Source organism: Globicephala melas, chromosome 17 (genome assembly GCF_963455315.2).
Source record: "Globicephala melas chromosome 17, mGloMel1.2, whole genome shotgun sequence".
NCBI lineage: Eukaryota > Metazoa > Chordata > Mammalia > Artiodactyla > Delphinidae > Globicephala > Globicephala melas.
The window spans coordinates 38,769,034-38,913,212 of record NC_083330.1 but is presented as its reverse complement, the minus strand read 5'-3'; the positions used below and the strand labels follow the sequence as shown (position 1 = coordinate 38,913,212).

The following is a 144,179-nucleotide window of genomic DNA, read 5'->3' as shown; positions in this document are numbered from 1 at the left end:
TATCCAGCTTTGTTTTTCTTCACGGCACTCATTACATTCCATACTTATCAGCTGATTGTATCTCCTCCATTAGAGGGAAGCTTCCTGAGGGCTGAGACTGTTCACTGCAGTATCTCCAGTGCTTGGCATAGAGTAGGTGCTCATTAAATAATTACTGAATGGGGGCTTCCCTGGTGCCGCAGTGGTTGAGAATCTTCCTGCCAATGCAGGGGACACGGGTTCGAGCCCTGGTCTGGGAAGATCCCACACGCCGCGGAGCAACTGGGCCCGTTAGCCACAGCCGCTGAGCCTGCGTGTCTGGAGCCTGTGCTCCCCAACAAGAGAGGCCGCGACAGTGAAAGGCCCGCGCACCGCAATGAAGAGTGGCCCCCGCTCGCCGCAACTAGAGAAAGCCCTCGCACAGAAACGAAGACCCAACGCAGCCAAAAATAAATAAATAAACTAATTAAATTAAATTAAATTTTAAAAATTTTAAAAATAAGGTGATTAAGAATGTAGGTTCTGGAGTCAGTTACTGAGATCGTTAGCTGTGAGTTCTGGGGAAATTTATTTCATTAAAAAATAATTATTATTATTACTGAATGAATGAATGGATGTTGTAAACACAGCAGGCCTGAATGAATGGGTGGGTGATGTTCAGTCTTTATGGGGCTATACTATTCACATCTCCCTTCTGTCTGAGCTACAAAGGGAGAGATATGACTACTCCTTCCAGAGGAGTAAACAGGAAAAGAGACCCCAAAAGAACAGAAATCAAAAACCCTCCTGCCTCTGATGAGCAAGGTTTTCATGGCCAAAACCATAAAAAACGTGGACATTTAAGAACACGAATTAATCTTGCAAAATGTAATGGATCTTTAAGGTAGTTAATTCCAGCAAAAAGAATAACCCAATAAACAAGTTTTCCTTAAATAGGCAGACTATGCAGGCAGTGTGCGGCTTACATAAGTAGCAATCTCATCGTCTGCATCACCCTTTTGAGAAAGGCAGCAAGACACGTTCTGCTCAAGCTGTCCCCAAAACAGAGTGATTCATGCTTACAGACCCCACCTGGGGCTGCCTCTGGCACATGCAGGCTGTTGGGCAATGACCCAGAAGTAGCCGTGTGAGTGAAGAGGTAGCTTTAGCAGCAGAAGCTACAAAAGACCTCTGCTCACACACTTCAGATAACGGCTGCCACTGCCCTGGGACTGGTCGTGACTGCCCCACCCAGAGGGTCTCTTCAGCTTCATGGCTCCCTGGGGTGTGTGCTGGCGTACGGAGGGCCATTCTAGATCATAGATCTAGGCCACATCCATGAAGGGATGACTCACCTTCTGCTCTGCTGTAAGGATGAGTTTTAATATAATTTTAAATAACTGGACACTTTTCTGTGCATTCACCTAGAAAATAAAAAGCCTTTAAAGTCAGGACTTTACAGAAACTGGAGAAAGCACACTAGGTCTGGGGAACTGTTGTCAATCACTCACAATCCAGCACATACCACCACAGCTCTTGGGAGCTCTTCTCCCCAAACACTGGCTGCTGAGTGAGGTGGTCCGGCCTCCCTTCTCCTTTCTGGAGCCTCAGCCAGAACACAGACCCTTTTCATTTTAAGGATTTTATTTCTAATCATCATGTGGATACAGGGTTTAAAAAACCGAATCTGCCAGAGTTACAAAGGTTCCAAAGTCTTGAAAAGCTAGGACACAATGGCCCTAGTATCATTTCTGACTTCTTCCTGAGATGGCAACTGGCAGCCCAGTTAGATTTCTGTTGCCTGTTTTTATTTCAGAAAGTGGAGTTCACCAAACGTCTCGCTTTCTTCTGTTCCAGGCTTTCTGGAGACCAAGACAGACCCTTTTTTTCTTTCTCTTATGACAATAGATTTCACTGGAATTCCAAATGATTGTTTTCTCAAAATTCACCAAAAAAAAAAAAAACCCCCCAAAAAACTTCTGTCTTTCCCAGATACTTGACAACATGCTGGACGGATGGTAGAAGCCCAGCAGACCATATGTGTTGATGGACGGACTGAAAATTACCTGGGCACACTTCATTTTTGGAGTCTTCTCAGTACAGACTGAACGACTTGTTGCTTTGTTGCTCCAAGGTTGCCCTGAGCAGCCAGCCTATGGGGTTCTCCACGTGCAGCTTGGTAGGAAACAACGTTCTTCAGCAGCCTTGATGCAACTGGCAGGGTAATGGCCATAGACTCCCTTTGTTAACAGGAGGCAGAGGTATTAGCTGTACTGTTTCTGGATGTTGGCAGAAATGTGGTCCTGCCCTGTGGTCCTTCAGAGCAAAACTTGAGGTTGAATCTCTTTTGTTGGGGTAGATAAGGCAGTGTATTGAGCTCCACGGAAAACAGACAGGAGGACTCTGACAGATGGGGAAAGGGTCACGCCCACAGCAGGGGGTCAGCCTAGAAGTGGGTACTATAGCAACCCACTGAGAATTACCCTGTGGATTAAAGGATGGTTGGATTCACTGGGTCTTCCCCCGCTGAGTCTTTGTCAGCCAACAGATAAGAGGCTGGTTTGCAGCTGTGTGATTTGACAGTTTGGTTGGGTTCAGACAGCTCTGTGCTGTGGAGGTGACATTACCCCTGAGTCTCACTGCATGTATGTATGTAAACCAGGGGCACACCAAGGAGAAACGCAATGGGAGCCGCCCACTCTACATGCAGTCAACAAGCAGTGAATTTCTGTGTGTGTGCGTGTGTGCCTGTGTGTGTGTATAGAATTTAAAAACAATAAAAAAACTGACTAAAATTCAGTTTGCTTTTTATTATTTTCATGCTCCAACAGTTCCAAACAATGTACAGTGATAAAATACTCCTCCCTCATAGAAGCAGACTTCTCCCACGCCCCCTCCTCCCACCCTTGGTATAGCACTGGGATAAACAAGCACCAGGTGGGACGATTATAAATCAGCAAGAGAGTAAAAAGAAAGCAAATGACTCCTGAGATAAGATAACAAAATTATCCCCAAAACTCTGCTTTGTGAAGTTTACAGAAGGTTGATATGTATGCTATGGGCCTTTCTCTTGTTTTGCTTTGTGTTTTGGTGTCCTATTGCTGCTTTTAAACCACCCCACCCCCAACATTTAGTGCCTTAAAACAACAATCATTTATCTGCTCACAATTCTGCAGTTTTGGCGGGGCTCAGTGAGGATGGCTCATCTCTGTTCCATGTGGTGTCTGCTGGGCTTGAACCTTCCTGGAGGGCTTTTTCACTCACAAGTCTGGTACCTCAGCTGAGACAGGCTGAACATCTAGGGGCTAGTCGGGGATCTCTCTCTTTCCATGTGGTCCCTCCACATAGCTTGGACTTCCTCACAACATGGTGGGCTCTTCTTATGTGGTGGCTGGCTTTCCCCAGACTGCAAAGCGAAGCTTTCAGGCTTGCTTAATGTCTGGTCTTGGGAGACCTCAAACATTATTTCTGCCACATTCTATAGGTCAAAGCAGTTACAGGGCCAGCCCAGCTTCAACGGGAAGAAAAGATAGACTTCACTTCATGATGGTGATATTGTTGTGACCATCTTTGGAATCATCTACCTCACATTGTTTTCTCTGTCATAACAAGGCATTGTATGCTTTCACATTGTCTTTAATGGTGATAAATTTTATCAAGTTGGAAAAAGGTAGGTCTCAATGTGACCTCTTAAAAATTAGATCCTTAAAATTATCATCATGCCTGGGTTCTGAATGGGAAGATGGTCTCTTCACGAATTGCTAAGAAGAAACAAGAGACTATGGGGCTCCTAATGTAGCAGTGACATTTGAGAGAAAATACTAGGATTAGCCAAAACCTAAAATCCAAGTTAAACGTTTGGTCTACTTTCTGAGAAAAAGTCAAATGGCCCCCGAATTTTGGTTATTACTTCTGGGTATCAGACAATCCCCCGCACTTTGATTTACACCCTTTAAAACCAGTATTGTTGGAAGCAGACTGACCACAGAATACTTGTGAGGGCCAGAATGTAGAGTCAGATACTTTCAGATACTTAATGTATGATAAACCTGTTGAGGGTCGCTATAAATTTCACCCTAGGTTAGAGAACCGCATCTCAGTCCAAACAAGATCAATCTAAGAGTGGAGACACATCAAAATGACTCCCTTGCCTTTGCCAGACAGTGAATCCATCTATACGGGTACAGAGCTTTGGTTTGGAAAGTATTTTCAAGCCCACTGTCTTACTTTCCTCTCACTATAAATAACCCGGTGAGCAGGTAGGCAGTCGTGTGAATGCCCACAGTTTGTACTGCGTAAACAGCAGAATAGAGGTCATGGGCTCCCTAGGTCACAGGAGAGCCTGGATGCAGCCACGCTCCTAACTCTTCTTCCTCCAGGATGCTCCTCGTCTTCCATAGCAAAGGGCCTCCAAGCTCCTGACGTCTCTGCCTTCAGGTCTGGTCTGATGGCCTCTTCTGCCTCGCCGGCCTCTGGGTTGAATCCTGAGCTTGCAGGCGAGTTCAGTCAGCTCCCAGTGTCAGTTACCACAGCGAGGTGGGGCCTGGCTCCTGGTCTTAAAAAGGAGGTTGGGTGGGCGGCATCCCTGTATCTGGAGCCCAGACTTTCTCTCCTAAGAAGACCAAGAAGTTAAGTGGGCCTGCGTCACAGTCTTTGGCCTCCATCACCCTCCTCAATGCCCTTAATTTTCCTCTCAGAGCAGAAAACACTTTGTGTCCCTTTACGCCCCAAACGCTCGGACCCTCACTTGGCCAAAGGGACAGCTGGGGCCGGGGCTCTTCCTCTCCCCTTCCAGTCCCAGTTCGTCCTCACACTCCAGTGGGTTCCCATTTTTGTTCGCCCCCAGCCCCTCCTCTCCTCTCTCCCAGGCGCCCCAGTACCAGCTCCCACCCCCACCCCCTCTACCCCCGCTTCCGCTCGCCCCTCTTCTATCCCCTCGGCGCCCGGGCTTTGTTGCCCGGGCTTGTTTCTAACTCGAGAGCGTCGCCCGGCTCGGCGCCAGGTCACGTGCGTTAGTGACAACCTCTAGCAGGGCGGCCCCGGGGCCCTCGCGCCGCCGATTGGTGGGCCGGGCCTGGCGCGGCCCCGGGGCGGGGCGGGGCGGGGCGGGGCGGGGCTGCCCAGCGGGCGGGCCCGACGGGCGGGCGCAGCGGCCGATCAGCTGTTCCGAAGCTGCACAACAACAAAAGGAACGAGACGGGCCGGCGGCGGCCAGTGGCGCGGCCACAGGAGGGCTGGACCGGCCCCGCGCCCCGAGCCCCGCGCCCGCCGTCCGGGAGCCGCAGCTACCTCAGCCGACCCGCGCCGCCAGCGCACCGGTTCCCGCCGGTCCCCGCCAAGCCGGGCACCCGCTGCCTTCGCCGCCCGTCCGGCTGCTGGTCGGGCCCACGTAAGTGCGGGCGGGGCCGGCGTCCAGGGCCGCTCGCGCCCGGCCGCCCCGCGGCGTTGCCCGACCCGCGCGCCCTGCCCTCGGGTCGGCCCGCGAGCCGCGGTCAGTGCGCTCCCTGCCTCCGCTGCCTCCGCTCCCTCCGCTCGCCACTGCGGGCCGGCCGTCCACCCGCTCGGCAGACCCTCGTTGGTCCCGGGGTGAGGGCGGAGGCGGCGCCCGGACACGGGCCGGCCAAGCCCCGGCGAGGGGCGGCGGTTGGGTGTTCGGTTTCTGCCTCCTCCCCAGAGTGTGGCCTGTTTTCTTGGCCGCGGCGGGACCTCCTCCTCTCTCTCCTCCTCCTCACTCCCCTCCACTCCTCCTCCTGCCCTCCGCCGTTGGACTGCAGCTGCCCGCTGAGGACTCGGCGTCGGAGCCCCCGGCTCCGGAGGAGCGAGCGCGGCCGCCGCCCCGGGACGCATCCCCCCCAGGCCCGCGGCGCCGCCGCTGCTCCTCCCGCAGCCCTCCCAGCGCAGGGTCGCGCTCGGCAGCGCAGCGGCTCAGTTACCCGGCGCCCGCCGAGTGTCCGCCTGTCCCTTGCATGTTCCTTGACCCTGCTCGATCTTCCACATCACTGTTTGAGGTTGCACGTGTGGAAAGAGCAGTTTCCCTGCCCATCAGAATTAAAACCCTCATCGTTTTGATCACTCGCGCTGATTGGGTGCTTCTCATGTGCCATATACTATGTGAGGACTTTACATGCGTTATCTCAAATTGATTCCCACAGTAACCCTCTGAAGTAGGCTGTATTACGCATAGGAAACCTGAGGGCCCAGAGAGATTGAGTAACTTACTCAAGACTACACGGACAGTTAAAGGGAATTGGTTTTTCTCTTTAAAAAGTTGCAGATGAATTTTACTTAGGGATTCCTTGTTTTTATTGTATTTCCTAATTACACCTGCTCATTATCTTCTATGTTAATTCCAGTTAGAGTAGATTTAGGAAGAGCTCCCCTCCCCCCTTCCATCATTCGGAAAAGAACCTTTTCTGAATACAAAGTAGTTTTGGGAAAGGGGAGTGGAAAGCGACCCATGGGATCATTGAACAGAGGTAATAATGAGGTGCCCCAAGATCTTGAAATCACTTGCTTGGTAATTGAAATATATATTTCATTGCAGATGTGAAAAGCATTAGGAAGCTTTTGCTTTTAAGTCACAGCCACTGTAATCCTGAATTGGCAGCATAATTTTCAAAGGCTCCTGCCTGGAACCAGGACCTTACTAATTTCTATGACTAAGGTCTCGTTTGTTTTTCCATCCTGTCTTTTGTTCTTTTTTGTGAATGCTCCATCGCTTGCTCATAGCTCTCTTGGGAATGGTCCCACTTTCAAAATTTAAGGTTAACAGGCTGTGAATTACCACTTACTGCTGTCTTTGTCCGCTGTCATTCAGCCTTCAGAGCCAACCTGGTGGATCCTGGGGAGAATAACCCCCTTGTAGCCAGTTGAATAGGCTAGGTAGAGTGGAACAAGCAAAGACAACTTTCTTCGCTTGGTTTTAATGCAGTTTAAAATTTATTTAGAATCACTCGAATCAGAATGTTTATTTTTCTAAACTAGTGAGAGAATGATCATTTTGAGGCTGCTTTTTGATGACGATGTGTTAATTTAGCCATTTGATATTTCAAAACTGTCAAGAAGCCACAAGTGTACACATAGTTAGAAGTTAAATCATCAGAGTATTTTTTGTTGTTTTTTTTTAATTTAAAATGTTTTGGAGCCGCCTACTGGCAGCCAAAAGCAACGGAAAAGTGCTGTTCTCTGAAGTTCGTAGAGCCAGAGTTGAGGCTGGAAGGAGCCTGAGAGATCCTGTGCTGGGGTGGGGTGGGGGTGGGGGGGCAGGGGGGAGCAAGGCCCTTGGGACCAGACACACACGCTAACGCTGGCCCTAGCGCTGACCAGCTCTGTCGCTTTTGAGCAAGTTACTTAATTTCTGAGCCTCAGTTTCCTTATTAGTCAAATGGGACAAATAAGTATCTCAAGTCTGTCACATATAAGCATTCAGTAAATTGTAGCTCTAATTTTTTTCTTTTTTTTTTTTTTTTTCCGTATGCGGACCTCTCACTGCTGTGGCCGCTCCCGTTGCGGAGCACAGGCTCCGGACGCACAGGCCCAGTGGCCATGGCCCACGGGCCCAGCTGCTCCGCGGCACGCGGGACCCTCCCGGACCGGGGCACGAACCCCCGTCCCCCGCATCGGCAGGCGGACTCCCAACCACTGCGCCACCAGGGAAGCCCTCTAATTATTATATAAACATTTTGTCGATAAAGACACTCAGACCCAAGGATGCTAAGTGACTTGCTCACAGTCATACAACTGGTTTGAAGTGAACTTGTGGTTAATACTTACTAGGTGCCTGCTGTATGCCTGCTTTTAAGTGATACATACTTAATCCTCACAATGGCACTACCCTGAGAAAACTGAGGCACCGAGAAGTTACTATATATCCTGAGTACACACAGGTTCCGGGGAGCTGAGTCAAGATTCCAAACAAAGCAGGCCAGCTCCAGAGCCATGCGGCCCCTAGGTTGGTTGCTTGTCTCAAAAATGAGAAAATAAATCGCACGAACAAGCTCTTCCAGACTAGTAACTCCTTTTCTGAGTTCTCAAACTAGAATCCTGTACCCCATAAGTATTAAACTCAGCCATCTTTCTCTGCCCACAGAACATTTCTACTCATGAAATATGAAAACATTGATGATAAAAAAAAACATTGATGATAAAATGTTAGGTAATAAAGCGGGATACAAAATTGTGCGTGCATTAGCCTACAATTGTGATAAAAAGAAACTGTGTAGAAGAAAATGTACAATATGTTAACAATGATTGCAACAAAGCATGGAATAATAACTAGTTTCCTTATTTACTTTCCAAACTTTCTAAATGTGGTTTGGTTCATTTTATAATGAAAAAGACATTTTTTAAAAGGGAGGGAATGGAGGTATTTTGAGCCAAGCAGAAGAGGGACAAAGCTGCCTTCTTGAAATGCTGGGGACCAGACACTGTCTCTTTTCTCCACTGGGGTGAGACTGCCAGGCTTGCAGGTGCCCCAGAGAACAGCAGCGCCACCTAACCTAGCCTTCATTCCTCTACCTGTTTCCTAAATTGCAGAGCTGTATTTGTAAATTTGTCCTCTTAGGACACTTGCTTTCTCTGGAATTTTTCACTTTAGTTTTATCATTGTCCTAGAGTTGTGAATACGAAAAAGTCAGTGGTATGTGGTGAGGAGTGAAGTCTGAAGTTCTGCTGTGCCTTTCAGCTCCACATAGAACCAGCCCCATGGAGAGCCTCCATTCCTGGGTGGGAGCCAAGGTCAAGAGTAGCAGTGCCTCGGTAGGGACAGTCTCTGGGTCATTGAGAGGATAGGCCATCAAGACATTAGAAAGATTTTTCTAAAACAGTATTGTCCAATAAAAATATATATGCATGTTTAAATTTTTAAGTAGCCACATTAAAAAGGGGCAAAGAAATAGGTGAAATTAATTTAATTTATATATTTTATTTAACCTAATATATCCCAAATTAAATAAGATTAAAAATTTAGTTTCTCGGTCACACTAGTCACATTTTAAATGTTCATTCACCTAATATCCCTGGCAGCCACCTCACTGAACAATTTTAGTGTATTGGGGTCTCTCCAACAGCTCCTGGTGCTTTGTGACAGCTATAGAAAGCAGGGCCAAAGGAACTTTGCAAAGTTAGACCAACCTCACTTCAGGAAACCGAAAGAAGATTGACTTGTGCCGTCCCATGGAAAGCTCCTCCAGAGACCCCTTTCCTGTGGCAGAGCTGCATGTGTTCCAGGCAAAACCTGGCTTCCATGTTATGGTTTTGAAGCTGCAGCCAGAGGGTGCAGTTTGCAGTTGGGAACTTGCAGCTGCCCAACCATAGTGGCCCCAGCATGTTTTCTGCCTTGTAGTTGCCACTTAAGTGGCCTGGGCCCCAATGACTTACCTCATGTGGCATCACATTTGGGGGAGAAGGGCTCACTCAAGACGAGCAAGGTTTTCCTGTGGGGTGCTCCCTCCCCACCCAGCAGCTCTCACTGGGGCAGGGGCTGAGTCCAGCCCTGTACTCTGGAGAATTGGCATTATTCTCCCAACCGGGTCAGCAGACACAGAATTGTAGTTGGGGCCGATACATGCCTCCATAATTTAAGAGAAATGGGGAAAAGATTTTGAAAATATCTTTTTTCCCTCCTAGCATATATGCTCAAAACCTTCATTTACATATCAGCTCATCGGCTGTTTACTCATGGGATAGATCATCTTTTGGGATATGTCAGGCCAATTACACAGCCCGCTTTTCTTCTAAATTCTCTTACATGGAACAGAAATCTGACTTTGTGTTCTCGTACTAGAGCTCCAGACTCCTGGCCATGTTGCTTCCCAGAAGGGTTTCAGGAAGACTGGTTATGCAAGTGATACTTCCTGTTTACCCGCTTTTCATAATGGATGGCTGAGGATGACAGATTGTGGCCACAGAAGTATTCCAGTGCCGTCTGTGCACACATCTGTAGTACTGCACATGGGCAGTAGCCTGCAGTGTGCACATAAAGAACTGAACCAGGAGCCTCATCAGCTGCAGAGCCGAACTACATTTACAGCTAAAGATGACTGTCTTGAAAGTGAAATGTCAAGAGTCTGAAGTTAGGGATTCAAGACTGACACTCCCTGGATGTGCTCACCCACTCTTATGGTTCCTGTCATCCCCTCTGTGTTGATAACTCTCAAATCTGTGCCCCCAGCAGACACCACGCTCTTGGACTGCAGAGTCCTGTACTCAGCTGCCTTCCAGACATCCCCGGTGTGGGATTTGCAGATTTCCACAATTCCATGTGTCCAGAGTGCACAGCCTGTACCTCTGCAGTGTTCCTCTTCCACTGAACTATCCCACCATCCCCCCAGTTGGTCAGGCCAAAAACCTGGGGCATCCTTGACCTTTCCCTCCCCTTCACTTCTGGCTTACAAGGTCCTGCAGGATCTGGTCCCCGCTTAGCCCCCGAGCCTGCTCTCAGGACCGTCCACCTGGATCTTGAGCCACACCGAAGGCGCCACATTCTCACTTATCTGCACATTTTCACAGTGTTCTTTCTCCTCCTTCCTCCGTTCTTGAGCTTCTCAGCCATTCACGATTGAAGTCATTGATTTCAGGTGTCCTTGCCTGACCTCTGCCTGTGTGGATTTGAGGAGCACTGGTACTTCTCCTCAAGTGGCACTCATCACGCTGGGTTGTTGCACTTGCCGTGGGAGGGCCTTGTCTACTGCTGCCTCCGCTGCACTGAGCGCTCGGCCTGACCCGTAATAGGTGCTCAGCAAATATTTGTGACTAATAGTTGACATTGACTGAGAATCTTGTACCAAGTGCCTTGCTAAGTAGGTTGCCTGCACTATCTCATTTGACAAGAGTAGGATCTGGGAGACTGTGTAGGAGTGGTGATTGGCAAAGTCTGGAGAGACACCAGTTGGCTTCAACCAGGGTGAGAGTGGTGGAGAGAAGTAGGTGGATTCGAGCCAAGTGTGCAGCTAGAGGCAACAGGACTTGCTGGGAGTTTGGATGAGGGGTAGAGCGCGGGGGTAAGGATCAAAGGGAGTCGAGGGTAAGGGCTAGGCTTTTGGCCTGAATAACTGCTGGATGCTGCTGCCTCTCCTTCCTGAGTAGGGGGTGAAGGGCAAGTGTGCCTGAGTATGTTTGTAGGGGAAAATTAAAAGATCTCTTTGCTATTTTGGGGGTTTGATACACCCATCGGGTAGGCAGGCAGAAATGGATATATAAATCTGGAACTCTGGAAGAAGATCAGATGAGGCTGGAGTTCCTCATTTAGAACTCACGGGAACTCCATGAGGTAGAACCACTGCCTCCTGAAATATTGACTTCCTTACTCTTAGGGCATAAACCACAGAGCCAGCATTTGAACCCAGGCACAGTGGTCGTTTCCGGTTCTAGTTGCTGTTCACCTGAGTTTTCTACAGTTTGACTTTCTCCATGCCAGCTGCAGGAATTGTTTTGAAGGTCAAAGTACTTACAGATTTTAAATGTAATTAGGTGTGTTTAACGATCATATGCAAAAACAGAGCGAGAAAGGGTGCCAGGGAAAGGTGAGGGCCTGGCGTGATAGTGGTCACTCACTGGTCTCTACTGCGGGCTTCATTTGGCAGCTTCTGGCCAGTTGACCATGAACACCCAGTCTTTGCTCTACTTACAGAAAAGTAGTATTTCAGTTGACACACGTTGTTCAAATTTATCCCTTATTATGAAAGCACAGGTGTGAAAAAGAACCAACCCCTTCTTTTGCACATTTTGAGATATTTACAGGTTGTGTTTGAGTACTCGATTCATAATGTTTGTAAAAAAGAGATATTGCACATCTTGTGTTTGAAAGAAGGGAAGAGCCATAGCTGTAGGCTAAGGCATGTGCTTTTTTCTAAGGGTGGGGATATGTGTGTGTATTTTAAAACCACATACACGTATTACATAAACGTGCTGATTTGAAATAACCTTCTTTTTCTCTTTTATTTTAGGGATAATGACTCTTCTTGCTTCTCGCCTAAGTTGAATAAGCAACTTGTGCACTTTAATCCCCTGTCAGTGCCATCAGGCTGACAGAAGACAGGTTTTTGAAATCTCAGCTATAAAGACATCCAGCCAAAGTCTCAGTCTTGCCTTAACAATGTTTCAGAGACTGAATAAAATGTTTGTGGGTGAAGTCAATACTTCTTCCAACCAAGAACCAGAATTTAGTGAGAAAGAAGATGATGAATGGATTCTTGTTGACTTCATAGGTAAGGGTGTTCTTAGCCGTTAATCATCACAGCAAAAGTGGAAACTCTTGCATCTAGTTTTTGCATAAGTAAACCAGTAACTCTGAAGGTTTTTAAGCCTTAAAAGTAAATAAACAAGAATTTGTCTGAAAAATTTGCAGGAAGCATTCTGTGCCGGATGATCAGTCAGGGAAATTGTTTGATGTCAGACTTTGCAGTTTTGCAGCTCTTACACCCCGATCAAATCAGAGGCACTTTAATAGAAAATCCTCATACTAGACAAGCAGTAACCCATTTGGCGCATTATGTGTTTCCTCAGCAGAAGAGAAACAGCCTTAAAAACTGTTCCTGCAAAACCAACATAATCCATCCCTACAGTGATACACACCCCCCAACACACACACACACACACGCACACACATACTAGGTGCTGAGAAATTATAATCATTGTGAGTGAATATGAATGGTTTTGTTTCTGACCTAAGTAAAGGGAGGAATGTGAGCATCAGCTAACAGCATCATCTCTTCTTTTTCTGTGCTCTGATGTGATATCAATGTGATACTCCTATCCCGTGGGACTTCAACGACGTGTGTGGACTACGATCTAGACACTTGCACTGGTTTCTCAGCAGCAGAAGACGAGGAAGAAGAAGACATCAGTGAAGAGTCACCTACCGAGCACCCTTCAGTCTTTTCCTGTTTACCCGCGTCTCTCGAGTGCTTAACTGATACAAGTGATTCCTGCTTCCTCCAGTTTGAGTCCTGTCCGATGGAGGAGAGCTGGTTTATCACCCCTCCCCCGTGTTTTACTGCAGGTGGATTAACCACTATCAAGGTGGAAACCAGTCCTATGGAAAACCTTCTCATCGAACACCCCAGCATGTCTGTCTATGCTGTGCATAACCCCTGCCCCAGCCTCAGTGAGGCCCACTGTGGGACTGAGGAATTTCATAACCCAAGCAGTCCCAGGTACGTTGCTCTCTCCACAGACAGTCTGTTTAGTATGCATTTTATTTATTTCTACTACAGTTCAAAGCTGAGTTTTTAGAAGATGCAAAGCAATCTTATAGAGATTCATGAAAGTCTATGCCTAGTGCACAAGGCAGTTGATGGTATGAAAAAACTTATTCCTTTTAGATTTTCAAAAAAGTGAGTTATAGCATGGCCCCAGTCACGTAATGGAGAGCTGTGTCATTTATAAAATCATGCTACTGAATGGGAGGAAAAGACTGGCCTTTCTGCTCAGTATCTTAGAATATAACTCTGGCACTTTATAGACTGGATTATTTGGGGCATCAAATCCGACAAGAATAGTATATCTTAAAATAAATCTCTTATGATCTTCCAAGTAGTCCTAACTAGGTCACGTCAAATGGCGCTGAACCTTAAAACCTGAGGAATCTCAAGCATGAAGTAAAACGGCAGATTTACCAGAACATTTTGCTCGGAGGGTTGTTATCTGCCTTATGGAGGAAAGATTTCATACCCAAACCATGTTTTGCTGTTACACGGGTGTCCCAAGTGCTCTGAAAGGCTCTGTTCGAATGGCAGATAGGTTGAGGGCCTGGAAAGGTTCAGGGAGGGTGCCTGGTCAGTGATGTATTCCAAAACAAACTCACAGTCTGTGGCCTTCATTCAGAGACTATACTCAAGATCGCTCCCACCCACTAAAATAAAACCCATGGCCACGTTAATTAGCTCAAAGTCCAGCTAGTCCGTGATGCATGTTAGTGGAAGGTTTCCTATGGTAATAAAGTATTTGCAGGATGCTGGTACTGACTTAGTTCCCTTAGTACCTGTCAAGGGAACAGGTGAATTGTGGTTCGTGCTGTCATCCAAAAGGCCTCTTTTGGGATTGTCCAGCCTCCAACTCTACTAACTAGACCACTGTATATATCTTCTATTTCCTGTTTGCCAAATATAAACAAAAGCCCAGGCAGCTCCTTAATTTGTTAACTTTACCAGAGTTTGCTGCACTCTCAAGTCTCAATATTGTAGATGATCTTGAATGAGGATAAACATACACTTGTACCAAATTGAAAAACAATTTGCTTATATAGTTAACCCAGGCTTTATACTGGGTAAGATCTTTGATGGGAAATGTTACTTTAACTGGCACTGTATTCCACACTATAAATTTATCAAGAGGTTAATGTTTCAGGCATTCCAACAAAAGTTTAAAATATAATTTTTTGGAAGTGGTATTGATTTAATTGCTTTACAGTTGATGCAAATTAATTTCTTCAGTTCTTAGAAATTTTTTCCACCCTGATTTTGATCTCATCTTTGAGGAATTCCACTTGAGAATTTACCGTGATTAATAGCCCCTTTAAATTAGTAACATTTGTATATTTACGTTTCAGTATTTTGTTTTAATTGTGTGTGTATACATATATGTATTCAGCAGCTTTGTGGACAACTTATTATAGAAGCAGTACATAGGCACTACAGAAAATTAGAAAATGCAAAAAAATTTTAAATGACGTTCTCACTACCAAGAGATGAATACTGTTAAGACTCTAGGTCATATCCTTCCAGATTGTTTTTTCTGAATGTGCCCATGCACAGGTACATACACCATTTTAACCTAAGTGGCATCAAGCTGTATGTACTATTTTATAATCTGCTTCCTTAGGCAATGATCTCTACCTTTTTTTCCAGTAAAATTTTACTTCGTCAACTACACAGACCATTCTCAGATTTGCCCGCTAGAGTCCAGAATATTTCATCTGGTTTGTCCAAACCAGCATCCAGTTCAGGACCTTGCACTGCATCTGGTTATGTGTTTGCAGTTTTGATGCAGTGAGAATGTTCATTTTTTTATATCTTGTTTGTTACTGTATCTCGTTATATGTTTTGATATAATGTTGATATAACACATAGGGTAGTTAAACATAAAGGATCAAATGAACACAATTTTATATGAATTCTTTTTGAACATAAGAAAGTACTGCAAATTATTATAGTTTTATAATAATTAAAATTTTTTTAACATCTTTATATTTGGATTTGAAATTCTTATAAGAAAGGCCCACTAAATCAAGATAGAGATAAGATGTCACCAAAATTAGGAGGATGGCTCTGTAGTAAATATTTGTATTTTCTGAGCAAGAAATAAATCATATATCTTTCAAAAGTTAGATTGTTTCCATCCTGTCTGTCCTTGAAGAGATTACCATAAAGCACATAAAAGTAAGGTGCTTCATAATTAAAGATGGGCTTCAGAGTATGTACTTTATTGCATTTTAGCCTTTATAAATATTGTTTGTGAAGGTTTATGTGCTATCATAATCTTGAATTAAGTAATACATGTGCCTTTAATGACCCATAGTAAACCAGTTATAATAAAGAAAAGTTGACCACATACTAATAGTAAAATTAAATAGCATTTTAAACCTTACTAGTGATTTAATAGTTCACCATTTAACATTTGTAGGGCCAGGAAAAGCTGCTTATAAGACTCACTGGCACAGAGTAAGTATATTCCCTTTGAGACTGTGTGATATGTGTATCAGTCTGAGCAGGGAGGCGAAGGACTCGAGGCACCCACCTTTTAGAAACCACTGTCTTTATTTTCACTGCTCTCTATTAGTTTCTTAATGTGACCTGCTTTAATTCTACCATTTAATAAAAACAATATATTAAAAGATCATTGTGTTTTCCTCTAGTGGTTATAGGCAGAATATATAACTGCCTTTCCTGTGTAAAATAACCCTTAAAAATCTTGAAGTTCTTCATTATGTGTAAATATAGTTTAGATCTATTGATTAGCTTTTAATATAGAAAACATATAATAATTATGTGGTTTGTAGCCATATTTTAAGATTGTGTTCTCCCTAAGGGTTTTTATAACATTGCTATGCAAATGCCATTACAAAATGTGCCCAGTTGTGATATAAATTTAAAACTTAGAATTGTTTTCTGTAATAAGCAGGTAGCTTCTTACTGAGAATTTTAAATGAGTAGAATTTCCTTATGCATGTTTCTAGTAAATACAGATTTAAAGCCTGTTACCTAGAACATTTTACTTATAGACAGAAAACATCTGTGAAGGTGCTGTTGGCGCAGTGCATCAGTATCAACCCTGCCTCATAACCATGGTCTTTGGAATGTGACCTATGTTGGAATATTGGTTGAGTCAGTTAGTAATTGTGACCTTAACGTCTCTGAGCCTGAGTTTTTTGATCAGTAAAATCTGGGAGTTAATACAGTTTCCTTTTAAGGTTGTAGTGAGAATTAAAACACATGTTAGTTCCCCTCCTAGGAAGCTTATATAAATGTGTTTGTGTATAACTGAAATTCACTCAAAGCGTAAAGCATTTTTTAAAAAATACAGCCCACTTAATTAACCACCTGTGGGTTCTATGGCGTATTTCGATTGAAAGTTGGCTTCTCCTTTCTACCATTATCAGTCAGTGTGGTCACTGACTGATATAAGCTTGTCTGTCAGCCATGAGACACTAAGCTCTCATTCAACCATAAACAAATTAGTGTCGCAAATTGAGTTGCCAGGTAGCTTTTGCAGTCTCATTAATAACATACTCTGTTGCTTAATACATCCCCATTTTTTTCTGTTTCAGAGTGGAAGCTCAGAGTGAAATGGGGCAGCACATTCATTGCTATGTTGCAGCTCTCGCTGCTCATACAGCTTTTCTGGAGCAACCCAAGAGCTTTCGCCCTTCCCAGTGGATAAAAGAACACAGTGAAAGACAGTCTCTGAACAGAAATAGCCTTCGTCGCCAAAATCTTACCAGGGATTGCCACTCTCGGCAAATCAAGCACAATGGCTGGGCTGTCCATCAGCCCTGCCCACGTCAGTACAATTACTAAGAATTTCAAGTGTGTTTGGTTGGTTTCTCTTGGCTTGTGCATATGTGTGTGCATGTGTGTGTATGGACGATGAATGTGCTGTCTCTTTACAGACAACTGATGACCAATCACACAGTTTTATCGGTATGTTTAGACACTATCTTGAAGACCAGATTTACATGCTGTGTATCACGTAATGCCTTGCTCTTAACATTTACTTTTTTGTAAATCTTTTCAGAATATTTTTGGAAACATATCAATACAGTTACAGTGTTTAGTGTTTGGGAATGTCTTTAAATCTATTACGGTGTACACAAGTTAGCAATTTAAAGAGATTTCTTCCCAAGTACGAGAATAGGCACCTTTCAATTTCATTTTATTTGGTATTAATCAATCTTTTGAGTAAGCAGAAATTTATTCTCAGGGTCAGCCGTACACTTTATTGACCAGTACTTGATAATCTTTTCTGTATATAGCGAATACATTTTTACACACTAACACGAGCATTAACAAGTGATGTGGTTGCCGCAGATATAATGGAATTATGGCTGAACTTTCTTTTGGAAGAAAACTTGATATATTTCTGTGTGTATGGGTTTTTTATTTCCCAGATTAGCCATACAGTTCATTTTGGAATTCAGGTACATTAAGTGTTAGCGAACAGTACATTCAGTGATTCCGATGTGACTGTGTGACATGGTACAGACATTACAGGCATCGTGGGACAACAGCACTCGTCTCACATGCAGAGGGATTAAATTAGACCTGTGAAATTATATTTGAAAAAATGTGTGTCCATAACTAACCCATTGGTCTACTGTTTAAGTTGTTTGGATTCTTTCCTGCCAGCTCTGGCTACTCGCCACCTCACATCAGCTGTAAATTCAGAAGTACTTGTCCTAGCACTTGAGTGACTTCCTATTTATATGTGCCCAAGGGAAGAGAGAGGCTTTATATTTCTGATGCAGTGATAGATCCTCTGCCACGGAGACTATCCTGCCGAGTGGCAAGCAAGGGTGAAGGGGATCCCTGGTGACATCTCTTCATAGCATCTAAATGAAGGGTGACAGGTTGGCTTCCTTGAGTTTTCATATTTTTGTTTTAACTCGGGCTTCGGGCAAAATCTTTAACCACTTTGGCCTCTGTTTCCTCCACCAGTGGGGGAGCAGTGGTACGTTCCGCCCTCACAGTTGTTGGGAGGACTGTATACTGACTTGAAGTGGGACTGCCGAGAACTGATCCTTGCGTGAAATTCCAGGGGCCTCTCTGCCGAGACTGGTGATGGGGGTGGGGCTGCGGCAACTCCTCTGCCACAGCTGCTCCTCAGAGGCCATGCTAATAAAGCCGGGGCGGGGCTTCTTTCACACAGAGGCCAGTTCACTCAGCGCAGAGGAAATCGATTTCCTTACCTCTAGCCACTCACTTTTATTTTTTAGCAGCTGTAATGGGTTTCGCTGAGCCATCTGCACTCTTCACCAGCTCCCTCTGAAATTAAGTTCAACGTATTTACAATCCAAAGCACATTCTACATAGACAGAGCAGTACAATCACCTTCATAATCAAATAGCTTATTTTTCCATCTCCTCTGCAACCCTAATTAAATAAGTACACCGCTATACAGTGTTGTCAAGGGCAAAAGCAGCATATAGTTATATGAAGTATTAGTATATTCTTCAGTAACCCTGTAGCAGTTGGATGCAGGGAACCATGGGAGATTTTTTTTGAGCGAAGAGCTGTGCTCTTTTCTGACTAGACTGCGGTATGTGGAGTCGGGAGAGGTTCAAATAGCTTAGTTAGGTGGTGGTGGTAGGTTGTTCGTCCACTGGCTGTGCTGAAGGGCCAGGAATGTCTCTTTAGAACAAGAGTCTAGATCCCCCTTCCCTCCTTAGTCCCCTTCCATTTCAGCTACCCCTTTATTTATTTGTTTTCTAATAAGAGGCCAAGTCTGTAAACTTTTGTCAAACTGAGCTAGAAGTTATTTTGTTACTACTTGTGTTTACCAGAGTTGGGAGATAAGGTAGAGTTTTCATGGAGGTGTGTATGGTTTCTACCGTGACTGTTAAAGGGCCGTATGTTGCTAACTTGAGCATAGATGTAAGCCTCTGAATACATGGGGGTCTCTTTTTTCATATATTAAATGCAAGTTGTTAGTACCTCACGAGTTAAAGAAGTTCAGCCATGAGAATTTGTTTGGCAGCATGAACAGATCTGTATATAAAACTGCAATGGTCTTTTTTTTACTATTATTTTTTCAGATTTCCTAATACCTTAAATACATTTACATCTCTATCAGTTACTGACTTTTTGTTTGCCTTATTTGGGCCAAGTTTTTTTATGCTTTGTACCTGGAAAACAAATGATTTCAGTCTTTGCGATGTTTTTTCAGTGTAAGGGTTACCACACACCATCCGTGATATCATACTGTCGTTTCTGTATCAGTATCTAAGGTTTCTGTCTAAAATTGGCACATGTAAGCATTAAAGAAAGTGGTTATATAATGCAGTTGAAGTTCTTGGTCATTAGATGTTTGTTAGGGATCTACTGTGTGCGAGACATTAAGACCAATAATAACAGAGAGTGATGTTGACTGTTTTCTTTGAAACATGGCTGAAATGCAGCTTATTATAAGAAGTTTATTATTTTTGCTATTGTAAATATTAGTGGTTTACAATGTGCTTTAGTGCATATTCCTTAAACATTTAAGCAGTGAGAAATAAGACCCCTTTGAATTTAGTGCTCTGTTTCTAAACTGATAATATAGAATGTTACTTGGAAAAAGTCTGGAATATGTGGTGCACACAGCAGTGTTTCATGAACGAGTTTCTTAGTTTTTATAATGCACCATGTTTCTCAAAGTTTGTGTTTTTTGTTAATAAAACATTTTATAATGTATATCCTATGCTTATTACTTTTCCTTCTTCACTTAGTTTGATTACGTACTGCACCGTAAGTTGAAGATTAACCACCCGTTATTTATCTTCTGTGGCAATTTATAATATATGTTTGGGTGGGTGGGGAATTTTTGGCAGAAGGTGCAAAGTGATTGGATTTTTTACTTACTGTTCCAGGGAGCTTTTTTAACATTCATTTCCTGTGCATGTTTTCAGTTCCCATGCAAACTGTTCCTGTTTACGTACCTTCCATGTTGTATCAGTACTTTGATTCTAGTGAGATGACAGTTTACTTAAAACTTGAGAGGGCCATTCAGCATTGCCTAATGTTTTTACTTCTCAAATCTGTGTAGTACACTGGTTTGTAATCTCTATGTCTTCCTTGAATCTGGGTGTCTTTGCTATTTCTCTTCCTCCTCAAGGAAATATATTGTCTTCTATACTCTTTAAGAAAAGAGAGCAAAGAAGGGTATCTTTCTTATTCTCATTTTCTTTGAGTTGGAAACAAACAAACAAAAAAATTGAAGGACTCCAACTAGAAGATAGACATTTAAATTTAAATAGCTTAGTGGAGAAAGTTTAAGAGTTTCCAAGTATTAGTTTTTGTTTTTAGAATCAGTTAAGAGACTGCTCCTTGTACTGGAGATACTAGCATATGTTTGTAATGTTACCTTAAAATTATCTTTTTATTTTATAAGTCCCATACATACTGGTTAAATTCTTTAAAAAGTTGGGCTACTATCATGGACACGTTCACTGCCATGGGCCCTGTTGATTATTATAAATGGCGTCCTTATCTACTTAATGCTTAAAGTTTTATATAAAATGCTTTATTTAGAAAACATATAGTGGTGTCAGCCTTGCCATGTACCAATTTCACTTGAAATGTGACACCAATTAGTGGTTTGGGGTGGAGAAAGAGGTCCTGGAAAGCATACAGATATCTTTTCCTATTTGCAACAGTATCCTTTATGTGGGAGGAGAAGTTACTATTCCAAGGAAGGCAGCTTAAGGGGATATTCTTTTGTGTGTCACTGAGAATTTTCCTTAAAACATTTTTTTAAATTGTATCATTGTTAAATGCCCAATTTTGCTCAGTATTTGCCTGAACTTTTAGTATTTGTTTTCTAGGAGGACTTCTAAAAACCAAACCAGTACTTGGGGAGGTTGGATGTGTGTGTTTCCAGGCTTGCTGTGTATGAGTGGTTTTGCTTGCTTTTTGGTTGTGTTTTCCTCCAGAGGTGTGGAACCTTAATCAGTAATTGTGTGTGTGTGTTTTAAGTGGCTTTGGTTTTTTGTTTTTGTTTTTTTCTCAAGTAAAATTGTGAACACATTTGCTTTTCAAGGGCAGGGCATCAGTTCTAGAGACTGAAGAGTATTTGTAGGTTGTACTATGTGCCTTCTTGATGTGTTTCTGGACACAATTTTTTTTCGACAACTTGAAAACTCAAAAGGGACATTTGATTAGGTTATATACTGTACATCAATCTATGCACAAATGGCAGCTTGTTTTCTTGAGCCACTGTCTAAATATTTTTTTTCTGTTTTTATAGAAGGTTTTTATACTGATTAGTTCATAGGTTGTCAGTTTTCTACACAGACTAAACAATACAGCACTTTGCCAAAAATAAGTGTAGCATTGCTTAAACATTGTGTATTAACACCAGTTCTTTGTAATTGGGTTCAGTGGTGTATTTTGCACTACCTGGAGTTATGGATTTTAATCTGTCAGTAAATAAAATGTGCTTTAACTTCACATTTGTCAGATTCTCTTATTTTTGTCTTTATGGTCATTAGTCTTAAAACTACATACAGCTTAGTTAAAATACTTGCTTTTTAGTTTTACTTGTCCAAAAGATTTATTTAATATGCACTTTAAATACTTTTTTTAAACTAATTTTTATTGGAGTATATTTGATTTACAGTGTTGTGTTAGTTCCTGCTGTACAGCACTTAAAATATTTTTTTAAACTTGCATAAATTAGCATATTAACATTTTTCATCTAAAATGAATAATCATTTACGTGAACATGAATTTGAGGATGACCCGCAGCCAGAACCTTTTCCCTCCAGCCAATCTGTATTAAAAAACAAATATAGAGGGGCTTCCCTGGTGGCGCAGTGGTTGAGAGTCCGCCTGCCGATGCAGGGGACACGGGTTCGTGCCCCGGTCCGGGAAGATCCCACATGCCGCGGAGCGGCTGGGCCCGTGAGCCATGGCCGCTGAGCCTGCGTGTCCGGAGCCTGTGCTCCGCAACAGGAGAGGCCACAGCAGTGAGAGGCCCGCGTACCGCAAAAAACAACAACAACAAAAAAAACAAATATAGAATTTAATACACTGGTTCTTAGCCTTTTTAAAGCAAGCTTGGTGAATTCTTAATAGTTCCTCTCTCCTCTTCCAGATAAACGCAGACACAATCTTACATAAACATTTCAGGACAATATGGACATCCCTGAGGTCCACTTATACCCCCTATTGTGGCACTGTAGTGTTTTTTGGTTTTTTTGTTTGTTTGATAGTTTTTGCCACACCACTCGGCTTGTGGGATCTTAGTTCCTCGACTAGGGATTGAGCCTGGGCCGGGACAGTGAAAGCGCCGAGTCCTAACCACTGGACAGCCAGGGAATTCCTGTGGCACTGTAGTTTAAATAGGCCAGTAAACATTCAGAATACTTGAATAGGAAGCACAAAGAATAACTCCTATATTAATGGATCCTTGGGGAAGAGAAGCATTCTAGAACTATAGCTTATGATTTCAAGACATTTTTATCATCTCTTGAGACTCTCAGCTGAGAAGAAAAGATTGGGGGCAGGGGTGAAGAAGAGGGGTCACTCCAAAGATGAAAAATAAGGTCATGAAAGTTGTCTTGGGAAGGAGCAGCTTGAAATGAAAGAGCCTAACCTGGAGTGGCAGGTGAATGGTTGTTGCTGAGAAGAGTGTTTTAAAAGGTCCACTTACAAGGTGGCTGGAATGTCAAAGGAATCTATTAGCAGCTCCATCACATCTCAAGGGCAGTGACTGCGAGGAATCTAACGTAGATGAGTCAGAAGCAACGGTGGCTTGTGGGGGATGGGTATGTTGGGGTTTCACAGCTTGACCTATGGCCTAAGATTATCTGCTCCTTTGTTTGAATCTGTACTGACCAGAAGAATATTCACTGTCTGTAAAATATTAGGAACCACCAGATGTTTACACACAGGAGAATAGTTGAAAATACTGTGGTTCATTGCACAATGGAGGTCAATGCACATCAATAAAAAAAAAAAAAGAACAAGATCTGTGAACTGATTTGGAGTGATTTCTGAGGCTCTGAAGTGTAAAAAAGCAAAGTGCAAATGAGTATCTAGAGTAAGATACCCTCCATGCAAGAAAGAAGAGGTAAGAAAACACGCATGTATCTGCTCATTTGTACAAAACGTAGGAAGAATAAACCAGAAATGAAATCTTCAGAGGGCAGGTAAAACAGGTTCATGGGGGTGAGGAAGGAGGAATACTTCTGAGTATCACTTTTGTATAGCTTTGGCTTTTAGAACCATAGTAATGCTTCCAACACCTCCCAAAATAAAAAATGAAAATCAACCAGGGTGTGTGTGGGTGAAGGAGGAACCCCAAATAGGAACCAATTACAACTGGACCTATTACAAATGATAACATAACCACACTAAAGGGAACTGGGACGAAAAGAATTAAGTAACTGGAAATTAGTATTTTGACTGGGTACCATAAGGCTAAGATGAACTGTGCACAAATAATCTAGTAGTAATCTGTTGCTCACAGAGGTATGAGTTAATAATTCTGTCATTTTGTATAATGTCATTGTGTATATTAGGACTGAACACACCCCATGAGGCAGACACACCCTAAAGTGACCCCTAGTGAGTCACAGCTTCTGTAATGCCTTTTCCTTCAGTGAAGGCTGAACCAGTGCAGTGGTTGCTTCTAACCAGTAGAATATGGCAAAGGTGAAGGGACTTTGCAGATGTAATTACAGTCCCTAATCAGCTGATTTGAAGATGAAAATAGTCTCCTGGATGGGACTGACCAATCAGGCAAGCCCTTTGAAAGAGAGTCTAGAGGTCATGGACTTGAAGCTCTCTTTCCATTGCTGGGCTTGAAAAAGCAAGCTGCTAGGAATTCTATAGCCACAAAGAAATGAATCTGCCAGCAACCCAAGGGAGCATGGAGACAGATCCCTCCTCAGTCAAGCCTCCAGATGAGAAGGCAGCACAGAACCTAGTACGCTGTGCCAGACTTCTGACCTACAGAAACTGAAATAATAAGCGGATGTTGTTCTTAGCCACTGACTTTGTGGTAACTTATTATGAAGCACAGAAAATGCATGAAACTGTTGGAGAAAGAAGTTACAACTAAGGAAATGGGGACGACTAGAATGAGCTTTAATGGTGTTAAAATGGAATGGAAGGTGTCAGGGTGAACTCATTTTTCATAGATGTACAGATAAATATAGAAATAAACACAGATGTGTATGTGTGCTAATGTACACACACACACACACACACACACACACAAACACTTCCTTGAGAGGGCCCCTGAGAGTAGCTATGATAACACCTAGCACCCAGAACTTGGTTCCTATACTCTTTCTCCAATAAGAGAAATCAGAGCTCCTTGAAGAAGTGATTCATTCCAGGGCTGCACAAGGAATATTAAAGATGATCTTGGGGAGCCAGAAAATAAATCCTTGTAAAAGGATGAGGGTATGTAAAAAAGAATGGAGGAGCCAACTGAGGCAGCTCCTAATGGTGAAAAGCTGGAACAATTTGAACAAAAATTTTTTAATATTTAATTATTACTCATAGAATGAAATAAGTATCCATGACTCTATATTGATAAAAATAAATGGGGGAGGAGCGTGAGCTCTTCTATATGGAAGAATTCCAGTTCACAAACAGAGTAAGCAAAATACAAAATCATCTTTAGGCAAACACCGCAGTAATAACTGTCACAGGCAAATTATTGTGGGCAGAGATTTGAAGATTTGAAATGTGGCATCATAGTCTCAAAGTCTCTCCCCCATTATATTTATCAATCATTGTACAAAGGTAAAAATAGTAACTCAATAGTGGAGATACCCAGTAGACAACACTTAGCCAAGTGATCAAGGTTAACATCACCAGTAATAGGACATATTAACATCAGGTACCCCCTTAATGTGATACACTGAGAAGGACACATCACTTCCGTGGCAGTCTTGTCAAAAAGACCTAATCCTGATCCATGAGAAAACATCAGACAAACCCAAACTGAGAGACATTCTACAAAACACCTGACCAGTACTCATCTCAAGTGTCAAGGACATGAAAAATAAGGAAAGAATGAGGAACTGTCACAGATTGTCAGAGGATTAAGTAGACCCAACAACTAAATGCAATGTGGGGTCCTGGAATAGAAAAAGGACATTAAGTGAAATTCAAATAAAGTTGTAATCTTATTTAATACGATATTAGCATTTATGTCCTGATCATGATCATTGTACTGTGATCATATGTTTTTAACATTAGGGGAAGCTAGATGAAGCGTATTATTTTTGCAGCTTTTCTGTAAGTCTGAAATTACTTCAAAATAAGAAATGCTCCAATGAGTGAAGAGAAAAGCCACAAAGTGGGAGAAGATTTTCAGAACACATAATCAACAAAGAAATACATAAAGAAATCTGACAAAACAGTAAAAAACAAAAAAGTTCAAAAATGTAATAGAAGACTTCCCTGGTGGTCCAGTGGGTAAGGCTCCACGCTCCCAATGCAGGGGGCCCGTGTTCGATCCCTGGTGGGGGAACTAGATCCTGTATGCCGCAACTAAGAGCCCGCATGCCGCAGCAAAGATCCCACGTGCTGCAACTAAGACCCGGAGCAGCCTAAATAAATAAAAGTAATTTCTTCTCGGAGTGTACTAGGTATAAAACTTAGTTTAAAACAATGTAATAGAAAAATGGTTAAAAGCCTTGAACAGGCACTTCAAAACAGAGGAAACTCAAATGGCCAACTAATATTTGAAAAGATGCTAATTAATTATGATGGGAATGCAAACTAAAAGCATAATGAAATACCATTATATATTCATTTGATTGGCAAAAATTCAACACTGACAATACCAAGTGTAGATGGTCTACTGTTGATATGCATACCCTGTGTCCTGGCAATTCCATTCCAGGTGTAGACCATACAGCAATGTGTGCTTCTGTGCATCAGGACTCATGTACCAGAACTTTCATTTCGGCATTTTTTTTTCCAACAGCCAGAAGCTTGAAACAACCCAAATGTCCACCAGTGGTGGACTGGATAAACTGTGGTGCACTCGTGCAATAGACTACTATATACTATATATATATAACAGTGAAAGCAAACAACCTGTAGCCGTACACATCAGTATGGATGATTCTTAAAATGTGTGAAGAAGAAAATCACAGAAGAATGTCTGCAGTATGATTTCAACAATATAAAATACAAGAGTTAGGCTGAGCTAACAACACATCATTTGGGAGAGCATTCACAGCTGCACAGATATGAAGAGCAAGTGAATGATTACTACCCAGATTAGGATGGTGGGAGTCACTTGGGAGGTGTGTGTCACTTGGGAGACCTTATTAAGAATGCAGATTCTGATCCAGTAGGTCTAGGGTGAGGCCAGACATTCTGCATTTCTAACAAGCTCACCTTAGAGAAGTTTGTAAAGCTGAAAAATGGATTAGTAGTTAAAGAGCTGACCAGGCTTTGTCTATGATAAACGAAGCCTCTAAAGTAACAGCGACAGAGTCTCAAGTGGTGGCTTCCCTGGACAGCTTTTTTCTCAACCAGCCTCCCAGGACCCACCCTGTCACTATTACCTCTGAAACCCTGGGAGGCCCCGGCCAAGGTTCCCTGCTTCAAACCAAGCCTGGGCCGCAGGAGAGAGGAAGAGCACCCGGCTTTGTCTCCCTGATGAGCCCAGACTGTGTCAGTGGCACTGCCCAGGAAGGGAGTCAAACTGGTTAGTACATTGCACTTAGAAGTTCCTGAGTTTTACAAGTAGGCAGTAGTTTTTCTGGGGAAAAAAAAAATTACAAATATCTATCCAGAAATCCAGAGCAAGTTAGAAAGTCTTGGAACTAAGGAACAGCTTACAGTTGTTCCTTAGTTGATCAGCAAAAACAGTTTTGCTGATCCAAAAATATGTTGCATTTGGCAACACGGGCTGGAGGATGAATTTGCAGCCCCAGAGTTCTGCAGAAGTACCTGAGGGACTATTAGCATAACAAAACTTCCGTTAATACTCTTGCTCTTAAAAAGCAAACCTGACGAGACTTCCCTGGTGGCGCAGTGGTTAAGAATCCGCCTGCCAGTGCAGGGGACACAGGTTCGAGCCCTGGTCCGGGAAGATCCCACATGCCGCGGAGCAACTAAGTCTGTGCACCACAACTACTGAGCCTGCGCTCTAGAGCCCGTAAGCCACAACTACTGAGCCTGCGCCTAGAGCCCCTGCTCCACAACAAAGAGAAGCTTCAGCAAGGAGAAGCCACCGCAATGAGGAGCCCGCACACTGCAACGAAGAGTAGACCCCGCTCTCTGCAACTAGAGAAAGCCTGAGCACAGCAACAAAGACCCAACACAGCCCCCAAAAATAAAATAAACAAATAAAATAAAATAAAATAAAAAGCAAACATGGAGAAGTTGCCATATTTTATATTCTTAAAGCAATGTGAATAAACTTAAGAATCCTTCCTTGTATACCCTGTCATAAAATTGGATTGGTAAAACATTAATGCATGAGGCCATAACATTTAGGGGAGGACTTGACAAAGTGAGATGACATTAGTTTTAGGTTCCAACTAAAATTTTTGCCGCCCCCCCTTTTTTTTAATAGACTCTGTACACTTATTGACATCTTCTAAAATCTCTGCAGTGTTGTAGTTTTACAACCAGTTTTGGGGGGTGTCATTGCCATACACTTACTGGTAATTCAAATACCTGGTTATTACATAAAAATAACCCATTTCAGACCCAAAGTTTTACTGTCAATTTTGGCAGAACTTACTTTCACTTCTATTTTCCAATTGTTATATTGGGAGGAAATATCCTAGTCATACACTGGGAAACGTGGGTTCTGGTTGTATCGCACAGCAACACCTGTGTTGTAGCTGAAATTCCAGTAAGTATGTGAAACTACCACAAGGATGTAAGGCTAATTTGAAGATGTTAGTAAGTGCCTCCATAGCTGTCACATGAGGATCCTTGGGAACAGGTAGAAACCAGAGGACTGCAATCCTTAGGTTATTGTAGTTTTTTGTTTGTTTTTAAAAAAATTTTTTTTTGTCTGCGCTTCACATCTCATAGGATCTTAGTTCCCCAACCAGGGATGAACCCATGCCCCCCTGCAGTGGAAGCACAGAGTCCTAACGACTGGACCACCAGGGAAGTCCTGATTGTAGTATTTTTATTATAAGAAGTTGTACACTGATACCACCCTTTTCAGGGGGTTGTCTTCTATCTTTTGTGGCTGTTTGTTTTGTTTTGTTTTGAATAAGTAAAGTAAGCTAAAATTGGGCCTACTCTGTAGTAATCCCTTTACATGTAAATACTAATACACTTAAGTGGCTGATAGGATGACAGTGACGGCTGGGATGTAAAAGGAACCGGGCCATTGATGAGGTGCTAAAGGCAAAGCACTGGCCTTTCCCCCTCAGATGGATGGACCAGTGGACAGTGGCTCTATTAAGGAAGTTTCTTGCTGTTGCGTGGTACTGAACCCACAGGACAAGGATCTGGCTGGTCTCTGCGTTACTTGCTGTGTTGATTCAGTGTTGAACCGCTATTGAGAAACAACAGAGGGAAGAGTATTGCATCAGGCTCTAAGAACTTGCACAAGGCTTTATTTCTTCTCTTTTCTACGCCATCTTGCTACTTCCCCAGCTACTCAATGACCTTCAAACTCACCACACGTTCGTGTCTCACTCCCTAAGTTGTATACACCATTTCTGCTTAGGTGCCACTGGCTAAAATTCAGTCAGTGGCCTCTCCTAGCTGCAAGGGAGAATAGGAAGTTTAGCCTTTCCTTCAGCCAAATAAGATCTACTACTGATGAAGAGGGAGGGCACAGATATCAGGGTGGGGGATGGCTAGAAATCTCTCCCACTCATCCACTAAAATCCACTCATTCTACAAAGTCGAGGATAGGCAACACTTAGCTCTGTTAGGTCTTCCTATTTCTTCCCTAACCTCCCGAGGCAGACTCCTAGTCACTCATTCCTCTGAAGTCCCACTTCTACTTGTGCTTGCTTTTTCGCCTTGAGTACAAGATCTATGAAACTTCCCAGCGCTCATTCTAAATTGTAAGTCCTGAGCCATGGACACCTACGGCTCAGCTTCACATGGGGGGCTCCATGTTACTCGCTTTGTACTTCTAAGAACTGTACGTTTACTTTTGTGTGCAGAACCTGGGACATATGTGGCAGTTAGCAGCCTGAGACCCTTGGACTTCGAAACTATGCTGTTTTCAACATATATTTAAACTACAATATATATTAAGCTAATAAATTTTATGCATAGCCTGAATTATTATACAAGTCAAAATATTTGTTGTTTCTATAAATGACATTTCAGTTTGGTTAAGCTGGTTATCCATACTGATCAGAACCTGTGTTTGGCAGTTGTATATATACAGCTCCAAGGCTAACGGGGTCTCTGGTTAAAAACAAAAAAACTGGGAGTCAGGGCTTCCTGGTGGCGCAGTGGTTGGGAGTCCGCCTGCCGATGCAGGGGACATGGGTTCGTGCCCCGGTCCGGGAAGATCCCACATGCTGCGGAGCGGCTGGGCCCGTGAGCCATGGCCGCTGAGCCTGCACGTCCGGAGCCTGTGCTCCGCAACGGGAGAGGCCACAACAGTGAGAGGCCCGCGTACCGCAAAAAAAAAAAAAAAAACAAAAACAAAAACTGGGAGTCACTGTCCTAGGTGCTCAGGAAACATTTTTTAATGAATGTATGAGGAAACTGTTATTTCTTTCACTACATAAAAAAATTTCTTCCAAAAAATTAGGCCCGTATTCCTTATTGGCAATTCTGAAAGCTCTTAAAACCAAAAGTTGTTCCATAAGTTTGGCACAAAACTTATTTTGCAGCAAAACCTGGCTTGAACTGACCTAAGACTCAGTTGTGTCATAACATTCCTCCCAAAATACCTGCTGAGTGCTGGTGTTTTGTTGCTTTTTTTTTGTTCTTTGTAACCATGAAAACGTCAAACAGTCAAAGATACCCCTGTTGTAACAGTGAGAAGATAAACAGAAGAAAAGAAGCGTCTCTCATTAACAACAGCACAGACAGTGAAGTTATTACAGAAGCTTGATCCTGGTGTCTGTGAGGCATTTTACTGAAGATTATGGAGTAGAATAATTGTTAAATATGACTTAAAGAAACAGAAGTTGTTTAAGGTATAGAGTGCTAATTAACAAAAATTAATAAAAACAAGAAAATGCTGCATAGGACAAAAATGTAAGATCTTGACCATGTTTTGGTTGAGTGGATTCCACAGAAGGGAACATATATCTAGAATATAGCTAGACTGTGCCATGAAGAACAGAACCTGAAGGTATGTGTGAACATTTATTAGAATTGGCTACAGATATTAAAGAAGCATCATTGTGTAAAATAATCTGAAAATCAAGTGGAAAAAGCTTCTAATGATCAGAAAACATCAGAAAACTCTGTGGGTAAATTTGATAAAATCATATCTGGTAAAAACCTTATTCTTGAGCAAACTGACACTGCTGATGAAACAGCTCTTTCCTGGAGATACATTCCTGGAAAGACATCAACAACTCTGAAGAGTGAGAACCACAGGTCTTGGGTGTGCCACAGCTGCTACCCACGCTAGACAAAACTGGCAGTGACTGGAAAGAGCAGCCTCCAAGATGTCCAAAAGGTGTACATGCCTTACCTGGGCTGCACTATGCAACCAAAACATAGGTAACCAGAGAAATACAGTAAGTACCCTACATGTGAACCTTCAAGTTTCGAACTTTCAAACCACGTTGTTAGTTCATGTGTCTGGCGTACATTGTCACGTGTGTGCATCCTCTACCTGTGGCTGTGCTTTTGTGTACTTTACTGTACAGTACTGTATAGAATACAGTAGTACAGTATCTATATTTCAAGCCCCGGATGTCCGGAAGCAAGTGTAAAAGCAGTGGTGATGTAGCTGGTACTGCTAAGAAGCGCCAAGTGATAACAATGGAAGCAAGAGTGAAAATAACTGAGAGAGTGGAGCGAGGCGAAAAGATGGTAGACATCGCTTGTTCTTATAATGTGAATGGTTCAACCATCGGCACGACTCTAAAGAACACGGACAAGATCATGGAACATGTGAAGTCTGCTGTGCCGATGACGTCAACAATAATATCGAAGCATGGAAAAGTGATGGAGGAGATGGAGAAACTTCTCGGTGTGGATACAGGATCAGCATCCGTGGTCGAGTCCTGCTTACCTTAATGCTGATTCAAGAGAAAGCTAAAAGCCTTTATGAAGACTTGAAGAAGAAACACAGTGAAGAATCAAAGGGCGCATCTTTTAATGCCAACCATGGCTAGTTTCATCTGTTCAAGGCTACAGCCAACCTTCACAATGTAAAAGTAAGTGGTGAGGCAGTAAATGCAGATACGGTAGCTGCCCAGGAGTCTCCTGCAACACTTCTAGAAATTCTTGATGAAGGCATGTATTTACCCAAGCAGGTTTTTAATGTGGATGAGACAGGACTGTACTGGAAGAGGATGCCAGACCGAAGTTACATCAGGAAGGAGAAAATGTTGATGTCAGGGTATAACTCAGCAAAGGATAGGCTAACTCTGTTGTCTGGTGGCAATGCTTCCGGCGATATGAAGCTGAAGCCTCTTTTAGTTTATCATTCAGAGAACCCAAGAGCCCTTAAAGACATAGCCAAGGGCTCGCTTCCTGTTGTGTGGAAGAGTAACCCCAAAGCCTGGGTTACACAGGCCATTTTCCAGGACTGGTTTTTCCACCACTTTATCCCGGAGGTAGAGGAATATTGCTTGAAGAAGGACATCCTATTCAAATTCTTTTGCTGCTCGACAATGCTCTGGGCCACCCCCCATTCATGGATGACTTTCATCCCAATGTCAAAGTACTGCATCTACCACCGAATACTACGTCGCTCATCCAACCTATGGACCAAGGAGTTATAGAGACTTTCAAGAAATATTATTCACATCACACTTTTCATCAGGCAGTAAAGGCAAGTGATGAATCAGGAACAACCTTGTGACAATTTTGGAAGGACTATAACATCTACAAGGCCATAAAAAACATTGACTTTGCTTGGCGTGAGTTTACAGCAGTCACCATGAATGAGGTTTGGAAGAAACTTTGCCTGCAGTTTGTTCACGATTTTTGTAGATTTGAGAAGGTGGATGAGGAGTCCAAAGAGGTCTTCAGCAACTGAGTGACCCTCAGCGAGAAGCTGGAACTAGATCAGCAAGAGGACAACTTCACTGAACGCCCTGCTGTGCAAGACGAGGAGCTTACTAATGAAGACCTGATGCAATTGGAGGCCCAGAGAAAGGATGAAGAGACAAGAGGAAGAAGTAACTAAAGAACCGAAGAGATTCACAGCACAGGAAATGGCAAGGGGATTTTCCTTGAGGAGGTACTGTTAGTTTCTGAGGCACAGGACCCAAACGTAGAATGGTACACAAAGGTTACAGCAGCCGTTCAGTATGCAATCTAGTGCTACTGGGTCATTTGTGACGAGAAAAAAAGAGCTACCACCCAGACATCACTGTATCATTTTTTGAAGAGGGTAGGTAGAATTGAATCCAGCAAGGAACCAGAACCTGTGCCATAATGTCAGGTGTGAGTGACACTGCAGCTCGCCCTCCGTCTCCTATTGCTGAGGAGCTCTACCATCTCCCACCTCCTCTCCCTCCTCCAGTCAGTAACTCTTCTTGCCTGTTCATTTGATGCCAGCCCCTATATACCAGCTGTTGTACTGTACTACTGTACTTTTCAAGGTACCATACTGTAAGATTAAAAATGTTTTATTTTTTGTTTTTTACGTATTATTTGTGTGAAAAATATTATAAAACTATTACAGTACAGTACTATATAGCCAACTGTGTTAGTTGGGTACATAGGCTAACTTTGCTGGACTTACAAATTGGACTGACGAATGGTGCTCTCTGAACGGAGACTTCGTAAGTAGGGGACTTACTGTACTGTGACGGGTCAAGAAGGATTTTACCATGGCAGTGGGCGTTCACTGCAGGCAGCCTGCTCAGGAAGGACTGTGAGGTTTTACTCTTCCTAAAGAAGTGCTCCACATGCCTATCCTGAACTTCTTGTGATGCTGATGTGAAATTTTACCCTCCGGGAAGAACAAGTAAAATCACTTAAGAAATAAGACAAAAATTGCCCTAGGTGCTTGCCTGCAGCAGTTAACAAGGGCCTCAGAATCAAAGACTTCCTGGAAAAGTTCAGTCTTCAGGATGCCATTAATACAGGTGCTAAGGCTTGGAATTACGGTGATAAATCAATATTAAAAGTGCTTGTCATTGATATGATGCATAACCACACACTAATCATGAGAAAAATCAGACAAACTCAAATCGAGTGACATTTTACAAAATACCTGACCAGCACACCACAACAGTTCCAAGGTTATAAAAAGGAGTGACTGAGAAACTGCCACAGACTCAAGGAGACCAAGGAGACATGATGATTAAATGCAACGGGGTAACCTGGATTGGATCCTAGAACAGAAAAAAGGTCATTAATGGGAAAACTGGTGAAATCTGATAAAGTGTGGGCATTAAGGAATAGTATGATACCATTGTTAATTTCTTAGTTTTGGCAAATGTGCCATGGTTACTTAACATTAGTGGACGATGGGCGCAGAGTATATGGGAACTCTGTAGTATCTTTGCAACTTTTCTGAAAATCTAAGATTATTTCAAAATTAAAAGTCTGTGCTTGGACTTTGGTTTACAGTAGTGTTTGAAGCTAAATCCACAGATGAATACTTTGAAGGATTTCCTATCACTAAGGAGAAGACCACCTTTTGCTAAAAGTTTATCAGCTAAAAGTATAAATTAAGTTGACATCAATGAAACATTCCACATTGACAATGATGCTTCCATTATACATGTCTTGAGTGGGGAAATTGCTGAAGTGTTTTTTTTTTTTTAAGATTTTGTGTGGATGTATTTTTTTTTCTTGTGGTAAAATACACATCATAAAATTTCCCATCTTAACCATTTTTAAGTGTACAGTTCAGTGGTATTAAAATACAGTCACATTGTTGTACAACCATTGCCATCATCCATCCCCAAAACTCTTTTCATCCTGTGAAACTTAAACTCTTTTCCTTATATAAACAACTCCCCAGCCCGCCCCCCGCCTCAGCCCCTGGCAACCACGATTGCAATTTCTGTCTTTATGATTTGGGCTATTCTAAGTACCTCAAGTAAGTGGAATCATATAGTATTTGTCTTTTTTGTGACTGGCTTATTTCACTTAGCATAGTGTCCTCAAGGTTCACCCATCCTGTAGCATATTGAAGAATTTCCTTTTTTTTAAGGCTGTATATACTACATTTTGCTTATCCATTCATCAGTGACGGACACTTGAGTTGCTTCCATGTTTTAGCTAATGTGAATAGTGCTGCCATGAAAATGGATGTATAAATTTCCCTTCGAGACCCAGTTTTAAATTCTTTTGAGTACTTAGCCAGTAGTGGAATTACTGAATTATCTAGTAATTCTATTTTTAACTTTTTGAGGAACTGCCACGTTCTTTTCCACAATGACTGTATCATTTTACATTCCCACCAACAGTGCACAAGTCTTCCAGTTTCTCTACATCCTTTCCAACACTTGATGTTTGGGCTTTTTTTTTTTTTAATCAATTTTATACACATCAGTGTATACATGTCAATCCCCATCGCCCAATTCATCAACACCACCACCACCACCACCGCCGCTTTCCCCCGTTGGTGTCCATACGTTTGTTCTCTACATCTGTGTCTCAATTTCTGCCCTGCAAACCGGTTCATCTGTACCATTTTTCTAGGTTCCACATATATGCGTTAATATTCAATAGTTGGTTTTCTCTTTCTGACTTACTTCACTCTGTACGACAGTCTCTAGATCCATCCACATCTCAACAAATGACCCAATTTCGTTCCTTTTTATGGCTGAGTAATATTGCATTGTATATATGTACCACATCTTCTTTGTCCATTCGTCTGACGATGGGCATTTAGGTTGCTTCCATGACCTGGCTATTATAAACAGTGCTGCAATGAACATTGGGGTGCATGTGTCTTTTTGAATTATGGTTTTCTCTGGGTATATGCCCAGTAGTGGGATTGCTGGACCATATGGTAATTCTATTTTTAGTTCTCTAAGGAAGCTCCATACTGTCCTCCATAGTGGCTGCATCAATTTACACTCCCACCAACAGTGCAAGAGGGTTCCCTTTTCTCCACACCCTCTCCAGCATTTGTTGTTTGTAGATTTTCTGATGATGCCCATTCTAACTGGCGTGAGGTGATACCTTATTGTAGTTTTGATTTGCATCTCTCTAATAATTAGTGATGTTCAGCAGCTTTTCATGTGCTTCTTGGCCATCTGTATGTCCTCTTTGGAGAAATGTCTATTTAGGTCTTCTGCCCATTTTTGGATTGGGTTGTTTGTTTTTTTAATATTGAGCTGCATGAGCTGTTTATATATTTTGGAGATTAATCCTTTGTCCATTGATTCGTTTGTAAATATTTTCTCCCATTCTGAGGGCTGTCTTTTCATCTTGTTTATGGTTTCCTTTGCTGTGCAAAAGCTTTGAAGTTTCATTAGGTCTCATTTGCTTATTTTTCCTTTTATTTCCATTGCTCTAGGAGGTGGATCAAAAAAGATCTTGCTGAGATTTATGTCAAAGAGTGTTCTTCCTATGTTTTCCTCTAAGAGTTTTATAGTGTCCAGTCTTACATTTATGTCTCTAATCCATTTTAAGTTTATTTTTGTGTATGGTGTTAGGGAGCGTTCTAATTTCGTTCTTTTACATGTAGCTGTCCAGTTTTCCCAGCACCACTTATTGAAGAGACCGTCTTTTCTCCATTGTATATCCTTGAATCCTTTGTCATAGATTAGTTGACAATAGGTGTGTGGGTTTATCTATGGGCTTTCTATCTTGTTCCATTGACCTATGTTTCTGTTTTTGTGCCAGTAGTATATTGTCTTGATTACTGTAGCTTTGTAGTATAGTCTGAAGTCAGGGAGTCTGATTCCTCCAGCTCCGTTTTTTTTCCCTCAAGACTGCTTTGGCTATTCGGGGTCTTTTGTGTCTCCATACAAATTTTAAGATTTTTTTGTTCTAGTTCTGTAAAAAATGCCATTGGTAATTTGATAGGGATTGCACTGAATCTGTAGATTGCTTTGGGTAGTACAGTCATTTTCACAATATTGATTCTTCCAATCCAAGAACATGGTATATCTCTCCATCTGTTGGTATCATCTTTAATTTCTTTTATCAGTGTCTTACCGTTTTCTGCATACAGGTCTTTTGTCTCCCTAGGTAGGTTTATTCCTAGGTATTTTACTCTTTTTGTTGCAAAGGTAAATGGGAGTGTTTCCTTAATTTCTCTTTCAGATTTTTCATCATTAGTGTGTAGGAATGCAAGAGATTTCTGTGCATTAATTTTGTAACCTGCAACTTTACCAAATTCATTGATTAGCTCTAGTAGTTTTCTGGTGGCATCTTTAGGATTCTCTATGTATAGTGTCATGTCATCTGCAAACAGTGACAGTTTTACTTCTTCTTTTCCAGTTTGTATTCCTTTTATTTCTTTTTCTTCTCTGATTGCCGTGGCTAGGACTTGCAAAACTATGTTGAATAATAGTGGTGAGAGTGAGCAACCTTGTCTTGTTCCTGATCTTAGAGGAAATGCTTTCAATTTTTCACCATTGAGAATGATGTTTGCTGTGGGTTTGTCGTATATGGCCTTTATTATGTTGAGGTAGGTTCCCTCTATGCCCACTTTCTGGAGAGTTTTTATCATAAATCGGTGTTGAATTTTGTCAAAAGCTTTTTCTGCATCTATTGAGATGATCATATGGTTTTTATTCTTCAATTTGTTAATATGGTGTATCACATTGATTGATTTGCGTATATTGAAAAATCCTTGCATCCCTGGGATAAATCCCACTTGATCGTGGTGTATGATTCTTTTAATGTGTTGTTGGATTCTGTTTGCTAGTATTTTGTTGAGGATTTTTGCATCTATATTCATCAGTGATATTGTTCTGTAATTTTCTTTTTTTGTAGTATCTTTGTCTGGTTTTGGTATCAGGGTGATGGTTGCCTCATAGAATGAGGCTGGGAGTGTTCCTTCCTCTGCAATATTTTGGAGTTTGAGAAGGATAGGTGTTAGCTCTTCTCTAAATGTTTGATAGAATTCACCTGTGAAGCCATCTGGTCCTGGACTTTTGTTTGTTGGAAGATTTTTAATCACAGTCTCAATTTCAGTGCTTGTGATTGGTCTGTTTATATTTTCTATTTCTTCCTGGTTCAGTCTCGGAAGGTTATACCTTTCTAAGAATTTGTCCATTTCTTCCAGGTTGTCCATTTTATTGGCATACAGCTGCTTGTAGTAGTCTCTTAGGATGCTTTGTATTTCTGCAGTGTCTGTTGTAACTTCTCCTTTTTCATTTCTAATTTTATTGATTTGAGTCCTCTCCCTCTTTTTCTTGATGAGTCTGGCTAATGGTTTATCAATTTTATTTACCTTCTCAAAGAATCAGCTTTTAGTTTTATTGATCTTTGCTATTGTTTTCTTTATTTCTATTTCATTTATTTCTGCTCTGATCTTTATGATTTCTTTCCTTCTGCTAACCTTGGGTTTTGTTTGTTCTTCTTTCTCTAGGTCCTTTAGGTGTAAGTTTAGATTGTTTATTTGAGATTTTTCTTGTTTCTTGACGTAGGCTTGTATAGCTATAAACTTCCCTCTTAGAACTGCTTTTGCTGCATCCCATAGGTTTTTTATTGTCACGTTTTCATTGTCATTTGTCTCTAGATATTTTTTAATTTCCTCTTTGATTTCTTCACCAATCTCTTGGTTATTTAGTAATGTATTGTTCAGCCTCCATGTGTTTGTGTTTACGTTTTTTTTCCCTGTTATCCATTTCTAATCTCACAGTGTTGTGGTCAGAAAAGATGCCTGATATGATTTCAATTTTCTTAAATTTACTGAGGCTTGATTTGTGACCCAAGATGTGATCTATCCTGGAGAATGTTGCATGCGCACTTGAGAAGAAAGTGTAATCTGCTGTTTTTGGATGGAATGTCCTGTAAATATCAATTAAATCTATCTGGTCTGTTGTGTCATTTAAAGCTTCTGTTTCCTTATTTATTTTCATTTTGTATGATCTGTCCATTGGTGTAAGTGAGGTGTTAAAGTCCCCCACTATTATTGTGTTACTGTCGATTTCCTGTATTAAAGCTATTAGCAGTTGCCTTATGTATTGAGGTGTTCCTATGTTGGGTGCATATATATTTACAGTTGTTATATCTTCTTCTTGGATTGATCCCTTGATCATTATGTAGTGTCCTTCCTTGTCTCTTGTAACATTCTTTATTTTAAAGTCTATTTTATCTGATATGAGTATTGCTACTCCAGCTTTTTGATTTCCATTTGCATGGAATATGTTTTTCCATCCCCTCACTTTCAGTCTGTATGTGCCCCTAGGTCTGAAGTGGGTCTCTTGTAGACAGCATATAGATGGGTCTTGTTTTTGTATCCATTCAGCAAGCCTGTGTCTTTTGGTTGGAGCATTTAATCCATTCATGTTTAAGGTAATTATCAATACGTATGTTCCTATGACCATTTTCTTAATTGTTTTGGGTTTGTCTTTGTAGGTCCTTTTCTTCTCTTGTGTTTCCCACTTAGAGAAGTTCCTTTAGCATTTGTTGTAAAGCTGGTTTGGTGGTGCTGAATTCTCTTAGCTTTTGCTTGTCTGCAAAGCTTTTGATTTCTCCATCGAATCTGAATAAGACCCTTGCTGGGTAGAGTAATCTTGGTTGTAGGTTCTTCCCTTTCATCACTTCAAGTATATCATGCCACTCCCTTCTGGCTTGTAGAGTTTCTACTGAGAAATCAGCTGTTAAACTTATGGGAGTTCCCTTGTATGTTATCTGTCATTTTTCCCTTGCTGCTTTCAATAATTTTTCTTTGTCTTTAATTTTTGCCAGTTTGATTACTATGTGTCTTGGCGTGTTTCTCCTTGGGTTTATCCTGTATGGGACTCTCTGCACTTCCTGGACTTGGGTGGCTATTTCCTTTCCCATGTTAGGGAAGTTTTCGATTATAATCTCTTCAAATATTTTCTCTGGTCCTTCCTCTCTCTCTTCTCCTTCTGGGACCCCTATAATGTGAATGTTGTTGTGTTTAATGTTGTCCCAGAGGTCTCTTAGGCTGTCTTCATTTCTTTTCATTCTTTTTTCTTTATTCTGTTCTGCAGCAGTGAATTACACCATTCTGTCTTCCAGGTCACTTATCTGTTCTTCTGCCTCAGTTATTCTGCTATTGATTCATTCTAGTGTAGTTTTCATTTCAGTTATTGTATTGTTCATCTCTGTTTGTTCTTTAATTCTTCTAAGTCTTTGTTAAACATTTCTTGCATCTTCTCGATCTTTGCTTCCATTCTTTTTCCGAGGTCCTGGATCATCTTCACTATCATTATTCTGAATTCTTTTTCTGGAAGGTTGCCTATCTCCACTTCATCTAGTTGTTTTTCTGGGGTTTCATCTTGCTCCTTCATCTGGTACATAGCCCTCTGCCTTTTCATCTTGTCTATCGTTCTGTGCATGTCGTTGTTTGGGGGTTTTTTGATAGTAGTTATCCTAATGGGTGTGTGAAATGGTTTTAAATATAGTTAATCATGAGGATAACAGTGATGATGGAGACGCATTTGTAAACACAGGTGGTAAAAAAAAGTCCCTACGTGAGATGGTGAAAATGTGTGATCGGTCAGTGGCTAGCTTTGAACCATGAACATTTATCAATGAACATGAGCTTATGGTGGTTTTCATAATTTAAGAGGGACTGCTTAGATGGAAACCTAAATTAATGAAGCATTTGACCTGGGAAAAAGTGCTTAAAATGGTCCTTAGGGGCTGCCCTGGTGGCGCAGTGGTTGAGAGTCCACCTGCCGATGCAGGGGACACGGGTTCGTGCCCCGGTCCGGGAAGATCCCACGTGCCACATAGTGGCTAGGCCTGTGAGCCATGGCCGCTGAGCCTGTGCATCCAGAGCCTGTGCTCCACAATGGGAGAGGCCACAACAGTGAGAAGCCCGCATACCGCAAAAAAAAAAAAAAAAAAAAATGGCCCTTAGTCCTGCTCCTGCAATCAGAGGTGCCACTCCAGCTGCTGCTGGTGACAGGCACTGAGGTTCCTCTAAGATGCTCAAGCAACCAGAGGAGATGGATGTTCATGGTTTGTGTATGCACCAGCACATTTAGCTGAAATCGAACCTGCATACATTTAAAGATTTATAAAATGTTTTCTTAGAAACAAGGTTACTAGAGTATTTATATTCTATATTTATCCCACTATTTCATTTAGTGGTTTGTTATTTAAATAAACTATACACTATTTGTCCTAGTAAATATTTCACTACAGAAATATTAATATGTTTGACTATCATGTGCTGCCTCAGATCCTGTTAGGGCTACTACATTACATTACATACTACTTCTCAAGAAATCTGAAAAATTCTGAATTCCAAAACTCACCAGGCCCCAGGGATTCTGGATTATAGATTGTGGACCTTCTTTTAGTCAAAAAGCAAATAACGCACTTGTGAGACATCATTCCACTGTTCCAGTTTAAAATCCTTTTTGAACAATTTCTAACATCTGCCACACTTGGCTGTCCAGATTTCTAACTATAGGCATCTACTCCATCTTTCCCTCATAGGATAAAGACCTCTGTTATATTCTGGCACTAATACAAAAACAAAACTTACTTTTTACACAATGAAACTGAAAAGTTTAATCATCTTTGGTGGTAATACTTCTAGACTGTATCATACTCTAATTAGGGGCCTTTATAAGATTATATGAAGCATGAATTAATTTCTCCCTAATAATCCAGCATCATCATTATGAAGATCAGTTATTAATTGTGAAAACAGGGCCTGGCCCCAGACCATCTGGCTTCCTGAGTACTGGTGTTTGCATTTTAGTCTTCCATGCACCCATGGGCTCAGACCCTCCTGGCTGCTCTCTGGGTAACTGCCATAGCATCATCACTGGAAAAGCTTGTTTGGGTTACCTAAAATAAGAATAAATGATCCAGCAGGAGCTTGAACTTCAGACATCTGTTTTGGCTATTCAGAGGCCCTCTTCCCTCCTCCCTACTTTGCAGCTGGATTACTAATAACTGAGGTACCAGGTAAATAACCCCGGAGGGCCAAGGCACCATTGTATATTATTCTTTGTCTCTATAAGGATTAAGGGGAAAATAGAGTCACTAAATTACCCCTTTGGTAGGCCAATGCCACACTTTGCACATCAGGATAACACACACTGGTAGCACAGCAAACACATTTTGCATGTGTTTTAATATTCTACTCCAAATTGCTTGTGTAGAGGGGAAAAGAAACTAACATTTATAGATGGATTACAGTGTGCTACATGCTTTGTATACTTTACTTCCTTTAATCAGACACAGTGATATAGATATTATTCCCCTTTTACAGATGAGGACTGAGGTTAAGTACTTTACCAAACCTCTCACAACTATTAAGTGACAGAAAATAGATTATAACCCATCATGTCTCAAACCCTCCAAATTTTTTCACTTTATTAAAATTTTTTTAAATTTTTAAAATTTTTTTAAATTTGCAAAATTTTTCACTTTATTTAAAAAAAATCACAAAATCAATGCATCCTCGTTATAACAAGACAATCAACACAGATATGCTGATGTCTGTTTCCCAAACCTAATTCTACCCTCGAGGCATACATTTTATTAGCTGTGACCAGGGATCGAACCTGGGTCTCCACAGTGAAAGTGCTGAATCCCTAACCATTAGGCCACTAGGGAACTCCCCGACTGACTTTTTTTTTTTTTTTTTGCGGTACGCGGGCTTCTCACTGCTGTGGCCTCTCCCGCTGCGGAGCACAGGCCCCGGACGCACAGGCTCAGCGGCCATGGCTCACGGGCCCAGCCGCTCCGCGGCATGTGGGATCTTCCCAGACCGGGGCACGAACCCATGTCCCCTGCATCGGCAGGCGGACTCTCAACCACTGCGCCACCAGGGAAGCCCCCGACTCACTATTTTTTGACTTTACTATAGTTCAAAAGTGACACGCAGCCAGTGAAACTGTACTCGAATTTTGAATATTGATCTCTTCCCAGGTTAGCGATATGTGGTCTGATACTCTCGAGATGCTGGGCAGTGGCAGCAAACCGCAGCTGCCAGCCAGCCACACCATCACAAGGGGAAACAGCCAATATTCTGACAACCATTCTGTACCCTGACAACTATTCTGATGCTCACTTTCAATAAAGTATTCAATAAATGACATGAGATATTCAACATTTTATTATAAAATAGGCTATGTGTTCAAAGATTTTGCCCAACTCTAGGCTAATAGAGTGTCCTGAGCACGTTTAAGGTAGGCAAGGCTAAGCTATGAAGTTCAGAAGGTTAGGTGTATTAAATGCATTTTCAACTTACAATGGGTTTATTGGGCTGTAACCCCATCATAAGTCCAGGAAGATCTGTAATCACGTATACACACATATGAAGATTTTCTTGCTTTTTCTAAAAGTAAGATAATTCCATGAATGTTACTCTGTGACTTTATGACTATATGATATACTCTGTATTACAGATAAACCATAATTTATACAACATTTCCTGACAGAAATTCAAGGGGTTTTTAGGTTTTTGCAATTAGAAACAGAGCTTTAATAAACTTTCTTGAACATATAACCTTACAAACTGGAACCTTGATTTCCACAGGCTAAATGAACAAAAATGACAGTACTGAATGTAATCTCTGTATTTTTTAATAGATAGCTGGCCTCATTCCTAAAAGGTACAGCAATTCATATTTACAGCAGCAACATACGAGCGCTCATTTTCTCACCCTCTTGCCAGCACAAAATATCAATCTCTCTACTTTTTGCCTATTTGATAGTCGAAAGGGTATTTCATTGCATTTCCTTGATTACTGGTAAAATTTAGATTTGTGCTCTTCTGTTATCAGATTTGACTCATAAAAAAAAGTGTGACGTGCAAAGCCAAACAATGGAATCTATCTTCTCTAAGCCCTCGTAGTTATTCTTACAAGACAGGGGCAAGATTCTGTTGGATTCTGTGCAAAGCGCACCCTCAGTTAGCCAGCAGGGTCTATATCCAGGGCATCATAGAAAGAAAGGAAAACAAAACTGGACTCTGAGGTGTAGACAGTTCAGAAACAATAAATAAATGAAGAGGTCAGTGGCATTATTTTTATTAACTTTCAAACTTGGAAACCTTTATCAAAACCAGGTCTTACAGGGGAGGGAGTAGGGAACCTTGAAGACTGGATGGCTCTCCTGGCCCTCTCCCCTCACCTGCTAGGTAAATAAGAAAGAGGAAAAAGAAATGACAGAAAGGGGGAGAGAGAAGAACCCTGTTTCCTTCAGCGAGGGCCAGGCTCCTGTCAGAAAGGGCCGGGTGCCCGGGGCCTCTGATGCAGGAAAGCAGAGGGGAGCTTGGTCTCCCACAAGCTCAGTCCACAATCTCCAACTGAGAGTGAGATCTGAGGACAAGCCAGAAGCAGTCAGTGGAAGAGCCAGCTTCGGTGTAATGACTTCGCAAACCGGAGGTGTGCCTTTAGACACGTCATAGAAATTCTCCAAACCTTCTTTTCCTATTTTGAAAAATGAGAGAGGGGTTTGGAACTTGTGATGTGTAAGGCCACTTCCACCTCTAAGATTCTGTAATTCCAATGATACAATGTTGACAGTGTTCTAATAATTCCACCTCATCTTCAATTGGTATCCATGAAAAAGTTGAAAGATCATACAATTTGGAGTCAAGTCTAGGGTTCAAGTCCCAATCTGCCAACTATGTAACATTAGGCAAGCCCTGTAATTCCTGTGAGCCTTTTTCCTCATCTATAAAACTGACAAAATAAATCTCATAGGGTTGTGGTAAGATTCAAGTGAGGGGATATTTGTGAGGGTACTTATAAACTGTAGAGGTTAGAACAAACATAGCAGAACATTCTTACTAAGTCTGATCCCCTTCTGCACTACCCAGACAGGGGTCCGTCCATACGGCGTTGTTCTGGATTCCCATTGTAACTTAAAGGGAAACTTTCACAATGTCCGGAGCCCTTGACTTCCTGCAAATGAAGGAGGAGGATGTACTCAAATTTCTTGCAGCAGGAACCCACTTAGGTGGCACCAACCTAGACTTCCAAATGGAAGAGTACATCCGTGTCTACAACATAAATCTGAAGAGAACCTGCGAGAAGCTTCTGCTGGCAGCTTGTGCCATTGTTGCCATTGAAAACCCAGCAGATGTCAGTGTCGTATCCTCTAGAAATACTGGCCAGCGAGTTGTGCTGAAGTTTGCTGCTGTCACTGGAGCCCCTCCTATTGCTGGCTGCTTCTCTCCTGGAATCTTCACTAACCAGATCCAGGAAGCCTTCCGGGAGCCAAGACTTCCAGTGGCTACTGATCCCAGGGCTGACCACTAGCCTCTCACAGAGGCCTCTTACGCTCACCTGCCTACCATTGCTCTGTGTAACACAGACTCTCGTCTGTGTTATGTGGACACTGCCATCCCATGCAACAACAAGGGAACTCACTCGGGCGGTCTGATGTAGTGGATGCTCGTCCGGGAAGTTCTGTGCATGCGTGGCACCATCTCCCGCGAACACCCATGGGAGGTCTCACCTGATCTCTGCTTCTACAGAGATCCTGAAGAGATTGAAAAGGAAGAGCAGGCGGCAGCTGAGAAGGCTGTGACCATGGAGGAATTTCAGGGCGAATGGACCGCTCCAGCTCCTGAGTTCACTGCTCCTCAGCCTGAGGTGGCGGACTGGTCCGAAGGCGTGCAGGTGCCCTCTGTGCCTGTTCAGCAGTTCCCCACCGAAGACTGGTCTGCAACTCCCACCGCTCAGGCCACTGAGTGGGTAGGAACAACCACTGAGTGGTCTTAAGCTGTTCTTCCGCAAACTCGTAAAATGGAAGTAGGTTGACGGAAAATAAACAGTTTCCAAAACAAAAAACCCCAAAAAGTCAGTTTCCAAAAAAAAAACCCCAAAAAGTCTGAGCCAATCATTTCCATTTTTTAGCTCAATTTAAAATTCACTAATCAAATACTTAAATCATTCATTCCATAAGTACTGACAGAATGTCCCCTGTTTCAGGCACCAGAGATACTTTAGTGAATAAGACACTGGAGGTCACTGATATCATGGAACTTGAAGATGTTCTTTTAACATCTGCATCAGAAAAGGAAATCTGGACATATAAATATTTTAGCAAGATACATAAAAGGTAAACAAGCTGTGTCCGGTATTGTAGAGATATGAATTCAACAAATATGTATGGAGCTCTTACTATGGTCCCAGACATAAGGACTAGGCACTGTTCTAGGTGTTGGGAGACTCAGCATTGAACAAGACAGACCAAGTCCCTGGCCTTTTGGAGCTTACATTCCACCAGAAGAACTGAATCAATCAGACTGTCACTAATTATATATGGAAGACACAGCCAAAAACAAGTATGAGGCCGATGTGAGAGGTACGAACATAGTTCTGGAGCCAGAGCTTCAGGCTTCTTTTCCTAGCCACACTCAGTTTCCCCTTATCGAAACGGAAGGCACAATAAACTCTAACTTGCCCTCCTCATGCCTCATTTCTCCTTCCAACTATTCACCTTGGACAAGTTAACAGCCTTTACCAAGTAATGAGAGGTTTGGGCATAGAAAATAACCACAACTATTTTTCAGCGGTGGTCAGTTGTTATGGCTTAATTAGGTTTTCAAACAGCATTCATGCACTCTGCAAATGTGTGATTCAGCTCGATCCTTTTCAGGTTCCTTTGAATCTACCTGTGACTCACTTAACGTAAGGACTCCCACAGCCAATAACAGACTACCGGTTTCCATTTAACCTCTAAAGTATTGACCATTGTGCTGTATATTCAGCTGTATAGTCAACAACTGTGGATTCTTTTATATAAGGCACTGTACTAGGTCCTTGCTTCTGGCATTTACAATCATATTTGAAAACTTACGTTAGTCATAAGTCATTTGCATTTCTCTTTTAAGACAGTATGAGTAGATACCATTTGATTAAATGAGATATAGGAGCTCCCACGAGGGAGACATCACTTCTGACTCAAGCAACTAGGGAGGAGGAGGTTGCAGCTCTGATGAGAGCCTGCTTTATCCTGGACATTTTATGTAGATTCTTCAACTTGATGTGGAATGCTTCACAAAGAACTTGGAATCTAAGACCTTGAGTGATGGGAAGAATTAGGAAAGGCAGAAATGAAGTTTCAACTGAATACTAAATGACGGCCCAGTGCTGGCCAGGCACAATGCAAGGTACCAGGAACCCAATGGTGAACAGTGTGGACCTTGTGGTAAAGGGCTTTCAGTGGGGGATACAAACAAATAAACAGGCAATTACAATCACTATATGGTGTGATGTGTGTTACACTAGGTAAAAACACCAAGCTGATGGGAGAACACAGTAAGGTGTATTTGTTAGGAGTCTTTCAGTTGCACTTAATCGAAACTGTGATCGACTGGCTTATGTCACCAGGAACCTCAGCGTGGATCCAGGACTTAAACAAGGAAACTCTCTCTCTCTCTCTCTCTGTATCACCATATCCTTTAATTTTGCAGATGGTGTGTTCTTCCAGATGAATATTCTTTGACACAGTGACACCAGAGGCAAGAGGCAGGCTTCCCAGCTAGCTTTAGTGGAAGGAAGTCAGGGAGGGACTCTGGCCCTACTTGGACCATTCAGCTTTCCCTGAAACTGTTGCCCAGGGAAGGGGCACCATGATAAATAAGCTGGGTTTATGCATCTAACCCTGTTGATGGGTGGTAGAGAAAGGGAGAAATACATGCTGGGTCACCAAAAACAATGGCTACCATAAAGAAGCCCCTGAAGGGAACACTGCAATTGTGGAAAACAGCTAGAACACAGAGGAAGGAACGTGCATGGTGAGTTCCTGGGATGGTGGGAGATTAGTCTGGCTGGAGCCGTGGTCACACCTAAGAGCAGGGAGAAAAACCAAGGTCAGCCTGTGGAAGGCTTCAAATGCCTGGCTAAGGACTCTAGGTCAGCCTGATGGATACGTGGTGACAGCTTTGTTCAGAATCTTTCCAATTTTCCTGAAAATCACTCAGAGCAATGAGAACAAAGGTATGAAACGCCTACATGCTTACATCTTCAGTAAAACAAGGAAGTGAGAAATTTCACAAACTTCATGTGGTGTGTAGCATCACCCTCCCTCCCCGAACCAGCACAGGAAACCATACGTGCGGTTTAGCAGGTGCCTCAGGGAAGACCAGAAATGGCACAAGAGTCCAGAGGGTGGAGGTACCGCAATTCTCAGCAAAAATTCAACTCAGGAGAGTTCTCAGCCTGGGTGGGAATAGATGTGAGCAGGATTAAGAAGGAAGAGGGCAGGAATACTGGGAGAGGAAGATATTAATCCATAAGTGCCTGGAGGACCCACGGGTGCAGCTTAGGAAAAAGAGGAGAGCAGGCTGGCAGGAAGGGGCAGAATGCCTGGAAACCAGTGGCTGGGGGAGCAACCAGGGGAGCTCCAGACTAGTTGTAGGAGCTCAGCTGAGCCAGGTTAGAATCCTAAACTGAGAGGAGGTCCCGTTACAGGTAGCTGCCGTAAAGTAAAGTACACACCCCCATACCGACAGAAGGAAGCCTTGAGCTGAGAAATGAGGAAAGCTCCCTTGTTCCTATCATGGGAGTCTCTTGCCAATAGTTGTTTTAGAAAAATCCAACTCATTCCAAAATGATAAAAACTTATAACTCGGGCTTCCCTGGTGGCGCAGTGGTTGAGAGTCCACCTGCCGATGCAGGGGACGCGGGTTCGTGTCCCGGTCCGGGAAGATCCCACATGCCGCGGAGCGGCTGGGCCCGTGAGCCATGGCCGCTGAGCCTGCGCGTCCAGAGCCTGTGCTCCGCAACGGGAGAGGCCACAACAGCGAGAGGCCCGCATACAGCAAAAACAAAAACAAACAAAAAAAAACAACCTTATAACTCAACATCCAATCAAAGGTATTGTAAGAAAAACATCCATACAAATGTACCGTCAGAAGAAAATCTGAAAAGGGGTAACAAAACCTCCCTGCAGACTAAGAAAACTCATCAGAGAAATGTGGCCACAAAGCAGAAGAAAATTTTAACCCAACATCCTATTATGAATTTCGAAAATGTAACGAGGCAGTGGCAGCTATGCAGGGAGCTAACAAAGCAGAAATAACTCAAGGAAGGGACAGTCAGGTCAAGGAACAGAAGGTGACAGACAAGAGGAGGACAGGGAACAGAAATGGGTAGATTGACTAAATAAGTGTAAGAAAAATAAATACAAAACATTTCAGATACAAAAGCCAAATTACAAGAAACACAAGAGAGAGGAGACACCACTCTAAGGGACACCAGGGAAGATAAAAAGAATAGAAATAAAAGTGAAGAAGATAAAATGGGAATGAATAAAAGTCATTAGAGAGGGAGTGATAGGAAGACAGGCAAAGGAAATAACACAAATGTAAAGTCAGAGCTCCTGAAGAAAAAACCCCAAAACAATGGAACAGAACAGATATTTTAAAATAAACTCAATTTTAAGTAGGGTTTGGAACTGGGATTGGAGGGAGAGCTAGGTCCAGGTCACAGACCTAAATTTAGGAGCGAGGTGGGGAAGGCAGGTCTGGAAGTCATGTGCAAGGCTGCGGTAACCGGGAGCAGGTCAGGGTGCTGTCTGCCCGGCCGTCCTACCTGGGGTCTCTCGGGGAGCTTCCCCTGAACCGTGGCAGCCGCGTGAGTGAGACAGAATGGGAGTGAGCAGCTCTGCTCCCACAACCGGGCTCAGCCCAGTCTCCACCATCTGCAGAAGCAGAGGGCAGGGGCAGCACCTTAGATAAGGTGAACCAAAAACTACAGAGATTAATATAAGGAACATGTATCTAGCACCCAACTTTATAAAATCTTAACCTTTTACCATATTTGCTTCAGATGTTGTTTTTTTTTTTGCTTCAGATGTTTTCAAGGAAATACAACTTTACAGATATAGTTGAAGCCAATCATGAACCCCTCTGATCCCATTCATCTCTCTAACCCCCACCTGAGATACCACTATCCTGAAATCGATTATTTTTGCAAAACTTGCTTTTATGCTATTACTGCATAAGTATCCATAACTATATATAATATTTCTTTCACAAGCTTTCAAATTTTATATAAAGGTATCATACTGAATGTTTTGATCTAAAATATGCCCCCCCAAAAAATTATGTTTTTGAAATTTATCCATGTTGATACATGTGGCTCTACTTGATTTTAACCATAGCACAGCATTCCATAATATGAATACACCACACTGTATTTATGCATTCTTTTGTTGATGGGCCTTTGGAAAAGGTCTGACAGTTATCTTATAAAACTAAAGCATATACCTACCCTAATGACCCAGCAATTCCCCTCTTAGGTATTAACCAAAAGAAATGAATATGCTTGTCCACAAAAAAGAAAGAAGCCAGACACAAAAGAGTGTATATGTGAGATTCCATTTATCCATATATATTTATATATATGTATATATATAAATATTCCCTAGTACAGAACTAGTAAAACCAATCTATGGTGGAAAAAATCAGAATAGTGGCTGCCTCTAAGAAGATGGAAATGGGAATTAACAGGGAAAGGAAACTTTCTGGAAGTGACAGTAATGTTCTATAATTTGTCAGGAGTTTGGGTTACACAAGTGTATCTGTTAAGAATGTATACTTAGTGAGAGGGAGGGAGATGCAAGAGGGAAGAGATATGGGAACATATGTATATATATATAACTGATTCATTTTGTTGTAAAGCAGAAACTAACACACCATTGTAAAGCAATTATACTCCAATAAAGATGTTAAAAAAAAGAATGTATACTTAATATTTGTACTTTTCATTGAAATTTTACCTCAAAGGAAAAAAAACTAAACAAATACTGAACAATAGAGAAAAGACAGTCTCTTCAATAAATGGTGCTGGGAAAACTGAACAGCCACATGTAAAAGAATGAAATTAGAACATTTTCTCACACTGTATACAAAAATAAACTCAAAATGGACTAAAGACCTAAATGTAAGACCTGAAACCGTAAAACTCCTAGAACAGAACATAGGCAGAACACTCTTTAACAATAAACTGCAGTATTTTTTTTTGACCTCTCTCTTAAGGCAAAAAAAAAAAAGCAAAAATATACAAAAGAGACCTAATTAAGCTTAAAAGCTTTTGCACAGCAAAGGAAACCATCAAGAAAATGAAAAGACAACCTACTGAATAGGAGAAAATATTTTCAAATGATGTGACCGATAAGCAGTTAATATCCAAAATATATAAATAGCTCTTACAACTCAATATCAAAAAAAAAATTTTAAAAATGGGCAGAAGACTGAAAAGACACTTTTCCAAAGAAGATAGACAGATGGCCAACAGGCACATGAAAAGATGTTCAACATCGCTAATCATCAGAGAAATGCAAATCAAAATCACAATGAGCTATCAACTCACACCTGTCAGAATAGCTGTCATCAAAAAGTCTACAAATAACAAATGTTGGTGAGGATGTGGAGAAAAGGGAACCCTCCTACACTGTTGGTGGGAATGTAAACTGGTGCAGCCACTATGGAAAACAGCATGGAGTTTCCTTAAAAAACTGAAAATAGAACTACCATATGATCGGGCAATTCCACTGCTGGGTACATACCCAAAGAAAAAGAAAACACTAATTCAAAAAGGTACATGCAACCCAACGTTCATAGCAGTGTTATTTACAATAGCCAAGATATGGAAGCAACCTAAGTGCCCATCAACAGATGAATGGATGAAGAAGATGTGTATATATATATATACACACACACACAATGGGATACTACTCAGCCATAAAAATGAATGAAGTTGTGCCATTTGCAACAATGTGGATAGACCTAGAGGGTATTATGCTTAGTGAAATAAGTCAGAGAAAGACAAATACTGTATTTTATCATTTATATGTGGAATCTAAAAAATAAAACAAATGAATATAACAAGACAGAAATGGACTCACAGATACAGAGAACAAATTAGTAGTTACCTGTGGGGAGAGGGAAGAGGAGAGGAAACTACTATGTATGAAATAAATAAATACAGGGATATATTGTACAGTACAGGGAATATAACCAAGACTTTATAATAACTTTAAATAAGCTATACAAATATTGAATCACTATGTTGTATACCTGAAACTAATATTAGAAATCAACTCTACTTCAATTAAAAAAAAACAAAACAAATATTGAAGTCTGTTAATGGGTAAGTGTATTGATAACCTCAACTTTTTTTTTTTTTGGAAATGCATCAAACAATAAAATGGAATGATGGCTGGAAGAGGGATGGATAGATGGAGAGATCAAGCATAGCAAAATGTTGATGAAATTTAGGTAGTGAGTATATGGGTGCCCATGATAAAATCCTTTCAATTTTGCTGAACATTTAAAATTTTTATAATAAAAATTTCCCCCTACATTTTTAACATTTAACTTGTCAAAAACCGACTCTTGACTTCATCCTGCCCTAAAGCCACTTTTCCCTTCATGTTCCCCGTTCTAATAAGTGACAAACGTTCATCTAGGTGCCCACCTTTGGGTTGTCTCCATCCCACACATCTTATCCATCACTACATCCTTTCAGCTCTACCTTCAACATATGTTCTGAATGCAACCCTGCAACCACGCCCTGTTCCAAGCTACCACAGTCTTCCACCTGGACCGACTGGTCTACTAAGTGGTCGCCGTGCTTCTACCATCCCCGTTAGAATTTATTCTCCGTACAGCAGTCACGCTGATCATTTTAAAACGCTTCCTCCCGCTGCCTCTTCTCCCACTCTGTCCCTTGCGCACTCCGTTCCAGCCATCCTGACCTCCTTGTTGTCCATTAACTATGCCAAGCTTCCCCTGCTTGGAATGTTCTCCCTCCGCATCCGCACGGCTTGTTCTCTCACTGCACAGCCTCTCTGCTCAGCGGTCACACCAGAGAGGTCCCTGAACATCTATCTAATACAGTACTTCGCAACACTTCCCTTACGCTGCCTGTATTTTTCCTCTGAGTTCTTATTACTATCTGACATGTTTGTTTTCTATGCCCCGCCCCCCCCATACTAGAATTAAGCTCCGAAGGGACAGGAATTTTTGTTTACCTTATCACATATTATGTCCTAGTGTTTGCTGAATTAATGAATGCACCAGGTAAAGTAGCACCTCCTCTTCGAGTCCATCCCATATCCCTCCCTACCCCCTACAGCTTAAGTAGTCCCCTCTCTCCTGTTAGAATATTTTACCTTTTCCATAGTGCTCATTGATAGTTATTTGTTACACATCTGTTCTCCGTCCCCCACACCAACAGAATGTAAGCTCTTGTGGACTGTCCACGCCCTGCAGTTAACGACAACAGCGCCTGACCCAGAGCAGGCTGAGCCAACCAGCGCCCCCCTGCCTGTTTCAACCTCCACCCGGAGCTTCTGGATTTCCAACGCTGCCGTTTATCCCTGTTCTTTCTTCGCACGGTGGACTGTCATGAACCCTGTGGCGGGGCTGGACCAATCGTCTTTAGGGTGCCCTCTAGCTCTCACACCCTACGATGCCTTCCTTCTCAAGGGCCTCCCTCTGAGATGGCGGTCAAGGGCAGCTGCCGCAGAGCCAGCGCTCTTGGCCTAGTCTCCGTGGTGCTTCTGCAGCCTCCGAGGCCGGGAACAGTTCCGCCTCTAGAGGGCAGAGCTCAGCCGCGGCCCTGCTGGCCAGCCAAGGTGCCAGCTGCAAAGCTCTTTCAAGGGAGCGGTTACTGGAGTCTAGTTAGGAGGGCCGCCCCCAGCGAGCACACCTCTACTGCCCCCGCCACTCATCCCACAAAGGGCGCTGTGGTCAGCCAGGCCCCAGGCCCGGCGTGAGGGTCCCAGCGACGGAGGCGGCCCCCGCCCCCAGGAGCTCCCAGCAGCCTGGGAAGGGCAGTGGTGGCGGCAAGAACGAGAGGAGCGCGTTGGAAAGGGTGTAGAGAAGAGCCCTCCCTCGTGCAGGGCAGGACAGCTTCTACAGAAGGCATATTTGCGTATTAACAGATACCTGGGAGGTAGCTAGGGAAGACAGTGGAGGTGGTGAGGAGAGGTACAGGGGCAAAGGCCAGAAGTGAGAAGGCAGGGATGTGCAGAACAGCACCCAGGTGGACTTCCCGGGTTCGAGAGGCTCTGTGTGTTAAGTTAGGGTCTTTGGCCTTTAACCCAAAGTGATCCACAACAGGCCGGTGGCTGCGTGGGCAGATCTGTGCTTTAGAAAGAGAGCTTGGGAGATACACTGTAAGGCAGAACTGAAGGGGCAACACACGTCAGGAAAACCAGTTAGGAGATTACTGCACTAGTTGAGAGAATGGAATCCTGAACTAAGGCAGAGGAAAAAAAGAGAATTTGGGAATGATGTGATGGTAACTGGGGGCAGCACAGCGAGGGGGGGCGGGGGGCTGGAGCCAGACTCTACTATGGGACTCGGGCAAATTACGTTTGTGCCTTGGCTTCCTCATCTGTAGAGTGGGAGTGACAGTAACAGTACCTGGCTCACAGTGGTGGAGGATTACAGGAGTCAGTACAATGTAAAAGCTCAGAGTAGAGCTTCACAACATCTTACTCAGGAAGGGCTAACTGCAGTTACGGAGCTCAGAAAAAAGAAGAAAGGAATGCCTAAGATGACTCCCAGCACTCTGGTTTGGAAACTAGGTCTGCAGTTCTCAAAGTGTGTTCCATGGATGTCTGGGGGTCTCAAAGACCCTTTCAGGGGGATCAAAAGGTCACAACTATTTTCACAAGAAAATTAAGACATTTGTGTTTTTCACTGTGTTAATGTTTGCTCTGATGACGAAAGTGCAATGGTATTTAAAACTGTTGGTGCCCTAGCACAGATCAAGGCAGCGGCACCAAACTACACTGGGAGTCATTGTACCACCACTTGCCATGTAAATCATGAAGCCAGTTTACTGAAGAATGTCCTTGATGAGGCAATAAAAGGAACAGTCTGATGGGCAATCCAGTATTAAAATTTGGAAGGATTTTTCTCCTATAGCTGTGTTTTGGCTAATAGGGATAATAAGCAAGTCTAATCAAACGGGGGGAAAAGTTTTATTCCTCTCCTATTACGTGAGAAATGCTGATTATCATTTAGCCACATTCATTTTTAACTTCAAATCAGCCCTATAACAATAAACAGGTAGTACCCTGACCAAAGGTAGAACAACGTGAGCAACAAGATGAAGATATAAATAAACCATTGAATGACTTAATAAACGGCGGAGAAGAGACAAATCTCACACACAGAAGAATTCCAAATAAGTTATGTAGATATTTCACCCTAAAGGAGGGGGAGCATAACATTCCACTCATTAGGAGTGGGCTGCACACAGTGACTTCCTTCCAAAGAGTAGGTATAGTATGGAAAGGGTAGGGGATGGGGGGCGACTTTACAATGGAGAAACCTGACAAACACTACCAGGTGATCAAGGTCAACGTCAGCAGCCATAAACCATGATGACCGCATGGACTTTTGATATGATGTGATGAAAATGACACTTTACCTCTGTGATCTTCTTCCTCCAAACCCATAACCATCTAACCATGAGAAAAACTTCGGATAAATTCCCCTAGAAAGGTATCCTACAAAATATTAATATTTGACCAGTACTCCTCAAAACTGTCAACATCATCAAAAACAAGGAGAGTCTGAGTGAGAAACTGTCACAGCCAAGAGGAACCTTAAGGAGACATGACTTCTAAATGTGGTACTGTATCCTGCCACAGTAAAAAGACATTAGGGTAACACTAAGGAAATCTGAATGATATATGGACTTTAATAATTATTATTAGCTTTGCATTATAATAATAATATAATGCATCGACATTGGTTCATATGGTAACAAATGCACCCCACTGTCAATAATGGGGGAACTGTGCTGTGGTGGGGAAGGTAGAGGACTACATAGAAGCTCTGTTCTACCTGCTCAATTTTTCTGTAAATCTAAAAGTTTTCTAAAAAACAGTTTATTAATTTAAAAAATCCTAACATTAATTGGGAATAATTTTCATCCATCACTCTAACCTCACAGAATTAAAGTTCTATAATGGGATATCCTATCCATAATTCAATGCAGTATTTACCAAGGTCCTATTATGTATGCATGCCTCTGAACTGGTGGGTACTGGCTATAAAAAAAAATGAACAAAACAAGGTCCAGGGCCTAGGTGGAGATAAAAGACATTTTATTTGGTAATTATTGTCCTGGGAGGTGAGCATGACTGAAAAGCACAGAGAAAGAGGTCTGGGAAGGCTTCACAGAGAAGGTATGGCACAGAAAAGGTGCAGAGACAAGAAATAACTGGGCTGGGCCTGATTTATTTTAAAAAAATCTGTCCTTCTAAGAATCTTTTTTTTTTTTTTCTTTTTCCTGAAAATGAGAGCACTGTAGAGGCCAATACTTTATTTACCATGGTGTTTTAACTTTGCATCTTCAATGGAGAAAGTATACTTTAGAAAATGCCAAAGTTTCTAAAATTATTACAAGTATAAAGGGATTTCAAAGTAAGTGAATTTTAAAACTGGGATGAGTAGAAGAAGAGGGAGCTAAAAATGAACATACACAAATATGAAACAAAGACAACATATTGAAAAATGATACCTAAAATAGGTACCCAGAAGGACAACTACAAGAACAAAACTCTGGGAAACAGCAATTTCATAATTCAGCTTCCTGTTTTATTCAGGATCCTTAAAACTACTTCTTAATCTCTATGGGTATAAATTAATAAGGGGGGTGGATAAGAGAGTGAAGATAGCACTTGGCATCTGCTCTATGACAGGTACACATGCAAGAGAGGGTCTCTATACACACTATAAAATTTAATCTTTGAAACAACCCTTGAAACGAGTGTCTTATCTTTTCTAGAGGAAACGCATGCTCAGAGGGATCCAATAACTTACAGCCAGAGCAAGATGGGAAGTTCCCTCCATCTGAAAGGTAAGCACATGTTCTTTTTAGTCCCAGTTGACCAGTGACCAGGTACCTGTAATACGGCAGAATTCACTCTGTCCGTTTCCACACAAAGCAGTCTTAGGATTGTTTTTAATTTCTCCTTTACTAGGATTGCACCCTGTTCATTTCATAGTCAACGGCATTCTCCAAAGAACACTTCTAATCACGGTGTCTCAGTTACAAGTAATCTACTAGTCGGCCCAGTGATGGGCATCAACACTGTAAGCTTGGTTTTCGGTTTGACTACCAAATTCATTCATGGAGGCCACCAGTTTTGCTTATGTTCAGGTCACCCGCGCTTGCTGGAAAGCCTCCCATTTCTTATTATCACGGTGTTAGCTCTCTAAGCTTTACACCGGAACAGCACGGCGTTTTGAGGTGACTACAAAAAAGAAGCAATTCACCCCTCCGAGAAAGCCGTCAAAGCATCATAAATAGTATGACGTTTCTTGGGACTGACAAGATTCTGGGTCTTTTCTGATTCCATGTCACCTTGAGCAAGACTCTTATTTCCTCATGCGTAAATTTGGGAGAAAATTACTTTGCTGGTGCCTCGAGACTGTGGAGGGAAAATCTTGAAAGAGGACTTTGCCCAAAGAGCACTCGTTATTTCTAGGCTCTGAGCCCCGCACGGGCGGCGCGACACAAAAGCGCAGGGCGGGGACCCCGGGACGGTCCCCCCGCCGCCTCCTGGTGCATCTCGGGAAGGGCTCCCGCCTGGGCCGCAACGCCGGGTCGGCGCAGGCGGCCCGGTTTCCCCGGCCTCTCCCAGCGGCTCACTCGAGTCAGGGCAGAGAGACAAACACGGCCTGCCCGCTTCCGGCCCGAGCTGCCGCGGGTTCAAGGAAGCCTTCGCAAGGCTCCTCCGCCCCGGGGGTCTTTGTTCCCGCCGACGTCCCCCAGCCCCACTGCTCCCGCCGCAAACCCAGTTTGCGGAGTATCAACGGCATGGAGATGTCCAACCTTGGTGCGCACTGGAGCGGGGCGTTAGTAGAGGCAGCGAGGGAACCCAAATTTTGGATACGGGGGAAGAGGAGGGAAACGCGTCGGACCGCCTCCTCCCATTACAGCTCGGAGGCGGTCGGCTCCCTCCCGCGCTGACGGCTCGCGCGGGCTCTGCAGGGCGCGCTGGCGGCGGCGGCGGCGGGGCGGGATCCGAGCCTGCACGTGGTGGGACCGTTCTCCCCGCCCGGCGTGACCCCCGGAGAGCCACTGTTCTCTGGCGGAAGGGGCAGTGCCACCCTCGGCCCCGCTCCGGAGAGATGTTTACCCTTGGGGGCCCCAGAATTGGAGGTTGAGAGGAGAGAGGGAGCGCGCGGCTTGGCGCGAGCGTTTCCTGCGCTGGAACTGCTGAGTGGGAAGCCGCCAGGCAGTGGCAGGGCGGCGGGGTGCGGATGACCCACCCACGGGGAGGGTAACCGGCTCGGCGGAGAAGAGAGCGGGAAAACAGGGTTGATACGTACCTCGGTCGGCGGGCTGGAGCAAAGTGCACGACAGGCATCCCTGAGCATGGCTGCCCTGGGGTGCCACAGCCGGCTGCCGGTGGTCCCAGGGGACTAGGTGGCGCGCGGGAACACACATGGCCAGCCGCGCGCCCGGCTGTGTTTACGTTCTGCAGCCGCTCCACGTTGTGCTGCAGTCCTCGCCTCCCATTGGCCAGCTCGCCAGCCAACGCTGCGCTCCTCCCGCAGGGGCGGTGGTCCCCGAGTCTCTTCAGAAAACCCGGGTTCTTGGAGGCCTAGGCGGGACAGCCAGGGTGCGCCAAGGCATGGCCACTTCCTAGCCACGCTATGCTCGCCCGAGCCGCCTCCACCTGGCCGTACGCCGGGGCCGGGCCGCGGCCTGACACCCCCGGCGTCCGAGAGTTGAAAGAGGGAGGGGACAGAAACTACTGGCGGGAGATGAAGCCGAGCGGCGGGGAGCCGGGCTGCGGAGGAGGAGCCTCTGCGAGACTCCCTCCCGCCGCACAGGCAGGTGAAGTTCAGGTGACCGCGGACCGAGGGCTTAGGCGAGCCGGCTGTGCGGCCCCTCGAGGTGGTCGGGCGCGGACTCACGGCAGGGCGCGCCGCGCGGGCCTGCGGACTGGCGCGCGGGGGAGGGGAGCGCACTGTCCGGAGGTGTCAGTCTGAGGCGCATGCGTGCGGGGCGGGCCTGGCCCGGCCTATATATTGGGTTGGCGCCGGCGCCAGCTGAGAGCCGAGCGGTAGCGGGTCTGGCGGTGAGGAGGTGCTTGGGCGTAGGGCGGGATGCGGGAGGAGAGAAAGCCCCCCCACTCCTCAGGGCCGATCCGTCCCGCGGGCGGGAGCCTAGGGGAGGAAAAGTGGGAGGGGTGAGAACTAGGCATCTGGGGGCGATGGGTCCCCGCGATCCGTCCCTGTCAGGACCCTTGGCAGGGGGCCTGGGAGGCGGCGGTGGATGGAGGGCTGCCCCTAAGTGGGAGGCCACGGAAAAGCCCCTCATTCTAGGGGCTTCACTCTGCCATCCCCATTTGGGGAGCTATCCCGCAGGAGAGAGGATGGGGGTCTGGGTCTCCTTCACGGGGAGAAAAGTTCCCCCACAAGCCCAGTTTTCCCCTTTATTAATTGAACTCCCTTTCCATCACTCCCATCCCCCATCTGTAGTCGGGGTCCCGGTGCCCCTCCAAGCGATGGGCAGGGTCCGGTGGGGCTGGGAAGGAGGGAAAGCAGACTGAAGGACGTGACACAAGTTCCCTCCGCCCCCTGCTTCCCCGCCACCGCCGCTCTCCAAATTGGCGCGGAACCGGCTTCTCCACAGTGTTTCGCCTCCACAACCCCCTCTCCCCGCGGCTCGAGCAGGATGGGAGGGGGGAAGTAGGGGCGCTGCCCAAGCCCCACTCGGGCTGTCCGGGGGAGAGACTGCAGGACGCAGAAGAGACCCATCTGCCTCCCTGCGCTTTCCGGGCGCTGAGGGTGGTTTGCAAATTTCTGAAGACGCTCTCATCCGGGCTGTTCATTTCGTTGAGGAAATGCAGGCATGTGTCCAAAAGCATGAGTCCGAAATCATGCACTAATATACTGCATAAGTCATCGTGGTAAGACGGCTCAGGTCATCTCCTGAGGGACTTAGTTATAACCTCTGAATGGCACTTGGAGAGTATGGATGACAATGTATTTGACTCTGGTTTTTCCTCTCGCCTCCAGAGGTTTCATACACCTGAAAGAAGAGAATGTCAAGACGCAGGTAACGTTATTTGTCTTGGAAATATGTTTCAGAGTTGGCTGCTGCCTTTGAAATGCGTCACTTACTAATTAAACTTCCTTTTTAAAAACTCTATAGTAGCCGTTTACAAGCTAAACAGCAGCCCCAGCCCAGTCAGACGGATTCCCCACAAGAAACCCAGATAATTCAGGCCAAGAAGAGAAAAACGGCCCAGGTGAGTTAAGGGGGGGAAAAGAGAGAGGAGAAAGAAAATTCCTTGCAGGGACTTTAGTTTAACAATGGCCTTTTCTATTTTCCAGGATGTCAAAAAAAGAAAAGAGGAGGTCATCAAGAAACATCAGTATGAGATTAGGGTAATGCAGAACTGGGCTAGGTTTGGGGGAAACAAATGTAGGACAAAAAAGAATAGAATTGTGTTATTGCTTTGTGATAGGAAGGTTCCTCTGACACTTTTAATGCCCCTCGAGGTCAGCAGGAAGGCGCTTGTCTTTGGGTGGTTTTTATGTCCCTGAATCCTACTACAGCTACAGAGTAAGCCTTGACGCAGCTGGTTCCTCTTTGTAAATCCCTCCCTCTAGGAGCTGCCTGGTGCACCAGGGCCCGCCTAATCTGTCCAATGGACTGCTCTTTGTTCCCTCTCTGACTATAGTGGAGAGTCTTGATGGTTGCTCCTAGGGCATAAAATAGGATGTGAGGTCACTGACAGACTGGCACCCAGCCCTTTGCCACCTATTCTTCCTATGTGTTGTACAGAAGACACTTTGGAAACAGTGGTTCTCTTTGAAACCAGCAGTGACTGGAGAAAGTGTCCTTTAAGTATTTAAGTAATTGTTTCCACTTTTAAGGTCTTGTCTTCCTGTATTTGAAAGTAGTGGAAAAGGCCTTAACGAGTGTGGGGCGGGGGTAGCTGTCTATAAAACAAGGTGCCCTGGCCACTATTGCTAAATACAGGGGAAAATTTTATAATCTTGAAAGCGATTAATATTTGACTACACACGTGTTTTGTTGTTTCTCCTCTCCCTCAGTACCTAACGTCTTGTATTTCCAGAATTGTATTTTGTATAAAACATCCTACCTGTTACTCTTTATGAAGATTGAAATGAGCTATATGGTTTATTTATAAAATATGTATGTCAGCTTAAATTAGTCAGCAATGTTACCTAATGACGGTGTTTGGGGAAAAATGTAGACTGTTTAGAAGTATTAGCTTTCATTTATAAAAGATCCAAGACAAAAGCTGGTTTGTCTATTTCACAAAGATATTCTTTTTATTTTTTTTAAATGACAGAATTGTTGGCCACCTGTATTATCTGGGGGGATCAGTCCTTGCATTATCATTGAAACACCCCACAAAGAAATAGGAACAAGCGACTTCTCCAGATTTACAAATTACAGATTTAAAAATCTTTTCATTAATCCTTCACCTTTGCCTGATTTAAGGTAAGAAAAATTTCAGTAATTTAATGTCAAAGATTAAAATTTACTGATGTAATATATGGTGCTATTTTGAGGTATTTTTTGCTTTCATTATTAGAAAAACTTGTAGAAAAACTGTTTTTTTTACTAGTCTTTAAGCATATATTATTTTATCTGACAGTAATGCTATTTGCAAATGACACGGGTATTTAAAACATTGATTCTATAACATTATTTTCACTTGCTTGCTGAAGACTGTAAGCCTTATCAGAAGAACTCAATCACCTTATTTATTTATGATTTATTTATTTTTGGCTGCGTTGGGTCTTCATTGCTGCGCGCGGGCTTTCTCCAGTTGCGGTGAGCGGGGGCTACTCTTCATTGCTGTGCACGGGCTTCTCATTGTGGTGGCTTCTCTTTGTTGCGGAGCATGGGCTCTAGGGCACACAGGCTCAGTAGTTGTGGCTCACGGGCTCTAGAGCGCAGGCTCAGTAATTGTGGCGCACAGGCTTAGCTGCTCTGCAGCATGTGGGATCTTCCCAGACCAGGGATCGAACCCGTGTCCCCTGCATTGGCAGCTGGATTCTTAACCACTGTGCCACCAGGGAAACCCTGAATCACATTTTTAATGGAGTTTAAATAATTTATCTAAATTGCTAACATGGAAGTATTTTAACATGTACAGCATTTTCATTTGATAGATCAGCTATTTTTCTTTCTTACCAAGCCTACTTACTAAGGTCTATACTTTTTCTAGTTAATGAATGACTAAGAGGTACAACTTACATAAAATGTGTAGTGTAATAATTTATATTTGGCTTTAATAAGCAAATTAATGGACTCATACATTTAAACTCACCAGTCTTCCTCTTCTCCATACTGTCCCACCTTAACCCCACTGTAATGTAGTGATGATCTATTTGGAGGTGATTGAGACTGTCTCTGCTGGGATCATATGCTTTAAATATTTACTTTTTTAGTGTTGCTCTTGAGAAAACATCGTTATCTTAAACAGGTGCCTTTGTAAATTATAAATAGATGGGGACTAGAAAGCACTCTTGAAATCTGTCAATTTAGATTCTCATAATCCAAGTTCTTGCTGTATAATTTCATGCTAAAGAAATGGTTTCTAAAAGTAGCAATTTTTCCTGATTTACTTTAAGAGGTTGTCCTTTCAAATTCTAATTCAAAGTTGGATTTCAGTGTTTGAAAGTTGAGTTTACTCTATGTGAAACAGGTAGCTTGTATATTATGTGGTCACACAATTATTTTGCCCCTTTCCATAGCTGGGGATGTTCACAGGATGTTTGGCTAAACATGTTAAAAAAAGAGACCAGATATGTTCATGACAAACATTTTGAAGTTCTGCATTCTGAATTGGAGCCACAGATGAGGTCAATACTTCTAGACTGGCTTTTAGAGGTATGTTCCAGGAATACAAATTTCCTTTTTTGTATGATGGAAAAACATTTAGACATAAATATGCTTTCCATGTGCCTTCATGGTACATTACCTATTGCCAGGAGCCATTCTGGGGGGCTACTCACTGTAGCTGAGGATACCAAAATGGAAAATGACTGCTTGATAAGAGTAAAATCATGAGGACACAGCCACTAGGTCCCATACAACCCAAACCCAATTCAGAAATTGTGGTATCTGAGTATCGCTGTGTACTAGGCACTGTGCCTGGAGCCAAGGATACTCAAGATGAACAGAATTTGACAAGGTTTTGAATTTTGCTATGCAATGTAAAGAACCAGGACTAGGCTTCAGGACCCTCAGAAGTCCTTTTCTTCATCACCAAAATGAAATTATGATTTGGAATCCTAATTTCTATATCCTAAATGATAAGGAGGCTTTGAATATCCAGTAGCCCTAAGCCCTCGAGGCTCCATGTAGCTTGCTTTTGTTATCCCTCTATTCCTTTCAGAAATGAGCTGTACCATTAATCTAAAGGAATAATAGTGATCCAGAAGTCCCTAAATGCCTGTGCCCTAAATATCTGTGCCCTCTCTTGTTTAGGCCCATTCCCTTTCTCTGGATAATAATTCTGAAAGAATCTCTAAAATTATTGAAATGATTATTTATATTGATAACAAACTAATTTTTACCCCAACCCCTGGATATTTGCTCTGTAGTTTCCCTGTCTTTAATATAGATTGAGACAATGAACTCCAAGGGGGAACTACCACAGGCTTTTTGGTGGAGAAACACACGGCAGAATAGATCTCAGAAGCTATCAGAAAAGTTCGTTAAGACTGCAAACTGTTGTCCTTTTGAGTCAGGTCATCTTATTCCTTATTCTGACTAGAAGGGAAGATTATGTTTCAATCGTGTGTACAAGAATGTAGTTGGATTTTGACTTTTCTGAATATCTAATGATCACAAATGCAACTTAAGCACAATTATGTTGATGTTATTTTATTTTGCCTTTTTATGTTACATTGATTTTTATTCAGTGGTTGTCTATCAAATTTATCCCTATTTTCCCTTAAATATATGATTATATATACAAAACCAAATATAATAAATCAAATCCAGCAGAGAATTAAACTCTACTTTGTCTTAGTATTTCTTTCAACCTAGGAATGCAAAAATGGTCCAACATTTGAAAATCTATTAATAGTTTAAGGGAGAAAAATCATAAGGTTATATATCATAGATGTAAAAGATATTTTTTGAAATTCAGTATACATTCCTGATTTTTTAATATGCAATAAACTAGGGATAGATTTCCTTAATACATTAAGTGTTTATTAGAAACTCATGTATGTCTGTCCCTCTGTTTCCTCCCTACTTCATGAAGTTATTTTGAGAATTAAAAGCTTTCCCTATATTAAGTGTGGAAATGACAGATACTACTTATTATTAATAACAATAGTGAAACATTAGGGGAATCCCATTATAGTCAGAAACAAGGAATAAGATAAAAATTTTGTCAATCACCATTGTTATTCATTCAGTTTTCTTCTATAATTCTTAAATGATGTAAGAACATTGAAAGGAACAGAGTTGTCATTTTGTAGTTAAATGTATATCTAGAATGATGAAGAGAATCAGTTGGAACTATTAGAGTATAAACTAAGCATAAAAACTTACCCATTTGGCATCAATAAAAATTAGATGACATATATACACTATTGACACTATGAATAAGATAGATAACTAATGAGAACCTACTGTATAGCCAAGGGAACTCTACTCAATGCTCTGTGGTGACCTAAATGGGAAGAAAATCCAAAAAAGAGGGGATATATGTATACGTAAAGCTGATTCACTTTGCTGTACAGTAGAAACTAACACAACATTGTAAAGCAACTATACTCCAATAAAAATTAATTTAAAAAACATTAGAAGCTTAATAGGAAAAAAGTACTCAGCTATAGTCAGCAAGTGTAAATGTATCTGGGAATAAACACAGTAAGTCTATGTGAAAAAAACCTATAAAACTAAGAGGACTGTAATAGGTTTATCCTATTAGCATATGTTAATTTTTCCCCCATTTTAGCTTTGGTATCCTAAAAAGCAAGTTGGACTTCAGAAAGTGTTCTGAAATCTGGTATGCTAAGAGGTAACTTTCTAATTTGGAGAAATTAATGGAATAATATTTAAATGGATTCTTCTCTAGGTGTGTGAAGTATACACACTTCATAGGGAAACATTTTATCTTGCGCAAGACTTTTTTGATAGATTTATGTTGACACAAAAGGATATAAATAAAAATATGCTTCAACTCATTGGAATTACCTCATTATTCATTGCTTCCAAACTTGAGGTAAGTTCTCAAAGTTTATCCATGGATATATTTACCGCAAACTTTTTTTGTCTTAACCAATGCATTAATCCCAGAGAATACTATGTACCACTTTTGATATGTTAATCCTTAGGAAAGATGAGTGAGTTTTTTCCAATACATTTTCTGAACACTATGATTTGGGTGGAAGGATAATTATCATGGTTCCCTTCAAAGTATCTGAGCCTATTATAAGTCCCTGGTTTGATCCTAGAACTAGTATCTAGGTGAAATGTTCCATGGCTAACTGTGCCAAACAAAATGACCAACGCTGTCTCTCTATACCTAGTTATAGCACTTGGATTCAATAAAATGGTCTCTGAAACCTAATTAACCAATCAAATGCAATAAATGCTATGTTAGGTTAGAATAATGGTCTATATCCAGCCTAGTATTTTTATATCTGATGATGGTGCTAGGATAGAAGGAAACACCTTTCCTGCCTGAGATTTTCCTTCACACGATCTCAATCTACTTTTCTTAAATTCAACACATAAGGATATCGTTAGTACCTTCATCTGAAATTTTTGAAGCCTGTATTGTTTTGAGGGTAGAAGAGGGACGGTGAATCATGCATTAATTTCCTTAATGTATTTTTCTCCTCTTCCACATTTTTCTTTTGAGCCTTAAGGGCTATCCCCAAATTCTGCCAAATTTGATGAATAAGTTTGTATTCAGTATATCCTTACCTGAAATCACATGGTGTGTTTCAGATACCTTTCTAGACTGAAATCTTGATCTTTAGCCTGTTCTCATCTTTGGCAACATCTCTTCTACTCCTCTGGTCATTCTAGTTGTTATTCTCTGAACTGTTAAGACAGACCTGTCATCAACGAAACTGCACAAATTATTGTTTGAATAACCACACTTTTGTACTAGGATAAAGTTAATGTTTTCAATTTCTAGACCTTATTTGTTGAGTATCTTGTTTTAGTCTGATATACTAGGCAATCCTAAAACAAGTTTGGCTTTTCGTTTTAACCAGTCACTGAAATGACTGGTTAAAATAGTCTAATTGTTTATTAACTAAGATTCAAAATCAGTTCTATAAAAATGTTTCAATCAATATAGTTGGCTAATTTAGATACCCAGGTATGAAAAATATCTTTAAAGGTAAGGTTGCTTTGGCTATCGTAGAATTATTTTATTAAGATTTATAATCATTTTGTCCTTTAAAAATGAAGCCTAGATTGGTTTGTATATAATTCTTTTGTTTTAATCTCACTCTCAACTGTGCTTGATACTAATTAAATCTATTTTAAAGGAAATCTACGCTCCTAAGCTGCAAGAGTTTGCTTATGTCACTGATGGTGCTTGCAGTGAAGAGGATATCTTAAGGATGGAACTCATTATATTAAAGGTAATAATATATCTTTATTATTTCTAGTTGCAATTTAATAACTGTAATTTACTAAACTCAAAGACTACAATGTTAAGTAGTCAAAACTGAGATTTTAGTATTAGGATCCAGTTCTAAGATGGGAGGGGAATTTGCTTAACCTGTAAACTCTATTTTTCTGTATCTCTCAATTCTCCTATATTGAGAATATTATTTCTTAATTTAAAGGTGTTTAACAACACTTTCGAAACTTATAGGTAGTTAGCATATCATGTGTATATAAATGAATTCCAACAGTGATTCTCAAATCTTAGTTCTGATTTTCCACTTCTTCCAGCAGGTGGAGAATGAGAATTATTTCACTGCCTTTTTTCTTTTCTATATGCATGGGAAAGGCTTTTAATAGAAGGGTAGAGGAAAGAAGCATTAAGATGTTTAATTGGAATTATACTCCAATAAAGATGTTAAAAAACAAACAAAAAAAAAAGAAAGTAAAGAGCTAGTTGAAAAAAAAAAAGATGTTTAATTGGGCCTTGAATTAGAGATTAAAGGGTGAATGTTAGCTACTAGAAAGTATGTTATGAAATTTGAGCATCCTGGTTTTATAAATAGGACACAAGAAAACAGAATCAATATGACTTTCATTTACAAGATTATCTATAAACTACATTATAATATAAATTTTTTATGTTTATAAACATTCAGATTGATAGCTCTGTAAGAATGGGATCTTGTTGGCATGCTGATATTCTTTTTAAAAGAAATTTTTTCATTGAAATATACTTGATTTTCAACGTTGTGTTAGTTTTAGGTGTACAGCAAAGTGATTCAGTTTTATATATATATATATTTTTCAGATTCTTTTCCATTATAGGGTATTATAAGACATTGAATATAGTTCTAATATGTTCTAGTAACAAAGTTATCCAGATTCAGACCTGAAGTATAGTATAAGGAGCATATATAATAGGAAGATGGAATCCTCTGGGTGGTCCTACAGGCATTAAGACTCTCTGTTCTCTCCTAATTATTTTTGACTTCTTATAAATGGTAAAGTCCCAGGGCTTCATGGAGAGAATCATAAATTAGAATTTGTCTTTTTTTTAGCTTTTACATGTTGAACAGAAGCCATTATAGATCACATAAAGAAAAAGTGTAGAATCAGTTCTTCGGAGATCTGAATGGAATTAGCTGTGGAGTTATTGAATGAAATTAAAAGGGCAGTTTCAATAAAGAATACGTTTGGAAGATGAGGGGCTGCAAGAAATGAGAAAAGTAGGAATGAAAAATAGGTCCAAGGAACTTTGTCAATAAAGGTAACTAGAGAATAATAAAGGGGTCTGTATCAATAATAGACTAAAACACAAGCAGCTTTAGATTGTGAGGTTATCTATAAGTAGTTATGAAAATAGGAAGAAATATGCCCAAAGCAAAAAGTTTCTTAAATGACTATTTAAGGAGGTACCTATATAATGTGGTATATATACCTACATTTATTAACAGGCATTTTAATTTCATTAACAGGCTTTAAAATGGGAACTTTGTCCTGTAACAGTCATCTCCTGGCTAAATCTCTTCCTCCAAGTTGATGCTCTTAAAGATGCTCCTAAAGTTCTTCTACCTCAGTATTCTCAGGAAAAGTTCATTCAGATAGCTCAGGTATTGATATTTTTATTGAATATTTGCTAATGTTTTTAATTACAGGTTTTGTTTAGGGTATTTATAGTGCTAAATAGGCTACACAACAAAATGACAGCATACTGAATTAAATTCATTCCTTAATTGACTAGAACAAAACTTCTGATGCATAAAATTCTGTCCCCAATATTTACATTGCTTACTGAAAATTCTAGAAAAGAAAGTTTTAAACCTTGCATTTAAATATATTATGAGCACTTTTTACTCTTTAGGAGTATGAGGTAGAGAGTTAAATACCTCTTTTTTTTTTTTTTTTTTTTTTTTTTTTTTGCGGTACGCAGGCCTCTCACTGCTGTGGCCTCTCCCGTTGCGGAGCACAGGCTCCGGATGCACAGGCTCAGCGGCCATGGCTCATGGGCCCAGCCGCTCCGCGGCACGGGCACGTGGGATCTTCCCAGACCAGGGCACAAACCCGCGTCCCCTGCATCGGCAGGCGGACTCTCAACCACTGCGCCACCAGGGAAGCCCTAAATACCTCTTTTTGATGTAACATGGGGAAAGGTATTTTTCAGCCAGTTGTTTTAGGTTTTATAATAGTATGAAATTATTCTGTAAAATTATCTTACACTCATATTTGAATACACAGGGAACCTATTTTATGTGTTAAAATTAAAATCACCTTAGTTATTATTTAAAACTTTAAGTTTAAATTAAACTTTCCTAGGCCAGTGTATAACAAATATTCTAAGAAAGTAATTACAGGAGGAGGGTACCATTCTTTCCTGCCTGCTTCTCATAAGTAGGATCTTAAGGCTGCTGTACCTGCCATATATAAGTGAAGAACACCCAGATTCTTCTTCTGTGTAGGATGTGAAAATCTTACACATGGAATTGAAGAAACTGTGGTACTCTGGGTGGGTTTAAGTAACCTACGTTGAAATTCAACTTGTGTTTTAGTAAACTCATTATGAACACTAAAACTGGAGAACCAGTAAATATATTAGAATTGGTTCATTTTGTAGAACTTTCTAATGAAGTCATATTAATTTTTTCCCTCAGATTTCCTAGCATCCCAGATTATCCTAGGCAGCTAAACGCTTTTGATAGGGCAAACCTTTGATAAGCTGATAAACAGTGTGGAAAGCTTCTAGAGGTATATACTAGTAATAATTCATTTCCAACTCCTCTACTCCTGTTTCTGTCTTCTGGACCCATGGGGACAAAAATAAGTTTTATTTCACTGGACAGGTATCACCTCAGGCCTCTGAAATCTAACCTTTTTACATAATTTCACTGATCGTTGTTCAGATCTCTTATTGCCAGGATTGTACTACCTCTCAACTCATCTGTTTAGAAACATGTTCCCTTCTTGTGTTTCTGCTTCACCACAGTCTAAGGGATTGTTCTTAAAATGTAATTTCCCTGATTTAAAATCTTCTAGTAACTTCAATAATCAGTCAGAACTTTAAAGTTCTGACTTCTTAAAGACCCTTTATGATCTAACCTAGGCCATGCCTCTCCAGCAACCCCCTTTTTTTAAAATAATGAAGGAAAGATATTCCTTATGTCATATTTTTTACCTTATGTGTTCTGACTTGAGTGCCAAAGAAAAGTAATTCTTTCTCATTTATCTTTGTAAATTCTGTTTCCTATATCTAGAACACTCTCTACCTCCCAGTCTTCCTGGCTACCTTGTATTTTAAGACTCATTTAAGCAGAAGTCTTCCCTGTCTTCCCCACTCTGGATCAGGTGCGCTTCCTAATAGTACACATCATGCTATATCGTAACAATCCTTTACTTGTTTATTAACAAGATTGAACTTCCTGCAGGGTGGCAGCTTATTTCTCTTTGGATCCCTGTAGTTTTAGCAATTCTTGGCATATGGTCCACATCATAAGCAATCTAAAATGTTAGCTGACTGATGTTTAGTAGTGACATGTAGTACTCATCCTTCTCCTAAATTCTTATACTTTTTCCTCTGTTAGCTTTTAGATCTGTGTATTCTTGCCATCGATTCATTAGAGTTCCAGTACAGAATACTCGCTGCTGCTGCCTTGTGCCATTTTACCTCTCGTGAAGTGGTTAAGAAAGCCTCAGGTAAGACAGTATATTTTGTTCTCTTCTTACCCATTCACAAATTTTAAAGGGACTATTTTGAACTTAGCATCCTGCTAAACAAGAATTTAAAATTTTAATGGAAAAAAGCAGTTTAGTGATTATCTTCCCTTCTATTAGAAGTACTTTCTAATCCTCAATATATATCCACAAACAAAAAATAAGGTCAAATGGAACTTAAATCCAGTTGAAGTTAGTCAATATAATTATAGCTCCGCATTAAAGAGTTCTTTGGGTTTTGACAATTTCAATTTTCTATGTAGCAGGTACTGGCTAAGAAGCTCTAAGTCTTTTTCTCCCTCAAAATAGTCACATTATAAACATATTTGAGAGTGATAGTGTGTTTTGACTTGCTAAACTTGTTTTATTTTAATTTTTTTAAAGTATAGTTGATTTACAACGTTGTGCCAATCTCTGCTGTGCAGCAAAGTGACTCAGTTATACATATAGAGACAAGCTTTTTTTATATTCTTTTCCATTATGGTTTATCACAGGATATTGAATATAGTTCTCTGTGCTATACAGTAGGACCTTGTTTATCCATCCTATATACAGTAGTTTACAGCGCTAATCCCACATAAACTCGTTGATTTTGGTTTATATTATGTGCTTGTTTTGGTTTCCTTTTTTACATGAATTTTAAATTAACTATCTTTAAATTTTGAAGCACAAGCAAATAAGTAGGCATATGTTTCTGATGTAACCTTCACATTTTTCTAACTTTTCTTTATCTAGGTTTGGAATGGGACAACATTTCTGAATGTGTAGACTGGATGGTGCCTTTTGTCAGCATAGTAACAAGTACTAGCCCAGTGAAGCTGAAGGTTTTTAAGAAGATTTCTATGGAAGACAGACACAATATACAGACACATACAAATTATCTGGCTATGCTGGTATGTTTCTTTCTTGTAGTTTTTTGGTCTTACTATTTGGTAAGTCACTGAAACTGATAGTAAGGATACTACGGAGTAATATTTCAAGCAGTTATATAAGATGGTAAGGGACAGAAAGTTCCAATGGGCACACTGATTTCAAAATGTAGAAAAGCTGGGCTTCCCTGGTGGCGCAGTGGTTGGGAGTCCACCTGCCGATGCAGGGGACACGGGTTCGTGCCCCAGTCCGGAAAGATCCCACATGCCGCGGAGCGGCTGGGCCCGTGAGCCATGGCCGCTGAGCCTGCACGTCCGGAGCCTGTGCTCCGCAACGGTAGAGGACACAACAGTGAGAGGCCCGCGTACTGCAAAAAAAAAAAAAAATGTAGAAAAGCTAATAAAATAAGTTTGAAGTCAAAGCAAGATTTATGAAGTGTCTCAAGATTAATGCCAATAGTCCAGGTAAGAGTTTTTAAAAATACAAGTTGCAGGCAGTTGAACCTCTAAAATATGACTAATCACAGTTGCAAACACATAAAGAGAGGATTATATTAGGCCTAAGTAGTCTCAAATTAGTACACAGAAGTCTTGTTTGACTTTGTTTTACCATATCAATGCTTTATCTTAGCTGTTAATCTCTGCATGATTTCTTCACATGTACAGGATGAAGTAAATTATATAAACACCTTCAGAAAGGGGGGACAGTTGTCACCAGTTTGCAATGGAGGCATTATGACACCACCGAAGAGCACTGAAAAACCACCAGGAAAACACTAAAGTTAACTGAGCAAACAAGTTGGAAGTGATGAAGTGCTGCGTAGCATTTCATAGAACTTAACTACTTCAGTCTTATAGGAAAATAGTGCTGTGGCTGTCCTGGCTGATTCAGAAGTTTCACTGGCATTCTCTGATTTAAAAAACCACTTAAAATTGGCACTAAGGAGGAAATTTAATTCCTATATTCGCTGTTTAAAGAAACAGCAGGACTTGTTTACAAAGATGACTTCATTCCCAACACTGACTGGATAGAAGCCAGCCATGATTCATGACAAGAATTTCTTTGATACGGTGTTACTATGTTTATCTTGATAAACTAGGAATTTCATCATTGGAGTTTTTGACTAGATAAGTGCTACCTTACAGGGTACATTAAGTGATACAGTACTTTGAATCTAGTTTTTAGATTCTCAAAATTTATAAACTCTTAACTAGTGCAATTTGGTTCTTGAAAATAAAACTTAAACTTGTTTACAAAGGTTTAGTTTTGTAATAAGGTGACTAATTTATCTATAGCTGCTGTAGCAAGCTATTATAAAACTTGAATTTTTAAAAATGGTGAACTTTAATCTGTTTGACTATGTTTATTTGCCTTGCCATAACATTTTTAACCAGTAAATCTTAGATGAACATGGTGTTTAAACTGTGCTCTAAACAGTGGGAATGCCAAAGAAATTATAAACAAGATAAATGCTGTGGCTCCTACGTGGGGCTTTGACGTATAAGTTGCTTTATAATAACTTTCTCGTACATCACAATTTGGGCGAAAAACTTAAGTACCCTTTCAAACTATTTATATGAGAAAGTCACTTTATTACTCTAAAAAAAAAATCTTTAGGGTTATCTCAATTTAGTGTGACTAAGGCTTTATTTATGTTTGCAAAACTGCTAAGGTCCTTTTTAAATTCCTACATTATGAGTTAAGGACAGTGTCAAAGTGATAAAGCTTAACACTTGACCTAAACTTGTATTTTCTTAAGGCAGAAAAGCAGTAAATGTATACGACTCCTAGAAATCTATTTATTTAAAAAAAAAAAACAAAACCTTGACATAAGAACTTGCTGTATATAGCTACTTCTACATAAATATTTTAGTTTTTTAAAAATGAAATTTCAGCCTCAAAAGTGGATTTGATTAGAAAAATTATACTAGATTACTAGTTTATTCTATTACTGGACATGTGAATCTCTTCTTCCTTTGAAGAAATTATAAATTTAAGCTATTGTTATGGTGTGAAGTCTTCTGTAGAGTTTTTGTTTTTAAACTAATATGTTTCAGTATTTTGTCTGAAAAGAAAACGCCACTAAATATGTAAATATGTATTATATAAACTTAATCTTTTAATACTATTTTTAGCCCATTGTTTAAAAAATAAAAGTTAAAAAATTTTAACTAACTGCTTAAAAGTAAAGTTTTGCCATTGCTTGAAGAAACTTTTTTTTCCTTCTCTGCGCTGCCAGCTGTAACACTTCTTCTGGGTTGCTTGCGTTCAATTCTGTCTGGCCGATGGCTTTGATCTTCCAAAACAGAAAAGTGATGTTATTAGAGGTCTGGTCAAAAACAAAGTTTTGCTAGTATACAAAATATAAAACTACCTACTTGCTAACAATGATAAACTGAACCTCTAATTGTAGATGCTAAGAGGTGTAGAAGAAATTAACAAAGACTGACTGGAGCCACTCAAGGAGAAGATCAATGACTGAACCATAGTTTGTGGAATTATCTTCAGTAACATTAAGTAAATTCATGTAAATTTATTTGACTAAAAATACCAGTAAAGGGACTTCCCTGGTGGTCCAGTGGCTAAGACTCCATGCTCCCAGTGCAGGGGGCCTGGGTTCGATTCCCTGGTCAGGGAACTAGATCCCACATGCTGCACCTAAGACCTGGTGCAGCCAGATAAATAAATAAAGTATCTTAAAAAAACAGTAAATAAACTCTACATGTAATCTGACACATTTTTACAATTAAGGCTCCTACAAAATAACTTGAAATATCAAAATTCATGTTTCAGGGCTTCACTTTTTTAATACGTAAAATCTATCTAGTTTGCTCATCACTATAATATATAGTGACCCTTCTCTTTCATGATTAGAAATACTTGAGCCTGATAAAAATCCATAATAGTGCTCTGCCATGGAGTGTTTTGTGAGAGCACGTTTTAGGACCTTAAAATTACCTTTTGTTTAAAGAAGTTCCTATATATATATATATATATATATATTTTTAAACAACAAAAACTATTCTGATAGGTAGCTTGAAGGGAGCTAAGACTATCCAGAAATGATCATCAGTTAGGTTAGTGGGTAGGAGGAATTGCGGATGATGCCATTTCCACATGAAAGAATACATGTGGAAAAACCTAGTAGTGGGGTGTAACTAAAGAGTTATTTCAGACAAAGTATCCTGAAGACGACTGGCTATAAAAGTTCAAAGTATAAGACAGAAATTGAAATAGGAGCCAGATATTTGAGAGAAATAACACATCCTAGGTGGGTAGTGGTCAAAACCATGAGGGGATGAGGTTACCTAGGGAGAATGTAGGGCAATCAGAAAATACCCAAGGACTAACTTCTTGGGAAAACCAAGTTTAAGGGGTAGACAGAGGGAAATACCCACAAAGAAGAAAAGGCAGAAGAGTCAGGGAGAAGAAATGAGTAAAAATGCCGGGGAAGCCAAAGGAATAAAGAATTTCAAGAAGGAAGGAGTGTAAACAACAGGATGAAGACTGAAAAGTATTCACTGGCTTTGGCATTTGGTGACCCTTGAGAGCAGTTAGAGTGGGGACGGCAGAAGTCAAATTGTATTGGACCAAAGAGCTTTAAAAAACTAGGCAGAGGGCTTCCCTGGTGGCGCAGTGGTTGAGAGTCCGCCTGCCGATGCAGGGGACGCGGGTTCATGCCCCGGTCCGGGAAGATCCCACATGCCGCGGAGCGGCTGGGCCCGTGAGCCATGGCCGCTGAGCCTGCGCGTCCAGAGCCTGTGCTCCGCAATGGGAGAGGCCACAACAGTGAGAGGCCCGCGTACTGCAAAAAAAAAAAACTCGGCAGAGAAGGGATGAGAGAGAGGTGGAGTACAGTCAAGAGAAGTTTCTATTAAGAATGAAATAGTTTATAGGTATGGGAGTGGTTGACAATATAGGAGAGGAGATAACTAACTGAAAGGGACAATCACTGAAAGGATAGAATCAAAAGCATAAAAACTTGTCTTCATCAAGGAGTAGCATAGCTTTTACTGACTAAAAGTGTGGATTTAACAAGGAATACAGTTGTCAATTATTTTGAAGGTGGAAAGCATGGACCTGAAACAGGAATGTGAAGCTGGCATTCAAGGGGCCACAACTCCCAAGACTATAACTTTCACAAGGACGGGGGCTGATCAGTCTTTTTTTCTGGTCTACTCCAAACAGACAAGGAAGTTACTGAAAATGGAAAAGGGAGAGAGGACAGGGGCTTAATAGGGTGAAAGTCTAAAATATTCCCTAAAAAAGAATGCAGACCACTGACCACTGGCAGGTAAACAAAAGAAATGAGCGGCCAGCTAAGGTTGGAGGCCATGGTTTGGTAGTGGCACAAGTTTATACAGTTGTAGGATTTTTTCCAACAGAACTCAGTGGCTCAGGGGAAAAAAAGCACAAATTTTTGAACTGATTCAGGGTTGGGACTTTTCCAGATGAAGCAAAAGACAAAAAAGCAAAGATGCTGAAAATTAATCAGAGTAGTCCCGACAGTCAACCATAGATAGAAGGGGTTCCCAAATCTGGTTTATAATCAGAACTACCTGGGAAAACTTAAAAATTGGATCCCAGGGTCTCATCTCAGATCAAATGAATCAGTATCTCTGAGAGTACACAGGCCAGTATTTGCTGTACTCAAGGTCAGTAGGGAAGGAACAGAAGTTGGAAAAGGGCTGACAGACTGGGGAAAACTTGGTCATGAACTTGAACATCTCACTGATGATGAGGAACATGGGAGCCCGGAAGTAAGAAAGGGATAGATTACTGGCACAGAGATCTTATGTAGAGCAATTCTGACAAAAAGGCCTGGCCATGGGTGGCTGATGAAGAGTAAAGGTGATAATGGAACCTGGAGTGCCAGGGGTGTTGGATAAGTTGATCACATGTCTTTTGATGCATGCACAGGAACATCCAGGTAGTTGTTTAGATGAGCTAGTAAGGAGGTAGGTGTAAGCTTCCAAGGAGAAAGGGCTTAAAAAATGATACAAGTAGAGATAGTCTAGAAATGCCATCAGGGAACTGGGAAATTTTCAGCATTGCCTTCCAGCCCTGGATAAGTTAGAAATTGGAGAATGAGTAGTCTCCAATTAAGTGGAACTGGCACCATATTCTTTTTCCTCTTTTTTTTGAAAGATGCTGCTGTTAGTCTGTTTCCTCTAAATAATGGCCATACAATTTAGTCCAAGTACAAAGCTTTAAAGGACACTTAATAAACGGCATATACTTTTATTAATGAGTGAAAGAGCAAAGAGAAAACATATATGGGTTATAGTGACACAGCAAATGTTAGGCTTGTAAAAATGACCATGAATTTGTAATGTTTTGGTTTATAAGTCAAATTTAAATAAATAATTCATCCATCAAGTAACTACTGAGCATCTATTATTTGCCAGGCACCATTCTAGGTATCAACTGTGACAAAACCAATTCCTACCTCATGGGGAAACAGCCAATAAATAAGTAAATATACAATATGTCAGTTGTAGATAAGTGCTATGGAGAAAAGTTTTAAAAGGGAAATGAGAATAAGAGTATTGGAGGGAAAGGGGGAGAGACACTGCTATTTTATAAGATGGTCAGGAAAGGACAATTACTTCTTAAGAAGGTGACATTTGAGAAGAGACCTGAGGGAAGTTAAAAGAATGTTCCTGAAAGAGAAAATTTCACAGGCCATTCGGTAATGAATGTTCTTGGCATGTTCAAAGAACAGTAGGGGTACTGGTGTAGGAGAAGTTGCAAGGGAGAGTCGAATGAATAGCTAGAGGTCAAGTCACATGCGGCCTTGCAGGCCACTGTAAGGACTTTGATGCTGTATGAGACAGGAAATAGTTTAGTATTAGGGAAATTAAGCACATCATTGAAGAATCAAGGCATAAAATAACTTACCGCAATTTGTCTTTTATCTGTTTCTCCTCTTTTGTGATGAAGATCTAAATGAATCAGTTAAGAATAATAAAATTGATACTATTAAATATCACGATATTCTCAACTGTTGTTTTTTATTTAGAAAATACAAAATATTAAATACTTATTTAATTTACAGAAATGAATTGTTCTAACATCACACACATATGTTGATGAAGGATACAAGTCAAGTATTCCAAAATGGTAACATCCCATATGTAGTCATAGTAGGAGTCCATAGCATCATGACTGAAAAACAGAACTCAGTTACTTCCTCTTTCTTAAGCAGAAAAATTTCAACTTCATTTTATTTCAAAAACCATTCATACCTGTTTTGTTCCTGCAGTGATTTAAAGGCTGTTTTGTAGTCAATCTCTCTGAGGAACTGACATAAAATTGCCACCTACATAAAAAAAGAATTGAAAATGGTTTCATGTAACTAGTATCAACAATGACTACTGGTTTTGGAGGGGTAATTTTTAATGATTTTCATGTCAAGAGTATATTATTTAATTTAAGAGGTCTCGCAGATCAGGCTGAGTGGATCAGCTGATATGTATGGAATCCATCCAATTTTAATTGTAAAAAACCCTTACACCAGGCTTCCCTGGTGGCACAGTGGTTGAGAGTCTGCCTGCCGATACAGGGGACACGGGTTCGTGCCCCGGTCCGGGAAGATCCCACATGCCGCGGAGTGGCTGGGCCCGTGAGCCATGGCCGCTGAGCCTGCGCGACCAGAGCCTGTGCTCCGCAACGGGAGAGGCCACAGCAGGGAGAGGCCCACGTACCGCAAAAAAAAAAACCTTACACAAGTGTCTGTCTGCCCAATATTTTCTTCCCCTGTGACCTAAATCATAAATTTTGAGAGCTTTATCTGAATGAGAAGCTGGCAAAAAGCCAGTTTAGAAAACTGAAGGGAATGGAAAACTGCCAAACAAAAGTGTCAAACATTCAAGGACATATAGAACATCCAATTAAACCTTTCACAGCTGGCAAGTACAGAAGCTCATTTTGGCAAAATGTAGGCCAGTCTGCTTAACATTGAAAACAGATCCATTTCAGTCATTTATGTAGGTCATAATGCTGATCTCTTTTTTAAATATTTAAAGATTTTTAAATTGATTATTATTCACATATCATAATGTAAACCCTTTCAGAGTAAAAAATTCAGTGGTTTTTAGAATATTCACAAAATTGTACAACCATCACCGCTTTTAAGTCTCAAACATTTCATTACCTGCCTCCCGCAAAAAAACAAGAAGCTTCATACCCATTAGTAGTCAGTCTCTATTCCTCCCCTACCTCTCCACCCCGCGGTCTCTGGCAACCACTGATCTACATTCTGACTCTATAGATTTCCCTATTCTGGACATTCCAAATGAATGAAATCATACAATACAAAGCCTTTTGTATCTGGCTTTTTTTTACTCAACATAAAACTTCCAGGATTCGTCCCTGTTGTAGCATGTATCAGTACTCCCCTCCTTTTTATGGCTGACTAATATTCCATTGTGTGTGTGTGTGTGTGTGTATATATATATATATACACACACACACACACACAACACACACGCACACCAAATCTCGTTTATCTGTTCATCAGCTGATGAACACTTGGGTTGTTTCCACTTTTTGGCTATTATGAATAATGCTGCTATAAACATTTCACGTACAAATTCTTCTGTGGACATACGTTTTCAGTTTTCTTGGTTATATACCCAGGAGTGAAACTGCTGGGTCATACGGTAGGTAATTCAATGTTTAACTTCTTGAGCAAGCACCAAATTGTTTTCCAAAGAGGTTGCCCCATTTCATATTCCTACCAGCAATATATGAGGGTTCTAATTTCTCCACATCTTCATCAATACTTGTTACTATCTTTCAGTTACAGCCTCCTTGTGAGTGTGAAGTGACATCTCATTGTGGTGCTTACATTTCCCTAATGATTAATGTACATATCTACTTTTAAATATAAGAAAACATACTTGAGAATGCTTTTTCCATTTATAAGGTTCAAAGACCAATGCCTTCTAACTCATACTTTCATTTTAGTTAAAATTCTGTAAACTATTTTTTAAAAATTTAAAGAACATGCAAATTCTTAAATACCATAAATTTAAGCAATTATGATACGGAAAATAAAAGCTACTTCCCAGTCCAACGCCTTATATTTATTATAAACTCTAATATTCATGAAAACAGACCAGCATCATAATATTATAAACTAACCTGTGTGTGGCAATTCAGCAAAGAACAGCACTTTATCATTCGTTTTATTACCTACAAAAACAAAATTCTGGTTATTTTCAAAAACTAGTTAATGTCAATTGTAACAAATGTACCACTCTGATGTGGGATGTCAATCATGAGGTAGGTTTACATGTATGGGGACAGGAGGTACATGAAAACTCTGTATTTTTCACTCAATTTTGCTATGAATCTAAAACTGCTCCAAAAAATAGAACTTTTAAGTTAAAAAAAAATCTAGTTATTAAAAAATTTTAAATCTTATTTCAAAAGCCATTATTATAAATATTAAAAAATGCCATTTATTAAATTATGATATTGGTGGCCTAAACCAGAGGAAAGGGTAATGCATATTGAGAGAAAATTAACAAAATTTGAGATTTAGGAGGCAGAATCAATATGCCTTGAAGGCTGAATGGATGTTGGTGGGAGGGTTAGTAAAGAAAAGAGGATGACAGGATTTATGCTTGGTCAACTCAAAGGGCTAAACAAAGCTGACTGCTATTTCGGTGGGGTCTTCTGTTTTTGTTTTTGTTTTGGTGTGGGAAGGTCATCAGGAGGAGAGACTGGTAGAGTAAGACGCTGAATCAGGGGACTTCCCTGGTGGTCCAGTGGGTAAGACTCTGCCCTCCCAATGCAGGGGGCCCGGGTTTGATCCCTGGTCAGGGAACTAGATCCCACACGCATGCTGCCAACTAAGAAGGAGTTCGCATGCCGCAACTAAGAGCCTGTATGCTGCAGCGAAGAGCCTGCAAGCCGCAACCAAGACCCGGAGCAGCCAAAGTAAATAAATAAATACTAAAAAAAAAAAAAAAAAGCTGAATCAGTTTTGGACAGGTTGAGTTTCAGGTGTTTTTGGGAAATCAAAGCAGCAATAGCTGTGGGCACTGGAAATATGGAGAGCAATCTGGTCTAGAGCAATCAATTTGGGAGTTACCACCATATACATGGAAATGAATAAGCTCATGCAAAAAGAGGCCCAGGAAGAAGAACATTTAAAGCCAGACAAGAAGCAAGCAAGCCCGCAAAAACAACCTACCTGGTCTGTATAAACATCTGGGGGCACAGCCTTATTAAAGAAATCAGAACACACCGCTCCTGCCTGGAGGTAATAGTGAAGAGCTGCCGAATACTGATTTGTTGCTTGAAGTAGAAAACAGAGATAAAGAATTACCTGCCATTAAATACACAGCTGGAAAAATAGGGCCTCTTTTGTGAAGAGTCAGGTATTATTACTTCATGTTTGACAAAAGCAGATTCAAACCACAGACCTAGGGGTAACACTTAGCCAGGCCAACAATGAGAAAAATTGGCTTTATTTTTTCAACCGCTTTAAAGTAGTTGTATAATAGAGTCTTTCCTTCTCAAACTGATTAGCCAAATATTCAGCTCAGATTCCTTGTCAAACTTACTGGTACAGAATTTAGTATTTGGAGGTACAGCCAGTATTTTGTAGTGACTACCAATGGAATATAACCTTTAAAAATTGTGAACCACTATGTTGTAAACCTGTAACTTATGTAATACTGCACATCAACTATACTTCAATTTAAAAAATGAAAAAAATAAAAATGACTTAAGGCTGCTTGCAATAAGTCACTTAAAAAAAAAAAAAGCTGGGTGGCAGACACAGGAGATACATGGGGATTCATTATACTATTCTCTCTACTCTTACATTTTGAACTTTCTCTTTAAAAAAATCAACTCCTAAAAAAGTGACCCAGAAATGACACCAGTCAGAACTGTAATTTGATCTGTATAGTAATAGAAATATTAGAAATTCCCTATCAAGTTGGAAAATCTATCACATACACTGGGGGGAAAAATTAGGAATCTATTTTCAAGAACACAAGTAATTATCAAGAGTGCGTGGACATATTTTAGAACATTTAAAGAGCAATTTTGTAAACTAAACTTTAACCTCTTTCCTTAAGAATGTTTTACCAACTTTTTAGATGACCATTTACTATTAAAAAAAAAAACAACACAGAGAAAAAGCAGTCAACATAAAACTAAAAGCATCTGAATCAAAGGCTCAGAAAAATGCATACATATTAACAATAATAGTTACTTTCAATTTTATCTAAGAAGAAGAGTTAGAGAATGTCAAAAACAAGACTTAAGTTTAATAAAGTATTGTAATAACAAGTGTAATATATTTATTTTCACTTCTAAAACTGCTACGAAAACAAAACAGAAAGCAACCATACATCTCACTTACCAAAATAAATGTCTGCCTGAATAATTAACCAGGAATGGTTGTTTGGGTTTATACTGAGGGAATACCGAACTAGCTCTTTCACTGTGATAGCCACGGCTTCAAAGTCCACGGACTGGAGGCTATATGAAAGACAATAAACATAATCTCTATTTTAAGAGTCAACTTCAAATTCCATACACACATTTATTAAAAACAAAAAGGCTTAGTCAAAATGTAGGTGATCATAAATACAATGCTAAATATTACTAGGAGTAAATATTTTAAAACTATCAAAACAACTAAATCTGAGGAAGTGTGATCCGCTAACTTTTTATAAGGGGCTGAAGACAATCTGATTTTTGTTTCCTTTATTTTCCCAAAATGCCAAAGAAGGCCACTCTAAAAAGTATCTTTAAATATTCGACAATATAAAGCACAAAAAAGGTCATAGGATAGAACCCTGTCTCCACTTTTTATGCACAATTTACAGGCAACAAAATTACAAAGAGACAGACTCATAAAAATTTTCCAAATGATTTTTAAGTTCTGTTATCTAGAGGAAGCTACAGAAAACAAGGGCTCAAACACTAACAATACTGCTACATGGCCTTAAATTCACCTTGTGGCTTCTTGTAAGGGTTAACTAACTCCTCTGGATTAGATGTTTCAGCGGGTTGGGGCGAGCCATGGCAAGGGTATCACTGCAGCTCATTTGCAAGCAATGAAGAATCCAAAAAAGAGTACGGAAGGGGGCCAGCTGCTCTGAGCCTAGTTCAGCCTGGAAGTCCTGAGATGCAGAATTAGGAGGTGGAACTGTGAGGATGAAGCCAAGCAAACGCCCAAGAAACACACTGACAGCCCCTACAGCGAGACCCAGCGGGGGAGAACAAGCTTCGGCTTCAGAAACACACCGAGGTTCAAGTCCTGGCGCTATCATCTAACAAGTTGGACAAAGTACTCCTGTTGCCCTGAGGGGTTAGATTTTACCATAACTCACCACTGTTCCCAGTACAGTGGGAAAGTATTGTGGTGCCATTAGTAAATACCCAACTGTTGATTTACAACTAATTTATTTACAATTATTTAAATGAGTTACACTGGTTTATGTTTCCTAGAAGTTATAAAATGTTAAGTCTAAGAATTCTATCTACATAACAAACAATCAATTTTAAAATAGTAACACTTAATCCATGCCATCCTCACACTACTCTTGGAGTCAATAAAGACTCCTCTGCTCAAGAGAAATATCTTTTCTGGTCAAACATTTAGTCACATTTTATTTTCTCTGGGTTAATTTACATTAAAGTAATTTTATCATGAAAACAATAGTTAAGCCTACTACGTGGCAGCCCTTATTCTAAACACCTAGCTTAGGAAGTTTATTATTTAATCCTCACAAGGTAGGTACTATTCTTATACCCGTTTTACAGATGAGGAAACTGGCACAGAAAGCAACTAACCCAAGGTCATATACCTGAGAAGTGGAGAGGCTGGGACTCAGTCTCTCTGAGTCTGGCTCAGAACCTCTATAATAAACCATTCTTTTGCCCCATTTATAAACACACACTGAAAAAAATCAATCATTAGTTTACAGTCTAAACTTAGGCCAAAGAAGTAACACCAAAGAGGTATTACAACCATCAATTAAAAAGGCAAAATGACCTCTACCTGATTCTTGGATTGCTATCTGATATACCAAATTTTATGTAAAAATCTGCAGTTATTTGCTTCAGGAAGCATAGTGCTTCTGTGGGAACTAAGGCTCATAAGCGGAGGGAAGGGTCACTCACTCACTTTAGACTCTCCGAATCCCTGTCAGAGAGAGAACAGCTTCCAATCTCTAAGACTGAGACGGAAGCAAATTGCTCTCATTCTACTGCCTGCTTACCTACCTACTACAATCTTTTCTTCTTCAAAAATGCCACTAAAAGCAATAAAATAAGGTCTAGATCTGCCCTTCAGGCACAAAGAAGATGACTGGCAGGGAAGGGAGAAAAGGAAAAGTAACTTTTGTGAGGAAACAAATGGACTCTCCTGAATGAGAAGTTGCTACGTGTGGGAAGAGAAAAATATAAATGGTTTCTTCTTCCAGAAAAGGAATCTTTTCTTCTTCCCCCCCAAAAATTCCCCCATCCTCTTACTGTGATTCTCAGGTGATGAAAGTTAAGAGAGAAGATTTCTTAAATTACTTAAAGAACTTCTTAAGGCAACTAAAAAGGGTTGGGAACCTCCGACAATCACTGTTAGAAAAACCTGATAGAAAGTCATTCTTTAATTAGCCTCACTTTTCTAATTCTACCACTGACAAGGAATCAGGACCACTGAGAGACTGTCTAGGTTCTACTTAAGGCTACTATACCTTAGCTCAGTTATGCCTTATCCATAATTTTTAGGAAGATTATTACTGTTAATAGAGAAACATGAAGTTGGCTATAGAGTCCTAACGAATTGCAGCCTTTGATCAAATTATTCAAGGTTATCTATATCAGTCAGGATGGTTTCTAAATATATAAAACAGTTTAATGAAATGTAAGCTGTAATACTTCTTACTTGGGGATGGAGGATGGCCAGATAGAAATGTGTTCAGCTGTAATATCATTCACAATGTCCTCCTTATTTAAAAAAAAAAAAAAAAGCATGATTTAAAAGGAAATTTCTTCCAAAGATTTTTTAGATGAAATTATAAAATACTTACCCGAACATTGTGAAGTTTCACAAAGAGTGATAAAATAATAGTCAAAACCAACGGTTCCTATGAGAAAGAAAACACAGAATCCTTAAATATTAAATATATTTTAGTATCTCTCCCGTCAACTTCAAGGATACCAAGTATTTTCCTTCAAAAGATTCTTACGGGTTTGAAAATTACCACCTGCTTTAGTTTACAGCACACTAAAGATCAACTTTACTTTTAATCTCATGAAAGAAATGACAACACACAATTTACACAGAAATGACCAAATTTAGGTGTCTGTCCTCACGTCTTTTGAAATTGAGTAAACAGACCTCTTTCCAACTAGTACTTCCAGCTACCTCTAGAAAAAATTGACTTTTTATTCCTTAAAATAATAAAGGATGGAATTCAAAGAGTGGAATCTATGTCCAATAAATAAATATGACGTTAATCCTATCAAGAAAAATTAAAGTTAGGCTTCACCTATCCAGCCCTATTATGAAGAATTCTTTACAGTTTAAAAAACACCTGTTCTATTCACTAAAACATGGTAAGGTAAATGCAAAACAAACTTCTCCATTCAGACTATCCCATCCTCAAAAAAATGATCACTGAAGCTAAAAAGCACATTAACAGATTACTTAAATAATCAGCATTTAAACACTCAATATTTTTTGTCATATTCTACAGAAATCAGCAATAGTAATTACATCAATTTTTATAAAGCTTACCCGTAATTTTTTGATAAAAGAAAGCAGTTCACTCCTACAAAAAACACAAATTGTGTATATGCATTTAATATTAGAAATCAAAAATAAAAACAAGAAAGTAAATTATACGTGAAGGTTTATTCCTAACTTTCCAGTCCTGCATGTATAAAAGAGTATAATATTCTACTGTTGTACTAACCTAATAAAATGTCTTTCCTGCTTTAATCACATGTGACATCTTCAGTACCATCCAACCAAAACTGTTGACTTTGAACTCAGGTTTGATTATATTAAATGATTAATAAGTAGTCTCTTAAAGTAACATATAAGCAAGGTATTTCCTAAGGTGGCCATATCAGACAAGTCCATTGGAGATCAGCACCACAGAATTCTTACATTGCCCATCTTTATGATACACAAGGATAATGGTAGGTGTTCTTACAACAGTATATATAGTATAAATAAATAAAAAAACAAACTGATAGAACATACCGATACATTATACCTAATGTAGACTCCCTCTGCTTTATTAAACTAATTCTGCCATCATTTCCTCGTTTGTGTTGACTGGACACACTACAGATCTGAACAACAACTTCCCAAAGGTCTTTAGCAGTCCGCCTACTTTCTTTAGGGCCTGGAAGTTCTTTGCATGTAGCTGCTAAAAGCTGTCCAAGCTATAACATGAAAAACAGACAGAAAATACACAAAAGATAATCTGTAATGTCATACATGCTATTTCTATTATTGAGGAACATTTGAAGAAAGATAAATAACTGCCCACACATACGAAGCACAGGTATCTTATGCTGTGCCTTCTATCCAACCGCTGAAGAATTGAGAGCTCACTGTCTACCGACAGATCTGAATCCGATCTGGAAAGGGAATCCTCTGGTCCCACCACATTATAAACCTCCTTGTTTCTAAACAATTATAGTCTAATGAGAAGAAAATGAGACAATGCAAAGAGGTATGTGATCTATTCAGTGGGAAAAAACAAAACTGCTAAATACACATAGTATGATCCCACCTTAAAAAAAAAAAAGCCCAAAATGGAACATATACACTACAATGTTAACTGTAAAAGCCCGGAGATGAGACTAAAATAGGGGTTAAATTTCACTCACACACACAATTTTTTTTTAATTTTAATGGAAAAAATGAGGAAAAAATATGGACATTGAAGTTGGCAGAATAAAGGAACAAGATCTAGAGCAACTTTTCTCTAAGAAAAATGATAGCAACTGGGGATGGACCTACTGCTGATGTGAGGAGGTAGAATTAGGAAGGACAGATTACTGAAAGCGACTGATCTGAATAAAGGCCGCCTTCAGGACCAAAGGTGTAGGAAGGACCCAGAAATAAAGAATGCAAGGGCTGAAAGCAAAAGACACAGAAAAGACAGGCCCAAAATGTAGAGAAAGAAATAGGTTTATGTGCCGAATGCAGCACGTCTTTCCCTCTATAATTTAAGCAAGAGAGAGCCCCTCTATCCTTTCTTTTTAGTAATTCTTATACATCATTTCTCTTTAGAGGGTAAAGTAGCCAAGGATAATTCACGTCCATCAGGAATCCCCAGTTCCCTGACTGGACCTAGAAAAGGTTCATAATGGGGTCCCACTGCTTAAAGAAAGAGGCAGGATTATGTCAAAGGTGAAAATAGTGCTTTCCCCCCAAATTTCAAACATAGAAAAGTTGAAAGTACAGTTCAATAAATACCTGAACACTTGACTTAATTTACAAGAATTCTGGTGCTTCCTAAAGCTAGTGAAAATGGTGTTAAAAACCCTAGCTATGCTATGTGAACGGAAATCAAGGGTCCCTGATCCAGAACATTTCATCCTGCGTGCCTACTGCACGTACTCTTCTCTAACAACTAGGATCACAATATACACAAGCTATTTACTGCAGTTCTCAATTTCATTTTCTGTTGTCAGAGATCACATGCTTGGCTGAAGGTTACTACATTAAGCAAGTAAATTCACTTAAAAGTAAGAATTTTCAGAGGTATTAGGCCCCAAGTCAATTGAATTCCACAAACATTCTTGAGCATCTCCTATGTGCTGGGTATCAGGCAAAGCACTGAAAATATGAAAATTAACTGTCCTCAAGAAGCTCACTGTTTTACAGGGAAGACAGACAGGTGAACAAATAATTTACTATACAGTATAAGTGCAACAAAAGAAATATGTCCACAGTACAACAGTACAGAAGTAACAAGAACAGCAAGTTTGCAAAGAAAAGAATTATGGAAAGCTTTAAAGAAACTACACAAACCGGCAAAAGTGGGAAGAGCATCTCGGCCAAATGAACACACAGAAGTGCAGAAGTGCGGAAGCCTGAGAAAGCACTGTGTGTACAAGGGCCATGAGCACTCTGGCACCACAAACAGAGCTGGCATGACAGGGAGGGAGAAGGAGAAGCTCCCACACCTTAAAAGGCCTTGCAGGCCACGGCAAAAGCCATGGTCTTTGTCTTATACCATCATGACTGTTAGCGCCAACCTCTCCTCCTCCCACTAGCTAGTCTCTTATAATCCAAGCGCCCATAAATGCTATACATTTTCCAATATACTACACTACCTCCCATACTGATCCAAGGGAGAGGCTGGACTGTTTTTCTTATTTCTAAAGGTCATATTTAGTCACATGCGTAAGACTTTTCCCTTTCCTTTTTCCATTCCTAAGAGAATGGAAAATAAAATTGATTAAAAATCACTTAAGGGCTTCCCTGGTGGCACAGTGGTTAAGAGTCCGCCTGCCAGTGCAGGGGACACAGGTTCATGCCCCAGTCCGAGAAGATCCCACATGCCACGGAGTGGCTGTGCCCGTGAGCCATGGCCGCTGAGCCTGCGCGTCCGGAGCCTGTGCTCCACAATGGGAGAGGCCACACCAGTGAGAGGCTCGCATACCGCAGGAAAAAAAAAAAAAATCACTTAATATTTCATTACCCAGGGATAATGACTATTAATATCCTTCCAGACTCTTCCTTATGCATCTGTATATATATTCCACATCAAATTCAAAGTTTGAAAGCTGCTCTAAATTGTCTAATTTTTAATACCTGATCCCTTACTCTAGACTTCTTAATCTGATTACTTTCTCCTCTACGTTAACAAGGGAACAAGGGGCCAACTAGGGAAGGAGACACACAAAACCCTAATCCAGATGAGACGATGAGATGCCTCAGTGGTCCCTGCAGCAAGGTCACCTCATACCCTTCCTCCTCTGTGGCCAGATCAAGGGGAAGTGCAGGAAGCAGTGAGCTAACCTAGCCCAAGGTTAGGCAACCTACAACACAATACCCCGTGCCCTTCCACACTGCAGGCCCTCAAACATGCAGCCAGCCTTCCTGGTGCACACAGCTCCACAGAATTCACAGCTAAGAGAAGCAAAGAGAAAAGCCACTGCACTGTCACAATACTAAGCAACAAGCTACCGTTCTAAGTGGAAATGATAATCTTGAAACAAAACGGTCGTCTCATCTGAGAGTTTACTAAAGACAGGAGACTGCTGGGCATAATCAGACAAATACCCTAGATATTAGGAACTCCTATCTCAGAAAGTTCACTAAAAAAACAGATATAATCCAATGTCTGAAATTCCAAAGAGAAGGATGACTTAAGTATGACAATAAATTTTTATGAACGACCATAAACAAAAAGGAGGAAAAAAACAAAAGAAATCAGTAAGTCTTCAAAGGGTTGAAGTGAAATGAGCTCAGTTTTTTAAAGGCCATACATGAAATAAGGAGGAAGAAACAAATAACCAAAGGCAAACGTAAAAACTGGTCCAGTGTTGCAAGGTTTCCAGATAACCATCCATTTAAGGGGCTGTGTACTGAAGATGAGATGACGGCAGGTAAGAACAAAAGGTAACACAAGCATTAAGAAAAGAGTAAGGAAATCTGAAGGACCAAACATATATTAAAAAAGTGGTAAATCATGAAATGTTTTGTTTTTTTTTTTAACTACAAGACCAGAAAGGGAGAAAAGTTCACTGCTTATTCAGGGTAAACGTAATATTAACACATGAAAGAAAGAATCTTAGGGAAGACCTCCCGTCTCTCTTTATTTTTGATGTTTTCTCCACCCAGAAGCATTTCCAGTCGTGCAGGATAGGTGTAATTAAGAAAGGAGAATAAACAAACAACATACCATCAATTCACTGAATGAACAGTTTCATATGGAACTAATCACTAATAACAAACATGTACCCTAATTAGAATCAGGTATCAACTTAGAGAGTTTAACAGGCTTTGAAGAAGGGTAAGGTGCTCAAATGGAAAATGGGTGCAGCTCATCCCTAGCGCCCCCCCCAGTTCAACCCAGCTAGACCCGGGTATTCCAGAGCTGAACCCGGGGTTTGACTATATCAATCAAAGCAAGAAAAGCTGACTAACTTCTCACTACTTTAGGATTATACCAAAATGTTGTCTATTAACGAAATAATTTTTGCTTGCATTCTCGTAACTATAGGGTAGAAGAAAAAAATATTAGAGAGGGCAAACTCAAGTGCCTGAATTATCAAAAACTATACTTTTACCTACAACCAACAAGCATTTGTCCAAACTTAGACTGAATCTTAGAAACTGGACAAGCTCCCTAAGTAGTACAGATCTAAAGAAACTGGTCCAATAATCCCACCCTAATAATCCTTTTATTTAGATAAACATGAATTACCTTTACATATGGATTACTCTGAAGCAGAAATGCCGGAACTTGCAGGGTAAGGTATTCATTTTCCCTCCAGTTTAACATAAAAGCAACACACTCCTCGGCAATAACTTGACGAAGAGGAATATCTAAAAAGCAAAGAAGAAAGTAGTTGGAGTTACCATCATAACATTAAAAGAACAAAGCATGGGACTTCCCTGGCAGTCCAGTGGTTACGATGCTGCGCTATCACTGCAGAGGGTGCAGGTTTGATCCCTGGTAAGGGAACTGAGATCCTGCAAGCCGTGCAGCGCGGTGTGGCAATCAATCAATCAATAACAAAGCAAATAGTTGCTCAGATTCCAGCTGAACAAACTAAAAACAAGTTACAGATGAAAAAATAGAAAAACACTAATATTTTATACTTTTCTCTATAAAGTTTAAGGTTTCCCAATAATAGGTTGCCACAGTCCCCACTATTAATCAACAAAATTCTCTACTAAGAACACCTTAAGATGCCTAATACTGTACTGTGGAAGTCTAGGAGTTGGTACCCAGCCTCTACAAATTTATAATTTAAATAAGCAGAGAGGGACTTCCCTGGTGGTCCAGTGGTTAAGAATCTGCCTTCCAATGCAAGGGACGCAGGTTCGATCCCTGGTCAGGGAACTAAGGTCCCACATGCCATGGGGGCAACTAAGCCCACATGCCGCAACTACTACTGAGCACGCAGGCCACAACTAGAGAGCCCGCATGCTGCAACTACAGCGCCCATGAGCTCTGGAGCTCACACGCCACAACTAGAGAGAAGCCTACGGGCTGCAACTAAGACCCGACGCAGCCAAAAATAAATAAATAAATGAGCAGAGAAGAACCACACAAACAAAACAAATATATAATGGTATGGTATAAACTTCTAGCTATTTAGAGCACAGAAATAGGTAAACCATGTTTAAAGCTGTAATAAATCCATGTTAATATGTTTTTCATTTTTTAAAATAATTTTTCCTGATTAAAACATGATAAATATTCATAAGAGACAAATCATTCACTCATTCAAAAAATACGTACTATACCTGTAACAATTTTAAATAAAAAGATATGAGGGAAAAAAATCACTCAGAATTGTTTGACCATTATTTCCTTTGAAATAAATAATTATTAAATATACCTTAATATTAAATACATTGCGAATTTTTATAGCTCAAAGTATATAATACTCAGGTTTTAATGTATTTCAAGAAAGAGGAAAAGAAACCCAATGAATACTAAATAACAATGTTAAAACTTAAAATGGGGAGAGCTATTAAACTTCTTGAGTACCTATATTTTTCAGTCATTCTAAAAAGTCTTTGCCTGTGGCTGTTTATATCTCACTTTATCCCAAAAAGCGACTGGAGACGACAAAAAAGAGGCACAGGAACACACCAAAATTAAGTAAAAATACATTATTTGCATCATCTTCTTAAAGAAGGAGTGAAGATAGAAGTAAATTTAATATCCCAGCGTACAACATGTCACTGCGCGTTGTGCACCATACACTTTGCCAAAGGAAGCCCAGACAGCATTTGGCTCCAGGGCGTCCTTTATTCACTGGGCATCTCATTAGTGAGTCCACAATGGTTCTTAAAGAAGAATCAGCATCTAGAGAGTGGGGTTCAAACGTTTTCTTGTTCTTCCTAAGAGTACATCCTTTCCTTCTCATTTCAAACACTGCTTATAACACAAACTATGGGACAAATAGATGCACATTCAGTAAGTTAGGGGAGAGAAGGAAGAATGGAGGGAGGGAGGGAGGGAGGGAGGGAGGAAAAGGTGAACTTCAAACTACTCAAATGCCAAAAAGGTAGTACAAAGAGACTATAATTACTTGAAGGCATTTCCAACCATTTCAAAGAGTAAAAGCACAGGCTTAAGTTGGCCTGATGAGTTCAAAACACAGTTCCGTCTCTTCCTTCATGACTTCGGCCAAATTCTTTAAACTTAGTTTCTTGATTTACAAAACGGGGATAATTAAATAAGAAGCTACTTCATGCAGCTGCTGCGAGGACTAAAATCAGTTATGCACCTAAGCTCTGAGAAGAATGTCTGATATGTAGTTAGCACTCAATAAATGTTAGGGTTTTTTAAATTCTTTTTGCTTTTCATTTTAGAGAACCAATCTTCAACATTTAAAAAGAAAACACTCTGGGGAATTCCCTGGCAGTCCAAAGGTTAGGACTCTGTGCTTTTGCTGCCGAGGGCCCGGGGTTCAATCCCTGGTAGGGGAACTAAGATCCCACAAGCCGCGCAGCATGGCCCGAAAAGAAAAAGGAAAAAAAAAGAGCTTTAGAAAACACTCTGTTGACAGTTAGTATATATTAATGAGATCAATTTTTATTGTGATACTGAAGGGCAATGATGCATTAAAACTCAAAGGTATTCTATCTATAGAGTGCTAAAAAGTTGTAATTTTTTCAAGAAATCACAATGTTATAACAATTAAATTAATTCAAAAGACCCCAGAGGGCCAGCAGCCATTTGTTTGGGCACATTATTAGGACCTTGCTTTATACTTCAATTTTACTATTTATAGTATTAAATGTGTACAGTATGATTGAAATGCTCTAAATATTATTAAATCATGTAAAAGTAAGAAACTGCTTTAACTAAGCAAGATTATATGTAACAGATAATTCTTATGATAAAAAAACTTCTTATGATAAGCTTCTTTTCATAATAAGATCTTCAGTCAAAATCTGTTCCTAAAGTGACCACAGTGACTTCCTGACCCACAGGCAATCATGCTGAGGGCTATCTATGGCAGCTATGAGGAAATAAACCTTCAACATGCAGCTTCAAGGACATTTTGAATCTTTTAACATAATATCTTAAAATTGCAATATGGTTTTTGTAGTGTGTTGAATGCTGTCCCCTCAAAATTCATGTACACCTGAAACCTCAGAAGGTGATCTTACTTGGAAACAGGGTCTTTGCAGATGTGGTTAGTTAAAATGAGGTCATACTGAATTAGGGTAGACCCTAAATCCAATGACTGGTGCCCTTACAAGAGGAGAAGACATGGACACATGGACGGACACACACACACACACACACACACACACACAGAAGGCCACGTGAAACAGGTAAAGACTGGAGTGATGCAGCTGCAAGCCCAGGAACACCAAAGGCTGCTGGGAGCCACCAGAGGCTAGGGAGAAGCAAGGAAGGATCCTTCTCTAGAGCCTTCAAAGGGAGTGTAGGCCTGCAGACCCCTTGATTTCAGACATCTCATCTCCAAAACCATGAAAAAATTAATTTCTGCAGCAATAAAGACCCAAAGCAGCCAAAAATAAATAAATAAATTTTAAATAAATAAATAAATTTCTGTTACTTATTTATGGCAATCCTAGGAAATTAACAATTTCCTACATTTTCCCCAATGTTTTCAAGTGAACTCCACATCTGAATTGTTTTAAAAGACAAATAATTTTTTCATAGATGGTAAAAAGTCCAGTAAATATTCTTTTAGAATATTCCCCACAGTTACTTGAGTACTAAATTTCTGAAATTTGGCTTTGTGAAAAAGTCTTACCAGGAAGCCTCATTTCCAGATATCCTCGCACCCTACTAATAAGATCAGAAGGCGGTCTCTCTCCAGATTGCCCTGTTCCAGCTTCATGTGTATGAATATCCAAAAGCAGCATCTCATTCAGCATGACCTGACGAAGTTTTGGTGAGAATTCTGTCACCAACTCCAAACAAGCAGCAAATAGCTGTTTAGCATGGGTAAAGTCCTATAAAAAGAAACAGCAGAATAGCCTGCATCACCTTTCCTCTGGAGTCAAAAAATACGTCTTTAAAAGTACAGAACAAAGAGGAGAAGAATTAATTTAAATGGTTAACACAGGTTATCTTGGGGAGTGAGGCTAGACTATCATCTTTTTATCATCTCTGCATTGTTGATTTATTCCAATAAATACTTAATTCTTTTGTAAATTTTTTTTTTTTTTTTTGGCTGCACCACACGGCATGCAGGATCTTAGTTCCTCAACCAGGGATTGAACCCGTGCCCCCTGCAGTGGAAGCACAGAGTCCTGACCACTGAACCGCCAGGGAATTACCTGTAATTTTTAAAAAACATCCAATAAACATTCAATATAATATACATGCTATATTACTAAACAAGTTTTACATAAATTATAAAATAACAAAACTAGGGGACTTCCTTGGCAGTTCAGGGGTTAAGACCCCACGCTTCCACTGCAGGGGGCACAGGTTCAATCCCTGGTCTGGGAACTAAGATCCTACATGCCACACAGCGTGGCCAAAAAATAAATTAATAAAATAACAAAACTAGAAGTTTTATATAAATATTACATACATATATCATACAGGTATAAAATTCCATGATTAAACACCCTTCTCCCCCTAAGATAGTCAGAATTAGACCTTACCCCTTCAACAAGGTTCCACATTCTAAAATTTTGCACACAACCCTATTAGCCTATATAATTGACTAATAAATAAATCAAATCAGCTATGATCCAAGCCCTTTCCTACACATCTCTTTCTAATTTTTCCGAAGAGTAGCCTTCGCTTACTCTCTCCACATGATTCTTTCACTCGTACAATGTGGCTTCTATCCCCCACATCATGAAAAAGAAATAGCTCTTACTAAACAAAGATCTTCTAATGGCACAATCTACTCAATACCTTTCAGTTACCTTACTGCACTTAGGGGCTGCAACCCAGTGCTGTCCATTCCCTTTTCTTGACAACCTCTATCCCCTTAGCTATTATGACCCCACAAGTCTGGTCTTCATACCAGACTCTTTCTCACGCCACTCTTTTTGGACCTGTGCTGGATACCCTAGGTTCTGAATATTCTCCCAGGGTGATCTTTGATGATTCCCAAATCTGTATTTCCATCCCAGACTACTTCACAAATAGATCCTTATGTAAAATCTACAAAAGTAATTTTAAGGATTTTTGTTTTTGTTTTCTTTAGCTTGGAATACAATCTTTACTAACTGAACCCTAAATACAAAAGAACTATTCATGCTCTCTAATTTTTTAAAAGACATAGAGTAGTAGCCATATGTCCAAGACCCTTTTCGTATAGCTATGAGGGTAAAAGGAAAAAGAATAAACCAAAATGCCTTTTCAAATATCCTCCTAGGCCTACAACTATGATTTTAAGATCAGGAAAACACAACTGATTCTGATTCCTGGCTTCACGCTAAATTTACAAAGCATATTCTTAACCAGACGTCAATGTATGCTTTTACTCACCTTAACAGTACTGCAGTGTAAACCTTTGGCCATTAGAATGTAAACCAAATCTCTTGTTAAATTGTCTTTGATTCCCAGGATAACACCACTATAGACAGAAGGTATTTCCCACTAGAAGAAATAAAAATCCACAAATACACACACATGAAGCCAAATCTAGATAAGAATCTTTCAGTAACAGTCAACCCCATTTAAAAATCATTCAAAAGTCATTTTTGAAAGAGAAAGGAAAATGACAGCTGTACTGAAATGCTAATCAAAATGAACATAATCACTATAATGAGCTAGTAATAAATAATTAAATGGATTGGAACTTTCTGAAGGATAGACTATAGAAATAAAGAAGGGAAAAAAAATTCTAGGAGTTTAATACGTATTAACTCATATGATCCTCCCAACAGTATTACGTAGGTACTATTATCTCCATTTCACAGATGGGAAAACAGAGACACACAGAAGTCAAATAACTTGCCGAAGACTATACAGCTAGTTAAGTAGAGAGCTGGCATTCAAACGCAGGCAGTTAGTACCAGAACTCCCGCTCTTAACTATTATGCTATATACTTCCTCTCTATATAAATGAACACAAATAACAATGTCAATGCTAAGAAGCCCAACTAAGGTTCAGACCAATTTTTCATTTCACTGCACTTTTTACGTTCAAACCCCACAAAATATACAGCAATTTCTTGCTTCTTTTTATTACATATTCAGCAGAGGAGGAGTATGCAGTTAAATTAGAAGCACTACCACAGTACTTTAATTTCTCCTGTATCTGTGGACTGCTTCCCTTGTATTTCAAGCTACATTCCACTGAAATGTTTAAAAAGCTATTTTCATTTGCACTTTCCACACGGGAAAACTTAAATAGACAACTTCAGAAACATTAGCTTGGCATTTTAAAAAGAATATCTAAAGCCAAAAATGTTCTAAAAGAAGTTTTAATGAAGTGGTTCTAAACTGTAGGCTTTAGACTTCAAGAAGATAGGAAAAAACTAAACCAAAAATACTCTGTAAGCACACAGCAAGTATTAGCTCCAGACTGCATAAATATTATACCTTACACACATATTAACAGCTATACTGAAAATGCATGTAGGTGTTATGACAACAAATGAAATATAAACTCATTTTTTGTTGTTATTAATTTAATAGTGTCGATTTAATAACCTTTTTTGGATATTTCAAATTTTCTCTGTCAATGGATGTTCAAAGTGCAATTACTCTCATGTGCAGGTACTTCACATTGTTGATGAATTGTTGACAAATAAAGGGGGTTCTTATGCCCAAAAAGGTCAGGGAACAGCTCTTCTATGAAATTACATCAGAAAACAAGGGTAATTTTCTTATCTGTTCTTTTATTTTTTCCTGGCTGCATTGGGTCTTCTTGCTGCACGCAGGCTTTCTCTAGTTGTGGTGAGCGAGGGCTACTCTTCGTTGCAGTTTGTGGGCTTCTCATTGTGGTGGCTTCTCTTGTTGCAGAGCACGGGCTCTAGGCACGCAGGCTTCAGTAGTTGTGGCATGCAGGCTCAGTAGTTGTGGCTTGCGGGCTCTAGAGCACAGGCTCAGTAGTTGTGGCGCACGGGCTTAGCTGCTCTGTGGCATGTGGGATCTTCCTGGACCAGGGATCAAACCCATGTCCCCTGAATTGGCGGGTGGATTCTTAACCACTGCACCACCAGGGAAGTCCCTTCTTATCTGCGCTTAAGAGAGGGTCTTCTTACCTTATTGGACACGGTCCAGAATTGGCGCTCTGAAGTCATACCATGTAATTCAATTAAAATCTGTCGAATCCTCCAGGGATCTACTGACAATATCAGCTGATGCTCCAACTGGCCAATGTTGACACTTGCTGAGGCTAAGAAAGGAAGGAGAGGTTTCCATTTAAATAATGATTTGATTCAAAGGTATACATAATCCTATAAATATGAGAATGGTAATTTACTGAGAGAAATTGTGCATGTTTATAAGTATTATAAGTTAAAAGCATCTCTCATCTTGAAAACTTATTTATTCAACTTAATGCAAATTATGTTTTAACTTCACTCTCATATAGAAAGCCTAACACAATTTTTATTACGTCTTCATTTAATAAATGAATGCATTTAACAAAGATAATGAAAATAAAAACATAAAAATCAGTAGCTGGTACATGGAAAGAATTATGTGGGATATGTGGAAAAATTTAACTTATATAGACAGTCTCCTACTTTGGAACATACTGTGTTATTTAAAAGCACATATAAAATGTTTTGAGCAATAAACCTTAAGAATGTGTTTTCTGAAGGGGAGAATGAGGAGGTGGAGGCACTGCCTTCCCCAGAAAACCAAGAATTGATCATTAAAATCCCTCACTACAACTCGGCTTTCAGATATAGTCTTCAATAATGCATTTCCAGCATTTTATCTGTGTTAATATTATTCTTTCCCTTTACACCTGCACTGTTAACGCAGTTTAAATCTAATGAGGGTCAAAGCAGCTAAAAGTTCGTTCAGCCAGCTGAATTCTGTCTCCCCTATATTAAGTGTTGAAGCTTGTATTTCTTATTAATGAGCAGCACTATATTTTCTACTTATATTTATAAAATAAGAGAAAAAAATGGAAGAAAATCATCAAATAAATAAGGCAAAAATGGCAATGGTGCCAAAGCTGAATGTTTAGCTAGAAGACAGTATCACGATGATATATAGGCTGAAACGCATGCAAGCCTGTACCTTTTATCGTTCTCAACCGCTCCCCTCCCCTCCTGTTTTTTACCTTCAAGAACACAGCAGCAGAGTTACGTGGGTCTACTCCCACAGCTAAAATCTTTTATGTATCTAGGCCTATATCTCCGTGAATCAGAGACTCAGCAGAGTCCCAAGACTTAACTGCTTAGACAGAAATATGACTACAAAAGACAGGTAAATGTCTATTAATTACCAGCATTTGTGTAATCTGAAACAAATTAAGAGGATATCCTAAATATACTGAGGGGCAGAATGTGCCAACATTTTAGCTAGCAGAGCTAACCTGGGATATCATAAAATGAAGTTACTGGTTTAATGCACAGATTTACTCTAGGGGATCTCTTCCTCATCTGATCAACCAGTAGCTTTCGTTCTTCATCTTTCAACAATGTAATGAAAAGCTCATGTGAAGAAATCATGAAAACATACTGCAGGTCTTCCAACCCCAGACACACATTCCTAGATCAGTAAGAAATATTATAAAACAAAAAAGTGTATAATTTTAGTTTGGGGAAAACAATCATATTAACCAATTTTTATTAATAAACTGTTTAAAAAACCACCATTCAATAACTGCACAACAATCATTTGAAACAGCTTTTAAAATTTCTTTTTGGTCCTTATTTAAAGTTTGTGATTTCAATGCTACAATATACAAAAGGAGTAACTGACAGAATCCTAAGTTTTATGTGGTTACACGAATCCAAACCATAACTGTTCTTAAATACCAATTACTGCCTGGTTATAAGATAGGCAGGGCAAATCCAAAACGATAAGGAATAAAAGATATTTTTCTCACAGGACTAAGTTCAAAATTAAGAAAAAGAAAAGAAAGGCACTTACTTTAGAAAAGCAGCCATGTTTCCTTTCAAAGAATCTGAAGCTTTTTCTAAATTTATTGATCTTGAACATACCTAGGAATTTGAGTAATTTTTATTTGAATATGGGTACTTTAAAATAATTATACTACAGTCTGAAAAGTTTAGATTTAAAAACAAGTGAATTTTCCTTTCAAACATTATCAGTCAGAGATCTGGTTAAGAAATTTAAGAGATGAGACCAAAGAATATGCAGTAAAGAATAATCTATATAGCATACGAAGAAGTCCTGCCGAAATTTACAAAGTATGTTGCCAAATTAAATGGAGTGATAACTTTAAGAATCAGTAGTTGCTGTCAGAAAAGTGAGAAAAGGGTCATCTTAGATAGTTGAAAAGAATGATCAATAATAGTTAAAGTATATAGAACCAATGGTTAAGAAGATAACCAAGGTTTAAAAACCAAACAATGAAAATAAAGAGTAACAGAAACCAACTATGAAAATATTAGTTATCTAAAAATAATATCCTTATAATATTATTCTGAGTTTATTAGATTAGGTTTCCTCCCCACATATTATTTATAAGAAGTCAAAGAGAATGTATTAGTGTAAAAGCTCCCTAACCTTAAGAAATTGTCAAATATTCTCTAATATGTTGACACAAAAATTAAATTATATAATGTTTATAGCAGCATTATTCATAAGAGCTAAAAAGTGTGAACAACCCTAAAGCCCATCACCTGATGAATGAACACTCAAAACAGACACTGAAGAGCATATCCAGTCAATGGGATACTATTCAGCTATAAAAAAGAATGAAGTACTGATACACACTCCAACATGGATCAGATTGTTCAGGTTTTCAACATTAAGTGAAAGAAGTCAGTTATTTATATGACATGTCCAGAACAGGCAAATCTACAGAGACAAAAAGTAGATTAATAGTTGCCTAGGGTTGAAGAGATTGAGGGAAAATGGGAAATGACTGCTAATGGATAAGAAGTTTTGTTGCAGACGGGCAGAGAGGAATGAAATGTTGTCAAGCTGGCTGAGGTGATGGCTGCACAACTCCATGAACATACTAAAAACCACTGAACTGTACATTTTAAATGGGTGAATTGTATGGTATGCGAATTATATCCCAATGAAGCTATTAAAAGAAAAAAAAGAATAATAGTATTTTTAATTACCATGCTCAGAAACAGTATCTTGAAGGTACTTTGCTCAGATGAACAGGTTACGCTATCAGTATATAACACATCTGAGCATCTTGGAGTATGTACGATATATTTACATTCTAATAATTTTGCCCCACTGTATGCATAAATTAAGTTTGCTACCATATGTAAGATCTTATGATAAATAATATTTTAGTGTACTTTCATGAGACTGTTTATTCAAATATAGAGATGCATTGTATACATGTCGTCATGTGTTCGGGAATATGTGGTAACTCCTGATAAGCAACGTAACAAAGATGTTATGTGAATTCACCTCAACTTTTTAAAACTGAAAAATATGAAATAGGTGACATCTCTACAGATGCTATAAACACTGAAAAGATAACTAAAAACATTAATATTAATCAACTTAAAAATTTAGATAAAGTGGACAAATTCTTAGAAAAGAACTTCTCAAAACTAAACAAGAAAAAAGAACAGCAGATGAAATCACTGAAATTGAATCAATGCCAAAGATCTTCCCCCCAAAAAAATCTCCAGGCCCAAATACATCATTGGTAAATTTTACCAAACACTGAAAAAAAGCAATGAGTCCATTTTCTTTTCCAGGCAAAAAGAAATGATCCACACCTCAATTTATTTATGAGGCACACATGACCTTAGTAACAGAATCAAAGACAGGACAAGAAAGAAAAAAAACTGATGCATCAATCTCACACACGAATGTAAAAAAATCTTAAAGTATTAGCAAGCCAAATCCAGCAATATATATTAAAAACAATCATAACATAACCTAAAACTAATACAATGTTCCACGTCAATTATATCTCAGTTTAAAAAAAAGATCACAACCTAGTTGGGTTTATCCAGACAAGGTACTTCAACACTTAAAAATTAATATACTTCACTACATTAACCAATTAGAAGAGAAAAATTACGTGCTTATCATAATAGACATAGAAAAAGCATTTAATAAAATCTAAAAATAATTCATGATTTTTTTAAAATAAGAGCCTTCAGTGAATTAAGGATAAACAGAAACTTCCTTAATCAGATACGGAGTAACGATAAGAAAAACCTATAATAAACATCATTCTAAACGGTAAAAGAGTACAAGCTTTTGAGACTAAGAATGAGACCAGGAAGCCCATCAGAGCCCTTTCTACCAAACATTGTACTGGAGATCATTGTCAGCACAGTAAGAACAAGTACACAGAAATAAAAATGAAAAGGCTAGAAAATGAAGAAAACAAAATGCATTATTTACAGATAAAGACTATTTAGAAAAACAAATGAACCTACAGATAAACAGAATTTTTAAGAGTTTAGCAAAGTAGCTGGAAACGAAATCATATACAGAGTTCAACTATACCTCTATACCAATGCATAAACTATTTTCAAGTTCATAAAAAAATAAAATAAAAACACTTCTATGGAAAAATTATAAAGCTTTAAAGGGCATTAAAGAACGTCTAAATAAATCAAAACCTATACCAGTTCACAGATTAGAACACTCAATATTGTAAAGATACTAATTTTTCACAAATTGACTTTTAAAGGTAACGTAGTTCCAAACAAAAATCCAACAGGCTTATTTGAGAAACTTGACAATGAGTCAACTGTCTACAAGAAAACACAAAAAGACAAGCATAACCAGCACAACTTTGAAAAACAAGGTATGTACTTCAGATGATATCAAGACAGGGATACTGATGTATGGGTAAACAAACAGAAAAGTGGTACAGAACACAGCCCAGAGACAGGCCCACACACGTATGGATACTTGGCATTCAAGAGAGGTAGCACTGGAGATTGGCAGAAAAAAGATGGAACTTACAATAAATGGTACTGGAACAAGTGAGGAAAAAAATGACATCAGACCCCCTACTTCATGTTAATACACAAAAATCAATCATAGGTGGCTTAAAGACCTAAATGTGAAAAGAAGGCTAAGCTCTAGAGCTTTTAGAAGGTAAAATATAGGACAATTTTCACGACTACAGGATATGAAAAGCTTTCTTGAACAAGACACAGAAATCCACTAATCTTTTCCTTTATGGAAAAGATTGATAAATTTTATTATATTAAAATTAAGAACTTTTAAAATAATAAAAAGTTAAAAGAGAAGTGAAACGCAGAAAAGATACCTGCAGTATTTAAAACTAGTAAAGGACAGAATATATAAAAAATTCCTGCAAAAGAAAAAAAAAAAGACAATTCAACAGAAAAATGAGGCATACCACTTGGAATGGGTACCTCAAAAGACAAAATCTAGGGCTTCCCTGGTGGCGCAGTGGTTGAGAGTCCGCCTGCTGATGCAGGGGACACGGGTTCGTGCCCCAGTCCGGGAAGATCCTACATGCCACAGAGCGGCTGGGCCCGTGAGCCATGGCCACTGAGCCTGGATGTCCGGAGCCTGTGCTCCGCAACGGGAGAGGCCACAACAGTGAGAGGCCCGCGTACCGCAAAAAAAAAAAAAAAAAAAAGACAAAATCTGTATGTGCAAAAAATAAATGAAAAGCTGCTGAATTCCTCAGTAATAAAGGAAATGGATGTTAAAACCTCAATGAGATACCATTATACCATGAACCTGGCAGGAAATCTGACAATACCAAGTGCTGACAAAGATCCTGACCAACAAGAACCCTCATGCATGCTAGTGGCAAAAACACTTGGAAATTATATAGTAATATTGCAGATAAACCTTCTCCAGGAATGTAACAGATAAATCGTATGTGGGTGCACCAGGATATGTGTACAGTATTTTCCAAGAAGCACAATAGCCACAAATTGTAAATAACACAAATGTCCATCATCTTAAGAATAAATAAATTGTGACATGGTCATATAATGTTGTAACACCTTACAGCAATGGAAAAAAAAAAACTGTACTTGCATACAACTTGAAAAAACATCTCAAGTATGTTCACTGAGAGACAAAGAATTTATTTTGTATGATTTCATTTATGTAAAGTTCGAAACAGGCAAATTAAAGAATATTCTTTAAGGGTACATACAAAGGTGATACAACTGTAATGAAAAGCAAGGAAATGATTATCACAAAACACAGGACAGTGGTTTCCTCAAGGAGAGGCAGAGAGGGTTTGGTAAGGAGCATAAGAAGGACTTCTAAAGCATTGGCAGTGTTGTATGTTTAGAACTAAATGGTACTAATTGTACTCTATGTACTCCTCTCAAGGTTTATTACATTAAGACTATTAAAGAAAGAGAAAGAGCCAGTAGAAACACAGATTCTGGAGCTCACGTGAGAGGCAAGAAGTATGATCCAAGGGTTTTTAGTGAGCAGGTGATTGAAGTTTTGGATGAGAATAAAAAGTGATATGAGAAGTTGAGTGAGCCAAGGACAAAACTTTTGTAAATAAAAACATTAAAGGGAGCGTAAAAGAGAAGTCAATGGAGGACTATGGAAAACCCAGTGATGGAGAACAGGGTTAGAGACCGTGGTCTATCAGTAGAAACAACTATCAGCCAGAGGGGCAAGTCAGACGAAGACAGAAAAGACGGCACTGGATTTGGTAGCTAAGAGATCATTGGTAAACTTAAAGCAAAATTATAAATCAAAAGGGGAAAAAACGTCTTACCTCAAGAAGAAAGTCTATTTTCTCTTTATTAGGTCTAAGAAATAGCTGGTTAAATTGAACACCAATCGCTCTACCTTCCAATATATCACGGACTGTGTTACAGGCACAGACTTTAAAACAGATTTCATCTAGAGCTTCATTTCTGTAGAATACAAAAGCAGATACACTAATTTTTTTTTAATAAAAAGGAATATATTGCAAAACTAAAATCACAAGAATAAGCCATTTACTCTTGAGAGGTAAGATCTTATGATATTCCGGCACGTTAGTAAATACCTAAGTCATGGGAAGGTCTTGAATTTGTAAAGGGACAATTTAGCTATAAAGATTAGGTAACAGAATCAAATTCTGCTATGTAAATTTTTTTCCCCAAGCACTTTTAAAATGGATCAGATGAACATTAAAGTGGCTCCTCTGGCCATGTTAACTTCCCATATACTAAAAAAAAGTGAAAGTACTGTGTCAGACATACAGGTAGTTTGGAGGGATGTTTTTGGTAAATCTGAAATGCACTTACCCTTTTATTCAAAAATCAAAAAGTAATTCACTTCCTTACCCCTGTTGAGCTTTCTGAAAGAGCTCTCTTAGGACTGACTGCCGGAACTGCACAGGTAAACTGAAGGTTAAATTGTCTTCAGCGAAAATCTTTGTTACCTCCTAGAACACAGACACAAATTGCATCCATTTCAAAAATCATGAAAGAACCTTTCCAAAAAAAAATTTTTTAATAAAATTTTAAAAGTCTTTCTATAATAGAAATTACACAGTGAAGAAAATCATTAAAACATCTTGCTAGGAAAAAAAAAAATCTTGCTAGGAAAAACTTCTCTTTCTAAAATTTTAAAATTACGTTACAAATAGCACCCCCCACCCTTTTTCAAAATTGAAGATCAAAAGTGAGAGGTGAGAGAAGAATCAATGAATAAGAAGTAATTCAGCTACGTTATTAGAGAGAAAGTTTTTAAATTCTTCTCATCCACTTTAAATATGGGTTCAGGGACTTCCCTGGCAGTCCAGCGGTTAAGACTTTGGGCTTCCACTGCAGGGGGACTAAAATCCCACAGGCCGCGCAGTGCAGCCAAAAAAAAGGGGAGGGGTTCATACAACAAACTTTTTAAAACACTAAAATAATTAATTAAAAATAATTCATCTAAATATAACATGTTAAGAAACTATTCTAATCAATTTAAATGGTTTAAAATATATTATTTAGTGAATTACATTAACACCCACATTATTAGAGTCTTTTTCTGTTCTTTATCAACTCTTTATCTCGATAGTGTGGGGATTTCTTGAAACAGCTAAAGCTACTCAGCTCTACCACAAAAGCACTGACAAAAATGGCTTCAAAACTATAAAGCAACCACTGTTTCACCTCCATAGCAAAACACAGGCTACACAGGGGAAAGTAAGCCACTTCCTAAATGTGAGAAGACATATTTGTTACAACTGTTCAGTAACTACTTCATCAGCACAAAACAAAAATATATAGTTAATACAAACAGAATCTTATTCCAAAAAAACAAAAAAAGGTAAACATGATTTCTAAGATACTCCTGCATACATAACTGAAGTGATAAATTTCAGAGATGCAACAAAATTGCTCTTTCCCCTTTCCTAGCTACCCATTACACTACTTTCTGAGTGACACATTTTGGCACTTTATTGTATTCACAGTAATATGTGCCTATTTATGACTAATATTTCCAAGGTCTTACCATTCCAGGGACCGTTTTAAAGATTCTATATCTTATCATAATTGATCCCCACCCTCCATAAGCCTGTACTAGGAATACGTAACTGAAAGATCTCTAGTGTTTAATAACTTCATCTGTATCTGAAATCTATCTTCAAGAAAGTTTAATTTTCTTCCCTAGGGCAAAGCAGAATTTGCAAAAAACAGGCCAGAGGGAGGGAGAGGAAGTACATATCCCCTCTCTTCTATTTTCTCTGAAAAAAAATAAACTCTAGTTGAGAAGACTGAACTAAAAACCTAGGCTAAAAGTCCGTTTGGAGACACAAAACTGAAGGTATGCTATAGCTTTGTCATTTCATAATTTCTGTTTTGAATTAAATAACATGAAGGCACTGTTCACTTCCTAGAATGAAGGCTTTCCAAAAAAGATTTTAAAAGTACAAATTCTAATTCCAAGTGATTTTCATTACAAAACTAAAGATATATACACAGAGGGTGCAATAAAAATCTCAACAGACTAATTTAAGCCCTTTTCATGATTAAAACTGAGATGATGACCAGACTCCCTGGCAAAATGGGCTATGTAATACACTACCCAAACCTACCAAAACCACTCTGCTCACTTTCTCCTTCAGTCTTAATGTTTGCAGTGGCTAATAAGGCAGGGTTACAAGGCCATACTTTCAGATCAGACACAAGACTTTAGGCTCCATAAAACTAAAAGTTCTCTACCTGTAATTTTAAAAGTCCTACCTACAGAGTTTCTTACAGAATGCACTTAAAATGGGCAAATTCTATACCTTCAAGAAAGGAGAATATCAATGAGTCAACATCTGTCCAGTGCTTTGCCTTAGAGTTTATAAACTATAACTTCTCATTTGATTCTCATAAGAAGCTTAATTATTAAAACTATTTTATAGGCCAACTGACAGTCTGGCTTGCCCTAAACGGCACAACTGTAAATGGTGTGTCAGGATATGAACTCAGCTGTCTGGATTCCAGTGCTTTTCGATTACACTATTGTATCCCATCACACATCTTACCTGATAGTTGCCAGATCTCAAACAAATATGGACTTGACTATATGGAGTCAATTGCTGAGGTGCACTATCAGAAGAAGGTACAAGAACACCACACGCTTGACAATAGCCAGCTAACCGCTTCTCATCTATGGTACAATGAAGAGATAATGAACCTATCTGTAAAGTAAGAGGTATATATCATTATTCATCAGTGTAATAGAAACAATAGTCTAGCACCCATTTAGTACATTTTAACAGTACAAGAAAATGCTAATGGAAAATTCAGGGCTGGAGGAACCATAAAAAATTAAAAGGTTTAGAGCAGGGGTCAGCAAAATATTGCTCACAGGCCAAATCCAGCCCATGGCTTGTTTTTATAGATTTCTTGACCTAAGAACAATTCTTAGGGTTGTAAAGGGGGGGAAAAAAACCATAACAACAAATTAGACTACACCACAGAAACTGTATATGGCCCACAAAGCCTAAAATATCTATTATTTAGCCCTTTACAAAAAAGTTTGCTGACTCCTGGTTTAGAGTTTTCAGGTCAACATAAAGGTAGACATTATTATTACTCTATGTAAGTATGAAAATTAAGATACTAACAAAGAGTGAACACTGTTAAAAACGAGCTTAAAATATTTTAAAATACATATACTTGCAGAGATTTAAAGGGGGCAGCAAAGAAAACTCAATCTTCACTCAAGTGGAATAAACAGAAATGCTTCCACCAAAACAGAAAAAAATTTTTTTAAGAGACACACTTTTTTAAAAAATTAAAGTTTTAAACTACTATACCTGAAATGCCATAAAATTAGAAATCTGATGAGTGCCCCAGGCAAAGTAAAATGGGGATTCCCAATAAAGTAAATCTCTAGTACATTTAATCAATGTCTCTGGTGAAGAAAGGAAAGATTGAAGTGGCAATTTTTCTGGGCACCAGGCATACAGAAACCTAGTTATATACTTTAAAATTAAGTTTTCTGAATCACAAAAAGAAAAATGCAAACAACAAACACATGAAAATGTTTACCCTACTAGGAACCAAGGAAATGCAAATTTTTTAAAGATATTCTAGATCACATCAAATTAGCAATTTAAAAAAATTCACTGCTGATTGGAGTGCCTTCGGAGAAATGTACCTAGCAAGCAATTTGGCTTTACATACTACATCCTTTAAAAAAAATAATGACCATTGACATGGTAATTCTACTTACAGGAATTTAACTTGAAAGTATCTAAAGTCCAAACAAAAATTTATGCTTGGAGATATAAATTTTGCAACTTTATAATAAAAACAGTAAACAATCCAAATGCCCAAACATTAGGAAAATGAAATCACAGCACAACTATATAACAGAATACATTTAAAATATCTATTCAAATATTTAAGCAAGATACAAAATAGTATATTACAGCATGAGCTTAACTGTATAAAAACATAAAGAATAAAAACTGGAAAAAAATAAGCTAAAACCACAAAAGGGGTATTACAGATTTTTTTTTGATGTTTTCACTACTTTTTTGAACTACCAAATTTACAACAATGAACACTTACTGGGTTTTTTTATCATCAGAAAAATTCAAGCCAAAAAACATATAGATGTTTTAAAGAACTGAAAATCATATGCCTGTTATGACTGTATTTACCTCTGCAATTAGTTCTTTGGTTCTAAAAAATTTTTCTCTGGCATTTTCATAGACAGCTGGATTTGTAGAGCCTTGCTGGAAGTATGCTGCACCCAAATCATAACACACCTAAAATGGTAATGAATACCAATTTGCTCAGTAATTTTTCATGAACTTAAGAGCTGACAAAACTCAAAGGCAAAACACAGGTACACATACAGCAAAAAAGAAAAAACCATTTCAATGAGCAGTGAAACAATCAATGTTCTTAGTCACGAGCAACAGAAGTCAACTCTGACTGAATTAGGCAGAAAACAGATTTACCCTCAGAATGTCAGGTGGCCTACAGATTTATTGGGAAAGCCAAAGAATCAGGCTTGGAAAACAAACAGGGGAAGGGAAGCAAGCAGCCAGAACAAGAACCAAAACTGATGCAGTGAAACACCACTGCAGCCACCTCAACACTAGACTCCACAGATCATGTCACCTGCAGCCACCAGCACTAGACACTGAGAGCAGCAGCTCCACTTCTGCCAGGGCTGCCCCTGGAAACTAGATTTTACTGTCACTGTTGCTCTTGGCCCACCAGCACAACGGATTATCTACCCTCTCCACTTCACTGACTTATGAGCTAGCTCCTAATTCAGTCTAAACTAAATGTATCTGTCTGTCACACCTATGTGACACACTTGCCCTGGAGCAGGATAAGGGCTAGAGAATGCTAGTGTCTGGAGTTTTCAGTTTTATTATAGGAAACAGGCTCTGCCTCCCATCAAGTCTCAGAAGGTATGGGGTTCTTCTAACATAGAATAGGGGGACAGCCACCGGGGTGTCTCTCCAAAAGGGACAGAAGGGGCAAATGTCTACTATCACAGAACTGGCCAGAATAAAATATTGAGAAGTTTGAATTAATGACTATAAAACGATAGTGCATTTCCAGTTGTCCTTTTCTAATAGAACTTGTATATTTTTCCAAGAACGTTCATAAATTGATACCTAGATTTACTGAATGCAGAACTCAAAGACTGAGTTCGACTTGGCCATTTTATGAACAAGAACACTAAGGTCCAGAAAGTAACATCTCTGCTAAAGAGCATATAACCAAACACTGGCAGAGCCCAGACTTGAAGCCAGATCTCTAGGTTCCTAATACTCTATCTCAAATTTACTCTACACAAGGCTGACTGATCTGTCTTCTCAATATGACTTTCTTAAAAAGCCTTCAAATTATTCCCCCAGGTAAGAGAAAGTTCAAACCCCAAGGCCTGATCTTCAAGGGTCTCAGAATCTGGACTAATTTCTCTCTCCAAACCTCTCTATTCTCCTCTGTTTCAATCACACCAGTTTTCTCAATTCCCCATTCACATCAGATCTACAAATGAACTTCATTCCACACCCCGTATTTCCATTTACACCAAACCAACCTTAGCCAACAGATACTCATTCCCCCTCTGAACTCCTAAGCTGTAATAGTCTCTGGTATTCATGACTGATCTACTCTTTACTGATATGCATTACAGATGCTATTCTGCCCTGTTCAACAAATCAAGATTAATTCTTCTCAGCCTCTAGAATACTGCTTTGCACTATTTAATCCACATTTAATGTTGGGCTGATTTTCATTCTAGAGCGCTTCCTTCCATCTAGGGTAAAAGAGTGCTAAAGCAATTTTTAAAAATAGTATGTGTGTGTATACATAATAGAGAAAGATTTAAACACACATAAACACACATACATATGCATACATATTATAGTTACATATAATTTCCCTTTCCAGGCAGAGTACAAGATACCAAAAAGATACTTTCAAGTATAATTATACTGACTAGCCATTAAAACGACTTTAAATTCTACAGTTAAGATGTGGTCAATAGATGAATACAAAACAAAAAAAACCAAATCTGCTAATGAAGCTGCCCTGAAGGACAGTAATACTTATGGTTTAACTAAGGAAAAATTGAAGATTTTTCTTTTGAGTCAGGTAAATTTTAGTAACATAAAGACTGCAAATGCACTTTAAACATTAACATGCCAGGAAATGAGTATTAGTACTAACTTGCTATTCAAAAAACAGAAATTATGGCTCAGCTATGTAATTAAAAGAATATTTGATAGGGTTTACCTAGCACATTTATGTAAGAGTTCTGTTTTTTCAGGTCATATCATCCACTACATTGTGAAAATCAGACATGTTACCAAGACTTTTAAACAGACTCAGTGAGTATAAGATATGACAGTACCAGAAACCTCCTCCATGGAAGTTTAATTGACCATTTAAAGTGGTTGCCAACTGTCAATGCCTCTTGACTCCTCCTCCTACTGTACAAGACTCCATCTTAACAAGTCTTGAAAAGGGATTATTTTCACCTCCAGAACCAGCTAATCTGAAAAGGTACCTCCAAACCCTTTAAAGTCAGAGCTATTTCTGCCATTTCAGGATTGGGAAATAGTGATTAAAGAAGTCATGCCAACTCACACAATGAACATAAAATGTAAAAAGAACACAGAATGTAAAAGGCTAGTGGCCCTCTCTAGGCAATCATCAAATATTTTAAAATTTTTATTATACTCAAGAGTCTGTGCTGGAAAGTGAGAAAGAGGCAAATATATTTAAAAAAGAGACCTCAAAGAGTTTACAATCCAGCAGGGAAAAAGAAGACATCAATACAAAAAATATCTAACAACAAACAACAACTGAAAGCAACAAAGGAATTACAGCACAGAGTTACAGAAAGCAGGCAACCTTAAGATCTTTGAAAAACTAGGTGTTTCTCTAGTAGCCCACATTTTTCAAAGTCTAGTACAATATTAGTTTTGTTTTGTTTTTTTGGTATGATTAGATTTCTAATAATATGAATGAACTGTAAATTAGTTACATATTCATGCATTGTCAGTCTCCTAAATACAACTGGGAAACCAGTTCAGAGACAAAAGATCAAATGAAATTTTCCTTGCATTTCTTTTAGAAAAATTTCAAGTGAGGTCTTATAAAATTCACAAATTAAATGCAATGCGAAGTCTTAATAGCATCTGAAGTCAAAATCAAAGGGACAAGGGCAGAAATAAATTCTAATTAAAAATAAGATTTTCCAAAACTTTGCCATGCGTTGATTAAATACTGAAATAAATACCTGGCACTGCATCTCCTCGGTTTTGATTTTCAATCCAACAGTGGAACTCTCAGTCTCTCCATTTACCACGCCTGGCTCCATGGCCAATAAATCTAGCGTTCTCATCGTGTGGACATAAAGATCCTTGTTTAATTTAAGGGCTGCCTCTAGTACCAAGATAGAATCAGAAGCTTGTTCTTTTAGCTACAAAAGTTCAATAAACAAATTATTGAAATACAAAAATGGCAGCACTGGACTATATTAATCAAAAAATATTTACAGGATACTTAGTAGCTTAGTGTATTAATCTATTTTAAAAATGTTTCTAACATAGCAGGAGTGCAATTATATTTGTTAAAATTACCTTAAAAAAAAAAAAGAGGGACTTCCCTGGTGGTCCAGTGGCTAAGACTCCACGCTCCCAGTGCAGGGGGCCTGGGTTTGATCCCTGGTCAGGGAACTACATCCCACATGCCGCAACTAAGAGTTTGCATGCTGCAACTAAAGATCCTGCATGCCACAACTAAAAGATCCTGCACACAGGGGCCTTCCCTGGTGGCGCAGTGGTTAGAATCCGCCTGCCAATGCAGGGGACACGGGTTTGAGCCCTGGTCCAGGAAGATCCCACATGCCGCAGAGCAACTAAGCCCATGCGCCACAACTACTGAGCCTGCACCCTAGAGCCCACGAGCCACCACTACTGAAGCCCGTGTGCCTAGAGCCCGTGCTCTGCAACAAAGAGAAGCCACCACAATAAGAAGCCCGCACACCACAATGAAGAGAAGCCGCTGCTCACCGCAACTAGAGAAAGCCCGGGCACAGCAACAAAGACCCAGCACAGCCAAAATTAATTAATTTTTTTTTAATGTACTATTTAGAATATTACCAAACTATGTTCTAACAAGTAAAAATGTAAATGCCACTGCATCTAGACCTTGCCAACTCTTATATCCCTAAGATTAGAAGAAGCACCTACACATGCTCTAAATATGTCCCAGAAAGGTTAGAGTATAACTGATGCCAATACTCACCACTTTCAAAATATTTTCTGTTAGCTCTTTCTCCTGTTGCATCTGATTCATACTAAAAGAGAAATGATTGAAGAGTATCAAACATTACTTGAAAGACTGAAAATTCAAAACTTAAAGATAATTCTTGAAAGTGAGGTTGAATTTAAATAAAAATGTTTTTAATGCTACTTCTTTTCATGCTTAAAAAACAAACAAAAACTCAATGCTGATGCTCCTTTACCATTATTTTCTCATTTACTTTGTATTAAAAAAAAAACCTCTCCATTTTTTTTTTTTTTTTACTTCTTCATTTATTCATTTCCTCAGTTTTTTGGTGTTTAAAAAGTAACAAAAGATAAACATCTGCATGGTTATACAGACATGCAAACAAACAAAAATATAACACAAATGCTAAGCATCAAAACATTACCCAGAAAATGATTTTCTAATAATGAGATATATATACTTTAATTTATTTTTATTTTTGGCTGCACTGGGTCTTCGTTGCTGCGTGTGGGCTTTTCATTGCAGTGGCTTCTCTTGTCGCGGAGCACAGGCTTCTAGGCCCACGGACTTCACTAGTTGTGGCTTGCAGGCTCTAGAGTGCAGCCTCAGTAGTTGCTCAGGCTCAGGCTCAGTAGTGGCGCACGGGTTTAGCTGCTCCACGACATGTGGGATCTTCCTGGACCAGAGCTCAAACCCATGTCCCCAGCACTGGCAGGCGGATTCTTAACCACTGCGCCACCAGGGTCCCTCTACTCATGATATTTTTAGATGACATTTGTAGGTAGCATTACAAAATAATGTTGCCTAGAAATAATGATTTCTTCCATTTATTCATTTACTTATCAGATATTTCTTAGGCATTTAAACTGTGCTAGGGAGACAGGGGAAAGATGGCAGAGGAGTAAGACCCAGAGATCACCTTCCTCCCCACAGATACACCAGAAATACATCTACACGTGGAACAACTCCTACAGAACACCTACTGAATGCTGGCAGAAGACCTCAGACCTCCCAAAAGGCAAGAAACTCCCCACATACCTGGGTAGGGCAAAAGAAAAAAGGAAAAACAGAGACAAAAGAATAGAGATGGGACCTGCACCAGTGGGAGGGAGCTGTGAAGGAGGAAAGGTTTCCACACACTAGGAAGCCCCTTCGCGAGCGGAGACTGCAGGTGGCGGAGGGGGGAGCTTCGAAGCCGCGGAGGAGAGCACAGCCACAGGGGTGCAGAGGGCAAAGCGGAGAGATTCCCGCACAGAGGATTGGTGCCGACCGGCACTCACCAGCCCGAGAGGCTTGTCTGCTCACCCGCTGGGGCAGGTGGGGCTGCTAGCTGAGGATGGGGCTTCGGTCGGAGCGCAAGGAGAGGACTGGGGTTGGCGGCGTGAACACAGCCTGCAGGGGGTTAGTGCACCACAGCTAGCCGGGAGGGAGTCGGGGGAAAAGTCTGGACCTGCCGAAGAGGCAAGAGACTTTTTCTTCCCTTTTTGTTTCCTGGTGCACAAGGAGAGGGGATTAAGAGCACTGCTTTAAGGAACTCCAGAGACGGGCGCAAGCCGCGGCTAACAGTCCAGACCCCAGAGACGGGCATGAGACGCTAAGGCTGCTGCTGCCACCACCAAGAAGCCTGTGTGCGAGCACAGGTCACTATCCACACCCTGCTTCCGGGGAGCCTGTGCAGCCCGCCACTGCCAGGTTCCCGGGATCCAGGGACAACTTCCCTGGGAGAACACACGGCACGCCTCAGGCTGGTGCAACGTCCCGCCGGCCTCTGCCACCGCAGGCTCACCCCGCAACCGCACCCCTCCCTCCCCCCAGCCTGAGTGAGCCAGAGCCCCCGAGTCAACGGCTCCTTTAACCCCGTCCTGTCTGAGCGAAGAACAGATGCCCTCCGGTGACCTACACACAGAGGCGGGGCCAAATCCAAAGCTGAGCCCCGGGAGATGTGTGAACAAAGAAGAGAAAGGGAAATCTCTCCCAGCAGCCTCAGGAGCAGCGGATTAAAGCTCCACAATCAACTTGATGTACCCTGCATCTGTGGAATACATGAATAGACAACTAATCATCCCAAATTGAGGAGGTGGACTTTGAGAGCAAGATTTATGATTTTTTCCCGTTTTCCTCTTTTTGTGAGTGTGTATGCATATGCTTCTGTGTGAGATTTTGTCTGTATAGCTTTGCTTTCACCATTTGTCCTAGGGTTCTATCCGTCCTTTTTGTTTTTTATTTTTTTAATTTTTTTCTTAATAATTATTTTTTATTTTAATTATTTTATCTTACTTCATTTTATCTTATTTTATTCTCTTTCTTTCTTTCTTCCTTTCTTTCTACTTTTTCTCCCTTTTATTCTGAGCCATGTGGATGAAAGGCTCTTGGTGCTGCAGCCAGGAGTCAGTGCTGTGCCTCTGAGGTGGGAGAGCCAACTTCAGGACACTGGTCCACAAGAGTCCTCCCAGCTCCACGTAATATCAAACGGTGAAAATCTCCCAGAGATCTCCATCTCAACACCAGAACCCAGCTTAACTCAAAAACCAGCAAGCAACAGTGCTGGACACCCTATGCCAAACAATTAGCAAAACAGGAACACAACCCCACCCATTAACAGAGAGGCTGCCTAAAATCATAAAAACTCCACAGACACCCCAAAACATACCACCAGAAAGACAAGATCCAGCCTCATCCACCAGAACACAGGCACTAGTCCCCTCCACCACGAAGCCTACACAACCCACTGAACCAACTTTAGCCACTGGGGAGAGACACCAAAAACAATGAGAACTAGGAACCTGCAGCCTGCAAAAAGGAGACCCCAAACACAGTAAGATAAGCAAAATGAGAAGACAGAAAAACACACAGCAGATGAAGGAGCAAGATAAAAACCCACCAGACCTAAAAAATGAAGAGGAAATACACAGTCTACCTAAAAAAGAATTCAGAATAATGATAGTAAAGATGATCCAAAATCTTGGAAACAGAGAAAATGCAAGAAACATTTAACAAGGACCTAGAAGAACTAAAGATGAAACAAGCAACGATGAACAACACAATAAATGAAATTAAAAATACTCTAGATGGGATCAATAGCAGAATAACTGAGGCAGAAGAACGGATAAGTGACCTGGAAGTAAAATAGTGGAAATAACTACTGCAGAGCAGAATAAAGAAAAAAGAATGAAAAGAACTGAGGACGGTCTCAGAGACCTCTGGGACGACATTAAACGCAGCAACATTCGAATTATAGGGGTTCCAGAAGAAGAGAAAAAGAAAGGGACTGAGAAAATATTTGAAGAGGTTATAGTTGAAAATTTCCCTAATGTGGGAAAGGAAATAGTTAATCAAGTCCAGGAAGAACAGAGAATCCCATACAGGATAAATCCAAGGAGAAACACGCCAAGACACATATTAATCAAACTGTCAAAAATTAAATAAAAAGAAAACATATTAAAAGCAGCAAGGGAAAAACAACAAATAACACACAAAGGGATCCCCATAAGGTTAACAGCTGATCTTTCAGCAGAAACTCTGCAAGCCAGGAGGGACTGGTAGGACACATTTAAAGTGATGAAGGAGAAAAGCCTACAACCAAGATTACTCTACCCAGCAAGGATCTCATTCAGATTTGATGGAAAAATTAAAACCTTTACAGAGAAGCAAAAGCTGAGAGAGTTCAGCACCACCAAACCAGCTTTACAACAAATGTTAAAGGAACTTCTCTAGGCAAGAAACACAAGAGAAGGAAAAGACCTACAATAACAAACCCAAAACAATTAAGAAAATGGGAATAGGAACATACATATCAATAATTACCTTAAATGTAAATGGATTAAATGCTCCCACCAAAAGACACAGACTGGCTGAATGGATACAAAAACAAGACCCATATATATGCTGTCTACAAGAGACCCACTTCAGACCTAGACACATACAGACCGAAAGTAAGGCGATGGAAAAAGATATTCCATGCAAATGGAAACCAAAAGAAAGCTGGAGTAGAAATTCTCATATCAGACAAAATAGACTTTAAAATAAAGATTGTTAGAAAAGACAAAGAGGGACACTACATAATGATCAAGGGATCGATCCAAGAAGAAGATATAACAATTGTAAATATTTATGCACCCAACATAGGAGCACCTCAATACATAAGGCAAATACTAACAGTCATAAAAGGGGAAATCGACAGTAACACATTCATTGTAGGGGACTTTAACACCCCACGTTCACCAATGGACAGAAAATGAAAATAAATAAGGAAACACAAGCTTTAAATGATACATTAAACAAGATGGACTTAATTTGTATTTATAGGACATTCCATCCAAAAACAACAGAATACACATTTTTCTCAAGTGCTCATGGAACATTCTCCAGGATAGATCACATCTTGGGTCACAAAGCAAGCCTTGGTAAATTTCAGAAAATTGAAATTGTATCAAGTATCTTTTCCGAACACAACGCTATGAGACTACATATCAGTTACAGGAAAAGATCTGTAAAAACTATAAACACGTGGAGGCTAAACAATACACTATTTAATAACGAAGTGATCACTGAAGAAATCAAAGAGGAAATCAAAAAATACCTAGAAACAAATGACAATGGAGACATGACAACCCAAAACCTATGGGATGCAGCAAAAGCAGTTCTAAGAGGGAAGTTTATAGCAATACAATCCCACCTTAAGAAACAGGAATCATCTTGAATAAACAACCTAACCTTGCACCTAAAGCAATTAGAGAAAGAAGAAGAAAAAAAACCCAAAGTTAGCAGAAGGAAAGAAATCATAAAAATCAGATCAGAAATAAATGAAAAAGAAATGAAGGAAATGATAGCAAAGATCAATAAAACTAAAAGCTGGTTCTTTGAGAAGATAGAGAAAATTGATAAACCATTAGCCAGACTCATCAAGCATAAAAGGCAGAAGACTCAAATCAATAGAATTAGAAATGAGAAAGGAGAAGTAACAACTGACACTGCAGAAATACAAAAGATCATGAGAGATTACTACAAGCAACTCTATGCCAATAAAATGGACAACCTGGAAGAAATGGACAAATTCTTAGAAATGCACAACCTGCCAAGACTGAATCAGGAAGAAATAGAAAATATGAACAGACCAATCACAAGCACTGAAATTGAAACTGTGATTAAAAATCTTCCAACAAACAAAAGCCCAGGACCAGATGGCTTCACAGGCGAATTCTATCAAACATTTAGAGAAGAGCTAACACCTATCCTTCTCAAACTCTTCGAGAACATAGCAGAGGGAGGAACACTCCCAAACTCATTCTACGAGGCCACCATCACCCTGATACCAAAACCAGACAAGGATGCCACAAAGAAAGAAAATTACAAGCCAATATCACTGATGAACATAGATGCAAAAATCCTCAACAAAATACTAGCAAACAGAATCCAACAGCACATTAAAAGGATCATACACCATGATCAAGTGGGGTTTATTCCGGGAATGCAAGGATTCTTCAATATACGCCAATCAATCAACGTGATACACCATATTAACAAATTGAAAGAGAAAAACCATATGATCATCTCAATAGATGCAGAGAAAGCTTTCAACAGAATTCAACATCCATTTATGATAAAAACCTACTTTAGAAAGTAGGCATAGAGGGAACTTTCCTCAACATAATAAAGGCCATATATGACAAACCCACAGCCAACATTGTCTTCAATGGTGAAAAACTGAAAGCTTTTCCACTAAGATCAGTAACAAGACAAGGTTGCCCACTCTCACCACTCTTATTCAACACAGTTTTGGAAGATTTAGCCACAGCAATCAGAGAAGAAAAGGAAATAAAAAGAATCCAAATTGGAAAGGAAGAAGTAAAGCTGTCACTGTTTGCAGATGACATGACACTATACACAGAGAATCCTAAAGATGCTACCAGAAAACTACTAGAGCTAATCAATGAATTTGGTAAAGTAGCAGGATACAAAATTAATGCACAGAAATCTCTGGCACTCCTATACACTAATGATGAAAAATCTGAAAGTGAAATCAAGAAAACACTCCCATTTACCACTGTAACAAAAAGAATAAAATATCTAGGAATAAACCTACCTAAGGAGACAAAAGACCTGTATGCAGAAAATTATAATACACTGACGAAAGAAAGTAAAGATAATACAAATAGATGGAGAGATATACCATGTTCTTGGATTGGAAGAATCAACATTGTGAAAATGACTATACTACCCAAAGCAATCTACAGATTCATGCAATCCCTACGAAACTACCACTGGCATTTTTCACAGAACTAGAACAAAAAATTTCACAGTTTGTATGGAAACACAAAAGACTCCGAATAGCCAAAGCAATCTTGAGAACGAAAAACGGAGCTGAAGGAATCAGGCTCCCTGACTTCAGACTATACTACAAAGCTACAGTAATAAAGACAGTATGGTACTGGCACAAAAGCATAAAGACAGACCAATGGAACAGGATAGAAAGTCCAGAGATAAACCCACGCACATATGGTCACCTTATCTTTGATAAAGGAGGCAGGAATGTACAGTGGAGAAAGGAAAACCTCTTCAATAAGTGCTGCTGGGAAAACTGGACAGCTACATGTAAAAGAATGAGATTAGAACACTCCCTAACAACATACACAAAAATAAGCTCAAAATGGATTAAAGACCTAAACGGTAAGGCCAGAAACTATCAAACTCTTAGAGGAAAACATAGGCAGAACACTCTATGACATAAATCACAGCAAGATCCTTTTTGACCCACCTCCTAGAGAAATGGAAATAAAAACAAAAATAAACAAATAGGACCTAATGAAACTTCAAAGCTTTTGCACAGCAAAGGAAACCATAAACAAGACAGAAAGACAACCCTCAGAATGGGAGAAAATATTTGCAAATGAAGCAACTGACAAAGGATTAATCTCCAAAATTTATAAGCAGCTCATGCAGCTCAATAACAAAAAAACAAACAAACAATCCAAAAATGGGCAGAAGACCTAAATAGACATTTCTCCAAAGAAGATATACAGATTGCCAACAAACACATGAAAGAATGCTCAACATCATTAATCATTAGAGAAATGCAAATCAAAACTACAATGAGATATCTCACACTGGTCAGAATGGCCATCATCAAAAAATCTAGAAACAATAAATGCTGGAGAGGGGGTGGAGAAAAGCAAACACTCTTGCACTGCTGGTAGGAATGTGAATTGGTACAGCCACTATGGAGAACAGTATGGAGCTTCCTTAAAAAACTACAAATAGAACTACCAAATGACCCAACAATCCCACTACTGGGCATATACCCTGAGAAAACCATAATTCAAAAAGAGTCATGTACCAAAATGTTCATTGCAGCTCTATTTACAATAGCCAGGAGATGGAAACAACCTAAGTGCCCATCATCGAAAGAATGGATAAAGAAGATGTGGCACATATATACAATGGAATATTACTCAGCCATAAAAAGAAACGAAATAGAGTTATTTGTAGTGAGGTGGATGGACCTAGAGTCTGTCATACAGAGTGAAGTAAGTCAGAGAGAGAAAGACAAATACCGTATGCTAACACATATATATGGAATCTAAGAAAAAAAAAATGGCCAACTTACACACTTAACTGAGGAGGTCCAGGTTTTGGTTGTTTGACAGGAAAACTACTTTGAACAATTGTCCTAATTGCCCTGTAAAAAAGACCAAAAAACCAAAAGTTAACACACTGTAAATATCACTTCAAGTTTTTTTTCAAGTGCTCCTTAGAAAACTTAAGAACTATCTGAAATTCTAATTGATATATAATAAAAACTTTGTAAGTCATCCACATCTTTATCAGAATTCTTTTCATCTATGCAGTCATAAATTTTCTCCACCAACAGATTCACTGTTTCCAAGATCCTCTGAGAGATCCCTAGAGTAGAAGGAGTAACTCAAAAGCATATCCCTGGAAGTCAGAGTGCAATTAAAGAGAGGCTACCCAACACATTTCAGGTTTATGAAAACATTTACCATCTATTGTAGAGAAGTATAGCCATGGCAGTGGTTGGAGGTAAAGTGGCCAGATCCATGTCTATGTGCTTTGTTCCGGGAGGAACTTTACTGATGCACAGCAGTTCATTTAGTAACATATTCAATACTGGAACAGACAAACTTAAAAAGGAAGAATCAAAAGATATATAAGCTGTGTAATCACAAAATACACAATTCAGTATTTTCACTCAAAGTAATTATACTGTTAAAGGAGTAAATCTACAGACCATTTTATTAACCTGTTTCAACAACTTATATGAAAATATACCTATCAAATTCAAAAAGATTTTTTAAGCTTTCATTATGAAAACAATTTAAACATATACAAAAGTAGACAGAATAATATAATATAGCCCAATGTGCCCATCATCCAGCTTCAACAATTATCAACTGATGGCCAATCTTGTTTCATCTCCACTCCACCCACTTCCCTCCTTCCCATATTATTGTGAAGCAAATTCCCAATATTAAATCATTTTTTCCACAAGTATTTCAGAATATATCTCCAAAAAATTACCTCCTAACATAATGACAGTATAAATTTCACATCTAAAAAAATTTTAATTGCTTACCATCAAATAGCCAATCAATGCTCAATTTTCCAAGTGTAACACATACATCATGCTTTTTTGTACACACTGCTACCTGTTGATATGCCTCAAATCTATTAATGGATAAGTTTCCCCTTAGATTAAAGCATAAAACTTTTTTTTTAATTCTAATTTTAATGCTATAGAAGATATGGTGCAAAAACAATGTTTAAATACTACTAGTGTGAGTATAAACTAATACAACTCTCTTGGAATGCAATCTGGTAACATGCATAATGTGCTTTAAAAATGTTTATACCACTTGACCAAGCAATTTAACAATCTATACTAAGGCTGTAACTCGAAATTCAGATAAAGTTTACGGACATAGACATTTAAGGCTCTGTCATTAATAAAAGTGAAAAACTAGGGCTTCCCTGGTGGCACAATGGTTGAGAGTCCGCCTGCCGATGCAGAGGACACAGGTTTGTGCCCCGGTCCGGGAAGATCCCACATGCCGCGGAGCGGCTGGGCCCACGAGCCATGGCTGCTGAGCCTGTGCTCCGCAACGGGAGAGGCCACAACAGTGAGAGGCCCGGGTACCGGTAAAAAAAAAAAAAAAAAAAAAGTGAAAAACTAGAGAAAACTGTCAATGGAGGAACAGTTAATAAATTATCTATACAATGGAATAAACTCCAAAAACAAAATGGGAAAATGTTCATGATATCCTGCTATATGAAATAAAACAAATCAAAACAGTATATAAGATATGTTCACAATTTTGTTTAAAAATAAATCACACAAAAATGTTAAAAATACTTCTCTCCCCTCCTCTATTATTTCTTATTTTCTGAATTTTCCCAAATGTTCTATAAGGTATTTCTTTTTCAATTGTGAGAAGGGGATGAAAACAAATCATTTTATAACTACGCCTTTGAAATTATTTATTTGTAAACAAATAACCACTGATTCTAATAAGACAGCTTAAGAGTTTGGGAGACAGTGATTGATTTATGCCCAGTAAAATAAACTGAATTATTCAATAAGGAATCATCCATACATTATGTACCATGCATCATTAATTTTTATTCATTTTCTTCAGATATGTAAAAGTAAACTGAACATTTAAAACTGTTTAGGCATGGACTTTCCTACTTAGCACATCAAAGAAAAGAACAATAATAAAATGGCTCATTATTGATAACACCAAGTTTATACTTTAAAAGGTTATTTAAATTCATCTAATAGTCGAATATTTTCTTACACCTTTTGAAAACTACTTGCATATTTTACCAAGAATGCAGAGAAAAATAATTTTCATTTTAAGGGCCAATATTATAAGAACACATATTGAAATAAACCAAAATATCTAACAGTACTAAAAATAAATTCATTTAAATCTTGTATACCTTTTCTCTAATATGTCTAAGTCCCACTTCAAATGTGCAGCAACTTTAAGAGCAAGAAGCTTTAAAATACGATTTCTCTTGTTATCAGGTGGAGGTTGAACTTGGTTCTGTTCATTAACTGAAGGTTTAGAAGCCTGTTCCAAAAACTGGACTATAAGTTGAACTGGTGCAGGATCTAGGATTTAAAAGAAAATAATTCTTGAACTTAAGTTCTAATTATGAAGATCCAAAGGATTCACTGTATTAGTTTTTGACCACAAAGGAATCCAAACAGGCCAAGAGGCATGTGAAAAGATGCTCCATATCGCTATTAGAGAAATGCAAATCAAAACTACAATGAGGTATCACTGCACACCAGTCAGAATGGCCATCACCAAAATGTCTACAAATAATAAATGCTGGAGAGGGTGTGGAAAGAAGGGAACCCTCCTACATGATTGACAGGAATGTAAACTGGTGCAGCCACTATGGAAAACAGTATGGAGGTTCCTTAAAAAATTAAAAATAAAGTTACTATATGATCCAGCAATCCCACTCCTGGGCATATATCTGGAAAAGACAAAAACTCTAATTTGAAAAGATACATGCACCCATAAGTTCACAGCAGCACTATTCACAATAGCCAAGACATGGAAATAACCCAAGTGTCCGCTGACAGATGAATGGATAAAGATGTGGTACATATATACATTGGAATATTACTCAGCCATAAAAAAGAATGAAATTATGCTACTGCAGCAACATGGATGGACCTAGAGATTATCATACTAAGAAAAGTACATCAGACAGAGAAAGACAAATGTCGTATGACATCATTTTATGTGGAATCTAAAAGTGATACAAATGAACTTATTTACAAAACAGAAATAGGGGCTTCCCTGGTGGCGCAGTGGTTGAGAGTCTGCCTGCTGATGCAGGGGACATGGGTTCGTGCCCAGGTCCGGGAAGATCCCACATGCCACGGAGCAGCTGGGCCCATGAGCCATGGCCGCTGAGCCTGCGCATCTGGAGCCTGTGCTCCGCAACGGGAGAGGCCACAACAGTGAGAGGCCCGCATACCACAAAAAAAAAAAAAAAAAATACAAAACAGAAATAGACTCACAAAGAAAACAAATTTATGGTTACCAAATGGGAAAGGGGGGGAGGGATAAATTAGGAATTTGGGATTGACAGATACATATAAAATAAACAAGGACCTACCGTATAGTACAGGGAACTATATTCAATATCTTATAATAACCTATAATGGAAAAGTATCTGAAAAGGAATATATATATATATATATATATATCGTAATCACTTTGCTGTACACCTGAAACATTGTACATCAACTATACTTCAATTAAAAAGAAAGTTAAAAAAAAATCCAAACAGTTGTGTAGGTAGAATAACTAAGGATTATGATTTATAAGAAGTGTGCCTGGGGATTAAAGGGAAAGATCAGGAAGGGTGTAAGGAAGAAAGGATAACAGATTCCTGCAGAAGAAAGCACTTTACAGGGAAGAACATAATGGTTATAGATTTCCAGTTCAGCAAACAACGAATGTCAATTAAAGGAAAGAGATGTCATCTTTAGAATCACTGTTTTAACGCTTAATTAGTGGGGCCTGCATAAAGTTACCTCTGCACCTGTTTGTCATGCAAAATAGAGGATAATGCCACCTACTTCACAGGATTACTATGAAGACTGATTAAATGAGATAACAGATATGAAGCATTAAGCACAGTGACTGGCACGCAGAAAGACTCAACAAACGTTAGTCAAAATCAATTAATTAAAAGAACATAATATAATATATGTGGTAAAACTGCCCAAGTGAAGTACACTAACTTCTCGCACAGCAGTCTCCACCAGGAGACTAAAGCCAGTCTATTAGACTGAACAAGCCACAACTGGATTCGAACTTTATCAGCAAAATATCATCCAAGGAACTTACTTTTTCATGCCAGTACCTCTTTCCAGAAATGCCTGACGTTTTCCACCTTCCCTGAGAGTACTCATTAACTGGGATATTAATCATGATCATCATTATACAAGAACCATCTTGCAACTGTAGTTTTTTTCTGCTTTCAAAGATTTCTTCATTTTGATTTACAGCTTAACTTTGAAATATATAATTAAGAGTCGGTAAAGTCTCCTCGTTGAGGAATAAAACAGTTAAATAGGAACCTAAGATAGTTAACTAATTAGGGTCAGGATCAGCCCCCGAATCGTTGATTTCTCCCCATCTCCCCAAACTGTGCGGGGTTCTGTCAGGAGGAGGGCTCGAGCCAGCCTCCCCAACCCAAATACTCTCACAAGGCCATCTCGCAGGTGTTAAAACCCCGAACAGTAAAAGGGGGTGGATGCGGAAGCTCCTTTGTTTTGCGCCTTTCTTTGGCCTCCCACAGCAGTGCCCCTGCACTGGTGTGTTTAATACTTAGCCGGGGGCCTAGCCAGAGCTCGGCTCCGGTCCCCGCCTCCCGAGCCGCAGGTTCGTGGCCGAGAAGGCGCGGGATGGTGAGAGACGGGAGGGCAGCGCCGGTGACCGGGTCCCGCTCCGCTCGAGCTGCAGGCGCCGCGCTTACCCGGGCAGGGCTTACGCAGATGTTTCTCCAACAGCGACTCCTCCAGCAGGAACTCGAACCAGCAGGTCTGCGGCGGGGTGCAGGGCCGGCTGGAGGTGGCCGCCTCCCGGTCCGCCGCCTCCGCGCTCATCCTGCCCCCGCCGCCGCTACCCCCTGGGACGTTTCCCGGCTCCAACCTGACACTCGGACGCGGGCCCTGGGCCTGTAATCTGCGGAACCCCCGAGGCCTAGGACGCACTCGTAACCTCCCGGAAACCCACACAGTCCAAAATGGCTGCGCGGCCCAGCCAGAGCTGGGGATCCTGGATCCGCCTCCCGGCGCCACCGCCGCGCCTCCAAGCCAATCGTTATTTGAGTTGGAGAAAGAGGGCGGGACCTATCCTCAGACCACGCCTCCTCCCAGTTGCCTTGGGAGACGGCTTGCGGGTAAGATGGGTCGCAGGTTGGTTTCCCCGGTTCCCTGGGAGTTTCTCAGCGAGCAAATGAAATAGCCTCATCAATAGGCCTCATTGTCTTCGTAAAAGGCAGTGAACGCTACAGGTTCAAACTGTAATCTAGGCAAAGTTTGTTTTCGGTGCTTTAAATTTTCCCACTTCATTTCTGAGATTTCCTACTACCTAGGTCCTCTCGGCGGATGTGCCCTCGTGTCTTGGGCGCCAGCGTCCCCGCCCCCTTTCCGAGACAGCTGACGGCCCACGTGAGATCTAGCTTTTCTGCTGCTTCTCAGGACTAGCTCTCAGTGTTTAGCGCCTAATTAACTCTCTTGATATCCCGGCTAGCGTTATTAAGCCCATTTTACATTTACCTTCATTCTGTAATGTTCTGGTGGTTTTTTTTTAACGAAGTTGAAAAAAGTGTATTCATAGATGGTGCACACGATCTATACTGAGTGCAAACTAACCTCTCTGAACCTTAGTTTTCATATTTGTAAATCAGGAATTATAATAGTGCCTAATCTTAGGGTTGATAAGAGAATTAAAGGCAGAACTTGATAATACAGGTAAGCTTTTTAAACAAGGCCTGACATCTAGAAACATGGGCAAATGTTAGCAAATATCATATAGTGCTTTCTTCATATACATGATTCTAGTTTTCTCCTATAAACGACCCTGTTACACATGTTTTAACCAATGAAAACACTGAAGTTTCAGAGTTATCATTTGTCCAAGGTTTCCCAACAATCGAGGGGTGGGGCCAGAGCTTTAGTGATTTTTCCACTGTACTCAGGCTGCTTCCAACATTCGATAGAGAGGATAAGACTGATGGCTTATGGTCTTTTCCAGAATGAAATGGTAGAGCTTTGAAAAGTTTTAGGAAAAATAAATGGAAGTAGCTCCTCCATACGTGAAAGTAAATCAGTGCTTCAGTGGCAACCATTGCCTTGTTGTCTTCCGGTGCAATCCTCTTTCTGGATTCTGCCATGCCTCTCTCCCGCTCTTTCATTCTGGTCCTTCCTGGGGTCCTGGCCTTAGTCCTCTTCTCACTGTAAAAACCATCCCTGCATCACTCCCCCCACTCCTGAAACTCTATCCTAGGCTCTAAAGAACACAGGTTGGAAATCATGTATTAGAGTAATAAAATCATGCGGACCTAAATTAATAAAATTTAGGTCCTCATAATTTGTGGCTATTGATAGTATTTGTGGCTAATGATAAATTTTGAGTTTTCAAGTAAAAATTAGAATTCTGGACTATAAACTTGACAGCTTTCCAATGCTTACAGACTTTTCTAATGAAATAGGTGGTGATATAATTAGGGGTTTTTTTGATATTAGAATAAAATGTGTCAAATTTTGGGTAGTCATATAATTCAGAAAACCAATATTTTTGTAATGAGTACAAGATCCATTCTTATTACAAGACAGAGCAATGGATTTTAATAGAACAGATTTCGAAAAGTCAACTGATACAACTGCAGATTCCAAATTGCAACTAACCTTTAAAAAACCACCACTGGGCTTCCCTGATGGCGCAGTGGTTAAGAATCCACCTGCCAGTGCAGGGGACACGGGTTCGAGCCCTGGTCCGGGAAGATCCCACATACCGTGGAACAACTAAGCCCGTGCACCACAACAACTGAGCCTGCACTCTAGAGCCTGCGAGCCACAACTACTGAGCCCGCGTGCTGCAACTACTGAAGCCCACATGCCTAGAGCCCATGCTCCACAACAAGAGAACCACTGCAATGAGAAGCCCGCGCACCGCAACGAAAAGTAGTCCCCACTCACCACAACTAAAGAAAACCTGCGTGCAGCAACAAAGACCCAACACAGCCAACAAATAAATAAATTCATATATATATATATATATATTTAAAAAAACACCACTTTCTCAAGTTTTGGTATAGTATCAAAGAAGAAAATCCACAATTATCTGAAAAGGCTCATAAAATTCTCCTTTTTCAACTACATAGCTATATGATCATCTCAATAGATGCACAAAAAGTTTTTGACAAAATTCAACACCGATTTATGATAAAAACTCTCCAGAAAGTGGGCATAGAGGGAAGCTTCCTCAACATAATAAAGGCCATGTATGACAAATCCACAGCAAACATCATTCTTAATGGTGAAAAACTGAAAGCATTTCCTCAAGATCAGGAATAAGACAAGGATGTCCACTCTCACCACTCTTACTCAACATAGTATTGGAAGTCCTAGCCATGGCAATCAGAGAAGAAAAAGAAATAAAAGAAACACAAATTGGAAAAGAAGAAGTAAAACTGTCACTGTTTGCAGATGACATGATGCTATACACAGAAAATCCTAAAGATGCCACCAGAAAACTACTAGAACTAATCAATGAATTTGGTAAGTTTGCAGGATACGAAATTAATGCACAGAAATCTCTTGAATTCCTGTACACTAACAATGAAATATCAGGAAGAGAAATTAAGGAAACAGTCCCATTTACCATCACAAAAAAAAGAATAACATACCTAGGAATAAACCTACCTAAGGAGACAAAAGACCTGTACTCAGAAAACTATAAAACACTGATGAAAGAAATCAAAGATGACATAAACAGATGGAAAGATATACCATGCTCCTGGATTAGAAGAATCAATATTGTGAAAATGACTATACTACCCAAAGCAATCTACAGGTTCAATGCAACCCCTATCAAATTACCAGTGGCATTTTTCACATAATTAGAACAAAAAAATTATACAATTTGTGTGGAAACACAAAAGACCCTAAAAAGCCAAAGCAATCTTGAGAAAGAAAAACTGAGCTGGAGGAATCAGGCTTCCTGACTCCAGACTATACTACAAAGCTACAGTAATCCAGACACTATGGTACTGGCACAAAAACAGAAATATAGATCAATGATAGAGGATAGAAAGCCCAGAGATAAACCCACACACCTATGGTCACCTAATCTATGACAAAGAAGGCAAGAATACAGTGTAGACAAGACAGCCTCTTCAATAAATGGTGCTGGGGAAACTGGACAGCTACATGTAAAAGAATGAAAGTAGAACACTACCTAACACCATACACAAAAATAAACTCAAAATGGATTAAAGACCTAAATGTAAGACTGGACACTATAAAACTCTTAGAGGAAAACATAGGAAAAACACTCTGACATAAATCAAAGCAAGATCTTTTATGACCCACCTCCTAGAATAATGAAAATAAAACCAAAAATAAGTGAATGGAGCCTAATTAAACTTAAAAGCGTTTGCACAGCAAAGGAAACCATAAAAAAAATGAAAAGACAACCCTCAGAATGGGACAAAATATTTGCAAATGAAGAAACAAACAAACGATTAATCTCCAAAATATACAAGCAGCTCATGCAGCTCAATATCAAAATAACAAACAACCCAATCCAAAAATGGGCAGAAGACCTAAATAGACATTTCTCCAAGAAGATATACAGATTGCCAACAAACACATGACAGGATGCTCAACATCGTTAATCATTAGAGAAATGCAAATCAAAACTACAATGAGGTATCACCTCACACCAGTTACAATGGGCAGCATCAGAAAATCTACAAATAAGTGCTGGAGAGAGTGCAGAGAAAAGAGAACTCTCTTGCACTGTTGGTAGGAATGTAAATTAATACAGCCACTATGGAGAACAGTACGGAGGTTCCTTAAAAAACTAAAAATAGAACTACTATATGACCCAGCAATCCAACTACTGGGCATATACCCTACGAAAACCATAATTCAAAAAGACACATGTACCACAATGTTCATTGCAGCACTATTTACAATAGCCAGGACATGGAAACAACCTAAATGTCCATTGACAGATGAAGGGATAAAGATGTGGTACATATATATAATGGAATATTATTCAGCCATAAAAAGAAATGAAATTGGGTCATTTGTAGAGATGTGGCTGGACCTAGAGTCTGTCATACAGAGTGAAGTTAAGTCAGAAAGAGAAAAACAAATATCGTATATTAACGCATATATGTGGAATCTAGAAAAATGGTACAGATGAACCTATTTGCAGGGCAGGAATAGAAAGGCAGACGTAGAGAATGGACATTTGGACATGGGGGGAAAGGGGAGGGTGGGATGAACAGGGGGATTAGGTTCAACATAAATATACTGCCATGTGTAAAATAGATAGCTAGTAGGAACCTGCTGTATAGCACAGGGTGCTCAGCTCGGTGCTCTGTGATGGCCTAGTTGGGTGGCATGGGGGGAGGGAGGTCCAAGAGGGAGGGGATATATGTATTCATATGGCTGATTCACTTCACTGTGCAGCAGAAACTAACACAACATTGTAAAGCATTTATACTCCAATAAAACAAAACAAAACAAACCAAAAAACCCACCACTTTCTCGAGTTTTGGTATAGTATCAAAGAAGAGAATCTACAACTATCTGAAAATGCTCATAACATTCTCCTTTTTCAACTACATAGCTATATAAGGCTGGTTTTTCATTGAAGATGAAAAGAAATTTTGATATTTCTACCAAAAGAACATATTGTAACAGTTTGAATGCTGAAGCAGATATGAGAATCCATTGTCTTCTATTAGTCATACATGAAAGAGATTTGGAAAAATATAAAACAATGCTGTTCTTCTCACTACATTTTTTAATGAAAATAAAGGGTTTTTGCATAAAAACTATATGTTAACACATAATAGGCCTGTTATTTTTAAATGAATTACATATTTAAGTTTTTCTCAGTTTTAATTTTTAATATGGTAAATATCAATAGCTATAACGTACATAAACAAAGGCTCTTAGGAGTGTTTAATAATTTTTAAGAGTGTAATGGGGTCCTGAGACTAAAAAGTTTGAAAAACTACTTTACTGAGTAAAGTAGTTTTCTCATTCAATCCTTACAACATCCTACAAGGTAGGTATTATGACCCCATCTTACAGCTGAAGAAAGTGAGGATCAGAGAAGTTAAATAACTTTCCCAAAGTCTCCCAGCAAACAATCCTGGTGAAACCAGAATTTGAGCCCTTATTTGGGCTTCAGTATAATGGAACGCCTTCTACCTGATAACTCTGAATGATAATTAGGCCGTATGCTGTATTTAAATTGATTTAAATGTTCCAACTGAAACTTTTCTTGGAAATACTTCACCATGTTAAAAAACAGAAAGAGAAGCAATGTTCTGCAGTACCAAAAAATGACATCTTTCTGTCATGGCCCACTGCCTGATGACATTTTCAGTATCTATATGTGCTGTGTTTTTTGTTTCTAAAGATGAGCTGTTTTACATTAGAATCTTATTCCTCACAAATAAAATTACATGCCAGAGGAATTATACTTAAGCATAAATTCCTTCACTGCAATTCATAAGCACTAATGATAATTTTTAAAAGTGGGCTAAGTCATTGTTCTAGGTTTCTGAAATCATAGTTCATCTTCATGGGCTATTTCTATTTTCTTTCTTAACATCTGTTTAACTAACCTACTCCTTTAAACTCTGACAATTCTACCCATGTAGAATCATTTGCTGCTCCTAAATGTGGCAGAAGGAAATATAACCCATTTCTGCATTAAAAATAATAGTTCATATACACTTGTACACTGGTGGTGAGACCGAAAATTGGGTGCAACCACTGCGGAAAACAGTATGGAGATTTCTCAAAAAATTAAGAATAGAACTACCAAGGACTTCCCTGGTGGTCCAGTGGTTAAGCCTCTGAGCTCCCAATGCAGGGGGCACGGGTTCGATCCCTGGTTGAGGAACTAAGATCCTGCATGTCACGCAGCGTGGACCAAAAAAAAAAAAAAAAGAGAGAGTAGAACTACTATATGATCCAGTTACTCTACTTCTGGGTATTTATCCAAAGAACATGAAAATACTAACTCAAAAAGATATATGCACCCTTATGTTCATTGCAGCATTATTTACAATAGCCAAGACATGGAAACAACCTGCAAGTGTCCATTGATAAATGAATGGATGAATAAGATTATATATATAATGGAATACTACTCATCCATAAAAAAGAATGAAATCCTACCATTTGCAACAACATGAATGGACTTGCAGGATATTATGCTAAATGAAATAAGTCAGACAGAGATAGACAAATGCCATACACTCAAATGTGAAATCTAAGACAAAATGAAACAAATGAACAAACAAAATTAAACAAAAACATAAGTACTGAGAACAGATTAGTGGTTACCAAAGGGGAAGGTGGCTGAGAGGTGGGCAAAATGGGTGAAGGGGGGGACTTCCCTGCTGGCGCAGTGGTTAAGAATCCACCTGCCAATGCAGGGGACACTGGTTCGATCCCTGGTCGGGGAAGATCCCACATGCCGTGAAGCAACCAAGCCCATGCGCCACAACTACTAAGCCTGCGTTGTAGAGCCCACAAGCCACAACTACTGAGCCTGCGTGCCACAACTACTGAAGCCCGTGAGCTCTAGGGCCTGTGTGCTGCAACTACTGAGCCCACACGCTGCAACTATGGAAGCCTGAGCGCCTAAAGCCCGTGCTCCGCAACAAGAGAAGCCACCGCAATGAGAAGCCGCACACCGCAATGAAGAGTAGCCAACACTCGCAGCAACTAGAGAAAGCCCGCATGCAGCAACGAAGACCCAACGCAGCCCCCCCCCCAAAAAAAGGGTGAAGGGGGTCAACTGTATGGTGATGGATGGTAGCTAGACTTGTGGTGGTGGTCACTCTGTAGTATATACAGATGATGAATAATAATTCTGTACACCTGAAATATCTAATAAAAAATAATAGCTCGGGCTTCCCTGGTGGTGCAGTGGTTGAGAGTCCGCCTGTCGATGCAGGGGACATGGGTTCATGCCCCGGTCCGGGAAGATCCCACATGCCGCGGAGCGGCTGGGCCCGTGAGCCATGGCCGCTGAGCCTGCGCGTCCAGAGCCTGTGCTCCGCAACGGGAGAGGCCACAATAGTGAGAGGCCCGCGTACCGCAAAAAAAAAAAAAAAAAAAAAATAGCTAATATAGTATTTATCATTTATGAACAAGGCACTGTGCCAAGTATTTTACATATACCATCTCATTTAAGCCTCATTACAGTCCTACAATAGGTAGGTACTATTAAGTGTGCCCATTTTATAGATGAGGAAATTGAGTTTCAAAGGAATTAAGTGATTACCCAGTATCACACACCTAGTTAGTAGTAAAATAGGGATTTGAGTCTCCATTTTATTGAATACCAGAAGCCAAACTCACCATTCTACTTCATCAGGAAGATGCCTTGTGGCACTTCCCTGGCACTCCAGGGGTTAAGGCTCGGCGCTTTCACTGCTGGGGGCTCAGTGTTCAATCCCTGGTCAGGGAACTAAGATCCCACAGCCACACAGCGTTCCCAAAAAGAAGATACTTTGCTGTTTGTTTATTTGTTTGTTTTTTAAATAGTTGTAAACCTGCAGAAAAGTTGCAAGAACTCTCACAACCCTTTCACCCATATGTCTCAATTGTTAATATTTTACTACACTTCCTCCATCATCCTCTCTCCACAACATCTTCTCGGACCACCCTGCTTCCTTAGACACCAGTAGGGTGACCAGCTCATCCTGGTTTGGCCAGGACTGTCCCAGCTTTAAAAGTGAAAGTCCTACAACCCAATGACCCTGGCTGCCTTCAGGACAAGCCCTAACGCTAGGCAAGTCGCTGTGCAACAACAACTCCTCACTTTGCCCCAACTGCTTGGATGTTGGGTGCTGACATCTCGCCTTGGAGGAGGAATAGGGGAAGGAAAAGGAAGACGGGAAGGGAAGCTTGTAGTAATTATTAATGGCCTGAAGGCTGACACAGGACCTGAAAGGCAATGGAGTGTGTAACTTTAGGTCAAGGAAAACTTCACAAAAGAGATGGTACCAGATTTAGTAATATCATAAGAATAAGTGGAATTCTAGCAAACACTTTTACAATGTTGGTTATGTGTCACGGAGTATCTTGCAAGGTCCATATTCTGTATATGCTCAACAATTATTCAAGTAGGAGTTTCTGTTTTATGCTCATAATAAACAGCAGTAGCTGGTCATAGTCTCCTCATGACGCCTTCATGTTATAAGAAGACTTCATGAGAGTTTAAAATATTTTCTCTTATATCCTCCCAGCATTCTTGTTCTTCCAGTAAGTCATAAATTCTTGCCTTCTGAAATCTGGCCTCCCCCACTGACTACTACAGGAAAATAGTTATAATGAAAAAAAAAAATGAATAGAGATATTATTACTATTGTGTACCCTAAAGATTCTTTTCATAAAGGGCCTCTGAGAATCACATACATATAAATAAATTTAAATGCAGTTCATTTATTTGAATTTTTTTAAAAAGCCAATGGAATACAATTCAATTATGAATGTGTAATTTAAACTATTCAAGTATTTTGCTAATAGTTACACTGCCATCTTGTGGCCTTTTGGGAGTGGTATTCATACCTAGCTCACCTCTGATACTTCGCAGTGTGGAAGAAGGAATATAACATGAGGCTGGTGATTGGAGGTAATCTAGTCTTTTTTTTTTTTTAATAAATTTATTTATTTTTGGCTGCGTTGGGTCTTCGTTGCCGCATGCAGGCTTTCTCTAGTTGTGGAGAGCGGGGACTACTCTTCGTTGCAGCGCACGGGCTTCTCATTGCCGTGGCTTCTCTTGTCGCGGAACACGGGCTCTAGGTGCGCGGGCTCCAGTAGTTGTGGCGCGCGGGCTCAATAGTTGTGGCTCACTGGCTCTAGAGCGCAGGCTCAGTAGTTGTGGCGCACGGGCTTAGTTGCTCTGCGGCATGTGGGATCTTCCTGGACCAGGGCTCGAACCCGTGCCCCCTGCATTGGCAGGCAGATTCTTAACCACTGTGCCACCAGGAAAGTCTCAGAGGTAATCTAGCTTTCCTGCTGCACCTAACTGAATCACATCTTCATAGAGACTTCCAAAAATAGATCTTTGGAGAGATATAATAAGTGAGTCCTATAGCTATCAAACATAAATTCCTTACTCTTACATTAACTTTCTCTGCAGCCTTCTCTGAGTCCTGTTCCGTGCTGCCACAGCACTGCACATCCACATCCTGGCATTCATCTCACCTCCTTGCAATTGCTTAACAGTCCAATGTCCCTGCTAGACTCTAAGCTCTCAAGGGTAGAGTGGGAAGGAGCAGGTTAGCGGTTGCATTGTTTACCTAGTACAGTTCCTGGTACATAACAGGCACCCAATAAATATTTGCCAACTAAATAAGACATGTTATTGAACATGTAGCACCTACAGTTCACATACAGGCAAATGCGTCACTATAAACCAGAGCTGCGAACATTTATCTCCTCTCTCTGACCTATAGCATTACTAAACTGCTCCTAAAACTTGTTATTCACTGCTATGTTCTAGGCTTTACCACCAAGCAACGTATTTAAAGCTCTTACAAGGCAGCATTCACATTGCAAACATCTGTCTTTGTATTACCCATAAATAATTCCCAGCTGAATGGGTAACTGAACGTAGATCTTCTTTACCTAATACAAGGAAGAGGCACATGCTGATCGCCACGATGGAGTCAAAACTGTGTCCTCGAGATCTTTCTGCTCCGACCTGGCAGCCTCACCCCACCTTCCTGTATAACCCTGTCTACAGTGGCAGACAACCTTAGTCAGGGTCTGGGCCAGACAGGTGCCTCCACTTCTGCATTTCCAGGTTTCACAGGAAAAGGCACAGCCCTCCTGACTAGCTGCTAGTCTGTCACATCCGGTCTATCGGCCGGGCATCTGGAGACAAGAAGTCATGGGAACTTTCATTTTAATCTCTCTTTCTGTTTTACTTCCAAGTACTATATACCTCTACACTAAAAGCTTGAAAACATAAACATTTCTCTGCATACAGATAGACAGGACAAAAATTCAAGGTGTGCTTTCAGAATTGGACCCCAGAACTTTACTGACATTCTCAGTAGCTAGAAGAATTTTGTTACATTAACATATCACCCTGGGTACCACAGGCCATATTTACTCTCAATTTCCTCATGCTGTGGAAGAATCATAAGTGACCAAGGCAGATACTCAGCTCTTAGCAAGCTCTTGACTTCATTCAATCTCATGGCATAAGATAAGTTTCCAAAGTGTTATCCAGACAAGCTCAGAATTAGCACAGATGAGAATATGGTGGCCAACGATGTGACTGCTTCAAATCACCTGATTTCAGAACCCATACATACAAAGTCAGAGAACAGCGATGTTTAAAGCGTGGTCCACAGACTGGTGTCAGCCCGCAAACTGCTGGTTACTGGTCCACGTCGAACTAAGTACTGGGATTGAAAGTATGAGTTTGGAAATGTTCACAGTAAGTGGACATCATCCTGGCCTTCGAGCGCTTTCAGCAGAGTTTGGAGGCTGGGGACCTGCGTGGCAGCTCAACATGCAGTGTGAACTGGAAAACCACACGTCAGTCCGTAACAGATTGAAACTAAAACACAAAACAAAACTGGTTCTTCACCTCGGGTGGTTCGAGAAGCACTGTTCTAGAACATACATGAAAGGAATTCTCAGCCACGTTTCATAAGCCTGAAGTTCACTGTACAAAACAAACAACAGAACCCTGGAAGGACATTTATGAACGAAAAGTAATTCAGTTTGTCATTTAAGCCAAATCAGAACTGACCCCATTCCTTCACATATTTCTCTGGGAGCCGCACCCCCTTGGTCTGGAGGCAAGGTCAGCAGCGAGACAGGAAAGGAGGATGCTCTGCACACGTGCACTCACGCTTTCCCCACAGGTCCACTCAGCAAGCAGGAATGCCAGGGCTTGGTGTGACAGCCTAAGGAGCGGCACCCGGCACAGTGCCTGATCCGCCCATGGCCACCGCACACCCCACACTTGTACTGTCCAGAGGTAAAGGTCTTCCGTTCAGCTGCCTGTCACGTATCCAAACTACATTGTGAGAGAACAACACAGGATTTGAGATGAAGAGCCGCGAGACTGTCACGGGCAACGAGAAACCTAGATGCTGGAATGACTCTGACCCAGCAGCACTGACTGTCACCAAGAGCCACATGCCTTTTGCAAACGTGTGGGGAACTCAGCTCTCGGCTCTAACTAGCTGCAAAGCACTTGCGCTTTTGGTGACCTCAGCTGTGCTGATAACAGAAGCAGGTCATTTCTGATACCCTGCCCTGCTCTACTCTGACAGTTCAGGTGGTGCTGCCTCCCATGAGCTCCTGGGAGAGCCAGGGACAGTCACTTACCCAAAGGCAGGCAGCCCCCTGGCTGGTCAGCAGTCTGTGACCTCTGCCACATGCCTTCGACGGATGAACTAAGGGGCCCAGAGACTAACGCTGCCTGTGGCAGGCTCTGGACCTGGACAATCACGAGGCCTAGGAGCTGGAAGCAGTCGTTCGTAAGCAGAGCAGGCGGGTCTACAAAGGGATGAGAATGGAGCAGACATACAAGGAGAAGCAGAGATACGAAACCAGGTTTAGCTCCAAGGAGAGAGGGAGTAACTAAACGCCTAAAGATTTTTTTAGTATCTATTTCAGGCCAGTTGCTGCAGATAGAATTAAAGAGACTTTAAGCAGTATTGTGTGTTCCCTGAGTTTCCTGTCCTCAGATTCCTTGAGATTTGTTTCTTTCCATGACCATGATGGTGTCTGTTCTTTGTAATTCCTAAAATCTCAGTATACCTCGTCGTTGCCAGTTCCCAGTTTGGGACACTGCATCACGTGAATGATTTGTCCCTGCGATCTCTTAATGATCCATTGTCACGAGGCAACCGTTGTACGATGCTGCATTTCACAGCGCACCCCTGGACAAGGTGTCTCGACCAATAGAATGGCGTTGCCTCTAAGCACCCGCTCTTAAGAGTCTGCTTTCTTACTGAAGGTAAGACTCATTGCCACAACACGATTTCAGCTTCTAAATGCTGATACAATGAACGCAACGAGCTGGTGTTAGCAACTCCAACGATGAAATTCCCATAGAAATGTCCTAGAACAAAGAACTAGAGTGCTTAACTTTGGACCGAGAAAAATTCACAGTAGAATTTGTAATTCTACCATAGATAGAGAAAGATGTCTTTCCTTGTTGGTCCGTGAAGGTGTCCATGGCCAAGGCTGATGTGTGTCTCATGATCTGTCTCTCAAAAGAAATTACAGGATTTTAAACTGTGTTACCTAGGGTGTGCAGTATGATCCAGTGGGATTGCCCAGTGGGTGCTTGAGTGTCACCAATATACCAGCAGTGATCACCTTCTCCCCCAAATCCACAAGGTGAAAAAGACTGGCTCTCTAGACCATGCCTTCTCTAAGGGAGTGATATTAGGCCCAAAGAGGAGAAAACTCGTTCTTGGAGGAGTGAAAAGTTCTCTTTTTATGGATAAAGCACAACATACATTCAGGTACATAAACAGATATATACAGTATGTCTGTGGTATTAAATTTTCATGGGGGAAACCATTGCAAAAAGAATACTTGGAAAAGGTTCCCTAGGAGGCCATAAGAAAAAAGAAGAAATGGAGAAACATTTGTCTAGACTCACGCTAAATCCTGCGATTTCCACATGGAATGGTATAGAGTAGAGAACGTCAGACAGAAGCCAGAAATTCACTTCTGGATTCAGTTCGGGCACAGCTGTGGGAACTTGGGGAAATCAATCCCTCTGAACCCGTTTTGTCTCTTCTAAAATGAGGATAACAATGACCCTTATAGCGTTGTCATCAGGCTCAAATAAAATGATGGATATGACCGTGTCCTGCCCTCATTCTTAAGCCCTTATCTCTACTTTTCTGACTCTCCAGGTCAAGTCCCCCTTTTTGTTTCCTGCTGCAATTTTATGTAACATGTCGCTGCTGTCAAGATCCGTAGCATGGACAGTAGCTACTAAGGTATTAGGACCAGCATCTTCTGAGAGAAATATTTTAAACCAAAGTACAGAAAAATGTTCGAATACCATCATGAGTTTTGTTGTGAGGACAGGAATCATTCAATCTTAACCATGAAACAAGCTAACTTACTATTTGTTAAGGGTAGATTCCTTGGGGCCTTTGTGATTTTTGGAAAAATTATTCTGGCTGGAATTTTACAATTTTATAAAAACGTAATCATCTTGTTTGATTACAGATGCATACACTTTCCAATGTCCATTCATTCTTTCCTCCACTTTGTTCTTAAAAGGATTTCAGGTGGCCTTATTCTCCAATGTATATCACATAAGGGCTGCTCATTAAGTATCCTCTCGTTCATGGGTTACTCAGAGTACTAATCCTTTCCACGTATTTGTGGATAAGATTCTATACCACCCAAGGATTTCTTGTGCTTGGAGAGGGGCATTCACTACTATTTGGACTTCGTTTATTGCTCACATAGTTAAATCCAATAAACACATTTTTGAGAACCAATGTTTCTTAAATATTTAAATATTAATTAAAATTTAATCTCTCAAACAATGGAACTACAATGAACAAATTTAGCCTGGCTGATTCTGATTCAAATACTTTAAAAAGCAGTCAAAACCTAAAACAGTTACAAAATGTATTACTCTTTATACCTAAATCTATTCTAAAGTATTAACACTGTTGGTCTAATTAAATTATGGTGAATCCAATAATTACTGCTGCTGCTGTTAGAACACTTTAGGTAGTAACTAAACTGCATAATCAGTTCTCATTGATTTTCCAATTAAAATATTAGGTTGCTGATTCTACTTTTCTTAGAGAATGAGATTTAATCAATCATGAAATATTTTCATTATTACTGATAATATTTAACCACAAGAGATCTGTGTTAGTTCCTCAGAGCTTCCCCCAACCCCCACCAAAAAAAGACGTAATGGACACTTTCAAATAGTTATATCTGCACAAAACTGTGTCGTTCTTATTCTTCTAAAATTTTTATAATTTTTTGCCACTTTTTAAATTACAAGATCAATACATGTTTATGGAATTAGAACTAGAAAATACAGGTAAGCAAAAGGAAGAAATTAAAAATTGCCAATAATCCTATCACCATACCATTATCAACATTTTGATATATAGGCAGTCCTTGCTTTGCACAGTAGGGCTGAACCATAAAAATGACCATGCAAGCTGAAATGATGCAAAAATGATCTCAATAATCAATGGAAAACATTGCTATTGTTTCATAACCTTTAAAAAGTTTTGTCAGAACTTTAAAAGCTCTCTGATGGTTATAAATGAACAGGGAATTGAAAAAATAGAAAAACTAATGTTTATGTAGTACAATGTAATTTAAACATTAGAAATATTAGAAATTAAAATATTTTATTGCCTCATAAAAAATTTATTAGAAGTAGTGTCAACAGAGCTTGCCTTCTTCTCATAATATAACTCATGAGCTGGAGTGAGCATCTTTTCCACACCTTGGCAAATTCTCATACTTTTTTCTAAATTTGGATCAGCTTCCAAAATTTTATCTTTCGTGCTTTCAATGTCACGAAATATCTCTGAGAGGTCCTTTAATGTTAAGTTTTTTTTGCTGACGTGACTTCCTCTGGGACATCTTCGTCTTTCTTCATTTATAGCAATACATTCACGAAATTCCTCTGGTCGCATATCTAGTCTCTGAACAGTGACAACACTGATATACCCATGGTCAGGTATTTATTCCACAACTCCACTTACATTTGGTTCCAGTTTCATTCAAACATTATCACTTGTTCTTTCTTTCTTCCCTGTAGTTTTATTTTGGTTGGTCAACTCCCTCTTTCAATGATCCATTTCTGTAAAATGTCACTTGGGGTTCTCTCTGGGAGTCAAGGAATCAACAAGCTTTGCTGTCTGTGTGTGAACTGACTAAGAGATGTGCAGTTACCAATCACAGACTTTGAAAGAAGTGACCTAATGGGTCATCGATCATGACTCATCATGTATCTGTTATTTCCATAGTGACTCAGACTGAAGGCCTGGCAGCGAAGTTTATACTTTATTTGATTCCTTACAGTTAATAGACCATGGTAACTGAAATTTGAACTGTATTGTTGAGGGACTGGTGTTTTTTAACTAAACCAAGGAAAATGACATCAGTGTATACTGGAACCATGCAAAGCAAGGAAAGCCCATATACCCTTCCCAGTCCTTTTCCTACTCATCTGTATGCACAATTCTTTTTAAAAATTGCATCATCCTTGTGGCATATATGATAAATTGGCTCAGCATCACTCATCCCAATGACCCTCTAGTGGCTTCTTTTCTGTAAGGAAAGCTAAAAATCAACATTTCCCAGAATCCCATCCAGAGCTCTGCATGTGACCTAAGGTCCAAGCAGAGGCGGTAGGGATTGTTCTAGAGCAGTTCCATGGTGTGGTTGTTGTTTCTTCTGCCTATCAGTCTTCCTGAAAATTCCTTAAGGCTATAAAGCTACAGTAATCAAGACGGTTTGGTGTTGATGAAATAATAGACAAATAGATCAATGGGACAGAATAGAGACCCACATAAATAGAGTCAACTGGTCTTCTACAAAGGAGCAAATACAGTTCAGTGGAACAAAGACAGTCTCTTCAACAAATGATGCTGGAACAATTGGACATCCATATGCAAAAAAAAAAAAAAAAAAAAAAAGAATCTAGACACAAGCTTTACATTCTTCACAAAAATTAGCCCAAAATGGATCATAGGCCTAAAATGAAAAATTATAAAATGTCTAGACGATAACACAAAGAATCTCTACATGACTTTGGGTATGGTGATGACTTTTTAGATAAAATACCAAAGGGCATAATCCATGAAAGAAATAGTTGATAAGCTAGACTACTAAAATTAAAAACTTCAGCTCTGTGTAAGGCAATGTCAAGAGAATGAGAAGACAAGCCACAAACTGGGAGGAAATATTTGCAAAAGATATATCTGATAAAGGACTGTTATCCAGAATTGTACAAAGAACTTTGCCCTCAGGAAAAACTATTTAACCACAGCTTAACAGCTGGGGATTTATCAGAGCCTACGTGTCCTGGGAGAAGGGAAATACCCTACCCCAGACCACTCTAGCCATCCTTTCCCACCTAAGTGGGGGAAAGTGAGATGCACTTGTGAAGTTCACATTCCAGAGGCACCAACTCACTAAAAGACCAAGACCTAATCATAGGACTAGAGACTGCTTCCCCTTCCCCCACACCTTCCCCCACATATGCTAAAGGCATAAGTACAGCACTTCCTTTTACCCAGTAGATTATGCCTACTTATCAAGAAAAAATTACAAGAGACACTAAAAGGCAAGCAGCATAGTTTGAAGAGACATAGCAAGCATCGGAACCAGACATAGCAGGGATGTTGGAATTATCTGACCAGGAATTTAAAACAACTATGATGAATATGCTAAGGGCGCTAATGAATAAAGTAGACAGCAAGCAACAACAGATGGAAAATGTAAGCTGAGTGGTGAAAATCCTACAAAAGAACCAAAAAGAATGCTAGAGATCAAAAGCGCTGTAATAGAAATGAAGGGTGTCTTTGAGTGCTTATTAGTGGACTGGACGTGGCTAAGGAAGGAATCTCTGAGCTTGAGAATATATTACTAGAAAACCCCAAAATATACAAAGAACTCTTAAAGTTCAGCAGTAAGAAAACAACCTCGTTGTTCTTACGAAATGGGCCAAAGACCTTAACAGATACTTCACCAAGAAGATATACAGGTGGCAAATATATGCTCCATATCACATGTCATCGGGGAAATGCAAATGAAAACAGTGACATACCACTACATACCTATCAGAAAGGCCAAAATCTGAAACACAGACAACACCAGATTTTGGGAGGATGTGGAGCAATAAGAACTCTCATTCATCGCTGGTGGGAATGCAAAATAGGACGGCCACTTTGGAGGACAGCTTGGTAGTTTCCTACAAAACAAAATCTACTTTTACCAGGCAATCCAGCAGTTGTGCTCCTTGGCATTTACCCAAGGAGCTGAAAACTTACAAAAACCTGCACATGGATGTTTACAGCAGCTTGATTCATAATTGCCAAAACTTGGAAGCAACCAAGCTGTCCTTCAGTAAGTGAGTGGATAAATAAATTATGGTGCACCCACATGATGGAATATTAGTCAGTGTTATAAAGAAATGAGCTGTCAAGCCATGAAAAGACATGGAGGAACCTTAAGTGCATATTACTAAGTGCAACAAGCCCATCTGAAAAGGCTACATACTGAATGATTCCAACTATATGACATCCTGGAAAAGGCAAAATTGTGGAGACAGTAAAAAAATCAGTGGTTGCCATGTCTTTGGGGTAAGGAAGGGAGGTGGATGAATAGGCAGAGCACAGAGGATTTTTAGGGCAGTGAAACTACTCTGTATGATACTATAATGATGGATACATGTCATTATACAATTGTCCGAACCCACAGAATGTTGATTTATTCTCCAAAATCCTCAATCCACTTAAATTTTTGCACCTTTTCTTCATGGGTTTCTCAATTTTCCTAATTTTTTTTACACTGAACATGGATTGCTTTCAGTCTATACTATCTAATTACAGAGAGAACTAGAAGACAGAGGCAGCTCCGCCATTAGGTGATGTAGGTAATCAGCCAGGGCCTCCCAAAGGCCAGCGTGTTGCTAAGCCACAGACTTCAGACTTCAACCAGGGCATTCTAGCCTAACAAGAAAATGTGAAATAATCTACCTGTTCTTGCTTCTCATCAATATTTTCCTACTTCTCCCATAAAGTGAACCTTGTATAAAGCATACAATATAAAAGTCTCCTAATTTTCAACTATTTACGAAGGAGAGACATAGAATCTTGGAGCAGTTCATTGGCACAATTTGTTGAACTACACACTGTCAAGTATTCCCTAGAATAAATAAAACTATCATTTAAATATATATAGAAGATAAAAGATTACATTACACTTCGTTGCAAGTGCAATTATTCCAACAGTATTCTCGGTGATCTGGGTTAGGATTAAGAGAACGTCAAGTCATTCAACCCACCAAACTCAACAATAACCATCATGAGCTGGTCAGAGAATCATTCACACCAGCTGTCAGGGCTCTCCTGGTAACACATGGCAGAAGTGGATTAGCATTTCATTCGCAGCAAAAAAACAAAAACAAAACTGAAAAATAAAATCACCAGTGCTCAGTGGCTACAGGACATTAAATAAATATTAGATAATAGAATTATGCACAAGGCAAACATGTCTAAAAATGGGAGAGAGAACATGACAAGGGCAGAAAATTTGAATCGGGTTGCAGAAAAAAGACTGAAATGGGGCATCATAGATAAACACAACTTACCTGCCTCTTGTTGACTCTGCCCAACCCCTCGGTGGCTCCAGAGCTGCCTGTGCTCACAGGAATCCCCCATCCCATGACCACCACCACGATACCACCTTGAGGACCCCTTGTGTTCAACGGGCACTGACAACCAGGGTCTGAGAGATAATCAACAATACTGAGCTCATTGATGGCATTTCCCAGGCCAATATCCCTTTCCAAAGGGGTGCTGTAAATTTCATTGACTCCTCATAGGAACCGAGTGGATTTTCTTAGGGAAGTTAGCAGGTTGCCTAGCAACAGCACACTGTCGGGAACTCACACTGCCTGAGAAAATGTGGCACTTCGTCATCCACACTGGCCTCACAGAACTGGGTGGAGGTGGTACCCATCTGTGCGGGGTGCCCCTTGTCCATCGTTAAGACAAAAAACTAAGTGCAAAGGGGCTGATCTCTGTGGCCTATAGGCCTGGGTCCCCTTGTCTTTGGCTTCCAGTTGGATTCACCCAATGGGAGGCACTGGCAGGAGAGGAGAGAAGGAGCAGGGGAGAGGTCAGGTATGCACTTCCGGCCCACCCCCACTGCCCTCCCTCGCTGTGGTACCTCACTTTGGGCAGTGGCTCCTATCCGGTGGCCCCTCTTCAAGGCTACAGTTCTCCCCTGATTCTAATAACACCCCTGCCTCCTTTGCCTCTTCAGGGCTGACAGTGGCAGCCCTGGGTAATTTTCCATCCTTTGTGGGCCCCTTATGGCCGCCCATACCTCTCTTCAATTAACTGTTTGAGTGTGCTGCTCATCTGTTTCCTGCTGGGATCTTGACTGCTACACTTACGGCTCCTTTGCTGGTGTATTTTCTGGAATAAGAACACTGTGAATCACAATCATAAACTGGGGAGGCCTGGAACCCACCAAGATCGAGATGGATGCAATTAGGCCTCTGCAGCCATTCTTGTCAGTGGCCTGGACGCCGACCACACAATCCAGGTTCCAGGAAAGCAGCAGCCGGCGAGTTATGACAATGGCCCTTGAGGAGCCAGTCACCTTAAATCATACTTTCCCCCTCAAGAGGAAGTCAGATCCCGGGTTAAACTATCTCCACAGACTTAACAAGGATGAGTTTAGTTGTGGAATCATAGCTATTAATTTTAACTTTCCTATTCTTCAGCAGTTTTCACAGAGTTTTTTTAAAGACAAAAACATTTAATTAATATTTAGAGACAGTGCAATAGAAGAGTCTCAGGAATGCAAAATACATATGTTTATTTTCTGTGGGTTCTTCTCAGTTACATCATGCTGATTTTTTCCTCCAGCTTTGAGATATAATGGACAAATAAAATTGTATAAATTTAAAGTGTATATGATGATTTGATACACATATCTGTGAAATGATTACCACAATAAAGTTAGTTAACACATCCATTAACTCACATAGTTACCTTTTCTGTGTGTGGGGTTTTAAGACTTCCTCTCTTCGCAAATTTCAAGGACGTATATAATTCAGCATTGTTAGCTGTACATTAGCTCCTCAGAACTCATTCATCTTCTGACTGAAAGTTTGTAACCTTTGACCAACGTTTCCTCATTTCTTTCACCCCCTACCCCTGGCAACCACAATTCGACTGTTTCTATGAGTGACTTTTTTAGATTCCACATATAAGTGAGATCATGCAGTATTTGTCTTTCTCTGCCTGTCTTATTTCATTCAGCCTCATGCCCTCAAGGTTGATCCATGTTGTCAAAAATGGCAGGATTTCCTTCTTTTTATGGTTGAATAGTATTCTATTGTATATATATATATATATATATATATATGTACTACATGATGGACACTTAGGTGGTTTACATGTCTTGGCTTTTGTGAATAAGGCTGCAATGAATGCAGGGGTGCAGATATCTCTTCCAGATAGTGATTTCTTTCACATTAGCTATACTGACCATGTGCTGGGCACTATATTAAGCATTTTACATCAAACACTTGTTAAAAATCAACAATGAAA

The 144,179-nt window shown here is 40.0% G+C and overlaps 3 protein-coding genes and 1 pseudogene across 13 annotated transcripts; 3 read left to right on the top strand and 1 right to left on the bottom strand.

Annotated features, from left to right (window-relative positions):
• The first annotated feature begins 5,168 nt into the window (after positions 1–5,168).
• On the top strand, positions 5,169–21,599 carry TP53INP1 (tumor protein p53 inducible nuclear protein 1). 3 transcript variants are annotated; one of them, XM_030862921.2, is made up of 5 exons: positions 5,169–5,347; positions 11,904–12,164; positions 12,752–13,112; positions 15,580–15,617; positions 16,724–16,858. In XM_030862921.2, the coding sequence occupies exons 2-4, from the start codon at positions 12,053–12,055 to the stop codon at positions 15,599–15,601; spliced, it is 495 nt and encodes a 164-aa protein (XP_030718781.1). In that variant the 5' UTR covers positions 5,169–5,347; positions 11,904–12,052; the 3' UTR covers positions 15,602–15,617; positions 16,724–16,858. The 3 variants fall into 3 exon arrangements, with proteins under 3 accessions (XP_030718781.1, XP_030718780.1, XP_060143349.1); XM_030862920.2 differs by lacking the exon at positions 15,580–15,617 and having other exon boundaries at positions 16,724–21,599; XM_060287366.2 differs by lacking the exons at positions 5,169–5,347; positions 15,580–15,617 and adding an exon at positions 10,426–10,689 and having other exon boundaries at positions 16,724–21,599.
• A 22,622-nt stretch (positions 21,600–44,221) lies between these two features.
• LOC115856550 (small ribosomal subunit protein uS2 pseudogene) lies at positions 44,222–45,064 on the top strand (annotated as a pseudogene).
• A 12,874-nt stretch (positions 45,065–57,938) lies between these two features.
• Positions 57,939–73,151, top strand: CCNE2 (cyclin E2). Of its 6 annotated transcripts, none has more exons than XM_060287363.2 (12): positions 57,939–58,168; positions 59,356–59,395; positions 59,495–59,588; positions 59,674–59,727; positions 60,663–60,814; positions 62,077–62,212; positions 64,419–64,565; positions 65,848–65,943; positions 67,447–67,581; positions 69,547–69,658; positions 70,412–70,569; positions 71,212–73,151. In XM_060287363.2, the coding sequence occupies exons 2-12, from the start codon at positions 59,382–59,384 to the stop codon at positions 71,323–71,325; spliced, it is 1,212 nt and encodes a 403-aa protein (XP_060143346.1). In that variant the 5' UTR covers positions 57,939–58,168; positions 59,356–59,381; the 3' UTR covers positions 71,326–73,151. The 6 variants fall into 6 exon arrangements, with proteins under 6 accessions (XP_060143346.1, XP_030718777.1, XP_060143348.1 ...); XM_030862917.3 differs by having other exon boundaries at positions 59,492–59,588; XM_060287365.2 differs by lacking the exons at positions 57,939–58,168; positions 71,212–73,151 and adding exons at positions 58,251–58,412; positions 69,220–69,310 and having other exon boundaries at positions 59,492–59,588; positions 70,412–70,548.
• INTS8 (integrator complex subunit 8) lies at positions 58,756–123,820 on the bottom strand. Of its 4 annotated transcripts, XR_011376864.1 has the most exons (29): positions 123,555–123,820; positions 120,987–121,161; positions 119,027–119,167; positions 118,633–118,704; positions 111,045–111,096; positions 110,035–110,217; positions 106,925–107,032; positions 105,296–105,451; positions 103,113–103,213; positions 102,557–102,698; positions 97,798–97,868; positions 97,238–97,413; positions 95,949–96,082; positions 94,225–94,335; positions 92,525–92,726; positions 88,978–89,099; positions 84,789–84,973; positions 84,318–84,351; positions 83,608–83,664; positions 83,463–83,524; positions 80,934–81,052; positions 79,752–79,855; positions 78,695–78,745; positions 76,795–76,868; positions 76,650–76,714; positions 76,448–76,491; positions 72,723–72,842; positions 65,273–65,392; positions 58,756–59,368 (listed from the first exon to the last, which is right to left on the bottom strand). XR_011376864.1 is itself a non-coding variant. In XM_030862913.3 (28 exons), exons 1-27 carry the CDS (start codon positions 123,682–123,684, stop codon positions 72,726–72,728), a joined length of 2,988 nt encoding a protein of 995 aa, XP_030718773.1. In that variant the 5' UTR covers positions 123,685–123,820; the 3' UTR covers positions 58,756–59,368; positions 72,723–72,725. The 4 variants fall into 4 exon arrangements, 3 of the variants coding, with proteins under 3 accessions (XP_030718773.1, XP_060143345.1, XP_030718772.1); XM_030862913.3 differs by lacking the exon at positions 65,273–65,392; XM_060287362.1 differs by lacking the exons at positions 58,756–59,368; positions 65,273–65,392 and adding an exon at positions 70,939–71,299.
• Positions 123,821–144,179: the final 20,359 nt, after the last annotated feature.

What these genes read in the sequence shown, in the direction of transcription:
- TP53INP1 (XM_030862920.2), top strand. Translation starts at nt 12,053, where the DNA reads ATGTTTCAGAGACTGAATAAAATGTTTGTGGGTGAAGTCAATACTTCT. An exon ending in GATTCTTGTTGACTTCATAG is followed by an intron (nt 12,165 to 12,751) that starts GTAAGGGTGTTC and finishes ACTACGATCTAG; the next exon opens with ACACTTGCACTGGTTTCTCA. An exon ending in CATAACCCAAGCAGTCCCAG is followed by an intron (nt 13,113 to 16,723) that starts GTACGTTGCTCT and finishes TTTCTGTTTCAG; the next exon opens with AGTGGAAGCTCAGAGTGAAA.
- CCNE2 (XM_030862917.3), top strand. An exon ending in AGAAGAGAAAAACGGCCCAG is followed by an intron (nt 59,589 to 59,673) that starts GTGAGTTAAGGG and finishes TCTATTTTCCAG; the next exon opens with GATGTCAAAAAAAGAAAAGA. An exon ending in TGGAACTCATTATATTAAAG is followed by an intron (nt 65,944 to 67,446) that starts GTAATAATATAT and finishes TTTCATTAACAG; the next exon opens with GCTTTAAAATGGGAACTTTG.
- INTS8 (XM_030862913.3), bottom strand. Translation starts at nt 123,684, where the DNA reads ATGAGCGCGGAGGCGGCGGACCGGGAGGCGGCCACCTCCAGCCGGCCC. An exon ending in TGAGATCTGGCAACTATCAG is followed by an intron (nt 103,214 to 105,295) that starts GTAAGATGTGTG and finishes TCTGTGTTCTAG; the next exon opens with GAGGTAACAAAGATTTTCGC. An exon ending in AGAGTAATCCATATGTAAAG is followed by an intron (nt 84,974 to 88,977) that starts GTAATTCATGTT and finishes TTCATGTTATAG; the next exon opens with CTTGGACAGCTTTTAGCAGC.